This window comes from Cibotium barometz, chromosome 59, assembly GCF_041138505.1.
Source record: "Cibotium barometz isolate CiBa-2024 chromosome 59, ASM4113850v1, whole genome shotgun sequence".
Taxonomy (NCBI): domain Eukaryota; kingdom Viridiplantae; phylum Streptophyta; class Polypodiopsida; order Cyatheales; family Cibotiaceae; genus Cibotium; species Cibotium barometz.
In genome coordinates, this window is record NC_141104.1 from 12030315 (window position 1) to 12174493 (window position 144179).

Here is a 144179-nt window from a genome sequence, read left to right on the forward strand (position 1 = left end):
GTTGTTTTGCCGTTTGACAAATGCATTAGGTTGCCCACTGGTGTGGTGGAAATTGTAAGTGCAAGAAGGCATTGGAGCCTACTAAATATTAGGGAGCACCTCAATATCATGCGAAGTGAAGATATAAGTGGGACACAGTTCAAGGTGAAGAATAGAAAGATTCGAATGCGAATGGGGTCGAAGACCTTGGTAGATGCTCATTGGGAATATGATTGCATAAGTATGACTTCATAAGAAAGCTTTAAAGTTTTTTATGAAGTCTATTTACTCTTTGGATTTTGTAAATTTACGTATGTAATTCATCAATGAAAAGTTTTATCTTGTAACTGCTGTGTCTTTGTAATTTTTTAGGTTGTTCTTTTAGAATTACAATATTCAGATCTCTTTTTATGAATCCCTTTAAGAGTTCTAATATTTTTCTTTTAGAGATGTACTCGAGTCACGAAAACATCTAAAGCCTCAATCACATCTTATATGTGCATTACCACCATCAATAATAACCACCACTTCCGCTTTCTGTTAGCAGTTTACAGATATAGCTCATGAATTTGCGTGTAATGGTTCACTACACGTTGTAATTGCATAAAATTACACCGATTCATGGCATATTCCTATCTTCTTCTTTCTGTGTTTGCGTGCGTGTGTGTGGAGAGAGAAAATGTTGCTCGTGCCGGAAGATGATGATACAAGCTCACGTTTAATAACGGGGATGGCACACTAATCATGAGATATATTAAGTCAAGATTTGGCTTGAACAAGCTCATGTTTAAGAATGGAGATGACACATTAATGGTGAGACACAGACAAAGATTAGGCTTGAACAAGGGGATCATGACTTGGATATGACAATTAGGAATGCATACTTATCCCATTATTAAGCAGCTCTAATATAGCCAAAATGTTACAGCTTAGCTGACTCAAGATGGTGCCACATCACCAACACATATCTCATATAATATTTCTTTCTTGCTCCCTAGCTTGTTGTTGTGTTGTGTGTGCACAAATACGGTCTACTTTAACATACATAATATTGCCAAACAAAGCACCGAATCCCGTATTTATCCAAAGATGCTTAATTTGAGATATTCCCAGAACAATGAGATTTGAAAGACATTTCCTCATCCAAGCAATCCAAAAATATGCGAGAATGAAGCAGATGTATATCTTATTGCTTCATACGATGAAGAAGAGCAGCCTATTATTATTTTTAATTTATCTTTGTTTCAAAATTATATGATTGAAACACCAACACCAAATGATGGATCTACTGAAGATTGGTAGGTAAGATCTACTTCTTTGTGTGTGGATGATTTCCAAGAATCAACATAAATCCCACATCCTCTAAACTAATCTTTATAAGAGGCTCATCTCATGAGCAAGTAGCTCTTGTTATTTATCAAGAAGAACCGCTTTCTCCACCTAGTGAAAAGGATCAACCCTTTTAGCATCTCCAACCACATAGTTTACAGTTCTTATTATAGGGAGGCATAGTGACAAACATGCTTGCTCCAAAATTATATATTAACCATGGACAACCAAGACACAAGGAGATCAGAAGAGAAAAGAGAAGTCTTAGATTTCTAAAAAATAAGAGGAGAAAATCCCTTCGATTGACCCTATGTATTTTGGCTTTCATTCCTACATTTCGGTTCTTAATGTCTTTTACATATCGCAGCAACGTGCAGGTTGAGTAGTAGTACTTATTATAGAGATCTATAGGATCAAGAACAAGAGGCACAACATTGGCGATTACATGTCGCTAGTAGACAAAGCTCTTGATCTCACAAGCACTTACTCGCAGGCACGTTGACTGCAAGTGTAGTTACTTTTTCCTTTGGAAATTGGAAGGGACTTTTATATATCTCTTTAAGCACGCGGAATAGCCTGCAATGTTAAATTTTTTTTTCTTTTTTAAATGTTTTTATTTCAAATGTTATAAATTATAATTTGTAATTTGTAACTTTACTTTTAACTTGCAAAAAATCAATATTAAAAAGAAGAATTTACACATTTAATGGTTTAGACTATCCTTCTCTTGAAAAAATCAATTATTGCATAGCCTTCAATGCTTGAAGGCCGAAATTCTTGGATGAGTTTTTTTTTGCATGCCAAATATTCTCTATGCCTTATTATGAAGGCCTACAAGCCTTTGAAGCCTTCAAATTTGAATCCTTGCCGCATAGGGTTGAGTTTTAGAATGGTGGTCTCCCTCGTATCATATGCTACATGTCAAAGAATCCTCAAATAGTAAATGATTAATTACAAAAAAAATAAATGGCCGCTTTCCTCTCAACTATTCAGAGGAGCAAGTCTCCTTTGTAGTGGATCTTGACCATTGTGCATCCATGGCTTCTATTTCTCTCTGTATTGTTGCTGTTATTACAGAGATATTGGGAGGGATATATATATATATATATACATATATATATATACATATATATATATACATATATACATATACATATATACATATATATATATATACATATATATATATTTATATATATTGAGAGGGAGAGGGAGAGCGAGAGTGAGAGGTGTATTGAGAGATTGAGATTGAGAGAGAGAGCTCCAGACCCGACCATCCTCACACAGATGTTGCCACACCGAGCAACCTCACATAGTCATTGCACCCTTCCCGGGCATCGTATGGTGTCATGCATCAATTGCCGGTATGTCTATTTGATGTTTTCTATGTGTATGTGTGAGAGAGAGAGAGAGAGAGAGACAGAGAGACAGAGAGAGAGGGAGGAGAGAGAAATGAATGAAAGTGTGTGTGTGTGAGAGAGAGAGAGAGAGAGAAAGAGACAGAGAGAGAGTGTATGGGAGGGAAGATGAATATGACAACACCCCTAGCCTTAGAACTCCTCTCCATCTTACTAGCGCTCGGCTAGAGCTATAGCCCTCTTTGGGCTCCCTTTTCTAGAGCTATAGCCCTCTTTGGGCTCCCTTTTTTAGAGCTACCATTGGTTTCCCTTTTCTAGATCTATAGCTCCCTTTGGGCTCTCTTTTCTTACTAGGCATTTCCTTCAAGAGCCCATATCTCCACATAATCATTGTGGGTTTATACTTATAAAATGGGTGTTGGTGAAGAGCGATGGTGGTGGACAAGCAAGTGAAGATATGACTACGGTGAGACTAAGTGAGAAGATACCGCAAATACGACTTATGATCCGTCGGACCAAATTTTAATTCTATCAAATAGTGTTTCCACTTTCGGAAGCACTAACGCCATGGCAAGAAGTTATTCTCGTAAGTGTTGTATCGGAGTTCAGAGCCATGAAGCTCATAACCAACCGAATGTCCTTGTTTTGCAAAACTACTTAGCATTGCAAAAGACATTGAAATGCTCATCTAGCTTGGAAAGCTAAAAAACTATCCTAGAAGACATGATGTCCTTGAGCTATTGAAAGGCTGCAAGCTCCAAGGGTGTCCACACGACACCATGATGATGGACTCAATCTTGGGGGTACATGGCTAGAAATGGTGGCCTCTATGGGGATGGCCCTAGAGGTTGTGCAAGGTTCAGGGACAAGGAGCACACCCCTTCGAACATGTGGTCCTTGGGCGGCTGATAAAGGGAAGGCCTCCATGGAGCGTAGCTGACAATCGCAACACTAGTTTCGAAGGAGATACTCGATCTCAAAAATGAATTGAGAAAAGAAATGTCATTCTCAGACAAGTCCTTATGAGACTAAGTAAGAAGATACCCTGGTACTCGGGACAAAACCTAACCAAATTCCTAATTGGATCCCATCACTACAGTGGTTGGGCGGTTGGCCATAACGACTGATGATCCGTTGAAATCCTGAATTTTGACTCGATAAAATAGTGTTGCCACTTTCCAAAGTACATGTACCAAGGTAAGAAATTCGTCTCGTAAGTATTGTATCGGAGTTTAGCGCCATGAAGCTCATAACCAATAGGATATCTATGTTTTCCAAAACTACTTTAGCATTGCAAAAGACATTGAAATGCCTATCTAGGTTGGGAAGCTACAAAACTAGGCTAGAAGACATGATGTCCTTGAGCTGTTGAAAGGCTGCAAGATCCAAGGGAGTCCACACAAACACACGATCCTCCCTGGTAGCATAAAGCAGAGCATTACTTTTTCTTAGGCATAGTGCTCCATTCCTCTTAGCTTGTGAACATTTTCTAGTATGGGAAACTTGACGATGGCCTCAATCTTGGAGGGATCTATGGAGACACCATCCACCAAAAAAAATGTGTCCCATAAAAGAGACCTTGATTAAGAAGAACGCCACCGTTTCCCAATGAACTCGACATGGGCGCTCGTCCTTGATCATTGTCGTCCTCTTCACCTCTTTCTTTTTTAAAGAAAAATATAAATTCTTTGTCGTTTTAAACGTTTTTCTTTCAAACGCTATGAATTATAAATTATAATTTGTAAGTTGAAAGTATTAAATTAAAAAAACAGGAATTCACACATTTCATTTTAAAAATATTGAAGGCTTCTCGTTTAGGGTCGCCTTCTCTTGAAAGAATCAATTATTCCACAACCTTCAAGCCGAAATTCTTGGATGAGTTTTCTTTTTCGTACATGCCAAATATTCTCTATGCCTTCCTATGTGCCCCTCGTTAAGTTTGGCGGTGGCATTTTGTTTCTCAATTCACCTTTGAGATCGAGTATCTCCTTGGAAACTAGTGTTGCCATTGTGAGCTAGGCTCCATGGAGGCCTCTTGTTTATTAGCGCAAGGACCATGTGTCCATAGGGCTACGCTCCTTGCTTCGCGCCTTGAACAACCTGTAGGGACATCCCCACAGAGGCCACCTTTTCTAGCCATGTACCTCCACGAAATATATCATTTACAGTACGACGGCAGGCAAAAAGCCAACGTAACGGCACATATCAAGGGCCTCTCCCCCAACCATAAAAACTCGAACGAAGAAGAGTAGGAGCAGCAGCTGCACTGAAGCATCGAGAGCTACTAGCTACATCCCTCCAATATATATCTGCCCTCAATAATCCAGTAGTATGGACTTCATCATGCAATACATGAAGGTGAGGAGCAGCATCATCATCATCGTGTTGCTGTACTTGACGTCAGCCCAGATGCAGGACGCCGCCGCCACTCCAACAGACGTGGTGCTTTGCAACCGCTGCCCACCAACAAACGACCTGGAATTCTACTTCACCACAACCGGATTGCTGGCTGATGCATCCATCACCCAGGCCGTAGCGGTTGGGGATCTCGTTCACGTGTCCGTGGACCTGGCCCTCTACTTGTGCATCGTGGAGGTCGTGGGCGTGGTGCCGCCGCGGATCTCAATTGCGGTCCACTTGGACTTTACCCTCCACGCTGGCATAGCGGGCGTTGTCTGCTTGTACAACCCTACACTGCTCACGTACAGCCTGTGCTACGCCGACGCACAAGGAAACGCCATACTGGATCTAGCACCCATTTGCGTCTTCTAATTTCGGAAGCCTCTGTCACGTCTTATACCGTGCATTACCATCAATAATAATCACCACTTCCGCTTTCTGTTAGCATACTTTGTCTTACAGAGTGATTCACTACACGTTGTCACTCGTGTAGTGGTTCACTACACGTTGCAATTGCAAAGATTCATGGCATAACCCTATCTTCTTCTTTCTGTGTTTGCTTGCGTGTGTGTGGGGAGAGAAAATGTTGCTCGTGCCGGAAGATGATGATACAAGCTCACGTTTAATAACGGGGATGGCACACTAATCATGAGATATATTAAGTCAAGATTTGGCTTGAACAAGCTCATGTTTAAGAATGGAGATGACACATTAATGGTGAGACACAGACAAAGATTAGGCTTGAACAAGGGGATCATGACTTGGATATGACAATTAGGAATGCATACTTATCCCATTATTAAGCAGCTCTAATATAGCCAAAATGTTACAGCTTAGCTGACTCAAGATGGTGCCACATCATCAACACATATCTCATACAATATTTCTTTCTTGCTTCCTAGCTTGTTGTTGTGTTGTGTGTACGCAAATACGGTCTACTTTAACATACATAATATTGCCAAACGAAGCACCGAATCTCGTATTTATCGAAAGATGCTTAATTTGAGTTATTCCCAGAACAATGAGATTTGAAAGACATTTCCTCATCCACACAATCCAAAAGTATGGGAGAATGAAGAAGATGTATATCTTATTACTTCATACGATGAGGAAGAGCAGCTTATTATTATTTTTAATTTATCTTTGTTTCAAAATTATATGATTGAAACACCAACTCCAAATGATGGATCTACTCAAGATTGGTAGGTAAGATCTACTTCTTCTTTGTGTGTGGATGATTTCCAAGAATCAACATAAATACTGCATCCTCTAAACTAATCTTTATAAGAGGCTCATCATGAGCAAGTAGCTCTTGATATTTATCAAGAAGAATCTCTTTCTCCACCTAGAGAAAAGGATCAACCCTTTTAGCATCTCCAACCACATAGTTTACAGTTCTTATTATAGGGAGGCATAGTGACAAACATGCTTGCTCCAGAATTACATATTAACCATGGACAACCAAGACACAAGGAGATCAGGAGAGAAAAGAGAAATCTTAGATTTCTAAAAAATAAGAGGAGAAAATCCCTTCGATTGACCCTTTGTATTTTGACTTTCATTCCTACATTTTGGTTCTTAATGTCTTTTACATGTCGCAGCAACATGCGGGTTGAGTACTAGTACTTACTATAGAGAGCTATATGATCAAGAACGAGAGGCGAAACATTGGCGATTACATGTCGCTAGATAAAGCTCTTGATCTCACAAGCACTCACTCGGAGGCACGTTGACTGCAAGTGTAATTACTTTTTCCTTTGGGACTTGGAAGGGACTTTTATCTATCTCTTTAAGCACACAGAATAGCCTGCAATGTTAAATTCTTTTTATTTTTTAAATGTTTTTATTTCAAACGTTATAAATTACAATTTGTAATTTGTAAGTTTAAATTTGTAACTTTAGTTTTAACTTGTAAAAAATCAATATTAAAAAGAAGAATTTACACATTTAATGGTTTAGACTAGCCTTCTCTTGAAAAAATCAATTATTGCATAGCCTTCAACACCTGAAGGCCAAATTCTTGGAAGAGTTTTTTTTTTTGCATGTCAAATATTGTCTATGCCTTCTTATGAATGCCTACAAGCCTTTGAAGCCTTCAAATTTCAATCCTTGCCTACAAGCCTTTGAAGCCTTCAAATTTCAATCCTTGCCGCATAGGATTGAGTTTTAGAATGGTGGTCTCCCTCGTATCGTATGCTACATGTCCAAGACTCCTCAAATAGTAAACGATTAATTACAAAAAAAAAATATGGCCGCTTTCCTCTCAACTATTCGGAGGAGCAAGTCTCCTTTGTAGTGGATCTTGAGCATTGTGCATCCACGGCTTCTATTTCTCTCTGTATTGTTGCTGTTATTACAGAGATATTGGGAGGGATATATATATATATACATATATATATATATATATACATATATATATATATATATACATATATATATATATATATACATATATATATATATATATACATATATATATATTTATATATATTGAGAGGGACCATATCTCCACATAACCATTGTGGGTTTATACTTATAAAATGGGTGTTGGTGAAGAGCGGTGGTGGTGGACAAGCAAGTGAAGATATGACTATGGTGGAAGGCATGCGTAGATGCTTCCAACCCTATTCCAACTAGGGATCTCCAACACCTATGCTTTCTTTGTGTGCTGCTTTCTTCATAAGTCCCCACATTACTTAGTGTGGTGGACAGGCGAGTGAAGATGTGACTATGGTGCAACACATGTGTAAATGCTTCCAACCCTATTCCAACTCAGGATCTCCAACACTTCTTCTTTCTTCGTGTGCTTCTTTCTTCATTCTTCCCCACATTACCTACTTTCTTTGACATTTTGACTTTGACTATGAAAAAGAGTGAAGCCCGTGCTCTTGGCCCATTGGACTAGGTTGGCAAGCTTGATAGTGTTGGGGGAAGTTATTATTAGAATATTGTGCATCTCTTTGTTATGGGGTTGTTCCCTTTTTCTATAGGTCGTGTACTGTTGGGTGGCTAGCTCTTGGGGCAGTCGGCTAGTTCCTTTGCATCACTATGTAAAAGGGTTCTATCTATTTATTAGGCTTTATCCTATTTTTCCCTTTTTTAGTAGGTTGTGGGTTGTTGGTAAGCTCTAGAAGAAATCCGCTAGTTCCTTTCCATCACAATATAAAGGGGCTCCCGTATTCACTTGTTTTAGTATCCAATCAAAGTATAGTTCATCACTTTCCCTTGCTGGCTATTGCCATTGTAAAGCATCATGCTATTATAAAAGGTGATCTTTTCCACAAGCCCTTTATGTGGCTACTATCATGTATGGACAATTTCTTGGATATAAGATGTAATTTTTCATCTTCTTTATGTATCTATGTTTTTCTTCAAGCCTATGTGGGTACAATCATGTATGGAGAAATTTTTGGATATAAAATGTAATTTCTCATCTTCTTTAATCAATATTCCAAGTGTGTTCACAAATCTTTTTGTGCATATCTATCTTTAATTTATGTTTTTATATTGATTTCTTTGCTGATCTTGATTTATCTATGTACAAGTAAGCAAAACCTTAAACCAGAGAGCTCCCTGTGCAGAAAATGCAGCTGCATGTGTAGAAAATGTAGCTGTATATCTACACAGGCAACTCTCTGGATTTTTTTAAATTTCAGAGCACGTCTATAAGAGAGGCTATAAGGGCGTCTATTTAGGCGTCTATATGCACGTCTATTTAGGCGTCTATATAGAGTCTATTTAGGTATCTACATGCACATCTATATGCATGTCTATATCAGTATAGACACGTTTATAGAGGTGCATATAGACGCCTAAATAGATGCGTGTTTGTAGATGCGATTTTAGATACGATTATAGACGCGCCCGTAACAATTTAAAGCACCTTGTCAAAACGTGTCTATAATCGCTTTTCCTTGTATTGTAGGGACATCCCCACAGAGGCCACCTTTTCCAGTCATGTACCCCCATGACCATCATCTGATGGTGCTGTTGCTATTGGTGCAGGAGGGGAGCTACGATTGTAATTTTCCTGGCATCGCACAATTCGAGGCTCTCAAGGTTGGAAAGCTCATTCTAAAGAGCGGGAATCTCTGTGAAAATAGTAATAACAAAGAAAGAAATAGAAGCCTCAAATGCACAATGGTCGAGATCCACAACAAAGGAGACCTCCTCATTCGAACACGTGAGAGGAAAGCGACCATTTATTATTTTTGTAATTAATCACTTGCTATTCGAGGATTCTTTAACACGTAGCATACGATACGAGGGAGACCACCATTCGAAAACTCAACCCTATGTGTCATTTTCTTTCTCAATTCACCTTTGAGATCGAGTATCTCCTTGGAGACTAGTGTTGCCATTGTGAGCTAGGCTCCATGGAGGCCTCCCGTTAATCAGTCCAAGGACCATGTGTCCATAGGGCTGCGCTCCTTGCTCCGCGCCTTCAACAACCTATAGGGACATCCCCACAAAGGCCACCTTTTCTAGCCATGTACCCCCATGACGGTCATCTGATGGTGCTGTTGCTATTGTTGCGCAGTAGGGAAGCTACGATTGTAATTGCCCTGAAATCGCACAATCCGAGGATTTCAAGGCTGTAGAGCTCGTTCTAGAGAGAGAATCTCTATGAAAAGAGCAATAACAGAGAAAGAAATAGAAGCCTCGGATGCACAATGGTCGAGATCCACAACAAAATAGACCTACTCATTCGAACAGGTGAGAGGAAAGCGCCCATTTATTATTTTTGTAATTAATCACTTACTATTCGAGGATTCTTTACACATAGTATACGATACGAGGGCGACCACCATTCTAAAACTCAACCCTATGTGTCTAAGACTGAAATTTGAAGGCTTCAAGGGGCTTCAAAGGCTTATATGCCTTCATAGGAAGGCATAGAGAATATTTGGCATGTACGAAAAAGAAAACTCATCCAATAATTTCGGCTTGAAGGCTATGGAATAATTGATTCTTTGCGAGCCTAAACGAGAAGCCTTCAATATTTTTTAAAATGAAATGTGTGAACTCCTGTTTTTTTAATTTAATACTTTCAACTTACAAAGTATAATTTATAATTCATAGCGTTTGAAAGAAAAACGTTTAAAACGACAAAGAATATACCGTTGAGGCTATTCCGCATGCTAAAGGAAGAAAGCAATTACAGTTGCTGTGAACGTGCCTCCACGTGCCGCCGAGTGAGGTGCCTGTGTAATCGAATGGCGCAACCACGATCAGAGATGAATCGCTTTGTCTAAGAGTAGGAGTTCTGAAGCATGGAAAACTAGCTTTTGTAATGGATCGAGCGACGAGAACGAGGGGGCGAGCGATACGAAAAGGAATTTATATGTTTCTTTAAAAAAGAAAGAGGTGAAGAGGACGACGATGATCAGGGACGAGCGATACGAAAAGGAATTTATATTTTTCTTGAAAAAAGAAAGAGGTGAAGAGGACGACGATGATCAAGGACGAGCGCCCATGTGGAGATCAGTATGGAAATATATCATTTACAGCACGACGGCAGGCAAAAAGCCAACGTAACGGCACATATCAAGGGCCTCTCCCCCAACCATAAAAACTCGAACGAAGAAGAGTAGGAGCAGCAGCTGCACTGAAGCATCGAGAGCTACTGTAGCTACATCCCTCCAATATATATCTGCCCTCAATAATCCAGTAGTATGGACTTCATCATGCAATACATGAAGGTGAGGAGCAGCATCATCATCATCGTGTTGCTGTACTTGACGTCAGCCCAGATGCAGGACGCCGCCGCCACTCCAACAGACGTGGTGCTTTGCAACCGCTGCCCACCAACAAACGACCTGCAATTCTACTTCACCACAACCGGATTGCTGGCTGATGCATCCATCACCCAGGCCGTAGCGGTTGGGGATCTCGTTCACGTGTCCGTGGACGTGGCCCTCTACTTGTGCATCGTGGAGGTCGTGGGCGTGGTGCCGCCGCGGATCTCAATTGCGGTCCACTTGGACTTTACCCTCCACGCTGGCATAGCGGGCGTTGTCTGCTTGTACAACCCTACACTGCTCACGTACAGCCTGTGCTACGCCGACGCACAAGGAAACGCCATACTGGATCTAGCACCCATTTGCGTCTTCTAATTTCGGAAGCCTCTGTCACGTCTTATACGTGCATTACCATCAATAATAATCACCACTTCCGCTTTCTGTTAGCATACTTTGTCTTACAGATATAGCTGTGTGTTGTTTGTCACTCGTGTAATGGTTCACTACACGCATAAAATTGCACCGATCTTCTTCTTTCTGTGTTTGCGTGCGTGTGTGTGGAGAGAGAAAATGTTGCTCACGTTTAATAACGGGGATGGTACACTAATCATGAGATATATTAAGTCAAGATTTGGCTTGAACAACCTCATGTCTAAGAATAGAGATGACACATTAATGGTGAGACGCAGACAAAGATTAGGCTTGAACAAGGGGATCATGACTTGCATATGACAATTAGGAATGCATACTTATCCCATTATTAAGCAGCTCTAATATAGCCAAAATGTTATAGCATAACTGACTCAAGATGGTGCCATATCATCAACACATATCTCATACAATATTTCTTTCTTGTTCCCTAGCTTGTTGTTGTGTTGTGTGTACGCAAATATGGCCTACTTTAACATACATAATATTGCCAAACGAAGCAACGAATCCCGTATTTATCCAAAGATGCTTAATTTGAGTTATTCCAGAACAATGAGTTTTGAAAGACATTTCCTCATCCAAGCAATCCAAAAGTATGGGAGAATGAAGAAGATATATATCTTATTACTTCATACGATGAAGAAGACCAACTTATTATTATTTTTAATCTATCTTTGTTTCAAAATTATATGATTGAAACACCAACACCAAATGATGGATCTACTCAAGATTGGTAGGTAAGATCTACTTCTTCTTTGTGTGTGGATGATTTCCAAGAATCAACATAAATACTGCATCCTCTAAACTAATCTTTATAAGAGACTCATCATGAGCAAGTAGCTCTTGATATTTATCAAGAAGAACCTCTTTCTCCACCTAGAGAAAAGAATCAAGCCTTTTAGCATCTCCAACCACATAGATTACAGTTCTTATTATAGGGAGGCATAGTGACAAACATGCTTGCTCCAAAATTACATATTAACCATGGACAACCAAGACACAAGGAGATCAGGAGAGAAAAGAGAAATCTTAGATTTCTAAAAAATAAGAGGAGAAAATCCCTTTGATTGACCCTTTGTATTTTGGCTTTCATTCCTACCTTTCGGTTCTTAATGTCTTTTGCATACCGCAGCAACGTGCGGGTTGAGTACTAGTACTTATTATAGAGAGCTATAGGATCAAGAACGAGAGGTGGAACATTGGCGATTACACGTCGCTAGACAAAGCTCTTGATCTCACAGGCACTCACTCGGAGGCACGTTGACTGCAAGTGTAATTACTTTTTCCTTTGGGACTTGGAAGGGACTTTTATCTATCTCTTTAAGCACGCGGAATAGCCTGCAATGTTAAGTTCTTTTTCTTTTTTAAATGTTTTTATTTCAAACGTTTTAAATTATAATTTATAATTTGTAAGTTTAAATTTGTAACTTTAGTTTTAACTTGCAAAAAATCAATATTAAAAAGAAGAATTTACACATTTAATGGTTTAGACTAGCCTTCTCTTGAAAAAATCAATTATTGCATAGCCTTCAACACCTGAAGGCTGAAATTCTTGAAAGAGTTTTTTTTTGTATGCCAAATATTCTCTATGCCTTCTTATGAAGGCCTACAAGCCTTTGAAGCCTTCAAATTTCAATCCTTGCTGCATAGGGTTGAGTTTTAGAATGGTGGTCTCCCTCGTATTGTCCTCAAATAGTAAATGATTAATTACAAAAATAATAAATGGTCGCTTTCCTCTCTCAACTATTTGCAAGTCTCCTTTGTAGTGGATCTTGACCATTGTTAATCCACGGCTTCTATTTCTCTCTGTATTGTTGCTGTTATTACAGAGATATTGGGAGGGATATATATATATATATATATATATAAAAGAATAAAAGGAAAATCCAAAAATGAGTAAATACTCACATAAGATAAAGAGTTGACTAAGGACAAGGTTAATAGTTAAAAAAGAGAGATATTTAGATGAAATGATGCATTTTTGACACCTCAGTATGGGGGAATTTTCCTCATGAAGGAGGCGCCTATTTCACATATGTGGGAGATTTTTAAACTCCCAAATAATGAGATATTTTTATCTCTCCTCTGTCCTGTTTCAACTAGATCTAAAAAGTGGACTAAATTGACCCAAAAATGGTAAAAAATTGACTAATCTGATCTGCAAAATTCTAGAATCAGTTGGCTTGGTTAGAAGCTCACTTTTGCCTATAAATAGAAGCCTTCCCCTTTGCTGAAGCTTAATAGTGTTTTTGCACTGTTACCCTACTTCTCCCAAGAGCCAGAAAACTGTGAATTTACTCATTATTCATTAGTTTTTTGACCTTCCCTCTTCTAAAGACTTGTGGCCACTCTTGTTTCAAACAAGAGTAGAACCCTCAAACCATCAAGCCAAAGGAAAGCTCTCAAATTCCTTTGTAAGTTGGAGATTTTTCTCTTTTCTATTCATTTTATGGTTTTTATGGTTTTTTATGTTTTTTGTCTCCTCTAAATTGAATATGATATTATGCCTCATTGGAAAAAGGCATTCCCCTCTCTTCTTTAGTAAATCCAACCATTCTTTATCCTAGATGAATGATTAATAGATAAAATCAAGTTTTTCATAATGTTTCTCTTTGATAAAGAAGAAAATGTTTACATAAAAATGATTTAAATACTCTTGGTGAACTTCTAGTTAATTTTAGAGAGTTAAAAATTGAAAAATGGTTATCCATACAAAGAAGGTTATGGCAAAATTTTTCTAAAATTGTGAAAAATAAGTTTTACTTTTTAATTCAAAAAGAGTAATTCCCATCGTATATGTATTCTTAAAGTGTTATTTTTCATCCTAGATATAGAAAAATGCTTACTAAAAATATTTTATAAAAAGAAAGTGTTACTTTCTTTAGAATTAAATTCTATGTATAGAAGGAAGCTTATTGAAATTTTATTTTGATCATAAAAGAATGATTTTCATCATAAATGATTTTTATGCATAAACATATGCATAAAAATATTTTTTTATATTAAAAGTGTTATTTTCATCATAAATGATTTTTATGCATAAACATATGCATAAAAGATATTTTTTTATATTAAAAGTGTGATTTTCATCATAAATGATTTTCATGCATAAACATATGCATAAAAGATATTTTTTTATATTAAAAGTGTGATTTTCATCATAAATGATTTTTATGCATAAATGGGTGCATAAAAGATATTTTTTATATTAAAAGTGTGATTTTCATCATAAATGATTTTTATGCATAAAAGATATTTTTTTATATTAAAAGTGTGATTTTCATCATAAATGATTTTTATGCATAAATGGGTGCATAAAAGATATTTTTTATATTAAAAGTGTGATTTTCATCATAAATGATTTTTATGCAAAAACATATGCATAAAAGATATTTTTTAATATTAAAAGTGTGATTTTCATCATAAATGATTTTTATGCATAAAATATTTTTTATATATATTAAAAGTGTGATTTTCATCATAAATGATTTTTATGCATAAATGGGTGCATAAAAGATATTTTTTTATATTAAGTGTGATTTTTTATCATAAATGGTTTTTATGCATAAAAGATATTTTTTTATATTAAAAGTGTGATTTTCATCATAAATGATTTTTATGCATAAAATATTTTTTTTATATTGAAAGTGTTATTTTCTATGCATAAAAGATATTTTTTTATATTAAAAGTGTGATTTTTATCATAAATGATTTTTATGAATAAACATATAGATAAAAGATTTTTTTATATTAAAAGTGTGATTTTGATCATAAATGATTTTTATGCATAAATGGGTGCATCAAAAGATATTTTTTTAAAATAAAAGAGTGATTTTCATCATAAATGATTTGTATGCATAAAAGAAATTCTTTCATGTTAAAAGAGTGATTTTCATCATAAATGATTTTTATGATGATAAAAGTGTGACTTTCATCAGAATTGGATTTTATGCATAATTAGATGTATATAGAATCTTTATTAATTAAATAAGCGTTCTCTTTAATCCTCTGTTAATTTTCGTAAAAATTGGAAAAATGAATAAGTAGATAATATGTGAGAGGAAGTTCTACTGTTTCATATTCACTAAGATGGGAATGAGAAAATTCAAATAAACTATCGAAGTTGGAGATCGAGATAAATGATTATTTTTTTCCTCCTAGGAATTCATGTTTAGTTCAGAAATCTGTAAGCAAATATTCAATGAACGAAATTTAGAAAAAGAGAAATTGAAATATTACCTTTCAAGAAAGATAGTTTAGGAAGAACCTTTCTAGACCCAAAACTCTGATTCAGACTATTGACCAAGACCTTATTCCTTCGTCAGTTTCAATCAATGACGATGTGCCCAGTTCAGGAAAAATGCACTCAAAACACCCACCAAATCCGAAACTAAGGTAAGACTTTTGATTTCGATGTGAGGATCAAGTTAACAGAATTTCAAGAATTCTATCTGGAATTCAGACCTGGATCTAGAAGTATTGGGATACGGATTTAAGATTTATTCATGGTATTCAAATAAATAAAAACTGAAAACTTGCATAGAAACCTTGTTTTCTTAAAGGACTGTCTTACGCCAGAATGCTGGAGGGAGCATTTGGCATATGTGTTTAACTAAGGGAAGTTCGGTTGCAACAGCTGGCGGGGAGTGTTCGAGGGACAGCTCACGCGACAAAAAACTGCCCAGGTCTTGACCAGCCTCTGCATGGTGAAAAATGGTGTGCTTCCGGTACGATGGGCAAGGGCCGACGAAGCGGTCCCTGAGTGAAGTGCCAAGACACCTAAGGAGGATCCTGGAGGGTTCTGACCAGGCAATGCACAAGCTCGCGGTGCTTAGGACACCCATACGTATGTCGAGAAAGATATATATATATGTATGTTGATGAAATGATTATTGTAATCTGTTACTGGATCTCGTTTGCTGACCAGCTGGTCCCAACGGAGAGTCCAGATTGGTACTCTTTTTGTGAAACAAGGGATTGAATGGAAATTTTGAATTATGAAATCTGTGATCATGTCTATTTTGTCAATGGATTATTTTTATATTAAAGTTTTAAAGAGGAGTGTGTGCGTATCTGTTTTCAAAAGCTAAAGTTAAGAAAGGCATTTCAATTATGGGCGGGTGAGTACTTCTTTTTTTGGATCTACCGATTCCAGTGGCAGGGTGGTAACTAACCCATGGGCCGGATGGGGTTAGGCTAGAATCAGTGGAGTTTTAATGATCAAAATGAAAAATCTTAGGATTATGCTAGGATTCGAATAGCTAGTTAATTCCCTGATAAATTTCTCCATTGAGTGGATCAACGGCTGTGTGCCTGATCTTGATCTGGAAAAAAGCGTTGAAATTACTCAAATGATCAAATTATATCAGCGATAGTTCTTGCCCCGTGCATGAAGGGGCTGCTTCCGCCTGTTAGCTTCTGGGATTCCAGTGCGCGAAGGGGGCAGAGGGATCTCACAGCTGGTATCAGAGCAGAAATTGCCTAAATTTTTTAGAAAAATCTGGGAAAGAAATGTTTTTCACTTCTTAATACTATGTGAATGAACTTCAAAAATTGAAAACTTATAAATTGAATTGGGAATTTATAGATGGACACCCCGAACCTATCCAAAATTCTTGGACTCTCTCAGACTCTCTCAGAGTCAGGATATGATAACTTTTGCATTTGATCACTTTATCAACTCTGCTATGACCCGAATGAGCAAAGTGAGACTCGCTCGCCATTTTGAGAGTCTTTACTTTCCTGATCCTCTTGAGCGACGTCGGTATATGTGGTTCAATGGAGGACAGTGTATTACTATCAGTACCAGTCAGCGTCAGAGGCTCAGGCAAAATATTTCCTTGGCCATGATTCTGATAAGACTAGGGCTTGTTCAGTATGTTCAGCTCTGTGATCATTCACCCAGGAACTTCAGAACTTCATGCCGATTTTTTAGATTTCTTAGCCACTTTATCCCAAGAAATATAATTATAGCACCTCTTTGTGTAATGAATCGTGTGTACCATGTCTTCTTCACAGTTTCGCTTCTTTATACGATTACGACGACTGAGGCAGTGATTCTGGATTCGAGCTGCTCTATGTACATATTGCAACTTTTATATAAATATAGAAATGTTTTCTGAAGAAAAATTCGCTGTTGTATAAGTGGTTGTTTACGGACGATCTGATAAAGAAAAATCTATTATCGGACATATGTCATAGATCTCCAATAAGATCATTGTCTTGTTTAAGAAATTGTTTTCGGAACCTCTTAAGTCTTAGGATCTCGTGGATGATATCAAAATAAAAATTTAATAATATATAAATTTTTGGCAGAATCATGAGAGCAGTGGATCAACGGCTGTGCCTGATCTTGATTAGGAAAAAAGCATTGAAATTACTCAAATGATGAAATTATATTAAGGATAGTTTCCTTCTATCTGGTTTATTCAGGTGAAGGATAGTTTAGAATTGATCTCGTTAGAAAAAAAAATTCGTTAAGAAAATTCAAAAAGGTGGAATCGTCCCCGCTTTTCGGGCATGAGAAATTTTCCCGGTTTCGGTTTTCGGAGTGACCACCAGCCTAGTCTCATGCCCAGACATTCGTGGAGGGCAAGGCCCCGAGTGAGAAACCCTGCCCCGTGCATGAGGGGGCTGCTTTTGCTGTCAGCTACCGGGAGTCCGTGCGCAAAGGGGGCAGAGGGATCTCATACACTTCATCAACCAAATGCACCACAAGATGCAATTGGCTAGTGAGAATTATTCTAGGAAAGTTGTCCACGATCATGCACACTACCTCAATAGTATTGAGATGAGCCATCTCAATGTATGTAGGATCTATCTCCTTTAAGGATATCTACATATATACATAGCAATTATGTGTACTATTTACCATACATAACTTGTGAGCGCATGAGAATTCCAAATAAGTAATATAACTTAGTGAATTGAAGAGAAGATTCATATCTCACCAAGCTTCCCATTTTGTAAATAGCCTCTCTCACCTTCTTGTCTCCACAACCAGCTATAGTGGCAATTAGAAGAATAAACTATGTATAGAAAAAAATGGAAGTTAATATATGAGCTTACAAATTATGTACCACAAAGAGAAAATAAAAAAGTGAATATTTATATGCCTAAAAAATCTTGTTCCAATCATGTGTCTTGAGGCTATATAATGGTTCCTCTCCTTTCTTTTTGGTCTTTGTGAAGGCACTCTTCAATGAACGCATTACTCCCATTGGTGTACGAAAAGAAGCGATCACACTTTTCACCTTATTGTGCTCCCTCTTGGTTAATACCCATGGTGCCTTTGGTAGGACTATTTTTCACTGCTGTCACTTTCAATTGGCCATGCACTTTGAAGGTGTCCAATGTTTTGTAAGTCATCCCTTGCACCCTTTGTAACTCTTTTACGAGTTAAATGGTCCCAAATACTTGTTGCCACATTCTTGAAGATATGCATAAGATCTAAGAGATGACTGATCTTCATGTCACACCAATATGGAAATCGAAAGAAGATTGAGTGTCTAGACATCCCATTTGGTGGTGGATTGGCGGTGCTTCTCCATGCCTCAAACCAATCTCTACCTCTCATCACAAGTGGTGAGACGTCATGTGGCACATACTTGGGATGTGAAGGAGGGAGAAATCTATGATGTTTGTCATGCACCACCTTCTTAAGTGTAGAGGGTCTTTTTGAAACAAGTGATGGTCCACAAATCAGACATGCATGATGTCCGGAGGTTGCCAAACCTATTTTAATTGAGATGATTGAGATAGAGATATAAACTTAAAGTTTAAAGGCTAAAACTTATACATATAAGGTTCAAGTAGGTACCTAAGCACTCCGATAACTCGTGATAGTCATGCATCATCCAAAGCAAAACTCCTTTCACCTTTGCCTCACGCCTATTTATTGGCCTTGAAACGTCATGTACTTTGATACCTCACCATAGTGTCTCAAGCTCCTCAATCAAAGGCTTGAGGTAAACATCTATATTTGCCACCTTATACTTGCCTGGTACAAGGAGAGCAAGCATGATATGACCTTTCTTGATTGCCACCTATGCAGGGAGGTTGTAATTCACCAATACAACAGGCCAAGTAGACCATGATGTGGACTTGAAGCAAAGTGGGTTAGCACCATCCATGCCCAAGCCAAGACGTAAGTTATGAGGCTCATCTTTAAACTCTGGCCCCATTGATGCTCCACATGTTGCCATAGCAGTGAATCAGCTATGATCCTCATGATACCATTGGTTGAGCGATGAGTAGCATGCCACGCCATGAGTTCTGCAATCCCCTTACATTTAAACATAAGTTGGATGCGAGGAATGATAGGGAAGTGTCTCAAAACCTTTCGGGGAACTCTATCACCAACTCATCCCTCAAGGGTGCTGAATCCATCAAGTCTTCCTCTCTCCAAGGTAAGAACTTCTTACTTTCTTCCTTCTTTCATGGTTTCATGTCTTCTTCCAAGATCTCATGGAAAGCTTGGAAATAGTTATATGTGAGCCTCTGTCCCTTCCCCTCTCTTTCCTTTCCCTTTCCCTAACCCTAGCCTAATGCATAATAAAGAGCTTTGATGGAGAGCTTGGAAATAGTTATATGTGAGCCTCTGTCCCTTCCCCTCTCTTTCCTTTTCCTTTCCCTAACCCTAGCCTAATGCATAGAGCTCTAATAGAGAGCTTTGATGGAGAGATCTCCATCAAAGCTTTCTATTAAGCATTCTATACATTATACATAGGTTTGAGCTTAACATAAACTAGTTTTTCCATTCACTTATGTATTAAGAGTAGGGTTTAGGGCACTCACCTATTTTCTCTCATGTTCTTCTTGCTTACTAATGTGTTAATGAGGACTAACGTTTTTATTTATTATGTTTCTTTTTTGTAGGATTATTCAAGTGAGCAAGGTTTTGGGCATAGCCTCTCATACGGTAAGCCCTCTTTCTTCATTTGCACTTCTTGTCTTTGTGTTTTTGCACCCTTGGGTGTCGGGATTAGGGTTAGGTGAATAGGTTAGGGCTATGAATAAGGGCTATGCATAAGGGTTAGGCTATGCATAGCCCTCTTTATTCATAGGGGTGTGCATAAGGGCTAGGCTATGCATAGGGCTATACATAAGAGCTAGGCTATGCATACCCCTCTTATGCATTAGGGCTTATGCATAGGGATTATGCATAGCCCTCTTATGCAATAGGGCTTATGAATAGGTTTTATGCATAGCCTTATGCATAGGGCTTGTGCAAAGGGCTTATGCATAAGCTTATGCAATAGGACTTATGCATAAACTTATGCATAACCTTATGCATAGGCCTTATACATAGGCTTTGCATAACCCTCATAGGCCTCTTATGCAATAGCCCTCTTTATGCAATAGGGCTTAATATTCATAGCCTTATGCATAACCCTCTTATGCAATGCCCTCTTATGCAATAGGGCTTATGTATAGGCCTTATGCATAGGGCTTATGCATAGCCTTATGCATAGGCCTTATGCATAGGCTATTCGTAGCCCTCTTTATGCAATAGCCCTCTTTAGGCTTATGCATAGGCCTTATGCATAGGGATTATGCATAGCCTTATGGATAGGGCTTATGCATAGTCTTATGCAATAGGGCTTATGAACTAAGCCCTATGCATAAGGCCGTATGAACTAATAAACTAATGTTTTGATTTATTATGATAATATTTTGTAGGTATATTCAAGCGAGCGACCTCCAAGGGCATAGGCCATGCAAAAGGTTTATGTGGATTAGGCTAGTAGAAGTAAGCCCTCTTTGTTTATGATTCTTCTCTTTGTGTTTTTGCACCCTTGGGTGCCAGGGAGTAGGTTTAGGTCAACAGCCGTATTTTTAATCTTATATACAAGCGGGCTTACAATCAGGCTATTCGATGCCATGGGGGCAAACTACTCCACTTGGCCAGTCGCGAGGTCATGGGGTCAATCTACCTCACTTGCTCAGTCGGGGAAAACCATGCCTTTGATAGGCACGGGGCCGAGTGGTACAGGCCCATCACAATATGGTTGTGATGACCCTACACCACCTTCCTCTACTAGACTCACTCCCGCTCCCTCACGTCCGTCTTCATCATAATAACGATGTAGTAGGGAGTTTGGGGGTTAGTAGATGTGATATAGCGAGGGGGGGAGCTGACTCCTTTTGCTTTGGCAAAAGCAGCCTTAGGTCTCCCGATGCATCTCCCCAACAAGGGGGCTCTTTATCTACACATTATGAGCTAGCCCCTAGGAGACCCATTCCATCATTCGATCCACACCTCCTACCATAAACCATGGATGCGTATGGTGCCCTCGTGATGAATGCATGAGGAAAGAAAGTCATGAGTCATATGCATGTACTTGTGAACCTGAAATTCGTGAACTCCTTCAAAAAGTGGAAAGCACAAGATGAACTTTCTAAGCAATATGTTATCGATGTGCTTAAGTCAGAGTTTCCTGTGTCACATGCGAGTCTATGCTTCTCTGAGGAGTGAATAAAGCGACGCATCAAACTTTTTCTCTCTAAAAGAAGAGAAAATATCAAGAGAGTAGCAAAAAATAATTTGGAGAAGCCTAGCATCATGTGTACGGCCAAGGAGTGGAGGCACGCACGTAGTTCCATGTGAGAAAGAACCCAAGTGCTTTTCAACAACAAGCGGTAGCGAGTGCTTCCCGAGTACGGAAGTGAGGGGCTTTGCACTTCGGCTCCGGTAGAAAATCTTCCTTTCTTGCTCATTTCGTAAGTATCATTTCTTCTCTCCTTTCATTTTGTTTTATACTATATTGTTTTCTTGAGATAATTGTATATTTTATTAATTATTTTTTGTAGAGGGAGGTTGTTGGGCGTGACCCAACAAAGGAGGAATATTACTATGGGTATAGAGCCCCTTGTCCACAATTGTGGAGGTGGATGTGTACGCGAGCTGTACGCTTAGATAAGTCCGTTTCGGGGACTCAAGCTGATGAGGTAATGTGTTGCCTAAACCAATCTCTTTTCTACATCTAATTGTATTTTAATGCTCTTGCTTACCTTACACTTGTATTTTAATGCTCTTGCTTACCTTACACTTGATGGCAAGTATGTAGGATGAAGAGGAAGAAGAAGAGGAGAATCCATATTATCAGCGTGAAGCAAGTGAAAAGGACAAAGAATCAAATGATGAAGATCACTCAGAATCCGATGAGGATTCAAGTTAGACACCTCTTCATTGTAAAAACTTTATGTATATATGGCCAAAGGCCCAATAATTTTTGAAGTATAATAACTTTTTGGGCTCAATTGCATTCTCCACAATGTATCTGTTTCTTATATTTGTGTTTGTGTTACAAATTTGAAACTGTCTCTATTTTAATTTTTTTAAAGAGTCAGTAGATGCTTTGCATAACAAAAACAGAGCTGGGCTAGACTAGGGAGTCCTGTGTAGACTCCCCAGTCTTCCCTAGCTCTTTTTTTTTGTGCTACAGAGCATTCGCTCCTCAGAAGCAAAAATATAAGTCGTTGCATAACAAAAACAGAGCTAGGCTAGACTAGGGAGTCTTGTGTAGACTCCCTAGTCTTTCCTAGCTCTCTTTTTTTGTGCTACAGAGCGTTCTCTCCTCAGAAGAAGCGAAAATATAAGTCGTTGAAATAGTAGTGTTTCTAGTAGCGATAAATGGCCTGACGCCTAGCTCCCCTTCTAGTTATAAAAATGCTGCTATTTTTGCTGCTAGACCTTAATTCTATTGTAGTGGAATATCAAGAAAAGAAAAATAGGCAATCTATGTTTAAAGAATGTTTAGTAAACTAGAAAGATAGACCACAAGAAGGATCAACTTGGCAAAGAGTGGCTACACTGAAGAAAAGGTTTCCTAAGTTTGTTTTTGTAGATAAAAACTTTTCTTTCAAGGGGGAGGAAATGTTATAAGTCAGTATTAGGTTATTTGGGAAAATCCCAATTCTCAAAATTGGAGTGTTTAGGGATTTTATGATCAATTTTCCTCAAAACATAGGTTTTATAGCATAAATAACTACATGTTTGGACATTAAAGCATGCAAATGAGTTAATTTGTGATGTTAAACCTAACCAAATTCCCGCAATATTAAGTAGAAAAGCTACATAAACACACATTACCGTACTCCTCCCATGAGGAATTAGATACTGAACAAGATATTCTACTTGTCACATGAGATTGATAGTCCCAAAATGACACCATTGGCATTTATCAAGGGACTTTAAAAATGGGTTTTTTACAACTGTTTTTTGAATTGAGGGAGAATGGAAATGGTGCCATTCTTCCTCCACTTTGGTAAAGAACTTAGAAAATACAAAACGGTTTCTTGTAAGTGTTCTTGAACCTATGTATAATCCTTAATAGAAATTGGTTTAGGTGAACACACTATGAAATGCAATTTTTGGTAGCATGAGTAGTCATGATCTCAATAGTCTTTAGGGTGTTCATAAACAACATCAAAGTATTAGATATAAGAAGTGTTGTTTTACAATTGTCACATTCAAATAGTTTAATAAATGGTCGTTGTGTCGTTATCCTAATTGGATGACCTTATTTTTAATGGTTGGATAACACTGTATAAAACATATAAATTTCAAATGTATAGACTAGTTTGCACACAATGATCCATTGGTAGGGTGTTGTTCTCCCATCCTTTACTTGATTTTGAGAGAGATTGCCATTCTCCACTTTTCCCCATTAGAATGGAAGGGTTTAGGATCCTCTATCATTGTGGAGAATGACAGTGATGATATTCTCCAATATGCTTTTAGAAAAAATGATTTTAGGGGTTAATCATGGATTTGGTACCATTCTCACCTCATTAAGGGAGATGGTAACCCCATTACTTAGGGAAAAATGGCATTATGTCGTCCTCTCCTCAAAATGTTTGGTTTAAGATGAGAAAATTAAAGGAGGGAGAATGACAGTGCACTCATTCTCCCCTCCTCCCTCCTCTAATCCAAATTTGATGCGAGAATTACACCACTGCAATTCTCCCTCTTGTATAAAATGGAGGAAGAATGGCAATGGTGCCATCTTCCTTTTAACATTAAACTTTCCAAGTGAATGGAAATTCTACCATTCTCCCTACTCTGATTACAATGAAAACATGGAGCATGGCTTTGTTTGGTTTGGTGCATTATCATTTTGGGGAGAATAGTAGTGTTGCCATTCTACCCCCAATCATAATGTCATCTTCGCTAGACTTCTCCAAACTCACTCCTCATTAAAGTACCCATTCCCCATTGAATATTTGGTTTGAGATGAGAAAGTTAGTCGTGCTATTCTCTCTCTTATTAGATTTGTCTTGGTTTGGTGCATTATCATGGGAAAAATGGCAGTGATGCCATTCTCCCATGAACCAAAATGCAAACCACTACCATCCCCTTCTTGGAAAAATTAGATGTAGAAGATGATAATGGAGGGGGAATAGTGCTACTATTTACAAATGAAAGTGTGGAGGAATGATACATTATCATATTCATATAGATTTTCATGTCCATTGGTAAAATAATCATCTCCATTGGTAAAATAATCATGTCTTTCACAACACACAAATAAAAAGAACACAAAGTAGAAACAAACTAGATATTTCTCAGAATATTACTTACATATCTCAATTAACAAAAGACATTTATAAGTGGAATCTTGTTATTACTTCACTATCTCAAATTAAGCATAAAAGAGATTCACATGTCTGAGTAGCGAACCCATTGCAATGGAAATAGCAATGTTTCTAGAGCAACAAAATGGCCTGACACCTAGTTGCCCTTCTAGTTATAAAAATGCTGCTATTTTTGCCTGCTAGACCCTCATTATATTGTAGTGGAATATCAAGAATAGAAAAATAGGAATTCTTTGTTTAAAGAATGTTTAGTAAACTGGAAAGATAGACCACAAGAAACATCAACTTGGCAAAGAGTGGCTACACTAAAGAAAAGGTTTCCTAAGTTTGTTTTTGTAGATAAAACTTTTTCTTCAAGGGGGAGGAAATGTTATAAGTTAGTATTAGGTTATTCGAGAAAATCCTAATTCTCAAAATTGGAGTGTTTAGGGATTTTATGTCAATTTTCCTGAAAACATAGGTTTTATGGCATAAATAACTTTACGTTTGGACATTAAAGTATGCAAATGAGTTGATTTTTGATGTTAAACCTAATAAACTTTCCCCAGTATTAAGTAGAAATGCTACATGCACACACATTACCATACTCCTCACATGGGGAATTAGATACTGAACAAGATATTCTACTTGTCACATTGAGATTTATAGTCCCAAAATGACACCATTGGCATTTATCAGGGACTTTAAAAAATGGTCTTTTACATTTGGTTTTTGAATCAAGGGAGAATGGAAATGGTGCCATTCTTCCTCAATTTTGGTAAGTAACTTAGAAAATACAAAATGGTTTCTTGCAAGTGTTCTTGAACCTATGTATAATCTTCAATAGAAATTGGTTTAGGTACACACACCATGAAATGAAATTTTTGGTAGCATGAGCAGTCATCATCTCAAGAGTCTTTAAGGTGTTCATAAACACCATCAAAATATTAGATATAAGAAGTGTTGTTCTATAATATATCACATTCAAATAGTTTAATAAATGGTCATTATGTCGTTATCCTCATTGGATGACCTTATTGTTGAGGGTTGGATAACATTATAAAAAACATATAAATTTCAAATGTATAAACTAGTTTCAAACAATGGTCCACTGGTAGGGTGTTGTTCTCCCATCCTTTACTTGGTTTTGAGAGAGATTGTCATTCTCCACTTTTCCCCATTAGAATGGAAGGGTTTAGGATCATCTATCATTGTGGAGAATGAAAGTGATGCTATTCTCCAATCCGCTTAGAAAAAATGATTTTAGGGGTTAATGATGGATTTGGTACCATTCTCACCTCATTAAGTAGGATGGTAGCCCCGTTACTTAGGGGAAAATGAAATTATGTCGTTCTCTCCTTAAAACATTTGGTTTAAGGTGAGAAAATTAAAGGGAGAATGACAGTACTCTCATTTTCCCCTCCTCTATCCTCTAATCCAAATTTGATGGGAGAATTACACCTATCCCTCTTGTATAAAACGGAGGAAGAATGGCAATGGTGCTATCCTCCTTTAAACATTAAACTTTCAGAGCGATAATAGAAATTTTGCCATTCTCGCTACTTTGATTACAATGAAAGTATGGAGCATGGTTTTGTTTGGTTTGGTGCATTATCATTTTGGGGACAACAGTAGTGTTGCCATTCCACCCCCAATCATAATGTCATCTTAGCTGGACTTCTCCAAACTCACTTCTCATTAAAGGGCTCATTCCCCATTGAATATTTGGTTTGAGATGAGAAAGTCAGTGGTGCCAATCTCCCTCTTATTAGATTTGGCTTGGTTTGGTCGTCGTCGTGGAGCACCTTCAATGTTTGCAATGAACAAAGTATTCCTCACACAATTAAACATTTTTTTGAAAAGACACAAAAGAATTAATATTCAAAGTGTAAGATTGAATTCGCACACAAAATGAAAAAATGATATTTCGTAATGAATGAAAAATTATTCATAGTGTTATGTTATTAATTAAACTCATAGTCTGCTAATAGCTCCTTATCTATACAAATATCATCTATGGTTTCAACATAAGTGTAACCATATTCTGCAATATCTACATTATCCATAGAGATGGACCAAGGTGATAACTCAAGAGAAAATACATAACAGACATTGGGATTGATACTTGAACTTCTACTACTGGTGATATACCCTACCACATTGACATTTCTAACATCACCAACAAAATGTACACCATCTCCTTCTTCAATGAGACTTTAGGATCTTCTAAGATGGAATACTTCTTTTTCCTTGGATTGAATTTACACATCTTTTTCCAAAATTTATATGAGTATTTATCCCCTCCATAATGAAGGATGATTTTCCCTCTTGATAAAATTATGTGAAAAAAAACCAAGTCCAATGCCAATGATGGTTGACTCCTAGACCTCAAAATTTATGCTACAAATTTGAAACACTTGCATTATTTGAATAGGAAATGTTGTTATTCAAAGTGGATCACATGCCAATATATATCTACTTAAACACAGAGATCTCCACCTCTTTACATCTATATGAAAAATGACATCGCAAAAGTAGCACCAAGAATAAGATCCAATATTCATCATCAAATAAACATATGAGATACAAACAGATAAAATAATACAATATTAATACCATGAGAAACCATGTGCAATCCTTAAGGACTTTATGTAATCCTTAGCAATGTGTGGCTTGATAAATTTTCCATTGAATTCCAGTTTCCCAGCCAGATGAATAGCTTGAATATCTTTTTATATTGAATATATTTTCATCTTGAATATTGGAGGTCAATCCCTTAAAAGTCGTACTTGTGATGAATTGAGTGGGGGACCAAATGTTGCACCACCTAAATCTCTCTTGTTGTTGGTTAGATTCTTTCTTAGTTGGGATGAAATAGGAAGGTTTCCTGTTATATACTCTAATGTTCACCATCGATGATTATGCTCAAACCATTCCTCAACAACTTCTTGGTACTATCCCAATCAACATGGCCTTCATACATAGGTAATTTTTTATATACCAGCTAGTCTCGATCAAACTTTGCACGTCACTAGCTTCATTAAGATGTAGCAAGTAAGTTAGAAACTCCCCTAGAAGTATGGTATCATCCCTATCTTTAACATTAAAAATATGCAATTTGATGGTGGACAAAGACAAGCCTTGTATAGAGAGTCATCAATAAGTATGGTCCTTCTAGCATCACTGTATCCACATACTTTTGAGATTTTTTCTAAGGGTTTGGACTGTGCCTCAACACCAGGCTTATCAGGTCAAATGATTCTCTTCTTAATGTACGTGTAACAACATTCTTGACTCCATATCACAAAGAATGGGAGGGTCTCCTTTGCATTAGTAGAGTTGCAAGCTTTCTATTATCTCAAGAACATTCTGCTCTTCTATTGTTGATCAAAGTAGGAAGAGTTGGGTTGTCCGGTAGTTTGGCAGTGATCTGCATAGGTGGTGCTGGCAAAGCCAATGGGGAACTATTTGGTAGTTGTGCCACATTTTGAAACCTTGGATATCTACACATTGAAGTGTCACGATTTTCCAATTTTACACAGTGAGCACAATAAAGTAATGGCCTTGCCCTTAATTGTGGACATTCGGTGGTGGTATGATTTAATCTACTCATAGAGCACCACACTAATTCCCTGCAAGGGTAAAGGTGGCTATGTCCATGCCTAGATGTCTCTCTTCCCTCCCCCTGACCTTTAATGTTTCTAATATGGCATTGTTGAGCTCATCCACATGCATGTTTCAGACTTGCTTACTTCGAGCTCCAACTTCTTGGTGACTCGAGACACGCGAAGTCATGGTTGTTACAGATGTTTTAACATCTTAGGGTTGTGGCGATTCTAACATATTATCTTTATATTCGATTGCCAATTTGCAGCATGCATCAAGAGTAGCTGGCCGGGTAATCGTGCATTTTATGGTCTCTAACCCCTCTCCGAAAACAAGGAAACAATGGATCATGTGTCAACCTTTCTCAAAGTTTGCACCTTGAATTTAAGTGCTTCAGACGAGAGACATAGTCTCCTCATCGACTCATCTTCCTTTTGTTTGATGTTATGTAATTGTGCCACAGGGCTCCATCTATCACCACTACGGGCAAAAGTGGGAACAAAAATATTCTTTAACCTTGTGAAGTTAACCTTATCCTCATGCTTAAGGGTTCAGAACCACTGATGAGCTTTTCCCTCTAAGGTAAACGAAGAAGGCATGTATCATGGTCACATCACTGACCGATCCGCAGGTTTCACATGTGGATTCAAAAATCTCTACTTGTTGTGGATAAGATCCCTGTCCCGAGAGAAATTTTGAACAAGTTTTGAGATGATATGGGGTTTCATCTGGGGAAGGTCGAGGTTCTAAAGTAGAGCCTAGTTCCCTGACCATCCCGCGGCCCATCTCTGCTGCCATATTTAACAGGTCTACCCTTGTGGCCACATTAAGGTCCATGGCTGGATTGTTTCTAGCCCTCTGGGGAATTACTCCCCCCCTTCCTGGACCTCTTGCCCTACCTGTATTGGCTCTTTTAGGTATCTCGGGTTCATGGAATGGTTCAGTTTTGGTACCCTGGTGGGATTCCCCATTAGTCACCTAGAGCTCTTGCCCTACCTGTATTGGCTCTTTTAGGTATCTCGGGTTCATGGAATGGTTCAGTTTTGGTACCCTGGTGGGATTCCCCATTAGTCACCTATGTGCGTCTTTGTGTAAATAAGAGCTCCATGTCTTGTAAGAATGTAGGGTTATTGATCATTAGCTCAATATTCTTTTTGGTATAGAGTCGGTCTTCTACTTCTACAGCCATGTTAGCTAGGTTACCCTCTTCTTCTCTGGTTGTAAACACTACAAGGGATTGGGCTCATACCCCTGCTCGTAGCCGCTAAAAATGACTTGTGAAAAAAGTAGCGGGCCCGTGTATCAGCGCGTGTATAATCGCGGCCAGAGACATGCGTGTAAAAGCGCGTGTATAGGACTGTTCAGACGCGCTGATACACGGGTGTATACACGCGTTTTGTGCGCGTAGACGCGCTGATAGAAGCATCTATACACGCGTTTTGTCAGTTTAGTTGCACTTATACACGCGTATTTCACAGATTTGACGCGTCGATACATGCGTGTTTTACAGATTATCCGCATATATACACGCGACTTTTTACAGATCTGACGCATTTATACACGCGAACAGAGAGCAAAAAAAAAAATCCAGAGAGTGCTATTTGCTACCTAAATGCTGTTCCAGCATTCCAGCACCCAATAACACTCTCTAGATTTTTTTTAGGGGTATAGACACCAGGCATGGAAGGAGGGGGATGGGCATACATGTACTCTGTAAGCTCAACTGGACCAGGATGGCGCCCAAAATGATTTAGCATCTCCATCAGCTAATTGCTGTACGCAAATGGATCGGATGAAGAACCTGGAATATCCATAACGAATGTGCAAAAATAAAAGTATATACATGATTGCATCAAAGCACAAATGCAAGCTAGGTGCACATATGATTTTCCACCATCAAACTGACATCACTATCTAGAGAATTCACATCTTCAACAACACTCAGAACTATAGAGTTATCCTCCTACAACTCTTCAAAAACTACATCACTATCACCACAACATCCATCTTGTGTGGTTATCTTCAAAGGTTGCACACACATTATTGCATGCATAACTATCACCATCCTCATGTACATCATGGGCCATCTCTTGACTCACACAAATATCATTATCCAAGCCACCTATCAGCCTGCAGACCATAGAATGGGAAAACACAGTCTCGTGTATACACCTGTCCAGAAACGCGTGTATACACCCGTCCAGAAAGCATGTATACACCCGTCTAGAAACGCGTGTATATGCGCGTGAACAGTCTGTGCAGACAGGATACATGTAGACATACACGCGTTCCTACACGCGACCTACAAAATTTTTTTTTTGAAAGCGACCAACCTCCGACAATGTGTCCTTATAAAAGGCCCACTGTCGCCCCTGTCAGAATCGTTCACCAAATGGCAACCAGAGAAGGAGAAGGACGGAGACAAACTGACAATAAAAGAAAGAGACAATAGCATAAACAAATCTGAGGAAAGAGACAAGGCAAAGGACAAACTGACTCACCTCTGAAAAAGTGAGTCTTCTTTTTGGTCGGTTTCCTTCACCCGTGTGTGCTCCTTGTCTGCTCCTTGCACTTAGGTTTAGTGCTCTGTTGGAAGAGGCGAAAACGAAGGAGAGCAAATCTATTTTTTGAAAATGTTTATTTGGGAAAGGCGGGTTATTTTTAGTATGAACAGGTTGTCGCGTGTAGAAACGCGTGTATTTTCGCGTTTATGATAAATCAGCCGCGTTTATACACGCGATTTTTAGGATCTAGCCGTGTTGATACACACGATTTTCAGGATGTAGCTGCGTTAATACACGCGATTTTTAGGATGTAGCCGCGTTAATACACGCGATTTTTAGGATGTAGCCACATTAATACACACGATTTTTATACTTTCATTAAAAACAGAATATGATTTTGTGTTTTCTGGTTTGTACATAGGATGTCATCAACCTCCTCAAGCAGTTCTGGTGAAGATGAGACAATGCGTCATCGTAATCGCGATGTGTGGTTGGGACAAAGGATCAAGTGTATGTGTAATCGATGTCAAGGATGCATTGTACGAGCACGTGGAATTACCTTGAATCACATCTCCATGTATGGAGAATAGAATCAAACAAGTTTAGAGGTGAGTAGATGTAAATTGATAGTATTCAAATGACTCATGGTATCCAAATTAAATTAATGGAGTTGTAATATATATACTCTAATTGAAGCAAGATGCAGTACCACACCCTAACATGGTGCCCTACGCGCGGCGAGAGCATGCAAAGCGTCGACGAGATGATGCTGGAGCTTCGGGATCTATTGTCAGAGATGAGTGGGAAAGGGATGACAATAGCCCTGCACCCCACGAAGTTGTGGAAGAGGAAGTGTTTGATGATATGGTGCCGAATCTTTTTAAGGATGATCCCAAAGGTATGGACGACGATGATATGGAACAAGAGCATCTTTACAAGGCTTCATCGACACCAGTTTTTGAAGGGTGCACATTCTCTATTTTACGTGCTTCACTTGAACTACTCAATATACAAACAGTTTATGGATGGAGCAATGCAAGTCTTGACGCATTATTGAAGTAAGCATTCTAACTTGCAAATTTGAATTAGTGGTTTAAGGTTTAGGGTTTAGGACTAATTGATGATATTGGATGCAGGCTATTATCAAACATGCTTCCAAAGGGAAATAGACTACCCACCTCAAGAGACATAGCGAGGCGCTATGTGACATCTCTTGGAGGATTGGATTATGATCGCATACATGCATGCGTCAATGATTGCATTCTCTTTCATGGGACGCATAAGGAGGCTCGACATTGTCCCACTTGTGGTGAAGCAAGGTATAGAACAGATGTGAAGAGTTTTGATGTTCCTCGTAAAGTCTTGCGACACTTTTCTATAATTCCTCGCATCAAACACATGTTCAAGTGCAAATCCATAGCAGAGCTCATGTCATGGCATTCCTCACATCGATCGGATGATGGCATGTGGAGAATTCCCGCAGACACTCCTGCTTGGAAGCATATTGAAGATGAGTGGCCCAGCTTTAAAACAGAGCCTAGAAACTTGAGACTTGGCCTAGGTATGGATGGACTGAATCCATTTGGTTTCAAAAGCACCACATACAGCGTGTGGCGAGTTGTGTTGGTGAATCCATTTGGTTTCAAAAGCACCGCATACAGCGTGTGGCGAGTTGTGTTGGTGAATTACAACCTTCCACCATCAATGGTGATCAAGAAGGGACATCTTATGTTATCCCTTCTAATTCCAGGGAAACATAAAGTCAAGCATATGGATGTTTATCTCGAACCGTTGATTGATGAGTTGGAGGAACTATGGAGAGGTGTTGCGGTGGTGGACATTAGTAGGCCTCCCTCCTCTCGACACTTCGACTTAAAAGTAGTGTTGATGTGGACAATGCATGACTTTCCAGGATACAGCGATTGTTCTGGTAAGAATTCTAATTACCTCCCTACTCTAATACTATTGGCTATATTAATTATAAATATTGACTTTATTATTCTAACTTTTATTTATATTTTAACAGGTTTGAAAACATCGGGTAAACATGCATGTCCTGTTTGTGGCCCTTCATTAGTACATGAGTATGCTGACGGTTTGTGTAAGACCATATTCGATAATCATCATCGATTTCTCCCCTCAAATCATCCTAAATATGTTGCTAGTAGTAAGAGTAACATTCCTCCACAAACACTTCGTGCAAAAGATTGGAAGCGTATTTGGGAGTCTACAAATATTCTTCCTCCAGATGGCATGAACAGGTATAGTAATGTTTTTCAATCTTGTTTTGTGTAGTCTCTAATTGGATTAAAGGTCACATAGAGCAATCCCTTGTGTAGGTACTCCATTTTTTATCACCCTTCATTGTACCTCACAAAATGAACATGCATGAGGTATAACGTACTATTTATTTATTTTTCAGATATGTTAGTTCCAAAGCAATTGATCCAGCCACGTTGGATGATGCGCGTGTTATGGCAGTGGAGGTGGTTTGTTTGGTAGAGGAGACTTTTCCGTGAACCATTCTCACAAGTCAACTACATCTCATTGTGCATTTAGTGGACGAAATTGCTTTATGTGGCACTGTGCATGCACGTTGGATGTTCTTCCTAGAGCACTTCATGAAGACCTTAAAAGACTTTGTGAGGCAAAGTGCAAGGCCTGAAGGAAGCATGGCCGAGGGTTGGTTGATACAAGAGTCTCTTGTATATATTTCAAAATTTCTTGGTCAGGTGGACAGCTCTTTGCCACGACTATGGAGCAATGAAGAGGACTTGAGGATGACCTCTATTGTGCCTCAAGGAAAAGGACAGAGTAAAGTAATTGACAGAACATTGATTGATGATCTCAATTTCACTTGCATCCTTAATAGTGATGTGATGAGCAGATGGGTTACAAGATATGAGGATGCAAAGACAAAAAGGCAAGCAGAAAGAGCTCTGTTTTGGAGGCAACATGGCTCTCGTAAGGCGTACCCTAAGCATCTAGCAACACTTTCGAATGATATCCATGTTGATTGGTTGCATGAGGAAATGGAGAGAGCAGAGAGTGACGAGGAGCTGCATATCACGGCGGAAGAATGGGAGTATGCACGAGGATGCATGTTAAAGGTACATATAGAACTAATGTTTTGCATTAGTTGTAAGTGATTTGCTTTTAATATTTATTCACATTGTTTACACAAATATTGCTTCTATTTTGGTCTAGTGCACTATGTTCAATGCTATATGGTGTGAAGGCAAGCATTTTCGAACACAAAGAATTGATGAAAAGAGGAATACACAAGATTGCGGTGTCATTAGTAGCTTTGAGGGAGCTAATGGAAAAATGGATGATTATTGTGGCACAATCCAAGACATATTTAGGCTTGACTTTTGTCCCTTCTTTGTGTATGTTTTGGATGTCAAATGGCAAATGAACGTGGTGGAAAAAGGGCCTAATGCAACGATAAAACGCCATGCAAGTGGCTATGTAACTATTGACTCTACAAAGTTTTGGCAAACAAAGAAAGATAGGCTCATATTGCCTCAGCAATGTGAGAAGGTATGCATTTTTTTACTAATGTGTTTCATGTACATATATATCTAAGCTCGCGTACCCCTTGACTTTTGATATGCTAATTAATTACTGCAGTATGTGTATTTGAGTAGGTTATCTATCTGCCAATGGTGCATGACATTAAATGGTGGTACGTCATCCCTATTGCACCACGCTCCAAAGTGATGTATAATACATTCATTGATATGGAGCATATGGAGGATGTAACAAGCCGCAATGAAGATGATGTTGAACATGCCAATGAAGATGTTGTGATCGATGATCAAGAAATAAGAGATGATCATGATAATGAGGATGAGCGGGCCATTTCTCATGATCATGAGAATGACCCTACCATTGAGGATCAGGTGATGTTGATGAGGATGATCAGGACATCGATACCATTATCAATGGACAGAATATCGATAGTGGAATAAATTTAATCGTAGCCTTACAAATTGATCAAATGGATATTGATGTTGATCGTTTGGCAAGGATGGATCTTATTGAAGATGAGATCGAACCCTAACCAATCCATCACACTGAATCGTTCTAAATTGATGACATTTCTATTGTATTATGTGTTGTCTTTTAATTATCATCTCATGATCTATTTTTGTATGTAAATGCATGTAGTGGGATTGTGTAATGATATATACTGTAATGTACTATGAGATGGTTTAAAGAAAATAGTTTTTAATTTTGTAAAGGAATTTAGTTTTTCTTAATAAAGCGTGTATTGATGCGTGTATTAATGCGTGTATAATTGCGTGTATATACACGCGCTGATAAATGCCAATATACACGCGAATTTAAATGCCAATATACACGCGCCCGATACTATTCAAATACATGCGCGACCATACACGTGCCCGTAATTTATCGCGTGTATGAAACGCGTGTATGGCAGCATTGTCTTGTAGTGAAACCCTTCCTCCATTATAGATTTCTCGTCGTTGATGGGTTCCAAGTTTGGAATTTTTCCCTCACTTCTATCTCTAGCAATTTCAGGTTCTTTTCCTCATGATTGGAGTGGGTTAACACTTCATGTCTCCTTCCTCTTAGCTCTTGCCCTATGAGTATCAAGCTCTTATTTCCTTAACCTCAATTCTCAGAGTTGTCGTTCTACCTCACTTTGTTGGGAGGTCCAATTCCACTTCCTCGGTGGTGGGAAAGAATATTTGACCTTTCCTAGCTGCACTTTCCACATCTCATCTAATTTGAGGGGTGTCAATATTTGACAGCCTAGAACTCAACGCTTGGGATGGCACTTCTTGTCTTGGACCGACGAGCCCAACGCTAGTTGACAGACCCCTACCCGTAGATTACGCTTCATCATGTGACTAGTTTAGAGACCAAAAAATCCTCGGGCAATATCAATGATCCCACTGGACTTGGTTGGGGAGTGTGGTTTATCTTCTTCCCCAATCTGCATTGGCTACATGAAAGCCAATAGTGACAAGATATTCAGAAATCTTGTCAGACCATGCTTTTGGTGCTTGTTTTAAGCCATACAAGGCTTTCTTCAACCTGCAAACATGCTCGGGGTGACTCACATCCTCATAACGAGGTGGCTGCAACATATACACCTCTTCTTGCAAATCCCCATGCAAGAATGCATTCTTTATATCCATTTGATATAAAGACCATTGCTCTTCTTCTTCACTCAACACTCAACACACCATATACAAGATAAGAGTACACACAATATGAAAGGTACTCAACCAAATACATACAAGGGTTCTCTATAGTGTGAACCCAACTAAATGAGCTGGCACTATAACTATGCCAGTCTCTAGAATGGCTGTCACATAGCCTGTCATCCCACTGGCCACATATCACCCATGATCTCACCAACCATGCCAGTGGTGTAAGTGTGGGGCCTATCCCCCAGGCGGGTCATCAGTGTCCACTGCCTCACTAGACGAGCTCGATATCTCAATATTTTCCAGATCTTAAGTGCATGTATGTATGATCTGATAAACTAATCAACCCAAATTAATTTAATTTCTTATTCTATCGCTCTGTTCAGGAGGCGTGAAATAGCAGAGAATGTTTCACGTCGTGAAACTGCAGGAAATGGTTCATGTCACGAATGGTTTTCCTACACTTTCACGTGCTCAAAAAAAATTCCTCCTTAGGGCTAAATTCCTTCCTTTAGTCAAATTCCCTTTCCTTAGCTGACCTCTACAGTCTTGGTATTGTCGATCCATTGGTTTTGAAAGAATGTGCTCTTATATACTAGTGAAGGAATGAATTGGCTTTAGGAAAACAGGCCGATAGCTCCACGACACCAAAAAAGATACAATATTTTTAACAGGTTTGACCTATACGTGAATCTGCAAGATTTATTTCACTCGTGAAACAGTAAGTGTTTCACGCTGTGAACCGCTTCAGAAATAGTTCATGCCGTGAAAGGTTTGCTGCACTTTCACGTGCTCAAAATTTTGGTGTATTGCACCGTGTGTGAGAGGTGTCAGGATAAGGGTTTCTATTTTTGGAAGGTAATCTCGTGATTTTCAGCGATAATCCTGGCACTGATTACGTGAGCGATTCGGCGTGAAACTATAGAGAAATGGTTCATAGCTTGAACAACTTTCCTACACATTCATGTGGAATTTTCCACGTCGGCACTCTATGGTTTTCGGTGCATAATACTTATCCAAATGATGAAAATTAGATTGTGCCAGTCGTCCTGAGGAATGAAATACAAGTTCTGGGCTCAATCAATGGTCTTTTATGTTTTTTATTTTTATGAATTTTTTGAAAAAAAAAGAAAACAACACCCAACTTGCTCCTTCACGTGGTAATTCATATTGCCAGTAGCACTAGAACTAACAATAAAAAGAGAACCATCCCAAACAAGTACTCTTCCAGGAGAAATATCATGATGAACACAGTTTACCTCCTAATGATTAGGTTCATCACTACTTGTATGTTGAGCAGCATATGCGTGATTGCGATCTTGACCATATCTCCTTTTGAAACAACAATGAGATGGATGATCTGTAGTACGACCACAATAGTCACAAAGAGTATGATTTTTGGATGAATTCAAACGATGTTGCTCGGTGGTAATGCCATGTTTCTCATCATATTGATGTGCCCAAAAATCAAAGAGAGTATAACCATTCTTATCACAATAGGAACAATGTTTATTGGGATATGAAGTGGAGAAAAATTTCCACCTTGATAAGATTGACCACCACGAGAAAAATGTGAAAAGGAATGCTTACGAGAAATACAAGCCATTTCGAAATCTGTAGCTTCTTGTGTATTCCAAATAGTGTTAGAATTCTCTGTTCGACATTCATTTCATTGAGAATATTCAAGGAGAGAAATACAAGCAGTGTCAAAATAAATTCCATCCTTGGTAAACAGAATAGTAACGATATTATCATCCTTGGTAAACAGAATAGTAATGACCGTATCAAGAAGAGGTGTAACCAACTAGTTTCGTACAATAGGAGCACATGCAGCAGCAAGTTGATTGACGATGCCTTTGAAGGATTTATTATGTGAAGTCATAGGAGTACCAATTTTGTATTGTAAATTGTTCAGGAGATTATGAAGATAAAGAATTTATGTAACAGATTTCTTCTCAAAAGTAGTAAGAAGATACTGCTATGTATCATGAGAAGTAGGAAGATTGAATACATCCTACATAAGAGAATCATGAAGAGCAAATAAGATATACCAACGAGAAGCTTTATCATGATGGATCCAATTCAAGTAATCGGTTTTCCATTGCTCAAAAACAAGACCAATAGTAATAAGAGCGTTATCCTATTCTGCATCAACAAGTTGAGATGGACAAGTGAGATTGCCCAAAACAATATTAGCAAGATCGTCGCCTTCAAGTATCAAGATGATCTTGGCCTTCCATCTAGGAAATGCCTGGCCTTGAAACAAGGGAACATATCGTTGACCAGATGGAAAACCATTAACGATAGTAGAAATTACCATCTTGGATTGCCAGAATATGTATAGAATGAGCTCACAGAATTTGCAGACCATGAAACGAGAACATAAACAAGGCAGATCCTAAAAGCTATATGAGATGCATGCACAAAAAGCGAGTGGTAGTGAACTCGTCGAATATAGAACAGGATTTATGAGTTACAAAAAGTAAGTGGCAATGAAAAGTAGTACCCGAAAATAGACAAAATGTGATATGTAATGATAGAGTAACTCCAAAAATAGTTGGAGCATTGCTATTTTGAGATGTGGACAAGCCCAAAAATTGGCTATTTGTGGATTATAACATGAAAAGCGTACATCACACGAAAATGAGCAAAATTTTGTTGCACAAAAAACACCATAACTTTCAACTCCAAACTCCGATGAAGCCGAGCAAATACTCAGAATTTACCGGACGAGCTGCACGTCGTTACTGTTTTTCCTCTTTTAAGTGCTCTTTATCTGAAATTGCATAACTTTTGATAGGAATATTAGATTAACTTTTTCATAGTCAAAGTCAAAATGTCAAAGAAAGGAAGAATGAAGAAAGTAGCACATGGAGAAAGCAAAGGTGCTGGAGATCCTAAGCTAGAATAGGGTTGGAAGCATTTGCACGTCTTACACCATTGTCACATCTTCACTTCCATGTCTAGTACATCTTCAAAATGTCAAAGAAAGTAGGTAATGTGGGGAATTATGAAGAAAGCAACACACAAAGAAAGCATAGGTGTTGGAAATCCTGAGTTGGAATAGGGTTGGAAACATTTGCACATGTTGTGCACCATGGTCACATCGTCACTTGCATGTCCACCACCACCGCTCTTCACCAACACCCATTTTTCTAAGTATGAATCCACCATAATTTTGTGGAAGGATGGGCCCTTGAAGGAAGTGCCCAGGAAGAAAAGAGAGCCCAAAGATCTAGAAAAATGAGCCCAAAGAGGGCTATAGCTCTAGCCGAGGGCTAGCAAGATGGAGAGGATTTCTAAGGCTAGGGGTGCTATAGCCCAAAGAGGGCTATAGCACTAGCCGAGGGCTAGCAAGATGGAGAGGATTTCTAAGGCTAGGGGTGCTATCATCTTCATCTACCCTCCCACTCTCTCTCTCTCTCTCTCTCTCACAATGGTTCTCAGTGCTCACACACACACAAACACACAGAGAGTGTAACGATAATGCTATTGACATCTTACACATGACCACAAGGGTCGATGAGACAACAAGAACCCTGATTGGCGTAGTGTCAAATTCCTGACTCCTTGTTCCCATAGAGCTATTGTTTACACGGTATACTTTATTCAACATTGACAAATAAAAGAAGTGGCATACCTTCCCAAACTCTTTGCTTATGATCACATTCACCACATGCTTATTCTCTGTGAATACATTGCAGTACTTGTTGCTATTCACGGCAATAGGATTGACCTGGAAAAACACATGGGCTCAAATCTAAAACAATTCGTCAAAATGTCTAGTTTGCATTAAAAAAAGGAAATGAAAACACACACATGCACACACAGAGACACAAAGAAAACATCAAATACACATACCTGCAACAATCAATGCATGACGCCGTACGATTCTCGGGAAAGGTGGAGTAACTATGTGAGGTTGCCCAGTGCAGCAGCATCTGTGTGAGGATGGTCGAGGCATGAGCTCTCTCTCTCAATCTCCCTCTCCCTCTCCCTCTCTCTCTCTCTCTCTCTCTCTCTCTCTCAATATCTTTGTGACAATATCAACAACAGAGAGAAATAAAATCTGCAGATGCACAATGGTCGATATCCACTACAACGACACGTGCTCATCCAAATAGGTGAGATGAAAGCAACCATTTATTATTTTTGTAAATAATCAATAACTATTTAAGGAGTCTTTGACATGTGGCATAGGGTACAAGGGAGACCACCATTCTAAAACTCAACACTATGTGGCGAGGGACTGAAATTTGAAGGCTTCAAAGTCTTGTAGGCCTTCATAAGAAGGCATAGAGAATATTTGGCATGCAAAAAAAAAAACTCATGCAAGAATTTTGTCCTTCAAGCATTGAAGGTGATGCAATAATTGATTCTTTCAAGGGAAGGCTAGTCTAAACAAGAGCCTTCAATATTTTTGAAAATGAAATGTGTAAATTCTTCTTTTTAATATTGATTTTTTGCAAGTTACAACTTTCAACTTACAAATTATAAATTATAATTTATAACGTTTGAAATAAAAACATTTAAAAAAGACAAAGAAGTTCGGAGCCATGAAGCTCATAACCAACAAGATGTCAATGTTCTGCAAAACTACTTAGCATTGCAAAAGACATTGAAATGCTCATCTAGATTGGAAAGTTACAAAACTACCCTAGAAGACATGATGTCCTTGAGCTAATGCAAGGCTATAAGCTCCAAGGGTGTCCACACGATAACATGACGATGGACTCAATCTTGGGGGTACATGCCTAGAAATGGTGGCCTTTGTGGGGATGGCCCTGGAGGTTGTGCAAGGCATAGGGCAAGGAGCACACCCCTTGGAATAGGTGGTCCTTGGGTTGATAAAGGGGAGGCCTCCATGGAGCCTACCTCTGACATTCGCAACACTAGTTTTTGAAGGAGATACTTGATCTCAAAGGTGAATTGAGAAAGGAATTGCCACTACCAAACTTCACAAGGGGAAAAGTCCTTATTACGAGACTCAGTAAGAAGGGTACCATAACGATTGCTGATCCATTGAAATACCGAATTTTGACTCGATCAAATAGTGTTGTCACTTTTCAAAGCACATGCAGCAAGGCAAGAAAGTCTTCTTGTAAGTATTGTATTGGAGCTTAGCACCATGAAGCTCATAATATCTGTGTTGTGTAAAGCTACTTAGCATTGCAAAAGACATTGAAATACTTATCTATGTTGGGAAGCTAAAAAACTAGGCTAGAAGACATGATGTCCTTAAGCTGTTGAAAGGCTGCAAGATCCAAGGGAGACCACACAAACAAACAATTCTCCTTGGTAGCATAAATCAGAGCATTACTTTTTCTTGGGAATAGTGCTCCACGAATGTCATTTAGAACACAGTCATCATGCCCAGAAATCCTCTTAGCTTGTGAACATTTTCTAGTATGGGCAACATGACGATGGCCTCAATCTTGGGTAGGATCACAACCCGACGTGGAAAACACCATACTTATTAATGGATTTCCTTCTGGGTAGTGTTCTGTTCCTCTTTTCCAAGGCCAAGGATTTCTTGAATGGAAATACAAGATACTATTAATTTTTGAAGGAGACGAATTGGCAGATATTGTTCTTGGTATTCTTGCATGCCCTCCTCAACCTCTTGATCCACTTCAAAATGATGTTATTATTACCGAAGGTCCTATTTTTGAACAGTGGAAAATTGATCATGCACACTAGATTCATCGTGATAAGGCTACTCATTGGTATATACTTTTTGCCCTTAACGATTCACTCATGCTAGATGTTTATCCGTTATCCATGTCATATGCTATATGGGACTATCTTATCACTATGTTTGAGAAGAAAATTGTTACAAAGATTCGGTGTCTCCGTAATCTTCTGGGCAAGCTTCAATTCAAGGCAGGTACATCCATGTCTAGTCCTCGTCTAGTCACATTGAATCATTCAAAGGTATTATGAATCAACTTTCTGCTGCAAGGGATCCTATTCCTCAAACTCAAATGGTTACACACCTTCTTGATATAGTGAAGGATCCTTTGTATGATAATATTATCACTATATTATCTAACAAGGATGGAATCGACTTTGAGCATACATGTATTTCTTTGATTGAATATTCTCAACATCATGATCGTCAGACGTCGGTAACTCATGAAACGGTCATGATTGCCCAAGAGTACACAGAATCAGAGACAACCTTTGCTATCTAGAGAGATGCATTTCAGCAATGCCCTTCTTCCTTCTCCCAATTTACATCTCGTGGCTTCAAAAGAGGAGGTAATTATTCTCGTTTGAGATTTCCTCAAAAGCGTTGTTCTTATTGTGAGTGACAAAACTGGTCACTTGGTATCTAAATGTTGGGCACGAGAGTACGATGAAGAACATGGTATTACAAATAAGCAACCTCGTTTATCAGGGGTTCTTCCTCTTATGTAACCTGTGAATATTGTGGGAGCACAAGGCATTCATCCAGTCGATGCTTCAAGAGGCGTTATGATGAAGCTCGAAATCAAGCTTATGCTACTCAACAAAATTCTCATAATGAAGACAATGTTCATCAAGAGGCTAATTTGGTTCATTATAATGTCTCTCCAAAAAAGGTACTACATGTTCATGATGGTTCTCTCTTTATTGTTGATTCTGGTGCTACTGGCAACATGACATATCAATTACAATGGTTACACAATTATCATCCAATTCCTATCAAGAAAGTGGTTTATCTTGCTGATAATACAACTTGCCAAGTAATGGGTATTGGCGACTTGTATTTGGGAGCTTCTTCCTCAACCAAAATACTGCGAGGAGTTTTATATGTTCTTGATTTACAAAGAAACTTACTTTTTGTTGCGCGGCTTGTGGATCTTGGTCTATTTGTTGGATTTGATAATACAAAGTGTCGCATCATCAAAAAGGGTGGCACCACTATTGCCGTTGCTCCTTGACATGGTAATCTCTTTGAACTTTCATCGAATGAGGATGTTGCAAATGTTGTTACAGTTCTAGGAGATCTGGATTGTAAGCTATGGCATCATCGGTTTGCTCACTCAAATTTCTCAAAGCTTCTTGATATTCATTATGATCTTGTGAGAGGTATGGACCCAAATCTCACCTGCATATGGGGATATGTGAATATTGTGCTCTAGGCAAACATAATCGTAAGCCATTTTGAATGTCTACAAATATTCATTCAAACAATCTTTTGGATCTCATTCATACTGATATTTGTGGACCCTTTCCTCCATCCAAGGCTTGCTACCATTACTTCATTACTTTCATTGATGACTATTCACGGTATACAAATGTCTTTTTGCTACGACATAAATTAGAAGCATTGGACACATTTAAGAGGTACCAAATATCAGTGGAGAATCACACTAGTTGAAGAGTCAAAATTCTTTGAAGTGATAATGGTGGTGGTGAATATATTTCCAACTTATTTCATGATCATTGCATCAACCACAGCATCCACCATGAGTATACCATTCCATATTCTCCCCAACAGAATGGAGTTGCAGAGCAAAAGAATCGTACAATTTTGAATGCAATCAGATGCATGCTTATTCATTCTGGATTATCTCGCTCTTTTTAGGCAGAAGTAGTATTGACAGCCGCTTTTGTTCAAAATCATCTTCCAACTATTGCACCCTCCAATCATCTTCCAACTACTGCACCTTCTGGTAAGATTTCAATCACATCTTGGACAGGCCAAACTCCTTTTGTTGCACATTTCAAAGTCTTTGGGTGTATTGCTTATATTCATGTCCCAAAAGAGACACGACACAAGCTAGAACCTTCAGGTTTGAAGGTTATTTTTATTGGTTATTCTGACAACTCAAAGGGTTACAAGTTTTACGATCCAAGTGCTCAAAAGGCAATTGTTAGTCGAGATGCTATATTCAATTGATGGGAGGTTCGTGGTCCACGGATGATGCTGATGATACAAAAACATTACTCACTTCTTTTCCTTTTCTACTTTTGGACAATGATTTGCATGATGACAAAACTCTTTTGATGGATATTGGAGACAAGTCTATTGATGTACATCCTTTGATCTCGAAAGGTACATGGGTTCTTACCAATCTACCTTCTAAGTGGGTTTACAAGACTAAAACAAAGGCAGATGGATCCTTTGATAAACTCAAAGCTCGTTTAGTTACAAAGGGATACTCACAAATTGTAGGGATTGACTATCATGACACTTTCACCCATAGTTCGTAGTACAAGCATTCGAGTACTACTAGCTTTTGCAACTCAGCTTGATTTGGAAAAACATCAAATGGATGTTAAGACGGCTTTTCTTAATGGAGACTTAAAGGAGGAAATATATATGGAGCAACCTGAAGGATTTACAATTCCCGGAAAGGAACATCTTATATGCCAACTCCACCGTGCTTTGTATGGACTAAAACAAGCTTCACGATCATGGTACATCAAGATTGATTAATTTCTCACATCTCACGGGTTTGTTTCTTACTTCTTTAATCCAAATCGTTATATCAAGCACAATGCGGATAACCATTTTGTGATATTGGCCCTTTATGTTAATAACACTATACTTGTGTCTAATAATCTATCTTTCATGCAACAAGTAAAAAGGTTTTATCCTCAGTCTTTCATATGGTGGATCTTGGCGACATCCATTCATGCCTTGGTATTCAAGTTCAAAGGTATTGTCACAATGGTATTTTGCTTCTTCGTCAAACAAAGTTTATCAAAGATATTGTTCAAAAGTTTGGATTGGCTATTGCACATTCGATAAACACTCCTTGTCTTGCAAGCTCTACTAGGAGTACTGCAAATATTGAGGCTGAATCATTAGCTTTAAATTAACCCTATGCTAATCTTGTTGGTTGTCTTTAATTTGTGGGCATGAGCACTCATCCTGATATTCTGTTTGTAGCAAATCTGTTAGGACAATACTTGTCCTCTCCATCTACAAGACATTGGTCTCAAGCTAAACGTGTTTTGAAGTACTTGAAGGGCACTGCAGATTTCGGACTTGTATATCGCCGTCAAGAAGACATATCTTCATCAACTTCTTTTAATCTTTTGGGTTATTCAGATGCTGATTGGGCAAGCTCCATGCGATCCACCAGTGGTAATTGCTTCTTTATCAATGGCTGTTTGGTATATCTTGGGCTAGCAAGAAAGAACGCTGTATTGTAGTTTCTACTATAGAGTCTGAATATGTAGCAGCTCGTGAATTGGTTTTGGCTTCGACAATTGCTTGTTGATATTGGTCATTCTCCTTCCTCAAGCACTCCTCTTAGATGTGACAACCAAAGTGCTATTAGTCTAGCCAAGGACTACGTGCAACATAGCAAGTCCAAGCATATTGCAGTTCATTATCACTATGTTCGACATGAAGTAAGGAAAGGAGCAATAATGGTAGAACATTGTCCAACTGATCAAATGATTGCAGACATTCTCACCAAAGGACTCCATGAAGCTCGGTTTACACTTTTGCGATCAGAACTTGGAGCTGCGGCGGCCTCTCTTTTTGGAGATTAGCACATCTCACGCCATGTCAATTTTGTCTAGACTTGTATATAGCCTATAGACTTTAGGACACTTCACACATTACTTCACATCATGTACATTTATTCTTTGTACTTTTTATATAGAAGCACATTGCACATGGACTTTAAGGTGGCATTGTACATTTATATGTAGGAGCTCGGGTTTTTCCCTTGTGCTCCCAAGGATTTTTTTACTCGCAATTGGAGACCTTTATTTGAGTGGGGGTGTTGGATCTATATATAGCTAGCCCTAACTCACTCTACGTCTTACCTATATACATGTGACTTGTGACTAATATGATTCATTCTTGTGAAGTGTATGTGGTGTCTCTTGTCTCTCTCTCTCTCCCTCTCTCAACAGCAACTTATGAAGAGTATCCTTTTGCAATCAAATGAGATTTGAACTTATCAAAAGATCCATCAGCCTAATTTGTCTTTGTTTTATATACCCATTTGCACTTGATAGGAACACGATTAGGAGGCAAATCAGTAAGAACCCATGTACCTTTGAAAATCAAAGAATCATATTCGGCTTGTATAGCCTCCTGCCAGTGATTCCTTTATGGAGAAGAGATAGCTTCTGTATAAGTTTTGGGATCTTCATGAATAATCATAGCATCATCAAAACTATAATCATAGACATGATTTGAACCATGTTCAATATCAATGGGAGGATCAATGTATATATCAAGATTATCACTAGAATCCTTCGTAGGGTCTTTAGAATCCTTCATAGGAGAAGAAGTATGCATAACATCTTGAGAGATACAATGATTATCAAAAAGAAAAGGAAGAGCAATGAGTAAGGATTGTGTATCATCAGAATCCTTACTAGATCGAATGTTCATCATCGAAGAGAGCATCACGAGACTGATGATGACTTTCTGAGAAGTAGGATCATAAAATTTGTATCCTTTAGAATTATTAGAATATCCAAAAAAATATAACTTTAAAACCAGAAGGATCCAACTTTTGTCGCGCTTCTTTTGGCATGCGAATATAAGCAATGCATCCAAAGGTGCAAAAATGTGGCACAAAATAAGTTTTCCTAGTCCAAATTGTAATGGGAATCCTACCAACAGGTGCAATGCTGGGAGGATGATTTTGAACAAAGAGTGTTGTATGAACTACTTTAACCCAAAAGCTACTGGATAATCCAGAATGAATAAGCATGCATCTCATAGCATTAAGGGCAATACCATTTTGCTGAAGAGAATTGTTGAAATATACAAGTGAATAGGGTGTGTGCGCGAACAAGCCCTTGGCTAGAGGCTGTAAAAGAGAATCTGTAAATGTGAGAGAACCTCTGAAAAGGTGAGAAGAATCTACTGGGAGAGAATAAAGGGTAGCATGAGAAGATTTAGGAAGTGTGGAGATGTTCTGGGAGAGGTGGAGAGAATCAAGCAAAAGAGGTGGAGTGAATCAAGTAGAAATCAGTGGGATTAGATGCTTGGATGTAAACTCTATAAATTGAGGCATTGGCCTAATGAGAACTTACTGGTTTTTGATTATCCATGCCTACATTAAGCTATTAGTTAATTACATCTTAATTATTATCTAATCTCTTTGTTAATGATGTTGATTCTAGAATTTGATCCACCATAGCTCATCACATTGCTGTAATTTTAACAAGAATATGGAACATTGAACTCATGTGATGAATTCCTTGTTCAATATAATAGTCATCAAAGAGATTTGAAATATATTCTCCACCATTGTCACAACGGAGAGTCTTGATAGAGAGACCATTATGAAGCTCAACTACTTTCTGATATTGCTTGAATATGGATAAGGCTGCAGACTTATGCCTTTAAAAAAAAACATATGTGAAACAAGAGACTTCATCAATGAAGGTAGTGAAATAATGATAGTGAGATTTGGAGGGAGGAAAAGGTCCAAAAATATCTTATGAATGAGATCTAAAAGGGCATTTGAATGTGTAGAGTTAGAGATATGAAAAGGTTTCCAATGATGCTTGCCAAGAGAACAATACTCACAGATGCCCATATGAGGATGAGCTTTAAGACCCATACCTCTGACGAGATCACAATGATGAATATCAAGAAGCTTTGAAAAATCCAAATGGACTAATCGATAATGCCATAACTTGCAATCAAGATCTACTAGAGCAGTAACAACATTTGCAATATCATCATTCAAAGAGATTGCCACACGTGAGGAGCTACTGCAATAGTATGTCCATCCTTCTTAATTACACACTTTATAGGATCAAAACCAACAAAAATACCAAGATCAACAATCCAGGCAACATAAAGAAGATTCCTTTGAAGATCTAGAACATGCAAAACTTCTCGCAATATTCTGGTAGAGGAAAGGGTACCAAGATATAGATCACCATTAAAATCCTTGGAGCCATGTTTTGAGAAAAAAAATTGTTGAAAACTTTTGAGAAGAAAAACAATGTTAGAATCATGAATCTATTCGATCTTTTAATAAATCCATATGTGTTGCTTCATCAATGTCTTTATCTAATGGAAGCTCAATGAGAAGATGGGGTTATATATCAATATCCATATCACTATCATGGTCCAATGAAGCATTGTCATGATTGATAGGTGACTCATCATCTTCTTCCAATTGATGTTCCTGATGCCTTCATCGGCCCCGTCCAAAATGTTTTCTTCATCATGGCCTTCCAGTGAGCCGATTTGAGGTAGTACTTGCACCTCATCGAGAGGTTTGGCCTCCACATCTTGATCTTGAAAGATATGTTGTGAATGAGGGGAAACTTGTATAATATACCACCACTTTGGATCAATTCGATCAGTGTGAAACACAACTTAATATCACAAAGAAAAGGGGTTAGACTTTTATTAAACTACAGCAAGATTTAATTTGGGATTGGTTGGGTTAATAACCTATTGACGGTGTTGAGGTGGTACAAAGGTATCTTTCTCATCATTCCAAAACTTGGTGGAATCAATTTGGAAGAACCCATTTGGATGTTTCTTCACAGTTGCTTGAGCACCTCTATATATCACCTTGAACCATTTGACATCAAAGATGAATAGACTAAATGCTATAAATCCAACCTCAATAATATCTTGAATAGTTTCACAATACTCAAGATTGTCCTCTATGACATTGGTATCATGTCTACTGGCTTGAATTTCTTGCTCAAAAGTTACCATCACACAACAATCAAATGTGTTTCTTTTAGAATCCACACGCTCTGTGTGAAAGTTCTTTCCCTCTAACAATATTGCATTATATAGTTTGTACTAACATTAAACAAAAGCATGACATTTAGTATATATAGTATATTAAACAAGGTATATACGTGAGATAGAGATGAATAATGTACTTACTTGAGGGTCACATTCTCTTGCATACTCATGCTCTTCTCTTCTGATCATCTCTCCATTTTGTGATGCCATCAATATTGCCATATGAAGCCATTCTATATTGATCACATTTCGTAGAGTTTCCAAGCTAGGCAGGCAGGAATGGCAAGCATCTATTTGCTCTTCTGAACGATCTTCTCTCATTCTTTTGTCTATTGATTGCATCCTTGTATCTCCCAATCCACTTCTCCGTGATGGGACTATTTAGAATGGAGAATGTATTTATCTTGTGATGTAATGCTTCATCCAGACTTCATTGCATTCCTTTTACCTGAGGCACATTAGTGATTAGTTGGTGATCCTACTCATCCATTAGGGGGCATGTGAACATATTTTGGGACTTTTGCTAATGAAAGTAATTAGCAAAACGGACCAATAGGAATAGAGGATTGTGCACATTTGGTCTCTTTTGAATATAGGGAAGGAGACTAGGATGTAGGGAGGGGGACTAGGCTTTCAGTACTAATAATTACACTTGTCCCTCTAAAAAAGTAGGGGGTTTACGATAGGTATGGTCCCAGTATTTTTTTGGCTCAAAAAATCCTAAAAATTTTAAAATTTTTGAGATTCCCCCAATACTCACTTTTTCCCCCAAGAACCCATCTCAAATTTCATTGTAATAAAAAATTTCATTTTCAAGTCCGCTTTCCCTCTTGAGCGTCCAAATTAAACTCTTCCTCCCTTCCTCTTCAATCTCTATCTCATTTTCCCAACCCTAATGAAACCATCAATCCCGAAACCCTAATGTGCATAGCATCTTGGCGTTTTCTTTCTCTATCTCATTTGCCCAACCCTAATCTTACTACTATAGCTTTACAATTGATATGGCTGCACCACAAAGAAGACCAAAAGCTGAGATTAAGGAGATCTCACTGTACAATAAGAGGGTGAGAGAGGCATTTTGCAAGGGTGCTTGGGTTTTCCTATAGCCTACTGCTATTGGTCCGCACTGAGTTCATGGACGAGATGTGATGGAGCTTCATTGGAAGGGTCATTTATAGGGACTCGAAAAATCGAGCATGAAAAATCAAGCAATGGAGACTTGGTGCCATTGTACAACATGTGTACACGGCACGAGACATACATCTTCGTAAACAAACTTGATTCCCATGCAACTGTAAGTATCATATGGAAGGAAGGAGGCTTGTGATATTGCGATAGCTACATCTTTCATGTTTAATGATCTTATTTTTGGGTTGTAGATATTTTTCCTTCCAACTTGATAGAAGAGCAACCATTACAAAGCCTTACCAAAACACTTCAAGCACTCCATGCAAACATTGGTGAGGCATTGTTTTCTTGTAAAATCAATGCATACCTTCTTAAGGAAAAGACCTTCGTTTACCGGCACTCCTATGTGGTGCCAATGCATGACGGTGGGTTTGGTAAGGTAGAGATCATCACATCTCCTCTCCTCTCTTTTGTTGAATGGCCAACTCCTGATGCTTGGATGGTTATGGTTATGAAATCAAAGATTCTTTGTGGCATACAAGAATCTTTGAAGTTTACAAAGCCATCTTGATCTATGGGTCTCAGTTGGGTATGTCCAATTCATCTTTTTGTTAAGATGTTCTCAATCAATTTACTTTCTCATAAACACTTACCATGTTTGTGTGCAAGAAAGTACTAGGTGATGACATGGTTGCCTTGCTTGGAGAGTAGTGGGACATTGTAGAGGGGAATCATAATAAGGATGATACATTCAAGTGCAAAATAGTAGAGTCCAGTGTTACATTTCAATATCTTAAAGCTCGTGCTACCTTATACATTTGCTTTTATTATTATTACGAACGGTGGATGAAGAAAAATATGCGTTAGGTTGCCCAATGGTGTGGTGGAAATTGTAAGTGCAAGTAGGCATTGGAGCCTACTAAATATTAGAGGGAGCACCTCAATATCATGGAAAGTGAAGATATAAGTGGGGCACAATTCAAGGTGAAGAATAGAAAGATTCGAATGCGAATGGAGTCGAAGACCTTGGTAGATACTCATTGGGAATATGATTGTATAAGCATGACTTAATAAGAAAGCTTTAAAGTTTTTTATGAAGTCTATTTACTCTTTGGATTTTGTAAATCTACGTATGTAATTCATCAATGAAAATTTTTGTCTTGTAATTGTTGTGTCTTTGTAATTTTTTAGGTTGTTCTTTTAGAATTAAAATATTCAGATCTCTTTTTATGAATCCCTTTAAGAGTTTTAATATTTTCCTTTTAGAGATGCACTTGAGTCATGAGATGACTATTATGGCACAATATCTCAAAACCATTACAAACTCAAGTACAAATGTATTTTGAGTAAAAAAACATCACAACATGAGAAGAGAATTTTCATGCAAGATTACAAAACTAGAAGAAAATTTACAACTATTTACAATGATAAATAAGGAGGAGAATGAAGCTTTCTATTTTGTCTCCATCTCCTTTGGTTTTGTCTCCATGTCCCCTTTTGTCTCCTTTGGTTATGTAGCCTCCTTTGTCTCCATGTCCCCCTTTGTCTTCTCTGGTTTTGTGGCCTTCTTTGTAAACTGGAACTTGAGTTCCTTCTTAGCTTTCTTGCCAACACCCTTCTTGGCACCTACTTGTTGAGGACCACTTTTCTTTGAGGTATTTCCTATTTTAGTACCTTTGGTTTCTTTATGTGTGCCTTGTTGAGGAGCACCCTTGGTTTCTTTTTGTACAGTTCCTTGCTTAAGCATAAAATGCTTTATAGGTGAATGTAAAGGCATTTTCTTCTTCTTCTTAGATGGAGAGGCTTGTCTTGGGGGTGGTGGAGAATCTAGATCATTTGGAGGAGTAATTGAATTATTCAAAACTATATTGATAGCTCTTGCACGAACACTCCACATTCAAAACTCGTGAGATCCAGGAGTCTATCAAATTAAAAAAACTTTTCAGATTTAGGAACCAAGAACTACAGAAAGTAAGTTTGAAAATTAAGTAAAAATTTATAGCAAAAATAGTGGGTTTTTAATTTAACCTACACTGCTATCAATCTCGGTATATTTAGATAAAACATATTTCCACACATTGGCAATAACATGCCATCCACATGAGGTAGAATCTTTTTATAAAGCCACTAGCTGATTCAAAAACTTATACTATGCCTCCTTTTTATAATTTGGATATTCATCTTCAATAGTTGTTGCAATAGCTCTCTTACATGCCCTATTAAAAACCAAATTTGAATATAAGGAAAAATAAAGAATAAATCTCAATATTCAAGTTATGAAGGAGAACTACTTACAATTTGAATATAAAGAAAAATAGAGAATAAAGCTCAATATTCAAGTTATTAAGGATAACTTACAATTTAATATGCCCATGCATGCCAGTTAAACTGTTCATGAAAATAATAGTCCTTCTCTTAGAAGATTAATGACACAAGTACTCCAATTCCCACTGGAAAAAAGAAAAAGATATAAGAAAGTGAATATCAGATGTCAAATATATGCAAAACACAAAGGAATCATCAGTTAGATACAAACCTCTATATATATGGCAAAACAACCAAACAAATGTTCTTATTTCTCATTGGCCTGAAATAGGATGCCAGCTCAGAAGTCTTCTTCTTCATATCAATCAATGCAAGTGACACTAAGGTATCACAAATAAATATTTCGGTGACTTGATTTGGAAGCAATTCCTTTATAAGTGTCCTACAAGAGTTTATGAAGGAATGAACAAAATATGAGAAAATATTAACATACGAGAAAATATACATATGTGAAATGTAATACCTTATACACAAGAAAATGACACTGTCATTGATCTCCCTATCCTTCTCTACAAGCATGTAGAGGTCCCCAGGTGCAATATAGAGATAGTCTTCCTTCACTGTCCCAACATTGCAGATTCGCTGCCTTGGTACTTGAGCAAGCCTATGAAAATTGGCCTTCTCCAACTGCACAAGAATCTCTAGGTTATCACACACATGTGAGACCTTTTCAATCACCTCCTCCTCCTTTTCCTTCACCTCCTTTTCCTCATCCTCCTCCTCATAAATCTTATCATCTGGCTTAGATTTCTTAACCAAATTTCTTTTCTTTTTCTTCTTGGGAGGGAAAGTAACTTTTTCAACTTTAATATCATCTACCTTTGATTTCCTTTTCAATGCTGGGAAAATTGCAAGGATCTCAAAGGCTCTCCTATCCCTCATTGGTAAGGGATGAAGAAATTTATCAAACTTGTACCTCACCCCTCTAACAAGTGTCATGTCTCTGTCCATGAAAGTGACTCTTCTTGCATGGGCACCACATATCGAGCTATCATTCATGAAGTCTATGAGAAAGTCTTCACAAGCTTCTTGAAGACATGCAACTGCACTGCTTTTCCATCTATAATGTCTTTGCCCTTTGATTTTGTCACTAAAAACTATTCTTACAATCTAGGAAATGTTGCCCTAGGGATGAGCAGATGTGTAGCCTCTTGTGCTTGCCTAATCTCAGTAAAAATAATTTCTTTTATCTCTGGAGGAAAGTTCCTGCCTTGGATAAATTGGTTCTACCCTTTACTTGTTTCTTCTCTAATGGTTGCTTTGAAGTGGTTGCCTCTGGCTCTCCTGCTCTAGCTCTTGCTCTGGCACTGAATCTTTAGGAAGAGAGGGATCTGGATAAACCATCCTCACAATCTGCTTTGTATGCTAGCTATGCTCTAGGTGCTAGACTAGAAGATGTAAATGCACTGAAGGGTTATAGTCACAAAGAAGTTTTTGCGTTATAGAGTAAAAATGCCTAGTGAAGAGGAAGAGCAAGTACATAAGAGACTCAAGAGTAATTAATTATCGTGTCATTGTAAATATTTTGTTATATCTTTTATGTAATGAAATGATACGAACAAGTTTTAATTACAAGTATCTATTAAGCAAAAATGTTTACAACACTTGAAAATGTTATAAATTTTGCATACAAAATTTTGATACACTAAATCCAAATTCTTCCTTCTCGTCTTCTTGATGATCTCCATGCCGCATGATGTGTTAGTCATGTTCCAGCTTTCCACTTTAGTGATCTCGTCATTTTGGCTTGATTTCATGCTGCCTTTGCTAAATCACTCATACGAGCCTTTTCCATTGATAGTTTTCGCCCAAAAGTATATCTATAGAACCAAATGAATATTTCTTTGAGGTAATTTATACGAGTCTTTCCCCCTCCATGTCGGGTGTTTTTGAAATATACTCCTCTAGCTCGGTAGTGAGATTTTTCCATTCCTTAGGTACTCCACATGTCAAAAGAACCATATTCATTCATGAAGTATGCACCATGTGCATACAAAATGTGTTGCAAAAGAAAACACGACTGATTCAGAAGCTATACTTTATACCTTATAATCATTTCAAATTGATGAGTAGAAAGATACTCGTTTACCAAGTAATGCGTAATGTTGGTATCACCCCATGTATCGACCATGGCTTTTGTAAAATTTTGAAGCTCTTCTTGAAATTTTTTGTGCTCCTCTATAGTCGTCCTGCTTTTGCTCATTAATTTAACCATCTTATTCAAGTCTGACCAGACTTTTTCATGTAGAACTACAAGGCTTGGATTGGTGCAGTCAAATGTTATGCATTTATACAAATCCTTCCACAAGTCCCAGGACTTTGAGTTCTTTACTGGCCTCTCTAGAAAATTTCTTACCTTATATCCACTCATTGACACCTGTTGGGCCACTTCACGATTAATGCCAAAGGCCCTCTTGTTAATAGTAATCTGCACATTGCCACCATGGCATCCAATTGAGTTCAGTAGTTCCTCTACTTTTTGAAGAGCTTCACGTTGTCTTTCATTGCCTTGCATAGTAAATGCATAATCAACGTGACACTTGAGTAGATGATCAAACACACGCATGAATGCATGCAAAGTACAAAACTGGACAATCTTGAGTTTGAATGGAATTAAAAGATTCCATTCGTGGTCTCTCAAATGCCTGTTTGGCTCAGCTAGCATATTAGCAGACAAGACACCACAAACCTAATTGCTAGCATTATCATCCACTATGTCATTCTCATCATCAAGATTCTCTAGCTTCCTCTTTCTTCTTGCCTCAATATGCAAGCAGCCCATTCTCACCCTCTCCAACAAACTGAATAAATGAAGGGAGATCAGTGAAGGATGGAGGACAATGCGAAGAAGGATCATTAGGATATAAATATCCATGTAAGATTCCTCCCCAGCCTCTCAAAATGTCCAGCATCTTTCCCTGTAATCAATCCCTCTTCAGAAATATAAAAGACTTGTTTCTAACTGTTTTAACCTAGAGAGAGAAAATATTCTAGAGAGAGAATATTCAGATTTTTAATATTTTTGGATAGAAAATTATCTCATCTTATTAAAATAAGTTCCCCTGAAACAAAAATTCAAAAGAACTTTCCAATGTGCAATTGGAATTAATTGGAAATGAGTATGAAGGACCTTAGTCTAAGGGTCTAGATTTTCAGAAATTTTTGGATTATGGTCCAATTAAGGTTTCTATGGGTCAATAGCATCAATCCATGTGTAGGGAGGAGATAAATCCAATTTTGTAAAAGAAGATACCCAAAAATGAGTAAATGCTCACATAAGATGAAGAGTTGACTATGTACAAGGTTTATTAGTAAGAAACTATGAGTAATATCAAAAATATGAGATATTTTGAGTATCCAAAAATGAGTAAATGCTCACATAAGATGAAGAGTTGAAAATGTACAAGGTTTATTAGTAAAAAACTATGAGAAATATTAAAAATATGAGATATTTTGGGTATCCAAAAATGAGTAAATGCTCACACAAGATAAAGAGTTGAAAATGTACAAGGTTTATTAGTAAAAAACTATGAGCAATATTAAAAATATGAGATATTTTGGGTATAATGATTCCATTTTGACACATATGTAAGGAAGGGGAGTTCTTTAAAGGAGGTGCATATTTCACATGCTTGAATGAGTTTTAAACTAAAAAATAATGTGATATTTTTATCTCTCCTCTCTCTTGAACCAAACCAAATCAAAATGGAACCAAACCGAATCAAAAAGTAACCAAACTAGATCCAAATCTAGTCCAAATTCAACCAAACTGAATCTGGAAAATTCTAGAATTCAGTTAGCTTTGGTTAGAGCTTCCCTCTCCTATAAATAGAACATGAGTCCTTTGAAAAAAAAGGAAGAATTTTACTATACTAGAGTTATGCTGAAATAATGCTAATTTCTACTATTCTCTAAAATTCTCTCCAAATTGAAGAGATTGGAGCTTCCCTCTTTCTTCAATCCCCATTGGTGGCTCCATCAATATACTTAACCAATTGATTGGTTGGGGGCCTCTACCGTGAACAAAGAATCAAGTAATTTGTAAGGTAATTAGTGAATTTTGATCATTTTCTATAATTTCTCAATGTTTCTCTCTTCTCAACCCCTCTCAAGCTTGAGAAGCTTAATTGGAATGGTTTTTGAATGCTATTGAAGTTAATTGATGAATGGTAGTGAAGAGTTACATAATTTGATGAATGCTATTGAAGTTAATTGATTAATGATAGTTAAGAATTACATAAATTTTCATTTATGCTTAATTCTAATGGTTTTTATGTAATTTCTCTCTCTCACTCAAGAAATGGTCATACTCATGACCCATTCTCAATCCAAATGAAGCTTTTCCTTAATCCAAGATTAATCTATGCTTGAGGTCAAATTAATGGCTTTTTTCTATGCTTTTAGTTTATGTATTTCATGAATATTGATGATTCAACCCATTATTGGGTTAATGATCCAATTAGGGATCATTCTAATCATTTTCTTAGTGATAAGCTTTATCCTTCAAAATTAAGATTTATCAGTCATCGTAGCGGAGCTATGGCAAAATTTTTATAAAAATTACACATAAAGTAATTTTATTCAAAGCATGAAAAGAGAACTTCCTACCATATTCTAGGAATTATCATCCTAGATTAATTGAAAGAATTTTATTGTAATCATGGAGAAATTGATTTTTATGTTATGCATAATTGATGATTATTTTATTTTAAAAGTGTTACTTTTATCATATTTGGATTTCATGCATAGAGGTATGCATAAAAGAATTATTATTTTAATATAAAAGTGTTTCTTTTATCATATTTGGATTTCATGCATAGAGGTATGCATAAAAGTTGATTATTTTATTATAAAAGTGTTTCTTTTATCATATTTGAATTTCATGCATAGAGGTATACATAAAAGTTGATTATTTTATTATAAAAGTGTTGCTTTTATCTTATTTGAATTTCATGCATAGAAGTATGCATAAAAGTTAATTATTTTATTATAAAAGTGTTGCTTTTATCATATTTGAATTTCATGCATAGAGGTATGCCTAAAAGTTGATTATTTTATTATAAAAGTGTTGCTTTTATCTTATTTGAATTTCATGCATAGAAGTATGCATAAAAGTTGATTATTTTATTATAAAAGTGTTACTTTTATCATATTTGAATTTCATGCATAGAGGTATGCATAAAAGTTGATTATTTTATTATAAAAGTGTTGCTTTTATTAATTTGAATTTCATGCATAGAGGTATGCATAAAAGTTGATTATTTTATTATAAAAGTGTTGCTTTTATCATATTTGAATTTCATGCATAGACGTATGCATAAAAGACTATGGATAGGAATCAACGGCTGTGCCTCTTGATGGGGAAAAAAGCGTTGATCCCAATGATCCAAGTGCAAGTTTCTTCCTTGATCTCACCAAGTACCATTAGAGGTGCAGTCAGATCAGTTTGATCAGTAATGATCTTGACTACGTTAGAGTAAAGAGTTATCCTGGTGGAATCGCCCGTGTTTTTCGGGTAAAGGAAGTTTTTCCGGTTTCGGTTTTGGACAAACCGACGGATTAGTCTCTTGTCCGGATATCCGTGGCGAGGCCCCGAGTGTGAGACCCCTACCCGGCACGATGTGCTACTTCCGCTGCTAGTACCCCGAATCCGTTGCGCGGTGGAAACAAGGATCTCACAATCCATCAATCCAAAGATCCACATTAGTCCGAACCTGTTGTCTTATTGTATGCTTCTCATGTGCATTCAGATGCTCTTTCTTGATTGTTGCATATTCATTCAATATGCAAATATGCAAGTCCACCTTTCGCACTCTTGTTGAATCGAGAATTTCTGTCATATCCAAAATGGAAGAGACTAATCTAAAGTTACTCAAGGCTATCCTATTGTATTCACAATAGGGCTATTCTATTGTGAAGAGAGAGAGAGATAAAGAGAGAGAGGGAGATAGACTCAGGGCTATTCTATTGTATTCAGAATAGGAGAAGAGAGCTTGGAAAAAAGGGAGAGAGAGATAGAGAGAGAGAGAGAGAGAGAGAATCTTATTATAGAGGTTTGTAGGAAACGGGATTAATAATAGTAATGCTTGAAAGAAACAGAATGTGGGGGGAATTTCAAATATGACTATTAAAATGGACTAAATAAGAATGAAAGCGTGGGTATCAGTGATCTTCGTAGGGATTTTAATAGCTAGAAATAGAATCCTAGAGAGAATCCTAGTTCAATATTTAGAGGTAGGCATCATTATGAGCTTTTTCTCCTTGACCCTCAATAAAATTAGTCTTAATTCCTTAAAATTAGGGATCCTTGTAGGGCCCTTTTTATGCTCGAATGCCCCCTAATGCACTTCACAATTGTTGCATGGAAGGATCTATGTGAGATAGGTGATAAAAGAGACTCTTGCATCAACCATCCCTCTTCCATGCAAGCTTCTGGACTTGCTCTTTGTCTCACAAAGTCCTTCAATGTTTTCATGAACCTTTCAAGGAAAAACATCCATCGAACATGAACAATGCCACACAACGCCACTTTATCAAAACCAAATGCACCACAAGATGCAATGGGCTAGTGAGAATTGTTCTAGGGAATTTATCCTCGATCATACACACTATATCAATAGCATTGAGATGAGCCATCTTAATGGATGTAGGATCTATCTCCTTTACGGATATGTACCTACATACATAGCAATTATGTGTACTATATAGCAATACATAACTTCTGAGTGCATGAGAATTCCAAATAAGCAATATAACTTAGTGAATTGAAGAGAAGATTCATACCTCACCAAGATTTCCATTTTGTAAATAGCCTCTCTCACCTTCTTGTCTCCAAAACCAATTATAGCAATTGGAAGAATAAACTATGCATAGGAAAAAATGAAAATTAGTATATGAGCTTACAAATTAAGAGAAAATGAAAAAGCGAATATTTATATACCTGTAATATCTTGTGCCAATCGTGTGTCTTGAGGCCATATAATTGTTCCTCTCATTTCTTTTTGGTCTTTGTGAAGGCACCCTTCAATGAATGCATTACTGCCATTGCTATACTAAAAGAGGGAATCACACTTTTCACCTTATTATGCTTCTTCTTGGTTACTACCCATGGTGCCTTTGGTAGGACTATTTTACCACTCTCACTTTAAATTGGCCATGCACTTTGAAGGATTCCAATTTTTACCAATTAAATGGTCCTAAATATTTGTTACCTCATTCTTGAAGATATGTATGGGATCTAAGAGATGATTGATCTTCATGTCACACCAATATGGAAGTCGAAAGAAGATTGAGTGTCTAGACATCTCATTTGGTGGTGGATTGGGAGTACTTCTCTATGCCCTCAAACCAATCTCTACCTCTCATCACAAGTGGAGAGACATCATGTGGCAAATACTTGGGATGTGAAGGAGGGAGAAATCAATGATGTTTGTCGTACACCACATTCTTAACTATAGAGTGTCTTTCTGAAACAAGTGATGGTCCACAAATCGGTCATGCATGATGTCCAGCAGTTGCCAAACCTATTTTAATTGAGATGATTGAGATAGAGATATAAACTTAAAGTTTAAAGGCTAAAACTTATGCATATAAGGTTCAAGTAGGTACCTGTGTACCCTAAGAACCCAAGATAGTCATGCATTGTCCAAAAAAAATTTCCTTTCACCTTTGCCTCTCACACCTATTTATTGGCCTTGAAATGTCTTGTACTTTGATACCTTGTCATAGTGTCTCAAGCTCCTTAATCAAAGGATCGAGGTACACATCCATGTTTGCCACCTTATACTTGCCTGGTACAAGGAGAGCAAGCATGATATGACCTTTCTTGATTGCCACCCATGGAGAGAGGTTGTAATTCACCAACACAATAGGCCAAGTAGACCATGATGTGGACTTGAAGCCAAATGGATTAACACCATCCATGCCCAAGCCAAGATGTAAGTGACGAGGCTCATCTTTAAAATCTGGCCATTGATGCTCCACATGTTGCCATGCCAATGAATCAGCTTTGATCCTCATGATGCCATCCGTTAAGCAATGAGTAGCATGCCACATCATGAGTTATGCAATCCCTTTACATTTAAACATGTGTTGGATGCAAGGAATGATAGGGAAGTGTCTCAAAACCTTTCAGGGACCTTTATCACTTTGCAAAATCATCCCTATAGCGGCTCTCCCCACATTTTAGACATTGTGTTGCATATTTATTAACCCCTCTAAATAGCATGCAATCATTGGGACATGCATGTATTTTTGTGTAATCCATACCTAGCATATAGAGCATTTTACAACACCCATATTGTGAGTTCAGTAATAGATTTTGAGGGGGAATAATCTTCTTGAGAAGCCTACAACATAGGATAAGAAATCATATGTCAAAATATTAGCAAGGAGAGTATATAGAACATGAAATATTTTCAATAGAATGAGGCGGTCTTACCGAAGAAGACTTGTGACACTTGCATCACTCCATATACAAGTTGTTTGTAAGTTCAATAGCTCCAAGTTTGCTCGTAGTGTAGAGTATAAACATCCCTCATACGAAGGTGTGCTTGCCTCTCTATGCAAGGTTTCCTCCTCTTGTGTCATTGGAGCTTGCTCTATTATCTATGACCTCCTGTCCAAAGAATTCATTCACCATGTTGTCCACGATGAGATTCTCTTCCTCCTCATGTAGCAATTGTGGAGGCACCTCATTCATTGGTTGGGGAAGATAAGTGTCAGCCATGCTTTCCGTATGAAGCCTTGCCACCTTCTGCACTCTACTTGATGTCACCGAGTGGTGTGGCATGTTACCTAGAACTCTCCTATGGTTCTCCTCTATGTCATCATCCGCACTTGGTCATGCTACTACCTCATGAAGACCATATGTTTGGACATGCCCAATTGTTATACGATGTTGTCATATATACTAGCCCTTGCATCGATCATACACATTGAATTTTTTCTCTCAACCATGCCTCGGATCCAAATTTTGGGCTTGATCATCACTGTTAGACATCTTTAACCTGGCCAAAACTGATTTAGGATTCATACAAAACACACAACAACATCCAATACTATAAACAGAAATTTACCTAGGTCTAGTAGACAGCCACCACAGCAATGTTTTGTCAGTACACAGCAGCGAAAATACGTTGTCCAGCGAAAATACGTTGCCCAGCAAAAATATGTTGCTCACTAGCAAAATTTCAGTGCTCATTAGCGAAGCTAGGAGCGAAATTTTGCTGCTCTCCAGTGACCCGAGAAACTATCCATCCCATCTAAATCGCTACCAATGGGTGTCAATACCTACCTACTTCCCTATTGTTGCACGTGCATAGCTACGCTTTCTGCAGCCCGAGTTTTCCTCCCACCTCAACTCATCCCTCAAGGGTCTTGAATCAATCAAGTCTCCCTCTCCAAGGTAAGCTCTTCTTGCTTTCTTCCCTCTTTCATGGTTTTATGTCTTCTTCCAAGCTTTCATGGAAAGCTTGGAAATAGGGTTTAAGTGAGCTTCTCTACCTTCCCCTCTCTCCTTTTCTCCTTTCCCTTCTCTTTCCTCTCCCTTTCCCTAACCATAGCCTAATGCATAGAGCTCTAATAGAGATCTTTGATGGAGAGCTCTTCATTAAAGCTTTCTATTAAGCATTCTATGCATTATGCATAGGTTTCGGCTTAACATAAACTAGTTTTTCCAATAACTTATGCATTAAGAGTAGGGTTTAGGGCACTCACCTCTTTTTTCTCTTGTTCTTCTTTCTTACTAATGTGTTAATGAAGGACTAACTTTTTTATTTATTATGTTTCTTTTTTGTTGGATTATTCAAGTGAGCAAGGTTTTGGGCATAGCCTCTCATACGGTAAGCCCTCTTTCTTTGTGCTTTGTGCTTTGTGCTTGTGTGCTTTGTGCTTTGTGCTTCTTGTGTTTGTGTTTTTGTACCCTTGGGTGCGGAGGATTAGGGTTAGGTCGTTAGGATAGGGTTATGCATAGCCCTCTTTACGTATAGCCATCTTTATGCATAGGGCTATGCATAGCCCTCTTATGCAATAGGGCTTATGCATAGCCCTCTTTATGTAATAGGACTTATGCATAGGCCTTATGCATAGGGGATTATGAATAGGGCTTAATATGCATAAGGCCTTATGCATAGGGTTTATGCATAGCCTTATGCTTTGCAGAGGGTTTATGCATAGCCTTATGCATAGGCTATGCATAGCCCTCTTATGCAATAGGCCTCTTATTCAATAGGTCTCTTATTCAATAGCCCTCTTTATGTAATAGCCCTCTTATGCCATAGCCCTCTTTATGCATAGCCCGCTTGTGCACTAGGGATTATGCATAGCCTTATTATGCATAAGCCCTATTATGTATAATGAACTAAGTTTTTGATTTATTATGATAATCTTTTGTAGGTCTATTCAAGTGAACAACCTCCAAGGGCAAAGGCCACGCATACGGTTCATCCGGATTCTCGGCTACTAGAGGTAATCCCTCTTTTTTTATGCTTCTTCTCTTTGTGCTTTTGCACCCTTGGGTGTTAGAGATTAGGTCTAGGTCAAGAGCCATTGTATAGGCCTTATACAAACGGCCTATGCATATGGCTTATGCATAGGCCATATGCCATATACGTAGGCCATATGCATAGGCTTATGCATATGCCATACAGCCTATGCATATGGCTTATGCATAAGCCGTATGCCGTATGCATATGCTTATGCATACGGGATATGCATACGGTCTATGCATAAGCTACATACAGCCTATGCATAGGCTGTATGAATAAGCCGTACGCCTTTACATACGGCTTATGCATATAGCTTATGCATACGTCGTATGCATAGGCCTTACGCATAGGCCATATGCATATGTCGTATGCCGTATGCATAGGCTGTATAGGCCATATGCATATGTCGTATGCCGTACGCATATGCATAAGCCTTATGCATAGGCCTATGCATACGGCATACGGCCTATGCATAAGGCCTACGCATAGGCCGTATGCATCGGCCGTATACATAGTCCATATGCATAAGCTGTATGCATAGGCCATATGCATAGGCCGTATGTCATATGCATAGGCTATATGCATAGCTATATGTAAAGGCTGTATGCATACGACCTATGCATACAACATATGGCTTATGCATGTGTCCTATGCATAGAGATATGGGACATTGTTATTAACCATCTAGAATGCTGCTTATGTCAGGTTAGGAGTGGTTATCCGTGTAGGTGGTTATAGTGGAGGGGGAGCCCTCGATCTTCTTACTATCCTTTGCTTGCAAAATAGGAGTTGCCTTTGGATTTAATAGTGGGGAGCGTGTGGAAAGTCCTCAGAAGCTATCATCTAAAAGGGGCACTGTCCACCCAACTTGTCTAAGCAGTACTGTAGGAGGTCGTAACAATGTCCTATCACTCACAAGTTCTATTTTTTGTCTAAGCTTGTGTTGTTGTTTTCTTTTGGTTGGCTTGACATATGCGAGGTACATGGCCTTATTCATTAAACCTCATGTTTATTGCACCCTTGGATACCGGGTTTAGGAAATGGACTTATGCATATAGATATGGGGCATTATTATATGCCATCTAGAATGCTACTTATGTAAGGTTAGGAGTGGTTGTCCGTGATTAGGTGGACTCAATATCTCTCTCTCTCTCAGTATCCCTCTCCTTGTCAAGCCGCGGAGACCTGCTCATCCGAATAGGTGAGAGGAAAGCGACCATTGATTATTTTTGTAATTAATCATTTACTATTTGAGGAGTCTTTGACATGTGGCATACAATATGAAGGAGACCACCATTCTAAAAATCAACCCTATGTGGCGAGGATTGAAGTTTGAAGGCTTTAAAGGCTTATAGGCCTTCATATGAAGGAGACCACCATTCTAAAAATCAACCCTATGTGGTGAGGATTGAAATTTGAAGGCTTTAAAGGCTTATAGGTCTTCATGAGAAGGCATAGAAAAAATTTGACATGCAAAAAAAAAACTCATCCAAGAATTTCAGCCTTCATGCTTTGAAGGCTATGCAATAATTGATTCTTTCAAGAGAAGGCTAGTCTAAACAAGAAGCCTTCAATATGTTTTTAAATTAAATGTTTAAATTCTCCTTTTTAAATTGATTTTTTGCAAGTTAAAACTTAAGTTACAACCTTTTACTTTTAAATTATAAATTCTAATTTATAATGTTTGAAATAAAGACATTTAAAAAAGACAAAGAATTTAACATTGCAAGCTACTCTGCGTGCTTAAAGAGAGATAAAAGTCCCTTCCAATTTCCAAAGGAAAAAAGTTATTAAACTTGCAGTCAACGTGCCTCCAAGTGAGTCTCTATGAGATCAAGAGATTTGTCTAGCAAGATGTAATCGAATGATGCGCCCACAATCAGAGATGAAGAGCTTTGTCTAGCAATATGTACATCGATGTTGCACCCCTTGTTCACGATCCTATGCCTCTATAATAAGTCCTGTACTCCACCCGCGCATTGTTGTGGTATGTAAAAGACATTAAGAAGCGAAATGCAAGAATGAAAGACGGAATACAAAGGGTCAATTGAAGGGATTTTTTCCTCTACGACAAAGCTCTTCATCTCTGATTGTGGACGCAGCACTCGATTACATCTTGCTAGACAAAGCTCTTGATCTCAAAGACACTCACTCAGAGGCAAGCTGATTGCACGTGCAATTACTTTTTTCCTTTGGGAATTTGAAGGGGCTTTTATCTATCTCTTAAGAACGTGGAATAGCCTGCAATGTTAAATTCTTTGTCTTTTTTAAGTGTTTTTATTTCAAACGTTATAAATTATAACTTATAATTTGTAAGTTAAAAGTTGTAACTTGCAAAAAAATAATATTAAAAAGAAGAATTTACACATTTCATTTTAAAAAATATTGAAGGCTTCTTGTTTAGACTAGCCTTCTCTTGACAGAATCAATTATTGCAGAGCCTTCAACACCTAAAGGCCAAAATTATTGGATGAGTTCTTTTTTTTTGCATGCCAAATATTCTTCTATGCCTTCTTATGAAGGCCTATATGCCTTTGAAGCCTTTAAATTTCAATCCTCACCACATAGGGTTGAGTTTTAGAATGGTGGTCTCCCTCGCATTATATGCTATGTGTCAAAGACTCCTCAAATAGTAAATGATTAATTACAAAAATAATAAATGGTTGCTTTCCTCTCACTTGTTTGGATTAGCAAGTCTCCTGTAGTAGTGGATCTCGATCTGTGGCCTCTATTTCTCTCTTTGTTTTTGCTATTGTCACAAAGATATTGAGAGGAAGAGGGATATTGAGAGGGAGAGAGGGAGAAAGAGAGAGATAATGAGAGGGAGAGGGAGAGGGAGAGTGATAGAGAGGGAGATTAAGAGGTATATTGAGAGATTGAGATTGAGAGAGAGAGCTCCAGTCCCGGCCATCCTCACACATACGTTGCTGCCATCGGGCAAGCTCACATAGTTACCACACTCTTCCCAGGCATTATACAATATCATGCATCTATTGCGAGTATGTCTATTTGATGTTTTCTATGTGTCCTTGTGTGTGTGTGTGTGTGTGTGTGTGTGTGTGTGTGTGTGTTTTCATTTGCTTTTTTCAATGTGTGCATTTGTGTGTGTGTGTGTGTGAGAGAGAGAGAGAGAGAGAGAGAGTGAGGGAGGAGGAATAAATGAATGAATGTGTGTGTGAGAGATAAAGATAGAGAGAGAGAGTGTGTGTATGGGAGGGTAGATGAAGATGACAACACCCCTAGCCTTAGAACTCTCAATCTTACTAGCTCCCTTGGCTATAGCTATAATGCTCTTTAGGCTCCCTTTTCTAGAGCTCCCTTTGCGCTTCCTTTTCTAGATCTATAGCGGCTCCCTTTGGGCTCTCTTTTCTTGTTGGGCACTTCCTTCAAGAGCCCATCTCTCCACACAACCATTGTGGGTTCATACTTAGAAAAATGGGTGTTGGTGAAGAGCAGTGGTGTTGGACAATCAAGTGAAGATATGACTATGGTGCAAGACGTGCATATGCTTCCAACTCAAGATATCCAACACCTATGCTTTCTTTGTGTGCTTCTTTCTTCATAATTCCCCACATTACCTACTTTCTTTGACATTTTGAAGATGCGGTAGACATGCAAGTGAAGATGTGACTATGGTGTAAGACGTGCAAATACTTCCAACCCTATTCCAACTTTGAAGATGCGGTAGACATGCAAGTGAAGATGTGACTATGGTGTAAGACGTGCAAATGCTTCCAACCCTATTCCAACTTAGGATCTCCAACACCTCTACTTTCTTCATGTGCTACTTTCTTCATTCTTCCCCACATTACCTACTTTCTTTGACATTTTGACTTTGACTATGAAAAAGTTAATATGATATTTCTATCAAAAGTTATGTCATTTCAGATAAACAGCACTTAAAGAGGAAAAAAGGTAACATGTAGCTCATGCGGTAAATTTTGAGTATTTTCTCGGCTTCATCGCAGTTTGGAGTTGAAAGTTATGGTGTTTTTTGTGCAACAAACTTTTGCTCATTTTTTGTGTGCTATACGCTTTTCATGTTATAATCCACGAATAGCCATTTTTTTGGCTTTGTCCACGTCTCAAAATAGCAGTGCTCCAACTATTTTCGGAGTTTCTTATTGTATATCACGTTTTGTCTATTTTTGGGTACCACTTTTCATCCCCACTTGCTTTTTGTAACTCGCAAATCCCGTTCTATATTTGATGAGTTCATTGCCACTCGCTTTTTGTGCAAGTTTCTCATATAACTTTCAAAATTTGCCTTGTTTATGTTCTCATTTCATGGTCTGCAAATTATGTGATCTCATTCTATACATATTCTTGCAATCCGAGATGGAAGCTTCTATTCTTGTTAATGGTTTTCCATTTGTAATGATATGTTCCCTTGTTTCAAGGCAAAGGATTTCCCAGATGGAAGGCCAAGATGATCTTGATACTTGAAGGTGACGATCTTTTTGATATTGTTTTCGGCAATCTCATCTGTCCATCTCAACATGTTGATGCAGAATAGGATAACGCTCTTATTACTATTGGTCCTATTTTTTAGCAATGAAAAACTGATTACTCGAATTGGATCCCTTGTGGTAAAGCTTCTCGTCGGTAGATTTTTCAATTCATCGAGCTATTAAGAGTTGCAGGAGGATACAGTAGTGCAGGCCTTGAAAATTTCTATGGACACATGACTTAAATTGGAACATGTAGACGATTTTGCTCTCAAACAAGTTACAAAGAAAAGGTCACTACCAACCTTTAATGGAAATGGGAAGAGGAGTGAAGAAGTAGAAGCATGGATTGAGCAGCTTGAAGATTATTTTCGAGTGTGTAACTTCAGTGAGAGGAAGCTAAGGCAAAGACAACAGTACTTCTTTTTGAAGGTTCTGCAAAATTATGGTGGAAGTCTATTATGCACAGCAAGGACTTACAGAATTAGGACATCGTGTGGCCTCTAATAAAAAGGCATATGATTCATCATTACTCTCCCACTAGAAAACCATATGGAGAAAATGAATGAATTTTTAAACTTGGAACATGGGGCACTTACTGTTGGCAGAATATCATGATAAATTTTGGGACTTGCAGAAATATTCACCCTCTTTAACAGAAAAGGAAAGAGACTCCCGTTTTGTGAATGGCTTAAACACGCAAATCAAATTTTTGGTATAGGGTAACAAGCCAACTACAGTTCAAGATGCTACGCTACGTGCCATGACGTATGAACAGATGGGAAAGAATGAAGAAAGTTTTAGAAATAAAAGAAAGAGATCAAATCCCTTTTATGATGAGAAGGAAAATTTTATGCAGAATAGGAGAATGCAGACTGGTGAGAAGAAGAATTTTAATTAGCCTTTCACATATTTGTTTGCAGAGATGCAGAGATGGTAGAAAAGGCGCGACGTGAAGACTTATGTTTTCGTTGTTTACCAAGGGGTCATAGAACTTATGATTGCAAAAACAAACCAGCAAAACATGAGGAACGTGAGGGCCTAATTAAAAAGGATCAAAAAACAAGACAAAATGTGCAAGAGAATGTATGTGGATTTTCAAGTAGTAACAATGCGCGTGGAGCAAAAGGAAAGGTTGCTGCTGCAACTGTGGCCGAGGAGATTGAAGAATATGCACATGTCAATGCTGCTCTTCATGTAGGTAAGGCCGAAAACCGAGCTTCAATTATAAAAATTCCTATCAAGATTGCAAATAATGTTTTTCAAGTGTTGATTGACTCGAGAAGCATCCATAGTTTTCTATCTCCCCACGTGACAAAACAGTTAGGAATAATTGAATTTTTTCAAAAGAGGCTTATGGTAGAGCTTGCACCGAGAAAGCAATAGACATGTAAGGATTATGTCAAGAATATGTCTTTCGTCATAGGTGACCTCAAGTCCAAAACAGATTTTCATGTGTTGCCTCTAGGAAGGTATGATGCCATTTTAGGGATGGATTCGTTAGTGCCGAGAAAGGCTAGAATAATGTGTCATGAGAAGCGGGTTTGCATGATTAGAGATGACGGTAAAGATTATTGCTTATAGGGTCAAAAATGTGAAGTAGAATTTAGAATGATGTCTGCTATATAGTTTGTTAAAGCAACAAGAAAAGGTTATCATGTATATGCTATGGAATTGCTAATAGAAAGTCTTAAGGAACAAGAAAAGGTTATCATGTATATGCTATTGAATTGCTAATAGAAAGCCTTAAGGAACATAAAAAGGGTGATGATCATCCTATGCTTCAAGAATTTCAGAATTTATTTACTGATGATTTGACTAAATTTCCTCCACATAGATTTGCAGATCGTGAAATAGAACTCATACTTGGTGTAGAACCTGTTTGTAGAGCTCCTTATCGTTTATCTATTGAAGTAAGTGTAGAGCTGAAAATGCAATTGTAGAAATTGCTTGAGGAGGGATTTATTAGGCCTAGTGTGTCGCCGTGGGGTGCTCCTATTATGTTTGTAAAAAAGAAGGATGGGACTATGCGGCTGTGTGTTGATTATAGGGGGCTCAATAAGTTAACGAAAGAATAAGTACCCATTGCCAAGAATGGGAGAGCTTTGTGATCGGCTTGCAAGGAGTTGCATATTTTCTAAAATTGATCTATGATCTGGTTATCATCAAATTCGCGTCAGAGAAAGCGATATAGCAAAGACTGTGTTCAGAACACGTTTTGGGAATTATGAATTTGTTGTGATGCCATTTGGATTAACAAATGCACCCGCTACTTTTCAATGTGTGATGAATCACATTTTTCAGCAGAACTTGGATGACTTTGTGTTGGTATTTTTGGATGATATATTGGTGTTTTCCAAAGGTAAAAAAGAGCATGAAGATCACTTGCGAAAAGTGTTTCACATATTTCTAGAGCATACGTTTTATGCAAAGAGGTCCAAATGTGAATTCTTTAAAGACATGGTAGAATACTTGGGACACATTATATCTAAAGAAGGTATTTCAAGGGATCCCAAGAAGATTGCAGCCATTGTGGAATGGCCAACTCCCATTTCTGTTAGAGAAGTTCGTGGATTTCTAGGACTTTCAGGTTTTAACCGAATCTTCATTTTTGAGTTCCCTCAATCATAAAGCAAGTCCTATGATGGACCTTTTGAAGAAGGGTAGAATATTCATATGCAATGTACAATGTGAGCAGAGTTTTCAGATTTTGAAGCATGCATTGACTACAACCCCTGTGCTTAGATTACCTCAGCTTGGAAAAACCTTCTTGGTTGTAATAAATGATAGTATTATAGCGCTTGGTGGGGTTTTGATGCAAGATGGGAATCCATTTGCATTTGAGTCATGAAAGTTGAAACCTCATGAGAGAAATTATTTAGCATATAATTTGGAACTATTGGCTGTTGTGCATGCATTGCGTGTATGGAGACATTATCTCCTAGGAGTTAAGTTTCAGTTTTGCAAATTGATCAGTCTGCTTTGAGGCATTTGTTTAGCCAAAGAAGGTGGATAGAATTTTTGTAGGAATATGATTTTGAAATCATTTATACACCAGGACGAGAAAATAAAGTGGCTGATGCATTAAGCAGAAAACCAGAAGTTCCTTTAGTGAGTGTAATGATTGTTATACATAATAGTTTGGGAGAATAGGTAAAGAGTGAGATTCCAAAAGATTCTTTCTTCAAAACAACTTTTGCAAGTTTGACAAAGAAATATAGGTCACAAGAGGAAATAAATGTTTTGTCAAAGTATGAAGTAATTGATGTAATATTATATCATGAGAAAAGGTTATGCATACCTAATGTTATGGAGATCAAGAGCAAGTTGATGCATGACCTTCATGATATTTCCATAGCAGGATATCTAGGATTTTTGAAGACATACACTAAGGCTAGAAAGAAATTCTTTTGGCTAGGAATGAAATCTTATGTAAGGGATTATGTGGCGAAATGTCTAAAATGCCAACAAGTAAAAGCTGAGCATGTAAAGAAACCAGGTTCTATGTTAGCATTGGATGTACTAGAGATGAAATGGTAATGTATATCAATGGACTTTATTACTAGACTACCAAGGACGAAAGGAGGTTATGACAGCATTTTTGTGGTGGTAGATAGTCTTACAAAAGTTGCTCATTTCTTGCCTATCAAGATATCATATACAGCTATGGATGTGGCAAATATATTTGTGAAGAATATCTTCAAGTTACATGGTATGCCTAAAAGTATAGTATCAAATCAAGATTCTCGATTCACTTCAATTTTTTGGCTTGCATTCTTTAAAGCTATTGGAACATAACTTGATATGAGTACTGCATATTATCCTCAAAGTGATGGGCAAACAAAAAGAGTGAATCATGAAAGATCCCTGCCCCCTCTGCGGCGCAACGAGTTCGGGGGTGCTAGCAGTGGAAGTAGCACTTCTTGCACGCGGTAGAGCCTCTCACTCGGGGCCTCGCCCCATAGATATCCAGACAAGAGAATAATCCCTCGGTTCATCCAAAACCAAACCTGGAAAAACTTCCGTAACCTAGAAAGCACGGGCGATTCGTCCAAAATATTTCTACTCTAACGTAGTCAAGGTCATTACTGACCAAACTGATCTGACTGAACCTGTAAGTCACTTGGTCAACTTAAGGAAGAAACTTGCACTTGGATCATAGTAGAGACCAATGCTTTTTTCCTGATCGAGAGGCATAGCCGTTGATTCTTTTCCATAGAACAATTACTATCCGGGATTTACTTCACTTATCATACCATAATAGAATTGAGTCTTATTTTAGGGATTCATCAGTCCAGCCTAACCCCATCCAACCCCATGGGTTGGCCAACCGCCCAACCACTGTAGTGATGGAATCCAATTAGGAATTTGGTTAGGTTTTGTCCCGGGTACCAGGGAAAAGAGTTCCTAGGCCCCCTAACCGGTGCTTCATGCAAACTTCAAAACAGTCACACCACTTACACACGTAATATGAAATTGCCTAGGAGGCTTGGTTAGCATAGTGTTAGTAGTGTTAGTGGGGGGTGAGAGTTGTGAAACTAGGGTGGGGGTCGAGGATAAACTAACGTGTGGCGGGCTATGTGGAAATGAGTATAGGAAGATGTTTATGTCTTCCTAGCTTCAAGATCCTCTACTTTGATGGAACTCGAAGCTTGCAAGGGGAGGGTTGTTTCTATTCACTTCGTGCTAGATGCTCGTCTGGTGGTTTGCACAAAGGAGACTGGGATGGACTCTCATATGTCACATAAGCACTTGTCATGTGAATGCACATGGGCATACTCAGCTTATAGCTAATCCTTGAAGGATAGTAGATGAACATAAGAATTAGGGCTTTGAATGGGAAACTATAGCTTCAATGGGGTAGTTATGATCACGCACATTTCTTAAGATGCAAATCTTACCATTTTTGTAGAAAAATATGGACCGTATAATTATTTCTCTCCTTCTCTTCTCCACTAAAAGTGGGTGTCGTTAAATGTTTAAATACCATATCCTGGTCTCTAGTTTTGGGACCCTCTTCAATTACGGTTTCATTCAATCCTTTTTCTAGAGTTTTTTCCCTTCCCTCGTCAATGTTTTTTTTAGATATTTCTTTTACTCCCAATCCTTCCCTTCTCATCAAGGAGCTAAGAAGAGCCATCATTTTCTCAATTTTATTCTCTATATTAGAGAGTTTTTATTTCATTTCATTCATTTCTATATCCTCATTAAGATCTAAACCTTGCATATCTATTTCATTTGTTTTTCTCATATCCTCTTCCATGTGGAAAGGGTTTTACCCCTTCTCCCCATTTTCATCCTTCCCACCTTGAGAAGCCATTTACTATAACAATAAGAAAAATGGAAAGTTTCTTATAAAGCAAAAACAATGTAACACAATGACCTTACTTGTTGATTCCTACTTGTTGATATTTGCTTCAAAGATTATTTAAGATTGTCATGTACTCCACTGGCTCTATGTAGAATCTCCAAAGTATGTCAAATTTATATGGCAAGAGGTATGCTTAATATATTAGGGAAGAGGTATGCCCAATCTATTAAAAGCAATAGATATATTTGTATGGAGAGGATTTGAGAAGTATAAGGACTAGCTTGTGGAAATGAATAGAGAGGATATTAAGGCGTACAGATTAGAGCTAGCAAATGACTAGCTCAATGGAAACCTAAAAAGAAAGAACTTAGCTCTGATACCATAACGTAATGATCCTTACATTATAAGCTTGAGGAATTGGAAGACTAGAACTTTGATTCTCTACCCAACCATATCCCAAATGGACCCTAAACACATGATTATATAGACATAAGTGAAGCATGACCTTCCAACTTCATCCCCTTGACCTTTCATTGACTAGGCATGGCCTTTTCACTCTCCAATTTCTCTTTAACTTCCCCTAGAAGGGAGTGTCTACTTCTGCGGCTTTCTATCTTCCCCTATGCACCATCTACATCCCTTTTACTTTAAACCTTAATGCCTATTCACCATTACTTTAGGTATTTCCAATTTGAAATCCCCTGAACCTTATTTATATGCAAACATTTTACATATAAATAATCTTTTCTAGTCTTAACTTATAGTGTTTCAAGTCTTTCTCATAACACCATACATCTCTTTTCAAATTCAAATATGCATTACTTTTTTTCCCACAAGGATGCCTTCCATACTTAAGAGTGGGAAGAGGAGAAATTGCCACGTGGTAGATTTGTGAATCCCTTCATGTATAAGAAATAGTAAAGTTACAATGCGGTGTAACCTCTTTAGTGTTTGACTTTATTGACTTTACATTATCTTTAGTGCTTGCAAAATTTGATCACTTTTATAACAGGATACAATTCCACTCTAGTCTTAGAAAATGGCAATGTAGGTATCCAAACAAGGATCAATAATGTCACACTTGTTATTTTTCTCTAAAGGTACATAGCTATTACCCATGTTAAGTAACTATGTACCAAGTAGCATCTAAGAAAACAAAACACACTACTCTTGACTAATTGGAGATTTGCATATCCCAGCCAAGCACATTGTACTCCATTGTTTGGTAGCTTTGATAACTACACAAAAAGATGCCTACTTTCAAAAGATGCCTTTGGACATTGCAACCAAAACAATGATATGTATACTAAATACATGAACAACTAAAACTTTAGAGAGCTCCAAAAGGATGTAAGATTTTTCTCCTACCCTATCTTCATGGTTGGTACATGTGCATTGACCAAGTGTGAGAGTAAGTTATCCCCCCCACCAATCTTTGTCAAGATTAGTTCACAAATAGCATATATCATTCATGTCCATATTTCCCAAAAAATAATGGTTTGCCACATTCACAATCAATTTTTAAGATGTCTTTTGTTTTTAGTTGAGTGATATGTATTTGTACTAAAAAAGAGGGACTTCTAAGTCACCTACTAACATAAGGATATTATAGGACCATAGAAATCACAAGCTAAATTTTTTTCCCAATCCCTTGGGCTTCCATGTGAGTTAGTCCAATAGTTCTTTAAAGACTTCAAGTTGGGAAAGGTGTGGACGTGAGCGAGAGATGCACCCCTCTAATTTGCCTAGCGTGTACAAAATGGGCAATTTCTACAACACCAGCCATGGCAGCTTTCGACATATAACTCCCTAGTTAGCGGAGTATTTAAATACATCTAAAATAATTAAAACAACATATGCATAATACAAAGTGCACACCCCTTCTTGTTTTACTTGCTTTAGCCACCTCATTTGAAGCATGTTCATTGCATAAGCCACGATGTAGCATGGTAACAGAAACCCAATTTCTCTAGGAACAAAGTGTTATAGTAGGAAAAAAATACATAGTTTATATCTACTCGATTCCAACATTAGCACATGAATCCTCTTTCTTGATCAACCAATTTCCTCCAAAATGGACCCTCTTATGGGGAAGCGCTTATAGAGAAAAACATGGAGGCATCTCTCAGCTTCACTAGCAGTTGCCATGGCAATGGTATGGCATAGAAGAAATAGTCCCATCAGATGTTTTAAAGAAACACATTCTTTCAAAGGTTTATTTGGAAAAGTTGACAGTTATACTAAAATAAAGTAAAGTATGTTGGATTCATGAACACAAGGAGACAAAGTATGTCTAATTATATCAAAGCAACAACATGCAACACCCCTCTAGTTGGCTTCCTCATATTTAACATCCAAGACTTAACAACGTTGAGCCATTGCCATATCCAAGAGGCAATAATCATGTATCTTGATGGTGTAGCTATTCCATTCATCATTGCATGACCCCCCTCCCCACCATAGACAACATGCACCCACACACACACGCACACCCACACACACAAGAAATATAGCATATCCATTTCGATATAGGGTGGACATTCTTTTTAACCTTGGAAATAATATAGGGATTAGGAATTTTTTTTCTATCTAGGGATCAATCAAAAGCCCCTTGTGATATGGCACGGACATCATGCCCACCTCCTCTTAATATATTAATGTTGTGTGTGCAAGCTCAAAGCTAAGATGGAGTACAAGTGCCACAATATGGATGTCTATTAGATGAGTCATTGCAAAAGTCTCTCCCTGACCTATGATCTTGAAGGAAAAGAGATGAATTTGAAGGAACGATGAAACATCCCATGATCTCGTGAATCAATGCTACCTAAGATCGATATCAAAAGGAATTATTTTTTGTTGAAAAAAAAGAGTTGATGAAGGGAGAGGCAAGTGCCCAAAAATATGAAAAAGTATCATAACATACAATATACATCACAACAAGGAAAAAGCCAAGGAAAAAATAGATATCCAAGGTTTTACCTAACCATAAATACTCAAATGAAGAAGAGTAGCAGTTGTGAATTGGCATCCAAAGCTACTAGTTATGTCCCTTCAATCAATCAAATATCCCTCAAATAAATCAATAATCCATTATCCAGTATGAATTTCATGTCTGTAATCATCTCCATGTACAAAGTACGCGCAAAGATACAATACCTAAAACTAAAAGAAATAGTAGAAAAGTTTCTAGACTCTTTGAATTTCTAGTGCTGTCTTTTAGGTTAACCAATGCCTTGGGTATATTAAGTAAGGAAGGGAAATGTCTTGCAATTTTCAACCACATTTGGGGATGTTCATCATTGTCTTTGTAGATGATATTCTCATATATAGTGAGGAGTGTGACGAGCATCATCAACATATGGTGCATGCTCTCTAGTATCTGATTGATGAGCACAATATGAGACTTCATTGGGAAAAGGTGGAGTTCTTCTTAATTAAGGTCTCTTTTATGGGACACATTTTTTTTGGCGGCAGGATGGTGTCTCCATGGATCCCTCCAAGATTGAGGCCATTGTAATGTTGCCCATACTAGAAAATGTTCACAAGTTAAGAGGATTTCAAGGCATGATGACTATGTTCTACATGACATTCATGGAGCACTATGTTCAAGAAAAAGTAATGCTCTAATTTATGCTACCAAGGAGGATCGTGTGTTTGTGTGGACTCCCTTGGATCTTGCAGCCTTTCAACATCTCAAGGACATCATGTCTTCTAGCCTAGTTTTGTAGCTTCCCAACCTAGATAAGCATTTCAATGTCTTTTGCAATGCTAAGTAGTTTTTCAGAACACAAATATCCTGTTGGTTATGAGCTTTATGGCGCTAATCTCTGATGATACAATACTTATTACGAGAAGAATTTCTTGCCTTGGTGCATGTGCTTCAAAAAGCACTATTTGATCGAGTCAAAAATCGGGATTTCAACCAATCATTAGTCGTTTATGGTACCTTCTTACTTAGTCTCTAAGGACTTGTCCCCTTGTTAAGTTTGGCAGTGGCATTTCCTTTTTCACTTCACCTTTGAGATCGAGTATCTCCTTTGAAACTAGTGGTGCGGTTGTCAGCTAGGCTCTATGGAGGCCTTCCCTTTATCAGCAAGGACCACGTGTTTGAAGGGGTGTGCTCCTTGCCCTGCGCCTTGCACAACCTCTAGGGCCATCCCCACAGAGGCCACCATTTCCAGCCATGTACCCCCTAGATTGAGGCCATTGTCATGTTGCCGTGTGGACACCCTTGGAGCTTGCAGCCTTCCAATATCTCAAGGACATCATGTCTTCTAGGTTAATTTTGTAGCTTTCCAAGATAGACAAGCACTTCAATGTCTTTTGCAATGCTAAGTAGTTTTGCAGAGCAAGGACATCCTGTTGGTTTTGAGCTTCATGGCACACTGAACTCCAATACAACACTTACGTCATGGTGTATGTGCTTCTGAAAGTGGAAACACTATTTGATCAAATCTAAATTTGGTCCGATGGATCATCAGTCGTATTTGCAACATCTTCTCACTTAGTCTTGTAACAACTTGTCCCCACGTGAAGTCATTTCCTTTCTCAATTCACCTTTGAGATCGAGTATCTCCTTGGAAACTAGTGTTGCCATTTTGAGAGCTAGGTTCCATGGAGGCCTCCCAAGGGCCATTTTTCAAAATGGGTGCACTCCTTGCTCTGCGCCTTGAACAACCTCTAGGGACATCCCCACAAAGGCCACCTTTTCTAGCCATATACCTCCATGACCATCATCTAATGGTGCTGTTGTTGCTATTGCTGCAAGAGGGGAGCTATGATTGTAATTGCCCTAGCATCACACAATTCAAGGCTCTCAAGGCTGGTGAGCTCATTCTAGAGAGCGAGAATCTCTATGAAAATAGCAACAACAGAGAAAGAAATAGAATCCTCGGATGCACAATGGTCGAGATCCACAACAAAGGAGACCTCCTTATTCGAACAGGTGAGAGGAAAGCGACCATTTATTATTTTTGTAATTACTATTTGAGGATTCTTTAACACGTACCACACGATACGAGGGAGACCACCATTCTAAAACTCAACCCTATGTGTCCAAGATTGAAATTTGAATAATCCAATAGTATGGACTTCATCATGTAATACATGAAGGTGAGACCAGCATCCTCATCATCGTGTTGCTGTACTTGATGTCAATCCAGATGCAAGAAGCCACCTCCACACCAACAAACGTGGTGCTTTGCAACAACAAACGACCTGAAATTCTACTTCACCATAACCAGATAGCTAGCTGATGCATCCATCACCCAGGCCCCGTAGTGGTTGGGGATTTAAGCGGCTTGAACAATGGGATCATGACTTGGGATACGACAATTAGGAATGCATACTTATCCCATTATTAAGAAGCTCTAATATAGCCAAAATGTTATAGCTTAGCTTAACTCACTCAAGATGGTGCCACATCTCAACACAATCTCATACAATATTTCTTTCGTGCTCCCTAGCAAGTTGTTGTGTTGTGTGTGCACAAATATGGTCTACTTTAACATACATAATATTGCCAAACAAAGTACCAAATCCCATATTTATCCAAAGATGCTTAATTTGAGTTATTCCCAGAACAATGAGATTTGAAAGACATTTCCTCATCCAAGTAATCCGAAAGTATGGGAGATGCATTAGAAATCAATTATAATCTGTTCAAAAGGCCTTATCCTAGGGGTCCAGATTTTTGAAAAATTTTAGATTAAGGTTCTGAGGAGCCAATTAGATTAATCCAAATGTAGGAAGGAGATAAATAGAAGAAATAAAGAAAATCCTCCCAAAAATGAGTAAATACTCACATAAGATGAAGAGTTGACTAAGGACAAGGATATCAGTTAAAAAAGAAGAGATATTTAGAGAAATGATGCATTTTTGACACCTCAGTATGGGAAATTTTTCCTCATGAAGGAGGCGCCTATTTCACATGTGTGGTTGAGTTTTAAACTCACAAATAATGAGATATTTTCATCTCTTCTGCTTCAACTAGATCTAAAAAGTGAGCTAAACTGACCTAAAGTTGCTCAAAAATTGACCAAACTGATCTGGAAAATTCTAGAATCAGTTTGATTGGTTACAGGCTCACTTTTTCCTATAAATGAAGCCTCCCCCTTTGTAAATGGTTAATAGTGTTTCATGCACTGTTACTCTACTCCACCCTAGATTCAAGAACTATGAATTTCTTAATAATTCATTAAGTTTTGACCATTCCCTCTTCTAAAGAATTTGTGGCCACTCTTGTTGCAGACAAGAGTAGATCCCTCAAACCATCAAGCCAAAGGAAAGCTCCAAGAATTTCATGTAAGAAATCTTACTTTTTCTTTATTCTTTTAATGGTTTTCTAATTTTTTGTTATCTGAAAATGATAAACAGATGCTATGCCTTGTTGGAAAGGCTTTCCCCCTCTCTTCTTTCTTAAATTCTGCCCTTCTTTATCCTAGTTAAGTAATCTAATTGTTGGAATTAAACTTTTCATTTTGTTTCTCTTTTAAAAGTAAAATTTGATTAGTTTAGAGTGCTTAAAACCATTTGGGGACAATTTTTAAGTAATTTTAAGATAGGAAAATTTGAAAAATGGTCAGCCATACAAAGGAGGTTATGGCAAAATTTTCTAAAATTTGGTGAAGTAAGTTTTATCTTTTATTATCCAAAAAGAGTAATCCCCACCAATTGTGTATTCTAAAAGTGTAATTTTGATTTTATGCATAGAAAGATGCATAAAGAAATTTATTTTTATTTCAAAAGAGTTATTCTCAATCAATTTTGATTTTATGCATAGAAAGATGCATAAAGAAATTTATGTTTATTTCAAAAGAGTTATTCTCATCAATTTTGATTTTAAGATGCATAAAGAAATTTATTTTTATTTCAAAAGATTTATTCTCATTAAAATTGAATTTATGCATAGAAAGATGCATAAAAGATTTATTTTTTATTTCGAAAGTGTTATTCTCCTTAAAATTAAATTTATGCATAAATAGATGCATTAACAAATTTTTATAAAAGTGTTATTTCCCACTGAAGTTGTTCTTATGCATAAATAGATGTGTAAAGAATCTTTATATAAAAAATAAGAATTCTCTTACATTCTATAAATGGATGTGATAAGATGTGATATGAATCAGATAGATGGGAATGAATGGATGGATGGATGTGATGAGAAAAGAAGTGATGAGAATGAGAGGTAAATAGATGTGATGATATGTGATGTGAATCAGATAAATGTGAATGAATGGATGGATGGATGTGGATGTATGTGAAAGGATAGATGTGGATGTGGATGTGTATGTGATCAGTATGGATGTGGATGTATGTGGGGTGGATGTACATGTGATGGATATGAACGAGAATTGAGGCGATGAGATGTGATGTAAATTGGATAGATATGAATGATATAGGATGTGAATGAATGTGTTAGTATGTGAATCGAGATGTGAATGCATGATAAGGGACGTGAATGGATGTGATGTGATGTGAATCGCGATGTGAATGAACGATAAGTGGTGAAGTGATGAGATGTATGGGTAGATGCAAGTGGATGAGACGTGATGAGGATAAATGAGGAAATAAGTGATGACATAGAAAAAGATGTGATTAGATGAGAATGGGAATGCTTATGAAATGAATATGGATGGATGTGTGGATCATGTGGATTGATGTGAATGGATGTATGAAAAATGTGGATTGATGTAGATGGATGTATGGATGATGTGGATTGATGTGGATGGATATATGGATGGTGTGGATTGATGTGTGGATAATGTGAATTGATGTAGATGGATGTATGGATGGTGTGGATTGATGTGGATTAATGTGGATAATGTGGATGGACGTATGGATGATGTGGATAATGTGGATTGATGTGAATAGATGTGTGGAAAATGTGGATTGATGTGGATGGATGTATGGATGATGTGGATGATGTGGATGGATGTATGGATGGTGTGGATAATGTGGATTGATGTAGATGGATGTATGGATGGTGTGGATTGAAGTGGATTAATGTGGATGATGTGGATGGACTTATGCATGATGTGGATTGATGTGTGGATAATGTGGATTGATGTGAATAGATGTGTGGATAATGTGGATTGATGTGAATGGATGTATGAAAAATGTGGATTGATGTAGATGGATGTATGGATGATGTGGGTTGATGTGGATAATGTGGATGGATGTATGGATGGTGTGGATCGATGTGTGGATAATGTGGATTGATGTAGATAGATGTATGGATGGTGTGGATTGATGTGGATTAATGTGGATGATGTGGATGGACGTATGGATGACGTGGATTGATGTGTGGATAATGTAGATGGATGTGAATGGATGTGTGGATAATGTGGATTGATGTGGATGGATGTATGGATGATGTGGATTGATGTGGATGATGTGGATGGATGTATGGATGGTGTGGATTGATCTATGGATAATGAGGATTAATGTAGATGGATGGTGTGGATTGATGTGGATTAATGTGGATAATGTGGATGGACGTATGGATGATGTGGATTGATGTGTGGATAATGTGGATTGATGTGTTTGATGTGGATGGATGTATGGATGATGTGGAATGATGCATGGATAATGTGATTGGATGTGAATTGATGTGGGAATGATGTGATGTGATAGGGATCGATGAAGAAAACAAAATTGTAGGAAGATGAGAAAAGATGGGGACTAATGTGAAAGGATGTGGAGTAATGGAAAAAAATGAAAATATTGTTGGAACTATATTTGTATGTGAAATCTGTTGTTAAATGACTATTTTATGTCAAGAATATTGGGAAAGCATTTTGGCCATCCTTTGAATGAGGTCATGGAGACCTATCTGTTAAAATTGCAACTGCTGACGGAGAGTCATCGAAGGACGTCTTGCGTAGCCAGGTCACAGCCGAGGTCTTGACCAGCTTCGGTTTGATTTAAATGGTGAGCTTCCGGTACAGTGGATGAGGGACCAAGGAAGCGGCCTATGAGTGAAGCGCTAGGTCACCTGCGAAGGATCCTAGAGGGTGCTAACCATACGGTGCTCAGGCTCTGGGTCGCCGAAGATACCCACAAGTACGTCAAGGAAGATATTGGAATAAGGAGTAAGAGTTGTTTTCTGAATTGGGGCATGGATCTAGTTGATTGACCTTACTGGTCCTCAAAACGGATGAGTCCATGGCTCTTTTATGGTTGATCTTGCTGATCTTCAACGGAGATTCCATTTTGATATGTGAATATATTTCCGGTTACTATGAGCTAGGAACTATCGAAAAGACCCCTGAGTGAATAGGTGGTGAGCGTTCTGGTTGCCAATGATGCCATAGGTACACCGATGAAGGAATGTTTGGAAATAAGGATTCAATTGGATAATTAGAGGATTATGATCAATGATACTATGGTTTCATTAAATGATTGTTTCGAAATATCATTGTTGAGCAGCGTAATTTCACTATGGCACAACAAAATATCGCTGCTCAGTAGTAGTGATATTTCACTACTATGATAGGATCAAGAATTAGGGGCACAACATTAATGATTGCATGTCACTAGACAAAGATCTTCATCTCTAATCGTGGACGTAGCATTTGATTACATCTTGCTAGACAAAGATCTTGATCTCAAAGACACTCACTCAGAGGCACGTTGACTACAAGTGTAATTACTTTTTTTCTTTGGGAATCGGAAGGGACTTTTATCTATCTCTTTAAGCACATGGAATAGCCTGCAATGTTAAATTCTTTATGGGACACATTTTTTTTGGTGGATGGTGTCTTCATAGATCCCTCCAAGATTGAGGCCATCGAAAGTTTCCCATACTAGAAAATGTTCACAAGCTAAGAGGATCTATGGGCATGATGACTGTGTTGTACATGACATTCATCGAGCACTAGGCCCAAGAAAAAGTAATGCTCTGATTTATGGGCATGATGACTATGTTGTACATGACATTCATGGAGCACTATGCCCAAGAAAAAGTAATGCTCTGATTTATGCTACCAGCGAGATCGTGTGTTTGTGTGGACTCCCTTGGATCTTGTAGCCTTTCAATAGCTCAAGGACATCATGTCTTCTAGCCTAGTTTTGTAGCTTCCCAACATAGATAAGCATTTCAATGTCTTTTGCAATGCTAAAGTACTTTTGCAAAACACAGATATCCTGTTGGTTATGAGTTTCATGGTGCTAAACTCTCATACAATACTTACGAGACGAATTTCTTACCTTGGTACATGTACTTTGGAAAGTGGCAACACTATTTGATCGAGTCAAAATTCAGGATTTCAACGGATCATCAGTCGTTATGGTACCTTCTTACTTAGTCTCATAAGGACTTGTCCCCTTGTGAAGTTTGGGAATGGCATTTCCTTTCTCAATTCACTTTTGAGATCGAGTATCTCCTTCGAAACTAGTGTTGCATTGTCAGCTAGGCTCCATGGAGGCCTTCCCTTTATCTCAGCCACCCAAGGACCACATGTTCGAAGGGGTGTGCTCCTTGCCCTGAACGTTGCACAACCTCCAGGGCCATCGCCACACAGAGGCCACCGTTTCTAGCCATGTACCCCCAAGATTGAGTCCATCATCATGTTGTCGTGCGGACACCCTTGGAGCTTGCAGCCTTTCAATAGCTCAAGGACATCATGTCTTCTAGGGTAGTTTCTTAGCTTTCCAAGCTAGATGAGCATTTCAATGTCTTTTGCAATGCTAAGTAGTTTTGTAGAACAAGGACATTCGGTTGGTTATGAGCTTCATGGCGCTGAACTCCGATACAACACTTACGAGAAGAACTTCTCGCCATGGCGTATGTGCTTCCGAAAGTGGAAACACTATTTGATAGAATTAAAATGTGGTCCGATGGATCATCAGTCGTATTTGCGGTATCTTCTCACTTAGTCTCGTAAATAAGGACTTGTCCCCTCGTGAAGTTTGGCTGTGGCATTTCCTTTCTCAATTCACCTTTGAGATTGAGTATCTCCTTGGAAACTAGTGTTGCCATTGTGAGCTAGGCTCCATGGAGGCCTCCCGTTAATCAGCCCAACGACCATGTGTCCGTAGGGCTGTGCTCCTTGCTCCGCGCCTTGAACAACCTCTAGGGATATCCCCACAGAGGCCACCTTTTCCAGCCATGTACCTCCATGACCATCATCTGATGGTGCTGTCGCTCTTGCAGCAGCAGCAGCAGCTACGATTGTAATTGCCCTCACGTCGCACAATCCGAGGCTCTCAAGGCTGTAGAGCTCGTTCTAGAGAGAGAATCTCTGTGAAAATAGCAATAGCAGAGAAAGAAATAGAAGCCTCGGATGCACAATGGTCGAGATCCACAACAAAATAGACCTGCTCATTCGAACAAGTGAGAGGAAAGCGACCATTTATTATTTTTGTAATTAATCACTTACTATTCAAGGATTCTTTAACACGTAGCATACGATACGAGGGCGACCACCATTCTAAAACTCAACCCTATGTGTCTAAGACTAAAATTTGAAGGCTTCAAGGGGCTTCAAAGGCTTATATGCCTTCATAGGAAGGCATAGAGAATATTTGGCATGTATGAAAAAGAAAACTCATCCAAGAATTTCAGCTTGAAGGCTATGGAATAATTGATTCTTTGCGAGCCTAAACGAGAAGCCTTCAATATTTTTTAAAATGAAATGTGTGAACTCCTGTTTTTTTAATTTAATACTTTCAACTTACAAAGTATAATTTATAATTCATAGCGTTTGAAAGAAAAACGTTTAAAACGACAAAGAATATACCGTTGAGGCTATTCCGCATGCTAAAGGAAGAAAGCAATTACAGTTGCTGTGAACGTGCCTCCACGTGCCGCCGAGTGAGGTGCCTGTGTAATCGAATGGCGCAACCACGATCAGAGATGAATCGCTTTGTCTAGCGAGATGTAATCGCCAATGCTGCGCCCACGATCAATATCGTACACAGGCGGCCAGCTGGTAACGATAGATATCGAGGGCCATAGATATTAGAAATATGCTAAAAGAGTAGGAGTTCTGAAGCATGGAAAACTAGCTTTTGTAATGGATCGAGCGACGAGAACGAGGGGGCGAGCGATACGAAAAGGAATTTATATGTTTCTTTAAAAAAGAAAGAGGTGAAGAGGACGACGATGATCAGGGACGAGCGATACGAAAAGGAATTTATATTTTTCTTGAAAAAAGAAAGAGGTGAAGAGGACGACGATGATCAAGGACGAGCGCCCATGTGGAGATCAGTATGGAAATATATCATTTACAGCACGACGGCAGGCAAAAAGCCAACGTAACGGCACATATCAAGGGCCTCTCCCCCAACCATAAAAACTCGAACGAAGAAGAGTAGGAGCAGCAGCTGCACTGAAGCATCGAGAGCTACTGTAGCTACATCCCTCCAATATATATCTGCCCTCAATAATCCAGTAGTATGGACTTCATCATGCAATACATGAAGGTGAGGAGCAGCATCATCATCATCGTGTTGCTGTACTTGACGTCAGCCCAGATGCAGGACGCCGCCGCCACTCCAACAGACGTGGTGCTTTGCAACCGCTGCCCACCAACAAACGACCTGCAATTCTACTTCACCACAACCGGATTGCTGGCTGATGCATCCATCACCCAGGCCGTAGCGGTTGGGGATCTCGTTCACGTGTCCGTGGACGTGGCCCTCTACTTGTGCATCGTGGAGGTCGTGGGCGTGGTGCCGCCGCGGATCGCAATTGCGGTCCACTTGGACTTTACCCTCCACGCTGGCATAGCGGGCGTTGTCTGCTTGTACAACCCTACACTGCTCACGTACAGCCTGTGCTACGCCGACGCACAAGGAAACGCCATACTGGATCTAGCACCCATTTGCGTCTTCTAATTTCGGAAGCCTCTGTCACGTCTTATACGTGCATTACCATCAATAATAATCACCACTTCCGCTTTCTGTTAGCATACTTTGTCTTACAGATATAGCTGTGTGTTGTTTGTCACTCGTGTAATGGTTCACTACACGCATAAAATTGCACCGATCTTCTTCTTTCTGTGTTTGCGTGCGTGTGTGTGGAGAGAGAAAATGTTGCTCACGTTTAATAACGGGGATGGTACACTAATCATGAGATATATTAAGTCAAGATTTGGCTTGAACAACCTCATGTCTAAGAATAGAGATGACACATTAATGGTGAGACGCAGACAAAGATTAGGCTTGAACAAGGGGATCATGACTTGCATATGACAATTAGGAATGCATACTTATCCCATTATTAAGCAGCTCTAATATAGCCAAAATGTTATAGCATAACTGACTCAAGATGGTGCCATATCATCAACACATATCTCATACAATATTTCTTTCTTGTTCCCTAGCTTGTTGTTGTGTTGTGTGTACGCAAATATGGCCTACTTTAACATACATAATATTGCCAAACGAAGCAACGAATCCCGTATTTATCCAAAGATGCTTAATTTGAGTTATTCCCAGAACAATGAGTTTTGAAAGACATTTCCTCATCCAAGCAATCCAAAAGTATGGGAGAATGAAGAAGATATATATCTTATTACTTCATACGATGAAGAAGACCAGCTTATTATTATTTTTAATCTATCTTTGTTTCAAAATTATATGATTGAAACACCAACACCAAATGATGGATCTACTCAAGATTGGTAGGTAAGATCTACTTCTTCTTTGTGTGTGGATGATTTCCAAGAATCAACATAAATACTGCATCCTCTAAACTAATCTTTATAAGAGGCTCATCATGAGCAAGTAGCTCTTGATATTTATCAAGAAGAACCTCTTTCTCCACCTAGAGAAAAGAATCAAGCCTTTTAGCATCTCCAACCACATAGATTACAGTTCTTATTATAGGGAGGCATAGTGACAAACATGCTTGCTCCAAAATTACATATTAACCATGGACAACCAAGACACAAGGAGATCAGGAGAGAAAAGAGAAATCTTAGATTTCTAAAAAATAAGAGGAGAAAATCCCTTTGATTGACCCTTTGTATTTTGGCTTTCATTCCTACCTTTCGGTTCTTAATGTCTTTTGCATACCGCAGCAACGTGCGGGTTGAGTACTAGTACTTATTATAGAGAGCTATAGGATCAAGAACGAGAGGTGGAACATTGGCGATTACACGCCGCTATAGACAAAGCTCTTGATCTCACAGGCACTCACTCGGAGGCACGTTGACTGCAAGTGTAATTACTTTTTCCTTTGGGACTTGGAAGGGACTTTTATCTATCTCTTTAAGCACGCGGAATAGCCTGCAATGTTAAGTTCTTTTTCTTTTTTAAATGTTTTTATTTCAAACGTTTTAAATTATAATTTATAATTTGTAAGTTTAAATTTGTAACTTTAGTTTTAACTTGCAAAAAATCAATATTAAAAAGAAGAATTTACACATTTAATGGTTTAGACTAGCCTTCTCTTGAAAAAATCAATTATTGCATAGCCTTCAACACCTGAAGGCTGAAATTCTTGAAAGAGTTTTTTTTTGTATGCCAAATATTCTCTATGCCTTCTTATGAAGGCCTACAAGCCTTTGAAGCCTTCAAATTTCAATCCTTGCTGCATAGGGTTGAGTTTTAGAATGGTGGTCTCCCTCGTATTGTCCTCAAATAGTAAATGATTAATTACAAAAATAATAAATGGTCGCTTTCCTCTCTCAACTATTTGCAAGTCTCCTTTGTAGTGGATCTTGACCATTGTTAATCCACGGCTTCTATTTCTCTCTGTATTGTTGCTGTTATTACAGAGATATTGGGAGGGATATATATATATATATATATATATATATAAAAGAATAAAAGGAAAATCCAAAAATGAGTAAATACTCACATAAGATAAAGAGTTGACTAAGGACAAGGTTAATAGTTAAAAAAGAGAGATATTTAGATGAAATGATGCATTTTTGACACCTCAGTATGGGGGAATTTTCCTCATGAAGGAGACGCCTATTTCACATATGTGGGAGATTTTTAAACTCCCAAATAATGAGATATTTTTATCTCTCCTCTGTCCTGTTTCAACTAGATCTAAAAAGTGGACTAAATTGACCCAAAAATGGTAAAAAATTGACTAATGTGATCTGCAAAATTCTAGAATCAGTTGGCTTGGTTAGAAGCTCACTTTTGCCTATAAATAGAAGCCTTCCCCTTTGCTGAAGCTTAATAGTGTTTTTGCACTGTTACCCTACTTCTCCCAAGAGCCAGAAAACTGTGAATTTACTCATTATTCATTAGTTTTTTGACCTTCCCTCTTCTAAAGACTTGTGGCCACTCTTGTTTCAAACAAGAGTAGAACCCTCAAACCATCAAGCCAAAGGAAAGCTCTCAAATTCCTTTGTAAGTTGGAGATTTTTCTCTTTTCTATTCATTTTATGATTTTTATGGTTTTTTATGTTTTTTGTCTCCTCTAAATTGAATATGATATTATACCTCATTGGAAAAAGGCATTCCCCTCTCTTCTTTAGTAAATCCAACCATTCTTTATCCTAGATGAATGATTAATGGATAAAATCAAGTTCTTCATAATGTTTCTCTTTGATAAAGAAGAAAATGTTTACATAAAAACGATTTAAATACTCTTGGTGAACTTCTAGTTAATTTTAGAGAGTTAAAAATTGAAAAATGGTCATCCATACAAAGAAGGTTATGGCAAAATTTTTCTAAAATTGTGAAAAATAAGTTTTACTTTTTAATTCAAAAAGAGTAATTCCCATCGTATATGTATTCTTAAAGTGTTATTTTTCATCCTAGATATAGAAAAATGCTTACTAAAAATATTTTATAAAAAGAAAGTGTTACTTTCTTTAGAATTAAATTCTATGTATAGAAGGAAGCTTATTGAAATTTTATTTTGATCATAAAAGAATGATTTTCATCATAAATGATTTTTATGCATAAACATATGCATAAAAATATTTTTTTATATTAAAAGTATTATTTTCATCATAAATGATTTTTATGCATAAACATATGCATAAAAGATATTTTTTTATATTAAAAGTGTGATTTTCATCATAAATGATTTTCATGCATGAACATATGCATAAAAGATATTTTTTTATATTAAAAGTGTGATTTTCATCATAAATGATTTTTATGCATAAATGGGTGCATAAAAGATATTTTCTATATTAAAAGTGTGATTTTCATCATAAATGATTTTTATGCATAAAAGATATTTTTTTATATTAAAAGTGTGATTTTCATCATAAATGATTTTTATGCATAAAAGATATTTTTTTATATTAAAAGTGTGATTTTCATCATAAATGATTTTTATGCATAAATGGGTGCATAAAAGATATTTTTTATATTAAAAGTGTGATTTTCATCATAAATGATTTTTATGCATAAACATATGCATAAAAGATATTTTTTATATTAAAAGTGTGATTTTCATCATAAATGATTTTTATGCATAAAAGATTTTTTATATATATTAAATGTGTGATTTTCATCATAAATGTTTTTTATGCATAAATGGGTGCATAAAAGATATTTTTTATATTAAAAGTGTGATTTTCATCATAAATGGTTTTTATGCATAAAAGATATTTTTTTATATTAAAAGTGTGATTTTCATCATAAATGATTTTTATGCATAAAAGATTTTTTTATATTGAAAGTGTGATTTTCTATGCATAAAAGATATTTTTTTATATTAAAAGTGTGATTTTCATCATAAATGATTTTTATGAATAAACATATACATAAAAGATTTTTTTATATTAAAAGTGTGATTTTCATCATAAATGATTTTTATGCATAAATGGGTGCATCAAAAGATATTTTTTTAAATAAAAGAGTGATTATAATCATAAATGATTTGTATGCATAAACATATGCATAAAAGAAATTCTTTCATGTTAAAAGAGTGATTTTCATCATAAATGATTTTTATGATGATAAAAGTGTGACTTTCATCAGAATTGGATTTTATGCATAATTAGATGTATATAGAATCTTTATTAATTAAATAAGCGTTCTCTTTGATCCTCTGTTAATTTTCGTAAAAATTGGAAAAATGAATAAGTAGATAATATGTGAGAGGAAGTTCTACTGTTTCATATTCACTAAGATGGGAATGAGAAAATTCAAATAAACTACCGAAGTCGGAGATCGAGATAAATGATTATTTTATTCCTCCTAGGAATTCATGTTTAGTTCAGAAATTTGTAAGCAAATATTCAATGAACGAAATTTAGAAAAAAAGAAATTGAAATATTACCTTTCACGAAAGATAGTTTAGGAAGAACCTTTCCAGACCCAAAACTCTGATTCAGACTATTGACCAAGACCTTATTCCTTCGTCAGTTTCAATCAATGATGATGTGCCCAGTTCAGGAAAAATGCAATCAAACCACCCACCAAATCCGAAACTAAGTTAAGACTTTTGATTTCGATGTGAGGATCAAGTTAACATAATTTCAAGAATTCTATCTGGAATTCAGACCTGGATCTAGAAGTATTGGGATACGGATTTAAGATTTATTCATGGTATTCAAATAAATAAAAACTGAAAACTTGCATAGAAACCCTGTTTTCTTAAAGGACTGTCTTACGCCAGAATGCTGGAGGGAGCATTTGGCATATGTGTTTAACTAAGGGAAGTTCGGTTGCAACAGCTGGCGGGGAGTGTTCGAGGGACAGCTCACGCGACAAAAAACTGCCCAGGTCTTGACCAGCCTCGGCATGGTGAAAAATGGTGTGCTTCCGATACGATGGGCAAGGGCCGACGAAGCGGTCCCTGAGTGAAGTGCCAGGACACCTAAGGAGGATCCTGGAGGGTTCTGACCAGGCAATGCACGAGCTCGCGGTGCTTAGGACACCCATACGTATGTCGAGAAAGATATATATATATATGTATGTTGACGAAATGATTATTGTAATCTGTTACTGGATCTCGTTTGCTGACCAGCTGGTCCCAACGGAGAGTCCAGATTGGTACTCTTTTTGTGAAACAAGGGATTGAATGGAAATTTTGAATTATGAAATCTGTGATCATGTCTATTTTGTCAATGGATTATTTTTATATTAAAGTTTTAAAGAGGAGTGTGTGCGTATCTGTTTTCAAAAGCTAAAGTTAAGAAAGGCATTTCAATTATGGGTGGGTGAGTACTTCTTTTTTTGGATCTACCGATTCCAGTGGGCAGGGTGGTAACTAACCCATGGGCCGGATGGGGTTAGGCTAGAATCAGTGGAGTTTTAATAATCAAAATGAAAAATCTTAGGATTATGCTAGGATTCGAATAGCTAGTTAATTCCCTGATAAATTTCTCCATTGAGTGGATCAACGGCTGTGTGCCTGATCTTGATCTGGAAAAAAGCGTTGAAATTACTCAAATGATCAAATTATATCAGCGATAGTTCTTGCCCCGTGCATGAGGGGGCTGGTTCCGACTGTTAGCTTCTGGGATTCCAGTGCGCGGAGGGGGTAGAGGGATCTCACAGCTGGTATCAGAGCAGAAATTGCCTAAATTTTTTAGAGAAATCTGGGAAAGAAATGTTTTTCACTTCTTAATACTATGTGAATGAACTTCAAAAATTGAAAACTTATAAATTGAATTGGGAATTTATAGATGGACACCCCGAGCCTATCCGAAATTCTTGGACTCTCTCAGACTCTCTCAGAGTCAGGATATGATAACTTTTGCATTTGATCACCTCATCAACTCTGCTATGACCCGAATGAGCAAAGTGAGACTCGCTCGCCATTTTGAGAGTCTTTACTTTCCTGATCCTCTTGAGCGACGTCGGTATATGTGGTTCAATGGAGGACAGTGTATTACTATCAGTACCAGTCAGCGTCAGAGGCTCAGGCAAAATATTTCCTTGGCCATGATTCTGATAAGACTAGGGCTTATTCAGCATGTTCAGCTCTGTGATCATTCACCCAGGAACTTCAGAACTTCATGCCAATTTTTTAGATTTCTTAGCCACTTTATCCCGAGAAATATAATTATAGCACCTCTTTGTGTAATGAATCGTGTGTACCATGTCTTCTTCACAGTTTCGCTTCTTTATACGATTACAACGACTGAGGCAGTGATTCTGGAGCCGAGCTGCTCTATGTACATATTGCAACTTTTATATAAATATAGAAATGTTTTCTGAAGAAAAATTCACTGTTGTATAAGTGGTTGTTTACGGACGATCTGATAAAGAAAAATCTATTATCGGACATATGTCATAGATCTCCAATAAGATCATTGTCTTGTTTAAGAAATTGTTTTCCGAAACTCTTAAGTCTTAGGATCTCGTGGATGATATCAAAATAAAAATTTAATAATATATAAATTTTTGGCAGAATCATGAGACGAGGAAACTGTGGCCGTCAGCCAGACCCTCTCTCTGAAGATGACGAGCTTGACCCTGATGTTCACAAGGCTCTTCATAGGACTCATCCAGGAGGGGAGACCCTATGCGAGGCTGTGGAGAAATGGGTGGAAGGCATGGAAGAATATTTTGACATCATAGGCTATAATGAGCGGAGCAAAATGTCTCTTGCCCGGCTGAAAATAGTGGAAATAGCCAGGATAGCATGGAGGAACCACTATGACACCAACCATCTGGACAGAAATACTCAGTCCTGGAACGACCTAAAAACCTATCTAAGAAAGAGATTTTGTCCCCTGGATTTTTGGAAATCAAAATGAACGAATTCTTAGAGCTAAAACAGGGGAGCAAAACCACATCGAGGAATATCACCAAGCCTTTGCTCTTCTACTCAAATATTCACCACCTCTAGATGAAGAACAACTCATGGCCAGGTTCATTCGGGGAATGAACGAACCCTTGGACACACTGGTCAAAAATGCCAATTCAGTGTCCATGGCTGAAGCAGTAAGAATGGCAAAAGATTTTGCCAAAGCCTTTGTAGTAAAGGTCCCGCCAAAGCCTGCACCCTCTAACTTTAAAAGATTCCAAGCCCAGGGAAGTACTTCAAACTTTCCATCCTCGAAGAGGCAGCAAGGCCCGAATCAGAATCAAGATGCAGGAAGATTTCAAAGTGAAGGAAGACCCTTCCCCCAGAATACTTTCTCAGGAGCCCCACCTCTTTCAAGAAATCAGAGGGATGAGCTCAGAAGTGAAAATTGATGTTTTAGATGCCAAGGTTTTGGTCACCAACTAAAAGACTGCCCGACTCCTGCCATGTCAAGGGGACAGGGAAGTCAAGGACCCCGAGTTCAGAGACCAACCCCTTCATACCAGTCTAATCAGGGTTCGTCTCGCCCAAGCCAAGGAAACCCGAGAAGAACTCCAGCTCAGCCATTTGCCTCTGTCTAGAGTAACCTCAGAACTCCTTCCCAGAACTTGGGCAACCAAGGAGAAAGAGTTCCACCTCAGACTGCAGCAGCCAGAGCAGTCACAATTTCAGATGTAGTAGAAGAGGAAAGAGGACAGATCTTTGCTACAATTGAAAACCAAGGACCTAACCATCAGTTCTCAGTCATCCATACTCCAGTAGAATATCAGGGTAAGCCTTTTAAACTTTTGATTGATTCAGGCAGTTCTCATTCATTCATTTCCCCTGGATGCTTGCGTAAGCTAGTCTTAGAACAGAAATCAGGGAAACCTATGCAAGTTGAATTGGCCAGGGGGAAGACTCTTTTCACTCACCATGAGATAGATCTTATCCAGTTCAATCTAGATGGTAATGTAACCGACTATCAGTTCAAAGTCTTACCTCTGGGAGTTTTTGACAGGATCCTTGGAATGGATTAGCTCCACAAAAATCAAGCTGACATACACTGTCACAATATGGAACCATTTCCTTCCATGACCTTCACGGGAACAAAGTTCAAGGAACTGAAGTTTTTGGATCCCCAGACCTTCAGTTAGTAAAAGCTTCTAGGTTGCTGAAAGGACTTAGAAAGAAGCAGCAAATTTATGTTGTCAAAATGAACCCAGTAGACTCAAAGCTTAAGGCTAAAGAACCAGAATGGTTAAATAATTTTGATGATCTATTCCCAGCAGAGCTAACTGAAATGCCTCCAATCCGGGAAGTAGATCATGTGATTGAATTGACCCCCAGAGCTCAGCCAGTAGCCCTGTGCACGTACAAAATGCCAGTTCTTGAATCCATCAAACTCAAGGAACAGCTTAGATAGCTGTTAGAACAAGGGTTTGTAAGACCCAGTGTTTCACCTTGGGGTGCGCCAATTCTCTTTCAGAAAAAGAAAGATGGAACGCTTAGACTCTGTGTGGACTACAGAGGTCTAAATCAGCTGACATTTAAGAATAATTATCCTATCCCAAGAATTGATGAGCTTCTGGATAGGCTAAATGGAGCCCAGATCTTCACAAAGATAGATCTCAAATTCGGGTATTACCAGATCAGGATCAATGACCAAGATATACCAAAAATAGCCATCAATACTCGCTATGGGCATTATGAATTTACTGTCGTGCCGTTCGGATTAACTAATGCCCTAGCTACATTCAATCGCCTAATGCAGGACATCCTCAGAGAATACTTGGATGATTTTGTTTTAGTTTTCTTTGATGACATTCTGATTTACTCAAGGAATGCAACTGACCATGAGACTCATGTCTGAAAAGTTCTTGAGATTCTAAGGAAGCACCAACTCTTTGCCAAAAAGAGCAAATACACTTTCTCTACCGAGACGACCACGTTGAATACTTGGGCTTTCTGGTATCCAAAGATGGAATTTCTCCAGATTCCGCAAAAGTCCAAGCAGTCCTAGATTGGCCTGAACCAAAGACAAAGAAAGAAGTCAGAGGATTCTTGGGATTGAGTGGTTGGTATAGAATTTTTATACCAAAGTATGCTCTCATAGCTTCCCCTTGACTAATCTTCTCAAGAAGAATATTCCGTTTCAATGGTCTGCCAGGTGCTAGAGTGCTTTTGATAAGCTGAAGAGCGCTTTGGTAACCAGTCCCGTTTTGAAACTGCCAGATTTCTCTCTACCCTTTGAGGTAGTAATTGATGCAAGTGGTTTTGCCCTGGGAGGTGCACTCATGCAGGAAGGTCATGCAGTGGCCTATGAATCCCGAAAGCTCAGAACGCATGAGAGGAATTATGCTGTTCATCATGACCTGGAATTACTTTCAGTAGTCTATGCCTTAAAGTTGTGGAGACATTACCTACTGGGAAAAAGATTCACTTTGATGACAGACCATCAGAGTTTAAAGTGGATCTTCACTCAAAAGGACCTCAACATGCGCCAAAGAAGGTGGATGCAGACCTTATAGGAATTTGATTTTGAAATCAAGTACCGCCCAGGCAAAGAAAATGTGGTAGCAGATTCCCTCAGCAGAAAAGCCTCTTTGCTTGCAATTACTGTAGTATCAAATCCTTTTATTATTGAAACAAGAGATAAGATCATGCAGGATAGATTCTTTGGTCCTATTGCTACCCTACTTATGCAGGAAAGCAAAACTCCACAGGAGTTGAACAGAGTTTAAGAGTACAGCCTGGGTGATGGCATTATATATTATAATCGCAGGCTATGCATTCCCAATGATGAGGGAACCAAGGATCAAATAAACCTACATGTCTGTAAAGAAAAGCTTCTTTTGGCCTGGTCTGAAAAAGGATGTACTGAATCATGTACGTCAATGTCTGACATGCCAGAAAGTCAAAGCTAAAAGAGTAAAAATGCCTGGGAAGTTACATCCATCGGTAGTATGGACTTTATTACTGGATTACCTTCAGTGCAATCAGGTTACAACTCCATTTTTGTGGTAGTTGACAGACTAACCAAAGTTGCCCATCTGATCCCAGTAAAAGAAACCTACACTGCAGTAGATGTGGCCAGAGTGTTCCTCAAAGAAATCTTTTGATTGCATGGCCTACCCAAGAGAATAGTAAGTGATCGAGATCCCAAGTTTACTTCAAGGTTTTGGTCTGCATTTTTCGAAGCAGTGGGAACTTTCTTGGATCTCAGCACAGCTTATCACCCTGAGACCGATGGTCAAACTGAAAGGGTAAACCAAGTAATCCAAGATATACTTTGATCATGCTATGGCAGGGAACCCAAGAAGTGGCTAAGCTATTTGCACCTAGTCGAGTTCGCCTACAATGCTTCTTATCACCGAAGTATCGGGATGAGCCCTTTTAAAGCTCTGTATGGACAAGATTGCTTAACTCCATTAACTTGGTCCGACCCATTGATTAAGGTCGAGATGTCCAGACAGATGCTTGATGACATGGAGCAGCAGATGCAGTCAATTCGTAAAGATATTAAAGCTGCCCAGGATCGACAGAAGCAGTATGCAAATAAGAAGAGGATAGACATAAAGTTTGAAGAAGTAGATATGGTCTTCATTAGAGTACGGCCCAAAAGAAGTTCTCTATCTCTTGGAAAGTACAAGAAGTTATCCCCCAGATATTGTGGGCCATATCTGATTACAAAGAAAGTAGGTGACTTAGCCTACGAACTTCTTCTGCCTCCTCGTCTCAAAGTTCATAATGTATTTCATGTAAGCCTTCTAAAGAAATATGTGCCAAGCCCAAATCATGTGCTTGATGAGATGAAATCCTAACCTCTTCAACCCAAGGGCAGATGGAACTCCAACCTGAAGACATTCTTGATGTTCGAGAAAAGATTCACAGGAACAGAATTCTCAAAGAATTATTGGTAAAATGAAAGTTCTATCCTTTTGAAGATGCCACTGGGAGAATGAAGTCGATCTGTTGCGGGATTACTCCCAGTTTGCGAGATGAGGGCATCGCACGTTTTTCAAGTGGGAGAGAATGTAAGATTCCTTCCCAGCCTCTCAAGATGTCCAACAGCTTCCCTTGTAATCAAATCCCTCTTCAGAAATATAAAAGATCTTGTTTCTACCAATTTTGGCCTAGAGAGAGAAAATTTTCTAGAGAGTGATAATTCAATTTTTAAATATTTTTGGATAGAAAAATATCTCATCTTATTAAAATAAGTTCCCTGAAACAGAAGTTCAAAAAGATTTTCAGAAGGTGCATTAGAAATTAAGTGTAATCTGTTCAAGAGAATCTGTTCAAGAGGCATTCCTAGGGGTCTAGATTTTCGAAAAATTTTAAATTAAGGTTCCTATGGACTTATAAGATTCATCCAAATGTAGAGAGGAGATAAATAGAAGAGTAAAAGGAAAATCCCCAAAAATGAGTAAATACTCACATAAGATGAAGAGTTGACTAAGGACAAGGTTAATAGTTAAAAAAGAGAGATATTTAGATGAAATGATGCATTTTTGACACCTCAGTATGGGGGAATTTCCCTCATGAAGGAGGCGCCTAGTTCACATGTGTGGGAGATTTTTAAACTCCCAAATAATGAGATATTTTTATCTCTCCTCTCTCCTGTTTCAACTAGATCCAAAAAGTGGACTAAACTCACCAAAAAATGGTTAAAAATTGACCAAATTGATCTAGAAAATTCTAGAATCACTTGGCTTGGTTAGAAGCTCACTTTTTCCTATAAATAGAAGCCTTCCAATTTGTTGAAGCTTAATGGTATTTTTGCACTGTTACCCTACTTCTCCCAAGAGCCAGAAAACTATGAATTTACTCATAATTCATTAGTTTTTTGACCTTCTCTCTTCTAAAGACTTGTGGCCACTCTTGTTTCAAATAAGAGTAGAACCCTCAAACCATCAAGCCAAAGGAAAGCTCTCAAATTCCTTCGTAAGTTGGAGATTCTTCTCTTTTCTATTCATTTTATGGTTTTTATGGTTTTTTAATGATTTTTGTCTTCTCTAAATTGAATATGATGTTATGCCTCATTGAAAAAAGGCATTCCCCTCTCTTCTTTAGTAAATCCAACCATTCTTTATCCTAGATGAATGATTAATGGATAAAATCAAGTTCTTCATAATGTTTCTCTTTGATAAAGAAGAAAATGTTTACATTAGAATGATTTAAATACTCTTGGTGAACTTCTAATTACTTTTAGAGAGTTAAAATTTGAAAAATGTTCAGCCATACAAAGGATGTTATGGCAAAATTTTTCTAAAATTGTGAAAATAAAGTTTTACTTTTTTATTCAAAAAGAGTAATTCCCATCGTATATGTATTCTTAAAGTGTTATTTTTCATCCTAAATATAGAAAAATGCTTACTAAAAATATTTTATAAAAAGAAAGTGTTACTTTCTTTAGAATTAAATTCTATGTATAGAAGGAAGCTTATTGAAATTTTATTTTGATCATAAAAGAATGATTTTTATGCATAAACATATGCATAAAAGATATTTTTTAAATCAAAAGTGTTATTTTCATCATAAATGATTTTTATGCATAAAAGATATTTTTTTATATTAAAAGTGTGATTTTTATCATAAATGATTTTTATGCATAAACATATGCATAAAAGATATTTTTTTCATATTAAAAGTGTGATTTTCATCATAAATAATTTTTATGCATAAATGGGTGCATAAAAGATATTTTTTATATTAAAAGTGTGATTTTCATCATAAATGATTTTTATGCATAAACATATGCATAAAAGATATTTTTTTATATTAAAAGTGTGATTTTCATCATAAATGATTTTTATGCATAAAAGATATTTTTTTAATATTAAAAGTGTGATTTTCATCATAAATGATTTTTATACATAAATGGGTGCATAAAAGATATTTTTTATATTAAAAGTGTGATTTTCATCATAAATGATTTTTATGCATAAACATATGCATAAGAGATATTTTTTATATTAAAAGTGTGATTTTCATCATAAATGATTTTTATGCATAAAAGATATATATTTTTTTAATTGCGATTTTCATCATAAATGATTTTTATGCATAAACATATGCATAAAAGATACTTTTTTTAATATTAAAAATGTGATTTTCATCATAAATGATTTTTAGGCATAAACATATGCATAAAAGATATTTTTTTATATTAAAAGTGTGATTTTCATCATAAATGATTTTTATGCATAAACATATGCATGAAAGATTTTTTTTTGAATTAAAAGTGTGATTTTCATCATAAATGATTTTTATGCATAAACATATGCATAAAAGATACTTTTTTATATTAAAAGTGTGATTTTCATCATAAATGATTTTTATGCATAAACATATGCATAAAAGTTTTTTTTATATTAAAAGTGTGATTCTCATCATAAATGATTTTTATGCATAAATGGGTGCATAAAAGATATTTTTTTTATTAAAAGAGTGATTTTCATCATAAATGATTTGTATGCATAAACATATGCATAAAAGAAATTCTTTTATGTTAAAAGAGTGATTTTCATCATAAATGATTTTTATGATGATAAAAGTGTGACTTGCATCAGAATTGGATTTTATGCATAATAAGATGCATATAGAATCTTTATAAATAAATAAGGGTTCTCTTTAATCCTCTATTAATTTTCGTAAAAATTGGAAAAATGAATAAGTAGATAATATGTGAGAGGAAATTCTACCGTTTCATATTCACTAAGATGGGAATGAGAAAATTCAAATAAACAATCGAAGTCGGAGATCGAGATAAATGATTATTTTATTCCTCCTAGGAATTCATGTTTAGTTTAGAAATCTGTAAGCAAATATTCAATGAATGAAATTTAGAAAAAGAGAAATTGAAATATTACCTTTCAAGAAAGATAGTTTGGAAAGAACCTTTCCAGACCCCAAACTCGGACTCAAACTATTGACCAAGACCTAATTCCTTCGTCAGTTTCAATCAATGACGATGTGCTCAGTTCAAGAAAAAATGCACTCAAAACACCCATCGAATCCGAAACTAAGTTAAGACTTTTGATTTTGATCTGAGGATCAAGTTACAGAATTTGAGGAATTCTGTCGTCTGGAATTCAGACTTGGATCTAGAAGTATTGGGATACGGATTTAAGATTTATTCATGGTATTCAAACAAATAAAAAATAAAAACTTGCATAGAAACCCTGTTTTCTTACAGCATAATGCTGGAGGGAGCATTTGGCATATGTGTTTAACTAAGGGAAGTTTGGTTGTAACAGCTGGCAAGGAGTGTTCGAGGACAGCTCACGCGGCAAAAACCTACCCAGGTCCAGCCTGGGTATGGTGAAAAATGGTGTGCTTCCGGTACGATGGGCGAGGGCCGACGAAGCGGTCCCTGAGTAAAGTGCTAGGACACCTAAGGAGGATCCTCGAGGGTTCTGACCACGCGATGCACGAGCTTGCGGTGCTTAGGACTGAATGGACATTTTGAATTATGAAATCTATAATCATGTCTGTTTTGTCAATGGATTATTTTTATATTAAAGTTTTAAAGAGGAGTGTGTGCGTATCTGTTTTCTAAAGCTAAAGTTAAGAAAAGCATTTCAACTGTGGGTGGGTGAGTACTTGTTTGGATCTACCGATTCCAGTGGCAGGGTGGTGGCCAACCCATGGGCTGGATGTAGGCTGGAATCAGTGGAGTTTTAATAATCAAATTGAAAAATCTTAGGATTACGCTAGGATTCGAATAGCTAGTTAATTCCCTAATAAAATTCTCCATTGAGTGGATCAACGGCTGTGCCTGATCTTGATTAAGAAAAAAGCGTTGAAATTACTCAAATAATCAAATTATATTAAGGATAGTTTCCTTCTATCTGGTTTATTCAGGTGAAGGATAGTTTAGAATTGATCTCGTTAGAAAAAAAAATTCGTTAAGAAAATTCAAAAAGGTGGAATCGTCCCCGCTTTTTGGGCATGAGAAATTTTCCCGGTTTCGGTTTTCGGAGTGACCACCAGCCTAGTCTCATGCCCAGACATTCGTGGAGGGCGAGGCCCCGAGTGAGAAACCCTACCCCGTGCATGAGGGGGCTGCTTTTGCTGTCAGCTCTACCGGGAGTCCGGTGCGCAAAGGGGGCAGAGGGATCTCACACACTTCATCAACCAAATGCACCACAAGATGCAATTGGCTAGTGAGAATTATTCTAGGAAAGTTGTCCACGATCATGCACACTACCTCAATAGTATTGAGATGAGCCATCTCAATGTATGTAGGATCTATCTCCTTTAAGGATATCTACATATATACATAGCAATTATGTGTACTATTTACCAATACATAACTTGTGAGCGCATGAGAATTCCAAATAAGTAATATAACTTAGTGAATTGAAGAGAAGATTCATATCTCACCAAGCTTCCCATTTTGTAAATAGCGTCTCTCACCTTCTTGTCTCCACAACCAGCTATAGTGGCAATTAGAAGAATAAACTATGTATAGAAAAAAATGGAAGTTAATATATGAGCTTACAAATTATGTACCACAAAGAGAAAATAAAAAAGTGAATATTTATATATTACCTAAAAAATCTTGTTCCAATCATGTGTCTTGAGGCTATATAATTGTTCCTCTCCTTTCTTTTTGGTCTTTTGTGAAGGCACTCTTCAATGAACGCATTACTCCCATTGGTGTACGAAAAGAAGCGATCACACTTTTCACCTTATTGTGCTCCCTCTTGGTTAATACCCATGGTGCCTTTGGTAGGACTATTTTTTCACTGTCACTTTCAATTGGCCATGCACTTTGAAGGTGTCCAATGTTTTGTAAGTCATCCCTTGCACCCTTTGTAACTCTTTTACGAGTTAAATGGTCCCAAATACTTGTTGCCACATTCATGAAGATATGCATAAGATCTAAGAGATGACTGATCTTCATGTCACACCAATATGGAAGTCGAAAGAAGATTGAGTGTCTAGACATCCCATTTGGTGGTGGATTGGCGGTGCTTCTCCATGCCTCAAACTAATCTCTACCTTTCATAAGTGGTGAGACGTCATGTGGCACATACTTGGGATGTGAAGGAGGGAGAAATCTATGATGTGGCACATACTTGGGATGTGAAGGAGGGAGAAATCGATGATGTTTGTCATGCACCACCTTCTTAAGTGTAGAGGGTCTTTTTGAAACAAGTGATGGTCCACAAATCAGACATGCATGATGTCCGGAGGTTGCCAAACCTATTTTAATTGAGATGATTGAGATAGAGATATAAACTTAAAGTTTAAAGGCTAAAGCTTATACATATGAGGTTCAAGTAGGTACCTAAGCACTCTGATAACTCGTGATAGTCATGCATCATCCAAAGCAAAACTCCTTTCACCTCTGCCTCACGCCTATTTATTGGCCTTGAAACGTCATGTACTTTGATACCTCACCATAGTGTCTCAAGCTCCTCAATCAAAGGCTTGAGGTAAACATCCATATTTGCCACCTTATACTTGCCTGGTACAAGGAGAGTAAGCATGATATGACCTTTCTTGATTGCCACCTATGCAGGGAGGTTGTAATTCACCAATACAACAGGCCAAGTAGACCATGATGTGGACTTGAAGCAAAGTGGGTTAGCACCATCCATGCCCAAGCCAAGACGTAAGTTATGAGGCTCATCTTTAAACTCTGGCCCCATTGATGCTCCACATGTTGCCATAGCAATGAATCAGCTATGATCCTTCTGATACCATTGGTTGAGCGATGAGTAGCATGCCACGCCATGAGTTCTGCAATCCCCTTACATTTAAACATAAGTTGGATGCGAGGAATGATAGGGAAGTGTCTCAAAACCTTTCGGGGAACTCTATCACCAACTCATCCCTCAAGGGTGCTGAATCCATCAAGTCTTCCTCTCTCCAAGGTAAGAACTCCTTACTTTCTTCCTTCTTTCATGGTTTCATGTCTTCTTCCAAGATCTCATGGAAAGCTTGGAAATAGTTATATGTGAGCCTCTATCCCTTCCCCTCTCTTTCCTTTCCCTTTCCCTAACCCTAGCCTCTATCCCTTCCCCTATCTTTCCTTTCCCTTTCCCTAACCCTAGCCTAATGCATAGAGCTCTAATAAAGAGCTTTGATGGAGAGCTTGGAAATAGTTATATGTGAGCCTCTGTCCCTTCCCCTCTCTTTCCTTTTCCTTTCCCTAACCCTAGCCTAATGCATAGAGCTCTAATAGAGAGCTTTGATGGAGAGATCTCCATCAAAGCTTTCTATTAAGCATTCTATACATTATACATAGGTTTGAGCTTAACATAAACTAGTTTTTCCATTCACTTATGTGTTAAGAGTAGGGTTTAGGGCACTCACCTATTTTCTCTCATGTTCTTCTTGCTTACTAATGTGTTAATGAGGACTAACGTTTTTATTTATTATGTTTCTTTTTTGTAGGATTATTCAAGTGAGCAAGGTTTTGGGCATAGCCTCTCATACGGTAAGCCCTCTTTCTTCATTTGCACTTCTTGTCTTTGTGTTTTTGCACCCTTGGGTGTCGGGATTAGGGTTAGGTGAATAGGTTAGGGCTATGAATAAGGGCTATGCATAAGGGTTAGGCTATGCATAGCCCTCTTTATTCATAGGGGTGTGCATAAAGGCTAGGCTATGCATAGGGCTATACATAAGGGCTAGGCTATGCATACCCCTCTTATACATTAGGGCTTATGCATAGGGATTATGCATAGCCCTCTTATGCAATAGGGCTTATGAATAGGTTTTATGCATAGCCTTATGCATAGGGCTTGTGCAAAGGGCTTATGCATAAGCTTATGCAATAGGACTTATGCATAAACTTATGCAATAGGACTTATGCATAGGCTTTGCATAACCCTCATAGGCCTCTTATGCAATAGCCCTCTTTATGCAATAGGGCTTATTCATAGCCTTATGCATAGCCCTCTTATGCAATAGGGCTTATGCATAGGGCTTATGCATAGCCTTATGCATAGGCCTTATGCATAGGCTATTCGTAGCCCTCTTTATGCAATAGCCCTCTTTAGGCTTATGCATAGGCCTATGCATAAGCCCTCTTTAGCCTTATGCATAGGCTTATGCATAGGGATTATGCATAGCCTTATGGATAGGGCTTATGCATAGTCTTATGCAATAGGGCTTATGAACTAAGCCCTATGCATAAGGCCGTATGAACTAATAAACTAATGTTTTGATTTATTATGATAATATTTTGTAGGTATATTCAAGCGAGCGACCTCCAAGGGCATAGGGTTTATGTGGATTAGGCTAGTAGAAGTAAGCCCTCTTTGTTTATGATTCTTCTCTTTGTGTTTTTGCACCCTTGGGTGCCAGGGATTAGGTTTAGGTCAACAGCCGTATGCATAGGCCTTATGTATATGGCCTATGCATAGGCCATATGCCGTATGCATAGGGCTTATGCATAAGGCCTATGCATATGGCTTATGCATACAATCGATGCATACACCATATGCATAAGCCTTATGCATAGGCTATATGCCGTATACAAAGGACGTATGCATACGGCTTATGCATATGGGCTACGCATACGGCTTATGCATAGGCCGTATGCATACAGCCTATGCATAGACCATATGCATAGGCCGTATGCATACAGCCTATGCATAGAGATATGGGGCATTGTTATATGCCATCTAGAATGCTGCTTACATCAGGTTAGGAGTGGTTATAGTGGAGGGGGATCCCTCGATCTTCTCACTATTCTTCTCTTACAAAAGAGGAGTTGCCTTTGGCTTTAATAGTGGGGAACGTGTGGAAAGTCCTATCATCCAAAAGTGGCACTATCCACCCTGCTTGTCTAAGCAGTATTGTAGGCGGTCGTAAACAATGTCCTGATATCACATGTTGTATTTTTTGTCTAAGATTGTGTCGTTTTTTTCTCTTGGTTGTCTTGGCATTACTAAGGTAAGTGGCCTTCCTCATTCAATCTCATGTTTATTGCACCCTTGGGCGCCGGGTTTAGGAAATGGACTTATGTATAGAGATATGGAGCATTGTTACATGCCATCTAGAATACTGCTTATGTCAAGTTATGAGTGGTTATCCCGCGAGTAGGTGGTTATAGTGGAGAGGGAGCCCTCGATCTTCTCAGTATCCTTCTCTTTCATCAAAAGAGGAGTTGCCTTTGGCTTTAATAGTGGGGAGCATGTGGAAAGTCCTTTGAAGCTATCATTCGAAAGGGGCACTGTCCACCCTGCTTGTCTAAGAAGTATTTTAGGAGGTCTTAACAATGTTCTCATATCACATGTTGTATTCTTTGTCTAAGCTTTAAGTATGGCTTGGGTCAGAGCAATCGTGTTTTGTGACCTATGCATGTATGTAGTAGCAATGTCGATCGACCTATCACAATACCTTGATGTGGCCAATCTATTGTCCATTATAAATTAACGATATGGACACCAAGCTTGGTCGCAGTTTACACAGTCACATGTATCGTTCCATCAAACCTTTTCACATACACAAAGTTAATCTTTCATGCATTCTATTTGTCTTATATTTTAATCTTATATACAAGCGGGCTTACAATCAGGCTATTCGATGCCATGGGGGCAAACTATCCCACTTGGCCATAGGGATTTTATGTCAATTTTCCTGAAAACATAGGTTTTATGGCATAAATAACTTTACGTTTGGACATTAAAGTATGCAAATGAGTTGATTTTTGATGTTAAACCTAATAAACTTTCCCCAATATTAAGTAGAAATGCTACATGCACACACATTACCATACTCCTCACATGGGGAATTAGATACTGAACAAGATATTCTACTTGTCACATTGAGATTTATAGTCCCAAAATGACACCATTGGCATTTATCAAGGGACTTTAAAAAATGGTTTTTTACATTTGGTTTTTGAATCAAGGGAGAATGGAAATGGTGCCATTCTTCCTCAATTTTGGTAAGCAACTTAGAAAATACAAAATGGTTTCTTGCAAGTGTTCTTGAACCTATGTATAATCTTCAATAGAAATTGGTTTAGGTACACACACCATGAAATGAAATTTTTGGTAGCATGAGCAGTCATCATCTCAAGAGTCTTTAAGGTGTTCATAAACACCATCAAAATATTAGATATAAGAAGTGTTGTTCTATAATATATCACATTCAAATAGTTTAATAAATGGTCATTATGTCGTTATCCTCATTGGATGACCTTATTGTTAAGGGTTGGATAACATTATAAAAAACATATAAATTTCAAATGTATAAACTAGTTTCAAACAATGGTCCACTGGTAGGGTGTTGTTCTCCCATCCTTTACTTGGTTTTGAGAGAGATTGTCATTCTCCACTTTTCCCCATTAGAATGGAAGGGTTTAGGATCATCTATCATTGTGGAGAATGAAAGTGATGCTATTCTCCAATCCACTTAGAAAAAATGATTTTAGGGGTTAATGATGGATTTGGTACCATTCTCACCTCATTAAGTAGGATGGTAGCCCCGTTACTTAGGGGAAAATGAAATTATGTCGTTCTCTCCTTAAAACATTTGGTTTAAGGTGAGAAAATTAAAGGGAGAATGTCAGTACTCTCATTTTCCCCTCCTCTATCCTCTAATCCAAATTTGATGGGAGAATTACACCTATCCCTCTTGTATAAAATGGAGGAAGAATGGCAATGGTGCTATCCTCCTTTAAACATTAAACTTTCAGAGCGATAATAGAAATTTTGCCATTCTCGCTACTTTGATTACAATGAAAGTATGGAGCATGGTTTTGTTTGGTTTGGTGCATTATCATTTTGGGGACAACAGTAGTGTTGCCATTCTACCCCCAATCATAATGTCATCTTAGCTGGACTTCTCCAAACTCACTTCTCATTAAAGGGCTCATTCCCCATTGAACATTTGGTTTGAGATGAGAAAGTCAGTGGTGCCAATCTCCCTCTTATTAGATTTGGCTTGGTTTGGTCGTCGTCGTGGAGCACCTTCAATGTTTGCAATGAACAAAGTATTCCTCACACAATTAAACATTTTTTTGAAAAGACACAAAAGAATTAATATTCAAAGTGTAAGATTGAATTCGCACACAAAATACAAAAATGATATTTCGTAATGAATGAAAAATTATTCATAGTGTTATGTTATTAATTAAACTCATAGTCTGCTAATAGCTCCTTATCTATACAAATCTCATCTATGGTTTCAACATAAATGTAACCATATTCTGCAATATCTATATTATCCATAGAGATGGACCAAGGTGATAACTCAAGAGAAAATACATAACAGACATTGGGATTGATACTTGAACTTCTACTACTGGTGATATACCCTACCACATTGACATTTCTAACATCACCAACAAAATGTACACCATCTCCTTCTTCAATGAGACTTTAGGATCTTCTAAGATGGAATACTTCTTTTTCCTTGGATTGAAGTTACACATCTTTTTCCAAAATTTATATGAGTATTTATCCCCTCCATAATGAAGGATGATTTTCCCTCTTGATAAAATTATGTGAAAAAAAACCAAGTCCAATGCCAATGATGGTTGACTCCTAGACCTCAAAATTTATGCTGCAAATTTGAAACACTTGCATTATTTGAATAGGAAATGTTGTTATTCAAAGTGGATCACATGCCAATATATAACTACTTAAACACAGAGATCTCCACCTCTTTACATCTATATGAAAAATGACATCGCAAAAGTAACACCAAGAATAAGATCTAATATTCATCCTCAAATAAACATATGAAATACAAACAGATAAAATAATACAATATTAATACCATGAGAAACCATGTGCAATCCTTAAGGACTTTATGTAATCCTTAGCAATGTGTGGCTTGATAAATTTTCCATTGAATTCCAGTTTTCCCAGCCAGATGAATAGCTTGAATATCTTTTTATATTGAATATATTTTCATCTTGAATATTGGAGGTCAATCCCTTAAAAGTCATACTTGTGATGAATTGAGTGGGGGACCAAATGTTGCACCACCTAAATCTCTCTTGTTGTTGGTTAGATTCTTTCTTAGTTGGGATGAAATAGGAAGGTTTCCTGTTATATACTCTAATGTTCACCATTGATGATTATGCTCAAACCATTCCTCAACAACTTCTTTGGTACTATCCCAATCAACATGGCCTTCATACATAGGTAATTTTTTATATACCAGCTAGTCTCGATCAAACTTTGCACGTCACTAGCTTCATTAAGATGTAGCAAGTAAGTTAGAAACTCCCCTAGAAGTATGGTATCATCCCTATCTTTAACATTAAAAATACGAGAAAATATGCAATTTGATGGTGGACAAAGACAAGCCTTGTATGGACAAAGACAAGCCTTGTATGGAGAGTCATCAATAATGCAATTTGATGGTGGACAAAGACAAGCCTTGTATGGACAAAGACAAGCCTTGTATGGAGAGTCATCAATAAGTATGGTAACATCCCTATCTTTAACATTAAAAATACGAGAAAATATGCAATTTGATGGTGGACAAAGACAAGCCTTGTATGGAGAGTCATCAATAAGTATGGTCCTTCTAGCATCACTGTATCCACATACTTTTGAGATTTTTTCTAAGGGTTTGGACTGTGCCTCAACACCAGGCTTATCAGGTCAAATGATTCTCTTCTTAATGTACGTGTAACAACATTCTTGACTCCATATCACAAAGAATGGGAGGGTCTCCTTTGCATTAATAGAGTTGCAAGCTATCTATTATCTCAAGAACATTCTGCTCTTCTATTGTTGATCAAATACCAACATTTAAATCTTTCAAGCAAGGCTTTTAGAAATTTAATACATCTAAGCTAAAGAACCATATATATTTTGTTGTGACACATTATGGAGGGGTGTATTTGTGACTTAAATCAACAACATGTCAATAGTAAGCCATTTAGATCCAATATTACAGACATTCTTATTGTATGAGAATATAATGGAATTGGAGGTGGATCTTGAATGTCTTCAAAATTGCTACCTCCCGACTCCTCCTTTTACATCTGTCCATAAGGTTGGTGAATTGCATACCAGTTGCCCCAATGGCATCTGGACAGGTGTGGATAGTATAGCTGGCGAGGCTTCCTATATCCCTGGGTTCTTTGGATATAGAGGGTTCTTCCCATGTAGGTGTCTCGTATTCTTCCATGGGGAAGGAATGGATAGACCCCCCCAACTCATTTTCCTCAAACATTCTAGGCATTGTGTTTGTTTGGGAGTCCTCTTCCATCCCTTCCAGAATCGGGGCTGGCATGTTCAATACCCTTTTTCGGGTTGGTTCATCTTGTGGATAGATGGTATCCCTTACTCGGCTGGTCCTTGGCTATTTCATAAAGTCATTGGTACTCTTTGACTAAGACCTTGGCATCTTCTAGCTTCCTTATTTCTTCGTTAGCATTGGGAGATTCACCAACCCCCTTAGGAGTTGCTGGTTGTTCTTCTTGTTTCCCTGGTCTAATCCTCCAAGATTGATCCCTTGAGCCCCCTCATCCTTTGATTGGGTGAATCTGGTATCAATTGTGTCTTCTTTGGATCCATCTTGGAGTGTAACCCTTGTGCCCCCTTTTCCTAATTTCTTCACTCTTCTCATGAGGCCAAATCTGGAAGTAGTCGCATCCACCCGGTTTCTTCCCTTTTCTCCTAATTGAGCCTGAGCTTGAGCTCGTGTTAGGACATTGAGCGGTGTGATCTTCCTAGATTGTACACTAATGGTCCGAATGGTGTCCTGATTAATAGTAGAAGCAGAGCCACTTGCTCAGTAGGGACAATCCTTGATCAAGTGATTAATTCCAAATTTACAGTAGGTGAGCACTGGCATGTCATTGGGCATGGCCGCCACTTATTGTGGTTGGTGTGTATGATTCATATTCTTGTTTGGGCATTTGGCTACTTGATGTGGCCCACCGCAGCCATAGCATTGTAAAGGTCCTCTTCTCAGAGTTGAGTTTATTTCCTTTCCCTTCCACGGTACCGTGGTTTGAAACATAGGTACTGGCATGTTATTCTATAGGACATACTATTCTGGCATAACCTGAGCCATGTCCTCGTAGTATTCCCCACTAAGTTCTATTTTCCACACCATGTCAACATCTTCTGATAGCTCTTCAATCACGACTTGATTGATCTTCGTCTGTGGTGGTTGTGGTGGTAGAACTTGTGGTGGAAAGGGCAAAGCGTCTTGTACTCGGAACATCCCCCTAGGTAAGTAGGAAGAGTTGGGTTGTCCGGTAGTTTGGCAGTGATCTGCATAGGTGGTGCTGGCAAAGCCAATGGGAAACTATTTGGTAGTTGTGCCACATTTTGAAACCTTGGATATCTACACATTGAAGTGTCATGATTTCCCAATTTTACACAGTGAGCACAATAAAGTAATGGCCTTGCCCTTAATTGTGGACATTCGGTGGTGGTATGATTTAATCTACTCATAGAGCACCACACTAATTCCCTGCAAGGGTAAAGGTGGCTATGTCCATGCCCAGATGTCTCTCTTCCCTCCCCCTGACCTTTAATGTTTCTAATATGGCATTGTTGAGCTCATCTACAGGCATGTTTCAGACTTGCTTACTTCGAGCTCCAATTTCTTGGTGACTCGAGACACGCGAAGTCATGGTTGCTACAGATGTTTTAACATCTTAGGGTTGTGGCGATTCTAACATATTATCTTTATATTCGATTGCCAATTTGTAGCATGCATCAAGAGTAGCTGGCCGGGTAATCGTGCATTTTATGGTCTCTAACCCCTCTCCGGAAACAAGGAAACAATGGATCATGTGTCAACCTTTCTCGAAGTTTGCACCTTGAATTTAAGTGCTTCAGACGAGAGACATAGTCTCCTCATCGACTCATCTTCCTTTTGTTTGATGTTATGTAATTGTGTCACAGGGCTCCATCTATCACCACTACGGGCAAAACTGGGAACAAAAATATTCTTTAACCTTGTGAAGTTAACCTTATCCTCACGCTTAAGGGTTCAGAACCACTGATGAGCTTTTCCCTCTAAGGTAAACGAAGAAGGCATGTATCATGGTCACATCACTGACTGATCCGCAGGTTTCACATGTGGATTCAAAAATCTCTACTTGTTGTGGATAAGATCCCTGTCTCGAGAGAAATTTTGAACAAGTTTTGAGATGATATGGGGTTTCATCTGGGGAAGGTCGAGGTTCTAAAGTAGAGCCTAGTTCCCTGACCATCCCGCGGCCCATCTCTGCTGCCATATTTAACAGGTCTACCCTTGTGGCCACATTAAGGTCCATGGCTGGATTGTTTCTAGCCCTCTGGGGAATTACTCCCCCCCTTCCTAGACCTCTTGCCCTACCTGTATTGGCTCTTTTAGGTATCTCGGGTTCATGGAATGGTCCAGTTTTGGTACCCTGGTGGGATTCCCCATTAGTCACCTATGTGCGTCTTTGTGTAAATAAGAGCTCCATGTCTTGTAAGAATGTAGGGTTATTGATCATTAGCTCAATATTCTTTTTGGTATAGAGTCGGTCTTCTACTTCTACAGCCATGTTAGCTAGGTTACCCTCTTCTTCTCTGGTTGTAAACACTACAAGGGATCGGGCTCATACCCGTGCTCCTAGCCACTAAAAATGACTTGTGAAAAAAGTAGCAGGCCTATGTATCAGCGCGTGTATAATCATAGCCAGAGACATGCGTGTAAAAGCGCGTGTATAGGACTGTTTAGATGCACTGATACACGGGTGTATACACGAGTTTTGTGCGCGTAGATGCGCTGATAGAAGCGTTTATACACGTGTTTTGTCAGTTTAGCTGCACTTATACACGCGTATTTCACAGATTTGACGCGTCGATACACGCGTGTTTTACAAATTATCCGCATATATACACACGACTTTTTGCAGATCTGACGCGTTTATACACGCGAACAGAGAGCAAAAAAAAAAATCCAGAGAGTGCTATTTGGTACCTGAATGCTGTTCCAGCATTCCAGCACCCAATAACACTCTGGATTTTTTTTAGGGGTATAGACACAGGCATGGAAGGAGGGGGATGGGCCTACATGTACTCTGTAAGCTCAACTGGACCAGGATGGCGCCCAAAATGATTTAGCATCTCCATCAGCTAATTGCTGTACGCAAATGGATCGGATGAAGAACCTGGAATATCCATAAAGAATGTGCAAAAATAAAAGTATATACATGATTGCATCAAAGCACAAATGCAAGCTAGGTGCACATATGATTTTCCACCATCAAACTGACATCACTATCTAGAGAATTCACATCTTCAACAACACTCAGAACTATAGAGTTATCCTCCTACAACTCTTCAAAAACTACATCACTATCACCACAACATCCATCTTGTGTGGTTATCTTCAAAGGTTGCACACACATTATTGCATGCATGACTATCACCATCCTCATGTACATCATGGGCCGTCTCTTGACTCACACAAATATCATCATCCAAGCCACCTATCCGCATGCAGACCATAGAATGGGGAAACACAGTCTCGTGTATACACCCGTCCAGAAACGCGTGTATACACCCGTCTAAAAAGCGTGTATACACCCCTCTAGAAACGCGTGTATATGCGCGTGAATAGTTTGTGCAGACAGGATACACGCAGACATACACGCGTTCCTACACGCGACCTACAAAATTTTTTTTTTGAAAGCGACCGACCTTCGACAATGTGTCCTTATAAAAGGCCCACTGTCGCCCCTGTCAAAATCGTTCACCAGATGGCAACTAGAGAAGGAGAAGGACGGAGACAAACTGACAATAAAAGAAAGAGACAATAGCATAAACAAATCTGAGGAAAGAGACAAGGCAAAGGACAAACTGACTCACCTCTGAAAAAGTGAGTCTTCTTTTTGGTCGGTTTCCTTCACCCGTGTGTGCCCCTTGTCTGCTCCTTGCACTTAGGTTTAGTGCTCTGTTGGAAGAGGCGAAAATGAAGGAGAGCAAATATATTTTTTGAAAATGTTTATTTGGGGAAGGCGGGTTATTTTTAGTATGAACAGGTCGTCGCGTGTAGAAACGCGTGTATTTTCGCGTTTATGATAAATCAGCCGCGTTTATAGACGCGATTTTCAGGATCTAGCCGCGTTGATAGACACGATTTTCAGGATGTAGCCGCGTTAATACACGCGATTTTTAGGATGTAGCCGCGTTAATACACGCGATTTTTAGGATGTAACCACGTTAATACACGCAATTTTTATACTTTCATTAAAAACAGAATATGATTTTGTGTTTTTTGGTTTGTACATAGGATGTCATCAACCTCCTCAAGCAGTTCTGGTGAAGATGAGACAATGCGTCATCGTAATCGCGATGTGTGGTTGGGACAAAGGATCAAGTGTATGTGTAATCGATGTCAAGGATGCATTGTACGAGCACGTGGAATTACCTTGAATCACATCTCCATGTATGGAGAATGGAATCAAACAAGTTTAGAGGTGAGTAGATGTAAATTGATAGTATTCAAATGACTCATGGTATCCAAATTAAATCAATGGAGTTGTAATATATATACTCTAATTGAAGCAAGATGCAGTACCACACCCTAACATGGTGCCCTACGCGCGGTGAGAGCATGCAAAGCGTCGACGAGATGATGCTGGAGCTTCGGGATCTATTGTCAGAGATGAGTGGGAAAGGGATGACAATAGCCCTGCACCCCACGAAGTTGTGGAAGAGGAAGTGTTTGATGATATGGTGCGGAATCTTTTTAAGCATGATCCCAAAGGTATGGACGACGATGATATGGAACAAGAGCATCTTTACAAGGCTTCATTGACACCGGTTTTTGAAGGGTGCACATTCTCTATTTTACGTGCTTCACTTGAACTACTCAATATACAAACAGTTTATGGATGGAGCAATGCTAGTCTTGACGCATTATTGAAGTAAGCATTCTAACTTGCAAATTTGAATTAGTGGTTTAAGGTTTAGGGTTTAGGACTAATTGATGATATTGGATACAGGCTATTATCAAACATGCTTCCAAAGGGAAATAGACTACCCACCTCAAGAGACATAGCGAGGCGCTATGTGACATCTCTTGGAGGATTGGATTATGATCGCATACATGCATGCGTCAATGATTGCATTCTCTTTTGTGGGACGCATAAGGAGGCTCGACATTGTCCCACTTGTGGTGAAGCAAGGTATAGAACAGATGTGAAGAGTTTTGATATACCTCGTAAAGTCTTGCGACACTTTCCTATAATTCCTCGCATCAAACACATGTTCAAGTGCAAATCCATAGCAGAGCTCATGTCATGGCATTCCTCACATCGATCGGATGATGGCATGTGGAGAATTCCCGCAGACACTCCTGCTTGGAAGCATATTGAAGATGAGTGGCCCAGCTTTAAAACAGAGCCCAGAAACTTGAGACTTGGCCTAGGTATGGATGGAGTGAATCCATTTGGTTTCAAAAGCACCGCATACAGCGTGCGGCCAGTTGTGTTGGTGAATTACAACCTTCCACCATCAATGGTGGCGATCAAGAAGGGACATCTTATGTTATCCCTTCTAATTCCAGGGAAACATAAAGTTAAGCATATGGATGTTTATCTCGAACCGTTGATTGATGAGTTGGAGGAACTATGGAGAGGTGTTGCGGTGGTGGACATTAGTAGGCCTCCCTCGTCTCGACACTTTGACTTAAAAGCAGTGTTGATGTGGACAATGCATGGCTTTCCAGGATACAGCGATTATTCTGGTAAGAATTCTAATTACCTCCCTACTCTAATACTATTGGCTATATTAATTATAAATATTGACTTTATTATTCTAACTTTTATTTATATTTTAACAGGTTTGAAAACATCGGGTAAACATGCATGTCCTGTTTGTGGCCCTTCGTTAGTACATGAGTATGCTGACGGTGTGTGTAAGACCATATTCGATAATCATCATCGATTTCTCTCCTCAGATCATCCTAAATATGTTGCTAGTAAGAGTAACATTCCTCCACAAACACTTCGTGCAAAAGATTGGAAGCGTATTTGGGAGTCTACAAATATTCTTCCTCCAGATGGCATGAACAGGTATAGTAATGTTTTTCAATCTTGTTTTGTGTAGTCTCTAATTGGATTAACGGTCACATAGAGCAATCCCTTGTGTAGGTACTCCATTTTTTATCACCCTTCATTATACCTCACAAAATGAACGTGCATGAGGTATAACGTACTATTTATTTATTTTTCAGATATGTTAGTTCCAAAGCAATTGATCCAGCCACGTTGGATGATGCGCGTGTTATGGCAGTGGAGGTGGTTTGTTTGGTAGAGGAGACTTTTCCGCGAACCATTCTCACAAGTCAACTACATCTCATTGTGCATTTAGTGGACGAAATTGCTTTATGTGGCACTGTGCATGCACGTTGGATATTCTTCCTAGAGCGCTTTATGAAGACCTTAAAAGACTTTGTGAGGCAAAGTGCAAGGCCTGAAGGAAGCATGGCCGAGGGTTGGTTGATACAAGAGTCTCTTGTATATATTTCAGAATTTCTTGGTCAGGTGGACAGCTCTTTGCCACGACTATGGAGCAATGAAGAGGACTTGAGGATGACCTCTATTGTGCCTCAAGGAAAAGGACAGAGTAAAGTAATTGACAGAACATTGATTGATGATCTCAATTTCACTTACATCCTTAATAGTGATGTGATGAGCAGATGGGTTACAAGATATGAGGATGCAAAGACAAAAAGGCAAGCAGAAAGAGCTCTGTTTCGGAGGCAACATGGCTCTCGTAAGGCGTACCCTAAGCATCTAGCAACACTTCCGAATGATATCCATGTTGATTGGTTGCATGAGGAAATGGAGAGAGCAGAGAGCGACGAGGAGCTGCATATCACGGCGGAAGAATGGGAGTATGCACGAGGATGCATGTTAAAGGTACATATAGAACTAATGTTTTGCATTAGTTGTAAGTGATTTGCTTTTAATATTTATTCACATTGCTTACACAAATATTGCTTCTATTTTGGTCCAGTGCACTATGTTCAATGCTATATGGTGTGAAGGCAAGCATTTTCAAACACAAAGAATTGATGAAAAGAGGAATACACAAGATTGCAGTGTCATTAGTAGCTTTGAGAGAGCTAATGGAAAAATGGATGATTATTGTGGCACAATCCAAGACATATTTAGGCTTGACTTTCGTCCCTTCTTTGTGTATGTTTTGGATGTCAAATGGCAAATGAACGTGGTGGAAAAAGGGCCTAATGCAAATGCAATGATAAAACGCCATGCAAGTGGCTATGTAACTATTGACTCTACAAAGTTTTGGCAAACAAAGAGAGATGGGCTCGTATTGCCTCAGCAATGTGAGCAGGTATGCATTTTTTTACTAATGTGTTTCATCTACATATATATCTAAGCTCGCGTACCCCTTGACTTTTGATATGCTAATTAATTACTGCAGTATGTGTATTTGAGTAGGTTATCTATCTGCCAATGGTGCATGACATTAAATGGTGGTACGTCATCCCTATTGCACCACGTTCCAAAGTGATGTATAATACATTCATTGATATGGAGCATATGGAGGATGTAACAAGCTGCAATGAAGATGATGTTGAACATGCCAATGAAGATGTTGTGATCGATGATCAAGAAATAAGAGATGATCATGATAATGAGGATGAGCGGGCCATTTCTCATGATCATGAGAATGACCCTACCATTAAGGATGATGGTGATGTTGATGAGGATGATCAGGACATCGATACCATTATCAATGGACAGAATATCGATAGTGGAATAAATTTAATCGTAGCCTTACAAATTGATCAAATGGATATTGATGTTGATCGTTTGGCAAGGATGGATCTTATTGAAGATGAGATCGAACCCTAACCAATCCATCACTGAATCGTTCTAAGTTGATGACATTTCTATTATATGTGTTATCTTTTAATTATCATCTCATGATCTATTTTTGTATGTAAATGCATGTAGTGGGATTGTGTAATGATATATACTGTAATGTACTATGAGATGGTTTAAAGAAAATAGTTTTTAATTTTGTAAAGGAATTTAGTTTTTCTTAATAAAGCGTGTATTGATGCGTGTATAATTGCGTGTATATACACGCGCTGATAAATGCCAATATACACGCGAATTTAAATGCCAATATACACGCGCCCGATACTATTCAAATACATGCGCGACCATACACGTGCCCGTAATTTATCACGTGTATGAAACGCGTGTATGGCAGCATTGTCTTGTAGTGAAACCCTTCCTCCATTTTCTAGATTTCTCGTTAATGGGTTCCAAGTTTGGAATTTTTCCCTCACTTCTATCTCTAGCAATTTCAGGTTCTTTTCCTCATGATTGGAGTGGGTTAACACTTCATGTCTCCTTCCTCTTAGCTCTTGCCCTACGAGTATCAAGCTCTTATTTCCTTAAGCTCAATTCTCAGAGTTGTCGTTCTACCTCACTTTGTTGGGAGGTCCAATTCCACTTCCTCGGTGGTGGGAAAGAATATTTGACCTTTCCTAGCTGCACTTTCCACATCTCATCTAATTCGAGGGGTGTCAATATTTGACAGCCTAGAACTCAATGCTTGGGATGGCACTTCTTGTCTTTGGACCGAGCCCAACGCTAGTTGACAGACCCCTACCCGTAGATTACGCTTCATCATGTGACTGGTTTGGAGACCAAAAAATCCTCGGGCAATATCAATGATCCCACTGGACTTGGTTGGGGAGTGTGGTTTATCTTCTTCCCCAATCTGCATTGGCTACATGAAAGCCAATAGTGACAAGATATTCAGAAATCTTGTCAGACCATGCTCTTGGTGCTTGTTTTAAGCCATACAAGGCTTTCTTCAACCTGCAAACATGCTCGGGGTGACTCACATCCTCATAACGAGGTGGCTGCAACATATACACCTCTTCTTGCAAATCCCCATGCAAGAATGCATTCTTTATATCCATCTGATATAAAGACCATTGCTTTGACGCAGCCACCACTGCTATCACAACTCTCACTGTTGCCATCTTGGCAACTGGGCTAAAAGTTTCCTCATAATCAATGCCATATGTCTACACATATCCTTTGGTTACCAACCTAGCCTTATACCTGTTTATGCTTCCATCACTGTTATGTTTTACTTTGTACACCCACTTGCATCCAATGGCTTTCTTGCCTTCAGGCAATTGCACTAAATCCCAAGTCTCATTTCCATATAGTGCATTCATCTCCTCATCCATAGCTTTCTCCCAATACACATTTCCAACAGCCTCATCAATGCATGTGGGCTCTACAACCTGCACAACCTTTGCCATATATGCATAGTGTGTGCTACATAACCATCATAAGTAAACCTTTGCACATGGTTCTTCACTCTCCCAGATCTTCGCAGCTTTTCATTCATGGCTTCCATAGCCTTCTTTACACTAGGTGTTCTAAAAGCTGGGATCCCAAGCTCCTCATCAAGGCTCATCTCCGAGCCACTAGACTCTCCATCAACATGAGAATGCCCTGCAAAAATGTCAGGCATACCAAGGGGCTCAACCACTTTCTCTTTTCCTTTACGTGATGTACTAATCACATTTGCAGGACTCGTATTATGACGCAGCCTGCCACTCCATGGTCTATCAACAGACCCACTAGATGAGGACTCTCCTGGTCCACTCAGAGACTGTGATTGCTGACCTGCATTCTGTGCAACCACACTTCCACTCACATCAGCCCCAATAGCTTCTTTTTTAGCAGCATACCAGCTACTCATCTCATCAAAGACAACATCCCTGCTTACCCTCAACTCACGTGTAGCAAGGTTATAACACATGTATCCCTTTTTCTCAAGGGAATATCCAATAAACACACATTTTTCAGCTTTTGGATCCAGCTTAGTTCTCAGCTCATCTGGCACATGCACATATGCAATGCATCCAAAGACTTTCAGATGAGACAAATCAGGTTTTCTGCCATTAAACCTCTCCTCTGGAGTTACATCATGTATGGCTGCAATTGGAGTCCTGTTCATGATGTATACTGCTGTAGAAACAGCCTCAGCCCAATAGCTATGTGGCATATTCTTCTCTTCCATCAATGCTCGTGCAATCTCAGCAATGTGCCTCTTTTTCCGCTCAGCAACTCCATTTTGCTGCAGAGTGTGTATCTGCATGTAAACTGTCTCCGAATACCATTCTTCTTCAAAAATTCAGAGAACTCATTGGAGAAGTACTCTCCCCCTCCATCTGACCTTAGGCACTTTACATATTTCCCTGTTTGCTTTTCAACCAAAACTCTGAAATTCTGAAAGTGAGTGAACACGTCACTCTTCTCCTTCATGAAATATACCCACACTTTCCTTGTGTGGTCATCAATGAATGTCACATAAAAATAATACCTGTAGCCTCCCATAGACATGGTCTTCGTAGGACCCCATACATCTGAATGCACAACATCTAGTGCATTTCTGCTCACATATCTGTTACGTGAAAATACATGCTTTGTTTGCTTTCCAAATTGGCATGCTTCACATATTCTCTGCATACCTTCCACTTTAAATTTTAGCAGCCCTGTCACAATTCCTTTAGTCTGCATATCGCAGCACTCATTTCAGGCATGTCTACATTCAAGGTAAACATTCTGCCCACTCTATTGCCTTTTGCAACCAACCTGCACTTGTCTTTAAAGTCTTCAACATAACAACCATCAGGGTTAAACCGAACCTACAAACCCTGCTCAATCATCTGGCCAACTGAAACTAGATTCTTTGTTATGTTTGGAACGTGAAGTACATCTGCAAGGTACTTCACTTTGCCATCTTGCATAGACAATGGCACATCTCCAACATGGGCAATTGGATGAGCAGTGTCATCCCCTGTTTCCACAAAACCTGGTCTTTCAAGGTTTTTCATCTCCTTGAACCACTCCCCATGACTTGTCATGTGGTTCGAAGCACCTGAATCCACATACCATACATCATCTTTTTGTGTTGCTTCAACATTTTCAGACATGGCATTCACGACATGCTGCATAACAAACAACCTTTCATTATCCTCATTGTTTCTGCTTGAGGATGCATAGTTGTTCTGCTGCACTTTCCCATTTTTTGCATGTCAGCCTGCTTCTTATAACATTCTGCCTGCACATGTCTAGGCTTACCACAATAAAAGCATTCACGTGCATCATTATATTGTCTTTTCCAATTTCCACGTCCTCTTTGACTCCCCCTGCCTCTGAATTTACCTCTTCCACCTGTGTGTTGTTGATGTTGTTGTTGTGTATTCTAGGACTGTTGTTGCTGCTGTTACTGGCCATAATTCTGATTACCTGTTCGGCCACCTCCTTGACCGTGTCCATGGCCTCCTCTACCTCGTCCTCTTCCTGAATTTGTGTAGAAGGCCTGTTGCTCTGAACTGTTTTTGTTTTGTGAAGATTGTTGGTCTTCACCCAAGCTCTTGTCTTCTATAATCAGCAAAGACACCAAATCTATAAAGTTGGAAATGTTTTCTTGAGTCTGAATAGACGTCTTGAACGCCTTGTATTGTGGCCCGAGACCATGTAGACAGACTTCCACCTTGTCATCATCGTCTACTGACACACCAATAGATGCAAGGGATTCCACAATACCCTTGATCTTCAATGTATATAGTCATTCATAGACATGCTCTTTTTCTCCATAGTATGAAGTTCATTCTTCAACTGTATCTTACGTGCCTTGGTATTTGTTTCATAGAGTTTTACCAAGGTGTCCCATGCCTCCTTGGGGGACTTGGCATCCTGAATGTGCCCAATCATGGTGTCTTGTATGCTAATGGAGAGCCAATACATAACTTTCCTGGCTCCTTGGTTCTAGTCTTTAAACTCTTTCACATGTGCAGCAGTCGGATTTATGTCCGGTATCTCTGGTGCCTCTTCATGCTCACCTTCTATGTAGTCCCAATAGCCCTTTCCCATCAAGAGACTCGTTAACCTGAACCTCCAAGCACGGAAGTTATTCTTATCAAGCTTCTCAACCACAATCTGGGTTATGCCATCATTTGACATCTTGCCAGACACACAATTTTACCAAAAACAGCACTCTGGTTTGTCCTGCACAAATTGCTATATTTCTGTAGCGGTACTGTAGTACTCTCAAATGTCACAACCAGTGACCTCAATGTGCATACATACACACAATGGCAACTGTTGACTTCTTTGCAGCACCCACAGTGTCTGCACAGCCAATCTATCTTCCTGCAGTTCTTAAATTAGATTTCTGAAGAGAATCGATGACTTACCCGTCTCGCAGCGCTTGAAATCGCCTATTTTCTGAAAAACGGAGGTCCAGACACGCCCGAAACGCGTTTTCGACCTAGAAAATGTAGTCCGATAGGACAGTATAGTTGCCCTGTAGCTTTACTCCCGCGAAGAAAGCTCCTCAATCAGAGATCGTTTGCCGGTGCCTCCCGTAGAGCTCCCGACAAGGGTGTAGTCACCAACACAAATAGGGAAGAGTAGTTGAAGCTCTTACCCTCATACCGCTTCTTGTGATTCTCTTGCTTGCAGCTCAGCCCTTAGCATGAACCAGGCTCTGATACCATGAAAAGATGCAGGGGGGAAGAGAGCTTGAGCTCTTGCAAGCACATACACACACACACACAAAACCCTAATAGAGAACACACAAGGTGAGAGGCTGAAAATCTTCTTCTTCTTCACTCAACACTCAACACACCATATACAAGATAAGAGTACACACAATATGAAAGGTACTCAACCAAATACATACAAGGTGTGAACCCAACTAAATGAGCTGGCGCTATAACTATGCCAGTCTCTAGAATGGCTGTCACATAGCCTGTCATCCCACTGGCCGCATATCACCCATGATCTCACCAACCATGCCAGTGGTGTAAGTGTGGGGCCTATCTCCCAGGCGAGTCATCAGTGTCCACCGCCTCACTAGACGAGCTTGATATCTCAACATTTTCCAGATCTTAAGTGCATGTATGTATGATCTGATAAACTATTAATCAACCCAAATAAATTTAATTTTTGATTCTATCGCTCTATTTAGGAGGCGTGAAATAGCAGAGAATGTTTCACGTCGTGAAACTGCAGGAAATGGTTCACGTCAGGAATGGTTTTCCTACACTTTCACGTGCTCAAAAAAATTTCCTCCTTAGGGCTAAATTCCTTCCTTTAGTCAAATTCCCTTTCCTTAGCTGACCTCTACAGTCTTGGTATTGTCGATCCGTTGGTTTTGAAAGAATGTGCTCTTATATACTAGTGAAGGAATGAATTGGCTTTAGGAAAACAGGCCGATAGCTCCACGACACCAAAAAAGATACAATATTTTTAACAGGTTTGACCTATACGTGAATCTGCAGGATTTATTTCACGTCGTGAAACAGTAAGTGTTTTACGCTGTGAACCGCTTCAGAAATAGTTCATGCCGTGAAAGGTTTGCTGCACTTTCACGTGCTCAAAATTTTGGTGCATTGCACCGTGTGTGAGAGGTGTCAGGATAAGGGTTTCTATTTTTGGAAGGTAATCTCATGATTTTCAGCGATAATCCTGGCACTGATTATGTGAGTGATTCGGCGTGAAACTATAGAGAAATGGTTCATAGCATGATTTTCATGCAAGATTACAAAACTAGAAGAAAATTTACAACTATTTACAATGATAAATAAGGGGGAGAATGAAGCTTTCTATTTTGTCTCCATCTCCTTTGGTTTTGTCTCCATGTCCCCTTTTGTCTCCTTTGGTTATGTAGCCTCCTTTGTCTCCATGTCCCCCTTTGTCTTCTCTGGTTTTGTGGCCTTCTTTGTAAACTGGAACTTGAGTTCCTTCTTAGCTTTCTTGCCAACACCCTTCTTGGCACCTACTTGTTGAGGACCACTTTTCTTTGAGGTATTTCCTGTTTTAGTACCTTTGGTTTCTTTATGTGTGCCTTGTTGAGGAGCACCCTTGGTTTCTTTTTGTACAGTTCTCCTTGCTTAAGCATAAAATGCTTTATAGGTGAATGTAAAGGCATTTTCTTCTTCTTCTTAGATGGAGAGGCTTGTCTTGGGGGTGGTGGAGAATCTAGATCATTTAGAGGAGTAATTGAATTATTCAAAACTATATTGATAGCTCTTGCACGAACACTCCACATTCAAAACTCGTGAGATCCAGGAGTCTATCAAATTAAAAAAACTTTTCAGATTTAAGAACCAAGAACTACAGAAAGTAAGTTTGAAAATTAAGTAAAAATTTATAGCAATAGTGGGTTTTTAATTTAACCTACACTGCTATCAATCTGGGTATATTTAGATAAAACATATTTCCACACATTGGCAATAACATGCCATCCACATGAGTTAGAATCTTTTTATAAAGCCACTAGCTGATTCAAAAATGCCTCCTTTTTATAATTTGGATATTCATCTTCAATAGTTGCAATAGCTCTCTTACATGCCCTATTAAAAACCAAATTTGAATATAAGGAAAAATAAAAAATAAATCTCAATATTCAAGTTATGAAGGAGAACTACTTACAATTTGAATATAAGGAAAAATAGAGAATAAAGCTCAATATTCAAGTTATTAAGGATAACTCACATTTAATTTGCCCATGCATGCCAGTTAGACTGTTCATGAAAATAATAGTCCTTCTCTTAGAAGATTAATGACACAAGTACTCCAATTCCCACTAGAAAAAAGAAAAAGATATAAGAAAGTGAATATCAGATGTCAAATATATGCAAAACACAAAGGAATCAGCAGTTAGATACAAACCTCTATATATATGGCAAAACAACCAAACAAATGTTCTTATTTCTCATTGGCCTGAAATAGGATGCCAGCTCAGAAGTCTTCTTCTTCATATCAATCAATGCAAGCGACACTAAGGTATCACAAATAAATATTTCCTTGACTTGATTTGGAAGCAATTCCTTTATAAGTGTCCTACAAGAGTTTATGAAGGAATGAACAAAATATGAGAAAATATTAACATACGAGAAAATATACATATAAGAAAATATACATATGTGAAATGTAATACATTATACACAAGAAAATGACACTGTCATTGATCTCCCTATCCTTCTCTAGAAGCATGTAGAGGTCCCCAGGTGCAATATAGAGATAGTCTTCCTTCATTGTCCCAACATTGCAGATTCGCTGCCTTGGTACTTGAGCAAGCCTATGAAAATTGGCCTTCTCCAACTGCACAAGAATCTCTAAGTTATCACACACATGTGAGACCTTTTCAATCACCTCCTCCTCCTTTTCCTTCACCTCCTTTTCCTCATCCTCCTCCTCATAAATCTTATCATCTGGCTTAGATTTCTTAACCAAATTTCTTTTCTTTTTCTTCTTGGGAGGGAAAGTAACTTTTTCAACTTTAATATCATCTACCTTTGATTTCCTTTTCAATGCTGGGAAAATTGCAAGGATCTCAAAGGCTCTCCTATCCCTCATTGGTAAGGGATGAAGAAATTTATCAAACTTGTACCTCACCCCTCTAACAAGTGTCATGTCTCTGTCCATGAAAGTGACTCTTCTTGCATGGGCAGCACATATCGAGCTATCATTCATGAAGTCTATGAGAAAGTCTTCACAAGCTTCTTGAAGACATGCAACTGCACTACTTTTCCATCTCTAATGTCTTTGCCCTTTGATTTTGTCACTAAAAACTATTCTTACAATTCTAGGAAATGGTGCCCTAGGGATGAGCAGATGTGTAGCCTCTTGTGCTTGCCTAATCTCAGCAAAAATAATTTCTTTTATCTCTGGAGGAAAGTTCCTGCCTTGGATAAATTGGTTCTACCCTTTACTTGTTTCTTCTCTAATGGTTGCTTTGAAGTGGTTGCCTCTGGCTCCTGCTCTGGCTCTTGCTCTGGCACTGAATCTTTAGGAAGAGAGGGATCTGGATAAACCATCCTCACAATCTGCTTTGTATGCTAGCTATGCTCTAGGTGCTAGACTAGAAGATGTAAATGCACTGAAGGGTTATAGTCACAAAGAAGTTTTTGCGTTATAGAGTAAAAATGCCTAGTGAAGAGGAAGAGCAAGTACATAAGAGACTCAAGAGTAATTAATTATCGTGTCATTGTAAATATTTTGTTATATCTTTTATGTAATGAAATGATACGAACAAGTTTTAATTACAAGTATGTATTAAGCAAAAAATTTTACAACACTTAAAAATGTTATAAATTTTGCATACAAAATTTTGATACACTAAATCCAAATTCTTCCTTCTCATCTTCTTGATGATCTCCATGCTGCATGATGTGTTAGTCATGTTCCAGCTTTCCACTTTAGTGATCTCGTCATTTTGGCTTGATTTCATGCTGCCTTTGCTAAATCACTCATACGAGCCTTTTCCATTGATAGTTTTCGCCCAAAAGTATATCTATAGAACCAAATGAATATTTCTTTGAGGTAATTTATACGAGTCTTTCCCCCTCCATGTCGGGTGTTTTTGAAATATACTCCTCTAGCTCGGTAGTGAGATTTTTCCATTCCTTAGGTACTCCACATGTCAAAAGAACCATATTCATTCATGAAGTATGCACCATGTGCATACAAAAATGTGCATACAAAATGTGTTGCAAAAGAAAACACGACCGATTCAGAAGCTATACTTTATACCTTATAATCATTTCAAATTGATGAGTAGAAAGATACTCGTTTACCAAGTAATGCGTAATGTTGGTATCACCCCATGTATCGACCATGGCTTTTGTAAAATTTTGAAGCTCTTCTTGAAATTTTTTGTGCTCCTCTATAGTCGTCCTGCTTTTGCTCATTAATTTAACCATCTTATTCAAGTCTGACCAGACTTTTTCATGTAGAACTACAAGGCTTGGATTGGTGCAGTCAAATGTTATGCATTTACACAAATCCTTCCACAAGTCCAAGGACTTTGAGTTCTTTACTGGCCTCTCTAGAAAATTTCTTACCTTATATCCACTCATTTTGACACCTGTTGGGCCACTTCATGATTAATGCCAAAGGCCCTCTTGTTAATAGTAATTTGCACATTGCCACCATGGCATCCAATTGAGTTCAGTAGTTCCTCTACTTTTTGAAGAGCTTCACGTTGTCTTTCATTGCCTTGCATAGTAAATGCATAATCAACGTGACACTTGAGTAGATGATCAAACACACGCATGAATGCATGCAAAGTACAAAACTGGACAATCTTGAGTTTGAATGGAATTACAAGATTCCATTCGTGGTCTCTCAAATGCCTGTTTGGCTCAGCTAGCATATTAGCAGACAAGACACCACCAACCCAATTGCTAGCATTATCATCCACTATGTCATTCTCATCATCAAGATTCTCTAGCTTCCTCTTTCTTCCTGCCTCAATATGCAAGCAGCCCATTCTCACCCTCTCCAACAAACTGAATAAATGAAGGGAGATCAGTGAAGGGTGGAGGACAATGCGAAGAAGGATCATTAGGATATAAATATCCATCAATCCAAAGATCCACATTAGTCCGAACCTGTTGTCTTATTGTATGCTTCTCATGTGCATTCAGATGCTCTTTCTTGATTGTTGCATATTCATTCAATATGCGAATATGCAAGTCCACGTTTCGCACTCTTGTTGAATCGAGAATTTCTGTCATAACCAAAATGGAAGAGACTAATCTAAAGTTACTCAAGGCTGTCCTATTGTATTCACAATAGGGCTATTCTATTGTGAAGAGAGAGAGAGATAAAGAGAGAGAGGGAGATAGACTCAGGGCTATTCTATTGTATTCAGAATAGGAGAAGAGAGCTTGGAAAAAAGGGAGAGAGAGATAGAGAGAGAGAGAGAGAGAATCTTATTATAGAGGTTTGTAGGAAACGGGATTAATAATAGTAATGCTTGAAAGAAACAGAATGTGGGGGGAATTTCAACAAATATGACTATTAAAATGGAGTAAATAAGAATGAAAGCGTGGGTATCAGTGATCTTCCTAGGGATTTTAATAGCTAGAAATAGAATCCTAGAGAGAATCCTAGTTCAATATTTAGAGGTAGGCATCATTATGAGCTTTTTCTCCTTGACCCTCAATAAAATTAGTCTTAATTCCTTAAAATTAGGGATCCTTGTAGGGCCCTTTTTATGCTCGAATGCCCCCTAATGCACTTCACAATTGTTGCATGGAAGGATCTATGTGAGATAGGTGATAAAAGAGACTCTTGCATCAACCATCCCTCTTCCATGCAAGCTTCTGGACTTGCTCTTTGTCTCACAAAGTCCTTCAATGTTTTCATGAACCTTTCAAGGAAAAACATCCATCGAACATGAACAATGCCACACAACGCCACTTTATCAAAACCAAATGCACCACAAGATGTAATGGGCTAGTGAGAATTGTTCTAGGGAATTTATCCTCGACGATCATACACACTATATCAATAGCATTGAGATGAGCCATCTTAATGGATGTAGGATCTATCTCCTTTACGGATATGTACCTACATACATAGCAATTATGTGTACTATATAGCAATACATAACTTCTGAGTGCATGAGAATTCCAAATAAGCAATATAACTTAGTGAATTGAAGAGAAGATTCATACCTCACCAAGATTCCCATTTTGTAAATAGCCTCTCTCACCTTCTTGTCTCCAAAACCAATTATAGCAATTGGAAGAATAAACTATGCATAGGAAAAAATGAAAATTAGTATATGAGCTTACAAATTAAGAGAAAATGAAAAAGCGAATATTTATATACCTGTAATATCTTGTGCCAATCGTGTGTCTTGAGGCCATATAATTGTTCCTCTCATTTCTTTTTGGTCTTTGTGAAGGCACCCTTCAATGAATGCATTACTGCCATTGCTATACTAAAAGAGGGAATCACACTTTTCACCTTATTATGCTTCTTCTTGGTTACTACCCATGGTGCCTTTGGTAGGACTATTTTACCACTCTCACTTTAAATTGGCCATGCACTTTGAAGGATTCCAATTTTTACCAATTAAATGGTCCTAAATATTTGTTACCTCATTCTTGAAGATATGTATGGGATCTAAGAGATGATTGATCTTCATGTCACACCAATATGGAAGTCGAAAGAAGATTGAGTGTCTAGACATCTCATTTGGTGGTGGATTGGGAGTGCTTCTCTATGCCCTCAAACCAATCTCTACCTCTCATCACAAGTGGAGAGACATCATGTGGCAAATACTTGGGATGTGAAGGAGGGAGAAATCAATGATGTTTGTCGTACACCACATTCTTAACTATAGAGTGTCTTTCTGAAACAAGTGATGGTCCACAAATCGGTCATGCATGATGTCCAGCAGTTGCCAAACCTATTTTAATTGAGATGATTGAGATAGAGATATAAACTTAAAGTTTAAAGGCTAAAACTTATGCATATAAGCTTCAAGTAGGTACCTGTGTACCCTAAGACCCCAAGATAGTCATGCATTGTCCAAAAAAAAATTCCTTTCACCTTTGCCTCTCACACCTATTTATTGGCCTTGAAACGTCTTGTACTTTGATACCTCGTCATAGTGTCTCAAGCTCCTCAATCAAAGGATCGAGGTACACATCCATGTTTGCCACCTTATACTTGCCTGGTACAAGGAGAGCAAGCATGATATGACCTTTCTTGATTGCCACCCATGGAGAGAGGTTGTAATTCACCAACACAATAGGCCAAGTAGACCATGATGTGGACTTGAAGCCAAATGGATTAACACCATCCATGCCCAAGCCAAGATGTAAGCGACGAGGCTCATCTTTAAAATATGGCCATTGATGCTCCACATGTTGCCATGCCAATGAATCAGCTTTGATCCTCATGATGCCATCGGTTAAGCAATGAGTAGCATGCCACATCATGAGTTATGCAATCCCTTTACATTTAAACATGTGTTGGATGCAAGGAATGATAGGGAAGTGTCTCAAAACCTTTCAGGGACCATTATCACTTTGCAAAATCATCCCTATAGCGGCTCTCCCCACATTTTAGACATTGTGTTGCATATTTATTAACCCCTCTAAATAGCATGCAATCATTGGGACATGCATGTATTTTTGTGTAATCCATACCTAGCATATAGAGCATTTTACAACACCCATATTGTGAGTTCAGTAATAGATTTTGAGGGGGAATAATCTTCTTGAGAAGCCTACAACATAGGATAAGAAATCATATAAGTCAATATTAGGTAATTTGGGAAAAATCTCACATTTTGGGAATCAATTACTCCATATAGTTTTGGACATATCTTAAACATACTAACTCCAAATTTGTCGGAGATCATAGATTTAGATTCTACTCTTCAAGATCTTTCCTATGATATGTCACATGAGGGGGTTTTGACAAACTTTTGGACAAGTTCACCATGCTCCCATTTTTCAAATGGGAATGGGATTTTTTCCAAATGATCTAATATGGTGTTATATGTCAAAATATTAGCAAGGAGAGTATATAGAACATGAAATATTTTCAATAGAATGAGGCGGTCTTACCGAAGAAGACTTGTGACACTTGCATCACTCCATATACAAGTTGTTTGTAAGTTCAATAGCTCCAAGTTTGCTCATAGTGTAGAGTATAAACATCCCTCATACGAAGGTGTGCTTGCCTCTCTATGCAAGGTTTCCTCCTCTTGTGTCATTGGAGCTTTCTCTATTATCTATGACCTCCCGTCCAAAGAATTCATTCACCATGTTGTCCAGGATGAGATTCTCTTCCTCCTCATGTAGCAATTGTGGAGGCACCTCATTCATTGGTTGGGGAAGATAAGTGTCAGCCATGCTTTCCGTATGAAGCCTTGCCACCTTCTCCACTCTACTTGATGTCACCGAGTGGTGTGGCATGTTACCTAGAACTCTCCTATGGTTCTCCTCTATGTCATCATCCGCACTTGGTCATGCTACTACCTCATGAAGACCATATGTTTGGACATGCCCAATTGTTATACGATGTTGTCATATATACTAGCCCTTGCATCGATCATACACATTGAATTTTTTCTCTCAACCATGCCTCGGATCCAACTTTTGGGCTTGATCATCACTGTTAGACATCTTTAACCTGGCCAAAACTGATTTAGGATTCATACAAAACACACAACAACATCCAATACTGCAAACAGAAATTTACCTAGGTCTAGTAGACATCCACCACAGCAATGTTTTGTCAGTACACAGCAGCGAAAATACGTTGTCCAGCGAAAATACGTTGCCCAGCGAAAATATGTTGCTCACTAGCAAAATTTCAGTGCTCACTAGCGAAGCTAGGAGCGAAATTTTGCTGCTCTCCAGTGACCCGAGAAACTATCCATCCCATCTAAATCGCTACCAATGGGTGTCAATACCTACCTACTTCCCTATTGTTGCACGTGCATAGCTACGCTTTCTGCAGCCCGAGTTTTCCTCCCACCTCAACTCATCCCTCAAGGGTCTTGAATCAATCAAGTCTCCCTCTCCAAGGTAAGCTCTTCTTGCTTTCTTCCCTATTTCATGGTTTTATGTCTTCTTCCAAGCTTTCATGGAAAGCTTGGAAATAGGGTTTAAGTGAGCTTCTCTACCTTCCCCTCTCTCCTTTTCTCCTTTCCCTTCTCTTTCCTCTCCCTTTCCCTAACCATAGCCTAATGCATAGAGCTCTAATAGAGATCTTTGATGGAGAGCTCTTCATCAAAGCTTTCTATTAAGCATTCTATGCATTATGCATAGGTTTCGGCTTAACATAAACTAGTTTTTCCAATAACTTATGCATTAAGAGTAGGGTTTAGGGCACTCACCTCTTTTTTCTTATGTTCTTCTTGCTTACTAATGTGTTAATGAAGGACTAACTTTTTTATTTATTATGTTTCTTTTTTGTTGGATTATTCAAGTGAGCAAGGTTTTGGGCATAGCCTCTCATACAGTAAGCCCCCTTTCTTTGTGCTTTGTGCTTTGTGCTTGTGTGCTTGTGTGCTTTGTGCTTCTTGTGTTTGTGTGCTTTGTGCTTCTTGGGTGCGGAGGATTAGGGTTAGGTCATTAGGATAGGGTTATGCATAGCCCTCTTTACGTATAGCCATCTTTATGCATAGGGCTATGCATAGCCCTCTTATGCAATAGGGCTTATGCATAGCCCTCTTTATGTAATAGGACTTATGAATAGGCCTTATGCATAGGGGATTATGAATAGGGCTTAATATGCATAAGGCCTTATGCATAGGGTTTATGCATAGCCTTATGCTTTGCAGAGGGTCTATGCATAGCCTTATGCATAGGCCGCTGCATAGGCCTTATGCATAGGCTATGCATAGCCCTCTTATGCAATAGGCCTCTTATTCAATAGCCCTCTTTATGCAATAGCCCTCTTATGCCATAGCCCTCTTTATGCATAGCCCGCTTGTGCACTAGGGATTATGCATAGCCTTATTATGCATAAGCCCTATTATGTATAATGAACTAAGTTTTTGATTTATTATGATAATCTTTTGTAGGTCTATTCAAGTGAACAACCTCCAAGGGCAAAGGCCACGCATATGGTTCATCCGGATTCTCGGCTACTAGAGGTAATCCCTCTTTTTTTATGCTTCTTCTCTTTGTGCTTTTGCACCCTTGGGTGTTAGAGATTAGGTCTAGGTCAAGAGCCATTGTATAGGCCTTATACAAACGGCTTATGCATATGGCTTATGCATAGGCAATATGCCATATACGTAGGCCATATGCATAGGCTTATGCATATGCCATACAGCCTATGCATATGGCTTATGCATAAGCCGTATGCCGTATGCATATGCTTATGCATACGGGCTATGCATACGGTCTATGCATAAGCTACATACAGCCTATGCATAGGCTGTATGAATAAGCCGTATGTCATACGCATGCAACCTTTACATACGGCTTATGCATATAGCTTATGCATACGTCGTATGCATAGGCCTTACGCATAGGCCATATGCATATGTCATATGCCGTATGCATAGGCTGTATAGGCCATATGCATATGTCGTATGCCGTACGCATAGGCCTATGCATACGGCATACGGCCTATGCATAAGGCCTACGCATAGGCCGTATGCATCGACCGTATACATAGTCCATATGCATAAGCTGTATGCATAGGCCATATGCATAGGCCGTATGTCATATGCATAGGCTATATGCATAGCTGTGTGTAAAGGCTGTATGCATACGACCTATGCATACAACATATGGCTTATGCATGTGTCCTATGCATAGAGATATGGGGCATTGTTATTAACCATCTAGAATGCTGCTTATGTCAGGTTAGGAGTGGTTATCCGTGTAGGTGGTTATAGTGGAGGGGGAGCCCTCGATCTTCTTACTATCCTTTGCTTGCAAAATAGGAGTTGCCTTTGGATTTAATAGTAGGGAGCGTGTGGAAAGTCCTCAGAAGTTATCATCTAAAAGGGACACTGTCCACCCAACTTGTCTAAGCAGTACTGTAGGAGGTCGTAACAATGTCCTAATATCACAAGTTCTATTTTTTGTCTAAGCTTGTGTTGTTGTTTTCTTTTGGTTGACTTGACATATGCGAGGTACATGGCCTTATTCATTAAACCTCATGTTTATTGCACCCTTGGATACCGGGTTTAGGAAATGGACTTATGCATAGAGATATGGGGAATTATTATATGCCATCTAGAATGCTACTTATGTAAGGTTAGGAGTGGTTGTCCGTGATTAGGTGGACTCAATATCTCTCTCTCTCTCAGTATCCCTCTCCTTGTCAAGCCGTGGATGCACAATGGTTGAGATCCACTACAAAGGAGACCTGCTCATCCGAATAGGTGAGAGGAAAGCGACCATTTATTATTTTTGTAATTAATCATTTACTATTTGAGGAGTCTTTGACATGTGGCATACAATATGAAGGAGACCATTCTAAAAATCAACCCTATGTGGCGAGGATTGAAGTTTGAAGGCTTTAAAGGCTTATAGGCCTTCATATGAAGGAGACCACCATTCTAAAAATCAACCCTATGTGGTGAGGATTGAAATTTGAAGGCTTTAAAGGCTTATAGGTCTTCATAAGAAGGCATAGAAAAAATTTGACATGCAAAAAAAAAACTCATCCAAGAATTTCAGCCTTCATGCTTTGAAGGCTATGCAATAATTGATTCTTTCAAGAGAAGGCTAGTCTAAACAAGAAGCCTTCAATATGTTTTAAAATTAAATGTTTAAATTCTCCTTTTTAAATTGATTTTTTGCAAGTTAAAACTTAAGTTACAACCTTTTACTTTTAAATTATAAATTCTAATTTATAATGTTTGAAATAAAGACATTTAAAAAAGACAGAATTTAACATTGCAAGCTACTCTGCGTGCTTAAAGAGAGATAAAAGTCCCTTCCAATTTCCAAAGGAAAAAAGTAATTAAACTTGCAGTCAACGTGCCTCCAAGTGAGTGTCTATGAGATCAAGAGATTTGTCTAGCAAGATGTAATCGAATGATGCGCCCACAATCAGAGATGAAGAGCTTTGTCTAGCGATATGTACATCGATGTTGCACCCCTTGTTCACGATCCTATGCCTCTATAATAAGTCCTGTACTCCACCCGCGCATTGTTGTGGTATGTAAAAGACATTAAGAAGAGAAATGCAAGAATGAAAGACGGAATACAAAGGGTCAATTGAAGGGATTTTTTCCTCTACATTTTTAGAAATCCAAGATTTCTCTTTTCTCTCCTAATCTCCTTGTGCCTTGGTTGTCCATGGTTAATATGTAATTTTAGAGAAAGCATGTTTGTCACTATGCCTCAAGAGCAAAATCATCAATGAAGGTAATGAAGTAACGATAGTGAGGTTTGGAGGGAGGAAAAGGTGCAAAAATATCCGTATGAATGAGATCTAAAAGGGGATGTGAATTTGTAGAGGTAGAGATATGAAAAAGTTGTCGATGATGCTTGCCAAGAGCACAATACTCACAGATGCCCATATGAGGACGAGATTTACGATCCATACCTCTAATGAGATCATGAGAATATAAAAAATCTTTGCAAAATCCAAATGGACAGATGGATGATGCCATAACTTGCAATCAAGGTCTCATGGAGCAGTAACAACATTTCCAACATCATCATTCAAAGAGAGCTTAAACAGATTACCACGTCAAGGAGCTACTGTGATAGTATGCCCATCCTTCTAAATTTGACACTTTGTATGATCAAAACCAACAAAAAGACCAAGATCAACAAGACAGACAACAAAAAGAAGATTCCTTTGAAGATATGGAACATACAAAACTCCCTGCAATATTCTGGTAGAGGAAAGGGTGCCAAGATATAGATCACCAATATCCATGACTTGACAAGTAGTGTCATCAGCAAGATACACCAATTTCTTAATTGGAAGAGCATGATAATTATGAAGCCATTGAGATTGGTAAGTCATATTACCAGTAGCACCAAAATCGACAATAAAAAGAGAACCATCCCGAATAAGAAATACTCTTCCAGGAGAAATATCATATGAACATAGTTTACCTCGTGAGATGATTATGTTCGTACTACTTGTATGTTGAGCAACATACGCGCGATTGCAATCTTGATCATATCGCCTTTTGAAACAACAATGAGATGGATGATCTGTACGGCCACATCTGTACGGCCACAATAGTCACAAGGAGTATGATTTTTGGAGGAATTCGAACGAGGTTGCTTGGTTGTAATGCAATGTTCCTCGTCATATTGACGCACCCAACAACCAGAGAGCACATGTCTTGCACCATAGTCACATCTTCACTTACCTTTCCCACCACATCTTCAAAATGTCAAGGAAAGTAGGTAATGTGGGGAATTATGAAGAAAGGAGATCATGAAGAAAGGATAGGTGTCCTGAGTTGGAATACAGTTGGAAGCATCTGCACATGTCTTGCACCATAGTGACATTTTCACTTGCTTGTCCACCACCACTGCTCTTCACCAACACCCATTTTTCTAAGTATGAACCCACAATGGTTGTGTGGAGAGATGGGCTCTTGAAGGAAATGCCTAGCAAGAAAAAAGAGCCCAGAGGGGGCTATAGATCTAGAAAAGGAAAACCAAAGGGAGATCTAGAAAAGGGAACCCAAACAGGGCTATAGCTCTAGCCGAGGGCTAGTAAGATGAAGAGGAGTTCTAAGGCTAGGGTTGTTTTCATCTTCATCTACCCTCCCATACTCTCTCTCTCTCTCTCTCTCTCTCTCTCTCTCTCTCTCTCTCTCTCTCTTTATCTCACACACACACATGTTCATTCATTTCTTTCTCCTCCCTCTCTATCTCTCTCTCTCTCTCTCACGCACACACACATGCACATATTGAAAAAACCAAATGAAAAAACACACACACACACACAAGGACACATAGAAAACATCCAATAGGCATACCCCCAATTGATGCATGATGCCGTACAATACCCGAGAACAATGTGGTGACTATGTGAGCTTGCCCAGTGCGACAACATATGTGTATGGATGGTCACGACTGGAGCTCTCTCTCTCAATATACCTCTCTATCACTCTCCCTCTCCCTCTCCCTCTCCCTCTCCCTCTCCCTCTCAATGTCTCTCTCTTTCTCTCTCTCCCCCTCTCAATATCCCTCTTCCTCTTAATGTCTCTCTCTTTCTCTCTCTCCCCCTCTCAATATCCCTCTTCCTCTCAATATCTTTGTCCTCTCAATATCTTTGTGACAATAGCAACAATAGAGAGAGAAATAGAAGCCAAAGATCGAGATCCAGTACAAAGCAGACCTACAAAGGCCTCGCCCACAAATTTCCGGACAAGAGACTAATCCACTGGTGGCCCTTCCAAAACCGAACCCAAAAAAAACTTTCCTCGCACCCAGAAAGCATAGGCGATTCCTCCAGGAAAAATCTTCTAACATAGTCAACAGCCTTAACTATCCCTTTGTATTCTGACCAAACCCGCGGGTCACATGGCCGAATCAAAGGAGGAAATTGCACTTGGTTTAGAGTCCAATGCTTTCTTCCCCATCCCATCAAAAGAGGCACAGCTGTTGACTCTGTCATGATTGATAGGTGACTCATCATCTTCTTCCGATTGATATTCCTCATGCCTTCATCGGCCCCGTCTAAAATGTTTTCTTCATCATCGCCTTCCAATGAGCCGATTTGAGGTAGTACTTGCACCTCATCTAGAGATTTGGCCTCCACATCTTGATCTTGAAAGATATGTTTTGAACGAGGGGAAACTTGTATAATATACCACCACTTTGGATCAATTCGATCAGCGTGAAACACAAATTAACCCTTCATGTGCTGCTTTCTTCATAAGTCCCCACATTACCTAGTTTCTTTGACATTTTGAAGAAGTGGTGGTGGGGACAGGCGAGTGAAGATGTGACTATGGTGCAACACGTGCAAATGCTTCCAACCCTATTTCAACTCAGGATCTCCAACACTTCTACTTTCTTCATGTGCTTCTTTTTTCATTTTTCCCACATTACCTACTTTCTTTGACATTTTGACTTTGACAATGAAAAAGAGTGAAGCCCGTGCTCTTGGCCCATTGGACTAGGTTGGCAAGCTTGATAGTCTTGGGGGAAGTTATTATTAGAATATTGTGCATCTCTTTGTTATGGGGTTGTTCCCTTTTTCAGTAGGTCGTGTACTGTTGGGTGGCTAGCTCTTGGGGCAGTCGGCTAGTTCCTTTGCATCACTATGTAAAGGGGTTCTATCTATTTATTAGGCTTTATCCTATTTTTTCCTTTTTTAGTAGGTTGTGGGTTGTTGGTAAGCTCTAGAAGAAATCCGCTAGTTCCTTTCCATCACAATATAAAGGGGCTCCCATATTCACTTTTTAGTATCCAATCAAAGTATAGTTCATCACTTTGCCTTGCTGGCTATTGCCATTGTAAAGCATCATGCTATTATAAAAGGTGATCTTTTCCACAAGCCCTCTATCTCCTTTTCTCCTTCTCTATCATCTTGTATTGTCTATGCTTCCCGCATGTGCATACTTCAACATGGTATCAATCCCAGTTACACTCTTCTTTGAGATTGTAAACCTTCCCTCTAGTGTGTTTTTTGGAGATCTAAACAGTAGCTTTGTTTTTCTCAACATAGCTACATTTTTTGCTCCCAATGCTCTTCTCTTCATCAATGTTTCACTTCATTGGCCTGCCTTGTTGTTGCTGCTTCATACCAAGTGCCATGAACAAGATTCTTCGTGTGGTGATTTTCAGCTTTTAATCATGGTGAAAGAGCTATTTTCTATGTTTTTACAATGTGGAATGTAGTGGAAGGTGTTATTTTTGCATGTGGTGCAACTTGAAAAAGCGGCCCTCACATCTATCCTTGTTCCTCAAATTCCCCTTCTTCTGGTGGGGACTTTTGGTGAGTTTTGGTGTACTAGTTTGGTGTTGTCCAACCTCTTCCTCTCTTAGATTCGAGAGGGTGCTGATTGGTCCTCGTCGTGCCTTGCTTTATTGCAAAGTGCTCGACAGGAGTCTTGGAGTGCTGAGATTTGTGTACTCTATTGTTGTGGATATGGCTTCCCCTTGTACAAGCAAGGATGACAAATTTGATGAAACCAACTATGCCCATTGGAAGCTAAATATGTGGATTTGGTTCATCCATAAGGATTTATGGGAGATTGTTCAAGGTAGTGAAGATAAGAAGTTCGAGCGCTCTCAGAACTTGAGGAGGCGGACCCAAGTTCAGGACCCAAGTTCAAGAGGATAAATTCCTTGCGAAATTACAAGACTGGGAGAATCATGATTTGAAGGTGCATTTAGTGCTTGTGTAGACCATTACAAAGGAGGCCTCGTTGGTTGCGCAAACTCTTACCACCACTGCTCATCAAGTATGGCCGAAATTTAGGGATCTCTTTGATCAACATTCATCGATGATGCGAGAAGTTAATTTTCAAGGGAGAATATATGGTTTGTTATTTCCTGATGGAAGTTCTATGCAGTCGTTTCTCATGAAGGCCAAGATTTTCCATGACCAATTACTGGAAATGGGTGTTGCTTTGTCCTCTACTCAGTTGGATACACTTATCCTCACCAAAATTCCACCAAAGTATGATGTGTTTTCTTGAGCTTTGAGGTGCCAGGGTCACAACCACTCAACAAGATTTGGATGACCTTAGCTCCCTTCCGTTGTTTGGAAGAAGAGTCCATCCTCGTATAGTATCATGCATCGATTTGCAGGTATGTCTATTTGATGTTTTCTATGTGTGTGTGTGTGTGTGAAAGAGAGAGAGAGAGAGAGAGAGAGAGAGAGAGAGAGAGAGGGAGAGAGAGAGAAAGGGAGGAGAGAGAAATGAATGAAAGTGTGTGTGTGTATGAGAGAGAGAGAGAGAGAGATAGAGACAGAGAGAGAGTGTATGGGAAGGTAGATGAAGATGACAACACCCCTAGCCTTAGAACTCCTCTCCATCTTACTAGCGCTTGGCTAGATCTATAGCCCTCTTTGGGATCCCTTTTCTAAGGCTACCTTTGGTTTCCCTTTTCTAGATCTCTAGCCCCCGTTGGGCTCTCTTTTCTTGCTAGGCACTTTCTTCAAGATCCCATCTCTCCACATAACCATTGTAGGTTTATACTTAAAAAATGGGTGTTGGTGAAAGAGCTATGGTGGTGGACACGCAAGTGAAGATGTGACTATGGTGCAAGACGTGTAGATGCTTCCACGATCAGAGATGAAGAGCATCCACTTTGTTTTAATCAGGGAGTTTTGTGTAGACTCCCTAGTCTACCCTAACTCTTTTTTTGTTGTGCAGATCTTTCACTCCTGTGAGCAGCAAAAATAGCAGGGAAATATCACTGTTGAGTAACGTGATTTCGTTGCAGGACAGTGAAATATCGCTCCTCAGTAGTGATATTTTGCTACTATAATAGGATCGAGAACGAGGGGCACATCATTCGTGATTACATGTCGCTAGACAAAGCTCTTCATCTCTGATCGTGGACGCATCACTCGATTACATCTTGCTAGACAAAGCTCTTGATCTCAAAGACACTCACTCGGAGGCAAGCTGATTGCACGTGCAATTACTTTTTTCCTTTGGGAATTTGAAGGGGCTTTTATCTATCTCTTAAGAACGTGGAATAGCCTGCAATGTTAAATTCTTTGTCGTTTTTAAGTGTTTTTATTTCAAACGTTATAAATTATAACTTATAATTTGTAAGTTAAAAGTTGTAACTTGCAAAAAATTAATATTAAAAAGAAGAATTTACACATTTCATTTTAAAAAATATTGAAGGCTTCTTGTTTAGACTAGCCTTCTCTTGACAGAATCAATTATTGCATAGCCTTCAACACCTAAAGGCCAAAATTATTGGATGAGTTCTTTTTTTTTGCATGCCAAATATTCTTCTATGCCTTCTTATGAAGGCCTATATGCCTTTGAAGCTTTTAAATTTCAGTCCTCACCACATAGGGTTGAGTTTTAGAATGGTGGTCTCCTTCGTATTATATGCTATGTGTCAAAGACTCTTCAAATAGTAAATGATTAATTACAAAAATAATAAATGGTTGCTTTCCTTTCACTTGTTTGGATTAGCAAGTCTCCTGTAGTGGATCTCGATCTGTGGCTTCTATTTCTCTCTTTGTTTTTGCTATTGTCACAAAGATATTGAGAGGAAGAGGGATATTGAGAGGAAGAGGGATATTGAGAGGGAGAGAGGGAGAAAGAGAGAGATAATGAGAGGGAGAGGGAGAGGGAGAGTGATAGAGAGGGAGATTAAGAGGTATATTGAGAGATTGAGATTGAGAGAGAGAGCTCCAGTCCCGGCCATCCTCACACATACGTTGCTGCCATCGGGCAAGCTCACATAGTTACCACACTCTTCCCAGGCATTATACAATATCATGCATCTATTGCGGGTATGTCTATTTGATGTTTTCTATGTGTCCTTGTGTGTGTGTGTGTGTGTGTGTGTTTTCATTTGCTTTTTTCAATGTGTGCATTTGTGTGTGTGTGTGTGTGTGAGAGAGAGAGAGAGAGAGAGAGTGAGGGAGGAGAAATAAATGAATGAATGTGTGTGTGAGAGATAAAGATAGAGAGAGAGAGTGTGTGTATGGGAGGGTAGATGAAGATGACAACACCCCTAGCCTTAGAACTCAATCTTACTAGCTCCCTCGGCTATAGCTATAATCCTCTTTAGGCTCCCTTTTCTAGAGCTCCCTTTGCGCTTCCTTTTCTAGATCTATAGCGGCTCCCTTTGGGCTCTCTTTTCTTGTTGGGCACTTCCTTCAAGAGCCCATCTCTCCACACAACCATTGTGGGTTCATACTTAGAAAAATGGGTGTTGGTGAAGAGCAGTGGTGTTGGACAATCAAGTGAAGATATGACTATGGTGCAAGACGTGCATATGCTTCCAACTCAAGATATCCAACACCTATGCTTTCTTTGTGTGCTTCTTTCTTCATAATTCCCCACATTACCTACTTTCTTTGACATTTTGAAGATGCGGTAGACATGCAAGTGAAGATGTGACTATGGTGTAAGACGTGCAAATGCTTCCAACCCTATTCCAACTTTGAAGATGCGGTAGACATGCAAGTGAAGATGTGACTATGGTGTAAGACGTGCAAATGCTTCCAACCCTATTCCAACTTAGGATCTCCAACACCTCTACTTTCTTCATGTGCTGCTTTCTTCATTCTTCCCCACATTACCTACTTTCTTTGACATTTTGACTTTGACTATGAAAAAGTTAATATGATATTTCTATCAAAAGTTATGTCATTTCAGATAAACAGCACTTAAAGAGGAAAAAAGGTAACATGTAGCTTGTGCGGTAAATTTTGAGTATTTTCTCGACTTTATCGCAGTTTGGAGTTGAAAGTTATGGTGTTTTTTGTGCAACAAACTTTTGCTCATTTTTTGTGTGCTATACGCTTTTCATGTTATAATCCACAAATAGCCATTTTTTTGGCTTTGTTGTAACTTCAGTGAGAGGAAGCTAAGGCAAAGACAACAGTACTTCTTTTTGAAGGTTCTGCAAAATTATGGTGGAAGTCTATTATGCACAGCAAGGACTTACAGAATTAGGACATCGCGTGGCCTCTAATAAAAAGGCATATGATTCATCATTACTCTCCCACTAGAAAACCATATGGAGAAAATGAATGAATTTTTAAACTTGGAACATGGGGCACTTACTGTTGCAGAATATCATGATAAATTTAGGGACTTGCAGAAATATTCACCCTCTTTAACAGAAAAGGAAAGAGCCTCCCGTTTTGTGAATGGCTTAAACACGCAAATCAAATTTTTGGTATAGGGTAACAAGCCAACTACAGTTCAAGATGCTATGCTACGTGCCATGACGTATGAACAGATGGGAAAGAATGAAGAAAGTTTTAGAAGTAAAAGAAAGAGATCAAATCCCTTTTATGATGAGAAGGGAAATTTTATGCAGAATAGGAGAATGCAGACTGGTGAGAAGAAGAATTTTAATTAGCCTTTCACATATTTGTTTGCAGAGATGCAGAGATGGTAGAAAAGGCGCGACGTGAAGACTTATGTTTTCGTTGTTTACCAAGGAGTCATAGAACTTATGATTGCAAAGACAAACCAGCAACACATGAGGAACGTGAGGGCCTAATTAAAAAGGATCAAAAAACAAGACAAAATGTGCAAGAGAATGTATGTGGATTTTCAAGTAGTAACAATGTGCGTGGAGCAAAAGGAAAGGTTGCTGCTGCAACTGTGGCCGAGGAGATTGAAGAATATGCACATGTCAATGCTGCTCTTCATGTAGGTAAGGCCGAAAACCGAGCTTCAATTATAAAAATTCCTATCAAGATTGCAAATAATGTTTTTCAAGTGTTGATTGACTCGAGAAGTATCCATAGTTTTCTATCTCCCCACGTGACAAAACAGTTAGGAATAATTGAATTTTTTCAAAAGAGACTTATGGTAGAGCTTGCACCGAGAAAGCAACAGACATGTAAGGATTATGTCAAGAATATGTCTTTCGTCATAGGTGACCTCAAGTCCAAAACAGATTTTCATGTGTTGCCTCTAGGAAGGTATGATGCCATTTTAGGGATGGATTCGTTAGTGCCGAGAAAGGCTAGAATAATGTGTCATGAGAAGCGGGTTTGCATGATTAGAGATGACGGTAAAGATTATTGCTTATAGGGTCAAAAATGTGAAGTAGAATTTAGAATGATGTCTGCTATATAGTTTGTTAAAGCAACAAGAAAAGGTTATCATGTATATGCTATGGAATTGCTAATAGAAAGTCATAAGGAACAAGAAAAGGTTATCATGTATATGCTATGGAATTGCTAATAGAAAGTCTTAAGAAACATAAAAAGGGTGATGATCATCCTATGCTTCAAGAATTTCAGAATTTATTTACTGATGATTTGACTAAATTTCCTCCACATAGATTTGCAGATCGTGAAATAGAACTCATACTTGGAGTAGAACCTGTTTGTAGAGCTCCTTATCATTTATCTATTGAAGCAAGTGTAGAGCTGAAAATGCAATTGTAGAAATTGCTTGAGCAAGGATTTATTAGGCCTAGTGTGTCGCCGTGGGGTGCTCCTATTATGTTTGTAAAAAAGAAGGATGGGACTATGCGGCTGTGTGTTGATTATAGGGGGCTCAATAAGTTAACGAAAGAATAAGTACCCATTGCCAAGAATGGGAGAGCTTTGTGATCGGCTTGCAAGGAGTTGCATATTTTCTAAAATTGATCTATGATCTGGTTATCATCAAATTCGCGTCAGAGAAAGCGATATAGCAAAGACTGCGTTCAGAACACGTTTTGGGAATTATGAATTTGTTGTGATGCCATTTGGATTAACAAATGCACCCGCTACTTTTCAATGTGTGATGAATCACATTTTTCAGCAGAACTTGGATGACTTTGTGTTGGTATTTTTGGATGATATATTGGTGTTTTCCAAAGGTAAAAAAGAGCATGAAGATCACTTGCGAAAAGTGTTTCACATATTTCTAGAGCATACGTTGTATGCAAAGAGGTCCAAATGTGAATTCTTTAAAGACAGGGTAGAATACTTGGGACACATTATATCTAAAGAAGGTATTTCAAGGGATCCCAAGAAGATTGCAGCCATTGTGGAATGGCCAACTCCCATTTCTGTTAGAGAAGTTCGTGGATTTCTAGGACTTTCAGGTTTTAACCGAATCTTCATTTTTGAGTTCTCTCAATCATAAAGCAAGTCCTATGATGGACCTTTTGAAGAAGGGTAGAATATTCATATGCAATGTACAATGTGAGCAGAGTTTTCAGATTTTGAAGCATGCATTGACTACAGCCCCTGTGCTTAGATTACCTTAGCTTGGAAAAACCTTCTTGGTTGTAATAAATGATAGTATTATAGTGCTTGGTGGGGTTTTGATGCAATATGGGAATCCGTTTGCATTTAAGTCATGAAAGTTGAAACCTCATGAGAGAAATTATTTAGCATATAATTTGGAACTATTGGCTGTTGTGCATGCATTGCGTGTATGGAGACATTATCTCCTAGGAGTTAAGTTTCAGTTTTGCAAATTGATCAGTCTGCTTTGAGGCATTTGTTTAGCCAAAGAAGGTGGATAGAATTTTGTAGGAATATGATTTTGAAATCGTTTATACACCAGGACGAGAAAATAAAGTGGCTGATGCATTAAGCAGAAAACCAGAAGTTCCTTTAGTTAGTGTAATGATTGTTATACATAATAGTTTGGGAGAATAGGTAAAGAGTGAGATTCCAAAAGATTCTTTCTTCAAAACAACTTATGCAAGTTTGACAAAAAAATATAGGTCACAAGAGGAATCAAATGTTTTGTCAAAGTATGAAGTAATTGATGTAATATTATATCATGAGAAAAGGTTATGCATACCTAATGTTATGGAGATCAAGAGCAAGTTGATGCATGACCTTCATGATATTTCCATAGCAGGACATCCAGGATTTTTGAAGACATACACTAAGGCTAGAAAGAAATTCTTTTGGCTAGGAATGAAATCTTATGTAAGAGATTATGTGGCGAAATGTCTAAAATGCCAACAGGTCACACCACTTACACACGTAATATGAAATTGCCTAGGAGGCTTGGTTAGCATAGTGTTAGTAGTGTTAGTGGGGGGTGAGAGTTGTGAAACTAGGGTGGGGGTCGAGGATAAACTAACGTGTGGCGCGCTATGTGGAACTGAGTATAGGAAGATGTTTATGTCTTCCTAGCTTCAAGATCCTCTACTTTGATGGAACTCGAAGCTTGCAAGGGGAGGGTTGTTTCTATTCACTTCGTGCTAGATGCTCGTCTAGTGGTTTGCACAAAGGAGACTGGGATGGACTCTCATATGTCACATAAGCACTTGTCATGTGAATGCACATGGGCATACTCAGCTTATAGCTAATCCTTGAAGGATAGTAGATGAACAGAAGAATTAGGGCTTTGAATGGGGAACTAGAGCTTCAATGGGGTAGTTATGATCACGCACATTTCTTAAGATGCAAATCTTGCCATTTTTGTAGAAAAATATGGACCGTATAATTATTTCTCTCCTTCTCTTCTCCACTAAAAGTGGGTGTCGTTAAATGTTTAAATACCATACCCTCATCTCTAGTTTTGGGACCCTCTTCAATTACGGTTTCATTCAATCCTTTTTCTAGAGTTTTTTCCCTTCCCTCGTCAATGTTTTTTTTAGATATTTCTTTTACTCCCAATCCTTCCCTTCTCATCAAGGAGCTAAGAAGAGCCATCATTTTCTCAATTTTATTCTCTATATTAGAGAGTTTTTATTTCATTTCATTCATTTCTATATCCTCATTAAGATCTAAACCTTGCATATCTATTTCATTTGTTTTTGTCATATCCTCTTCCATGTGGAAAGGGTTTTACCCCTTCTCCCCATTTTCATCCTTCCCACCTTGAGAAGCCATTTACTATAACAATAAGAAAAATGGAAAGTTTCTTATAAAGCAAAAACAATGTAACACAATGACCTTACTTGGCTGGGTGAATATGAATTGTCTCTAATGATGTTGATTCCTACTTGTTGATATTTGCTTCACAGATTATTTAAGATTGTCATGTACTCCACTGGCTTTATGTAGAATCTCCAAAGTATGTCAAATTTATATGGCAAGAGGTATGCTTAATATATTAGGGAAGAGGTATGCCCAATCTATTAAAAGCAATAGATATATTTGTATGGAGAGGATTTGAGAAGTATAAGGA